At 38.4% G+C, this 144,179-nt stretch overlaps 2 protein-coding genes across 3 annotated transcripts; both read right to left on the bottom strand.

The window, feature by feature from the left end:
* Positions 1-46,243: 46,243 nt before the first annotated feature.
* LOC140783379 (protein PSK SIMULATOR 1) lies at positions 46,244-48,140 on the bottom strand. The gene has a single exon (XM_073130254.1). It carries the CDS (start codon positions 47,949-47,951, stop codon positions 46,488-46,490), a length of 1,464 nt encoding a protein of 487 aa, XP_072986355.1. The 5' UTR covers positions 47,952-48,140; the 3' UTR covers positions 46,244-46,487.
* A 23,490-nt stretch (positions 48,141-71,630) lies between these two features.
* On the bottom strand, positions 71,631-136,127 carry LOC140784464 (probable cleavage and polyadenylation specificity factor subunit 1). Of its 2 annotated transcripts, none has more exons than XR_012108271.1 (26): positions 135,583-136,127; positions 124,329-124,475; positions 122,871-123,024; positions 118,588-118,723; positions 116,779-116,924; positions 115,218-115,313; positions 115,052-115,104; positions 111,460-111,591; positions 111,205-111,256; positions 110,938-111,054; positions 109,079-109,213; positions 107,905-108,033; positions 107,650-107,727; positions 101,458-101,598; positions 99,227-99,321; positions 95,208-95,404; positions 92,637-93,424; positions 91,089-91,169; positions 90,932-90,997; positions 90,761-90,838; positions 90,319-90,549; positions 89,989-90,120; positions 89,688-89,854; positions 84,938-85,123; positions 75,175-75,560; positions 71,631-72,182 (listed from the first exon to the last, which is right to left on the bottom strand). XR_012108271.1 is itself a non-coding variant. In XM_073131885.1 (26 exons), the coding sequence occupies exons 1-26, from the start codon at positions 135,930-135,932 to the stop codon at positions 72,068-72,070; spliced, it is 4,395 nt and encodes a 1,464-aa protein (XP_072987986.1). In that variant the 5' UTR covers positions 135,933-136,127; the 3' UTR covers positions 71,631-72,067. The 2 variants fall into 2 exon arrangements, 1 of the variants encoding a protein (XP_072987986.1); XM_073131885.1 differs by having other exon boundaries at positions 89,688-89,861.
* Positions 136,128-144,179: the final 8,052 nt, after the last annotated feature.

The following is a 144,179-nucleotide window of genomic DNA, read 5'->3' as shown; positions in this document are numbered from 1 at the left end:
CGAGGGTTACTGAGATTGGACTTCAATCACGAGAAGCAGTGAATCGTGGGTTCTAGCGAGCAAGACTGAGAGGAACAAAGTCGTTTGGATCGACAGGGTGTTTTGTGAGTCAGTCTTGTAACTGCTACTATTCTAGTGATTGGTTTTGATCCGAGTTTGGATCAGTGGTTTTTTCCCGTTTGGGTTTTTCCAAGTTAAAATCTTGGCGTACATCTCTGCTTTCGTTTTTTAATATTTCGTCTAATGTTTACTTAAGCAAACGAAAAATATCTTTGCCTAGTGTTTAAATACATACGTGTGTCTAGGGGTTATTTCAATTGGCATCAGAGCAGGTTCTCTCATTCTTTGAGAGAGATAAGATAGGCATGGATTTTCATAGAGATGGACCCTCATCTATTAGACCTCCTATTCTAGATGGATCAAATTATGGATATTGGAAAGCTAGGATGAGAGCTTATTTGAAGTCTATAGATGAGCGTGTATGGATGGCCATTGTGAACGGTTGGAGTCCACCAATGTACATGGTGAATGATAAGTTTGTTGAGAAACCGATTGAGTCATGGGATAAGACAAATTATGAAAAAGTTGGCTGGAATAGCAAAGCAATAAATGCAATTTTTAGTTGTGTTTCCTCGGAAGAATTTAAAAGAATTTCTACTTGTGAAATAGCAAAAGAAGCCTGAACGATCTTAGAAACAACTCATGAAGGAACTATGGCTGTAAAACTTTCGAAACTTCAGAGGTTGACTACTAGTTTTGAAACCCTACGTATGGAGGAGAATGAGACATTTAATGAGTTCTATGCAAAGCTGAGTGATATAGTCAACTCCAGTTTCAACCTAGGAGAGAAAATTCCTAAAAATAGAATTGTCCGTAAGATTCTTAGGTCTCTTCCAGAAAGGTTTCAGGCGAAAGTTACAGCTATTGAGAAAAGTAAAGACATCGACTCTATGAAAGTTGAACAATTGGTAGGAAATCTTCAAATATTTGAGTCCAGTCATTCAAAACTGAGAAAGTCCAAAGGGATGGCTCTATCCACTGTTGAACAAAATTTAGAGGAGTCTGATGATGAAGGTGATTTAGATGTTGAGATGTTGGCTATGTTTGTCAAAAAGTTCAAGAAAAGCAATCTTAGACTACTTCAACGACTCAAGGTAATTGAACCAGAAAGAATTCAATTTGAGGAGAAGTACAAATTGGAGCTTGAACGTGTCAAAAACCTTTCTGAACAACTTGGCAATGCAAAAAATAAAATGAAGGCTGATGAAATTGAACTAGAGCGATTGCATAAAGAAGTTACATTTCTAAAAGGGAAGAACAAACTGGACGAGATACTAAAAGCTCAGATCTCTGAAAAAGACAGGTATGGTGTTGGAAGAATACCTGATGCCATCAACCGCATTTACAAAGAAATCCTGGATGAATGCTTCTAAACTGAAGTTGAATCTACAAACTAGTGAAACTTCGACGGTACCAAAGGTAAACTCTAGTCACACTCCTCGACAAAAGGTGAGTAGAAAAATGTTTGTTCCGACATGCTATCATTGTGGCATTCTAGGGCATATTCGACCTCATTGCAAACTTTTGCAAAAACCTAGAAATGCTTTTATTTATGGGATGAAAACAAAGGCCATATGGGTCAAGAAAAGTGATTTAAGATGTTATGTTGTGCATACAGCCTTGAAAGCTTTAAATTCTGATTTGTGGTATTTAGACAGCGGCTGTTCAAGACATATGTCGGGTGACAAGTTGTTATTTTCTAATCTTGAAAAACATGAAGGGGGAGTTGTGACATTCGGAGATGGTAATTCATCAAAGGTAATAGGTAAAGGAAAGGTAAGTATTCCAGGGATTCCTAGTCTCAAAAATGTTTTGTATGTTAAGGGCTTGAAAGCAAATCTACTGAGTATCACCAATTTTGTGATGAAGATTATGAGGTAAAATTCTCCAAAAATGATTGTACTATTCTAGATCATGATGGTAATGTTGTATGTTATGGATCTAGAACATCTGATAATTGCTATATTGTTGGAACCTCACATAAACTGAAATGTAACAGTGCCTTTTTCGATATTGCAGATCTCTGGCATCAACGTCTTGGACATGTGAATCACAAGGAATTATTTACTCTGTCCAAACATGAAGTGGTAAGAAGAATACCTAAGATGAAAGAAATGTCAAAAAGAGTGTGCGGTTCATGTCAAATTGGAAAACAAATTCGAATCTCACACAAGAAGGTAAATTCAGCTACCACCAACCGTGTGCTTCAATTAGTTCACATGGACTTGATGGGTCCAACAAAAACCGAAAGTCTTGGAGGTAAACGCTATATATTCTTAATGGTCGATGATTACTCTAGATATACCCGGGTTGCCTTTCTACGGGAGAAGTCTCAAACCTTTGAAGTTTTTAAATCACTATGCTTAAAATTGCAGAATGAAAAATCTACAACCCTAGTTAGGATTCGTTCTGATCATGGTAGAGAATTTGAAAATGAAAATTTTTCTGTATTTTGTGATTCTCTTGGTATTCAACATGAGTTTTCAGCTCCTATAACTCCACAAATGAATGGGATTGTTGAAAGAAAAACCGAGTTGTGCAGAAATGACTAGGGTTATGCTTCACGCTAAAAATGTTACTCAAAGGTTTTGGGCGAGAGGCGGTCAATACAGCGGTACACGTGATAAATCGTGTTTATCTCGGACCAGGTACAAAAATGACTCGCTTATGAAATCTGGAAAGGTAAGAAACCTAGTGTTAAATATTTTTGAGTTTTTGGTAGTAAATGTTATATCTTGCGTGATCGGGAATATTTGACTAAATTTGACACTAGAAGTAGCGAAGGCATCTTCTTGGGGTATTCGAATAATAGTAGAGCCTACAGAGTATTTAATCTTGACACTTCTACTGTTATGGAATCTGCTAATGTTATTATAGATGAATCCACGACTGACTTAATTGAAGCTACTCCTGTTTCTGTTTCTGCAGATATAAATTACGAAGAAATAGGAAAGGAGCTTGATTTGGAAATTAAGAATCAGAACGAGGACAAAGTTGAAATGAACAAAAATGACTGCAACATACCGGAACCATCTGCTAGAGTGAAATCAAATCATCCACTAACACAAGTGATCGGAGACGTGAATGAACCAATTAAGACAAGACGACAAATCCAAAGTGAGGTATCATTTACTTGTTATACATCTTCTTTTGAACCTAAAAATGTGAAGGAAGCATTGTTAGACGATTCTTGGGTTAATGCTATACATGAGGAATTAGAGCAATTTTCTGGGAATGATGTTTGGTATTTAGTCCCTAGACCTAAGAATGTGAATGTCATTGGAACAAAATGGATTTACAAGAATAAAAGTGATGAACATAGCAATATAGTTCGGAATAAAGCCAGACTAGTAGCACAGGGATACACTCAGGTTGAGGGTATAGATTTTGATGAGACTTTTGCTCTTGTTGCTAGATTAGAGTCTATTCGTATACTGCTTGCCATTGCTTGTCATTTAAAATTTAAATTGTTTCAAATGGATGTTAAAAGTGCCTTCTTGAATGGTATCCTGAATGAAGAGGTTTATGTGGAACAACCTAAGGGTTTCGAAAATCAAAAATTTCCTTCTCATGTTTTTAAATTGAAAAAGGCCCTCTACGGGCTAAAACAAGCTCCAAGAGCTTGGTATAAGAAGTTGACCACTTTTTTAGTGGATGCGGGTTTCACTCGAGGGGGAGTGGACAAGACATTGTTCATTAGACGGTCGAATAGAAGTTTAGTTGTGGCACAAATATATGTGGATGACATTGTCTTCGGGGCAACGAGTCAATCGTTAGCTAAGGAGTTTGCTGACCTCATGCATAGTCATTTTGAGATGAGCATGATAGGTGAGTTGAAGTTCTTTTTGGGACTTCAAATTACTCAATTGGCAAGAGGGATATTTATCGCTCAAACCAAATATGCTAAGGATCTAGTGACTAAATTTGGTTTAGAAAATGCAAAACATGCTAGAACTCCTATGAGTACAACTACCAAGCTAGGTAAGGATATTTCAGGACAAAGTGTTGATCAGACACTGTATAGGAGCATGATTGGTAGTCTTTTGTACTTAATTGCTAGTAGACCTGACATTGCATTTAGTGTCGGTGTGTGTGCTAGGTTTCGATCCGAACCTAAGGAGTCACATTTGTTTGTCGTGAAACGTATCATAAAATATGTCAAGTGGCACGGTTGATTTAGGTATCCGCTTTACGTATGACTCGGGTGCTATCATATCGGGATACACGGATTCGATTGGGCGGTGTTCATGTGATGATAGAAAAAGTACTTCAGGTGGATGTTTTTATGTTGGAAACAATCTGGTTTGCTTGGCACAAGTAAGAAACAAAACTCAATATCTTTATCTACTCGCAGGCCGAGTACATTGCGGTAGGGAGTTGTTGTTCTCAGTTACTATGGATGAAACAGATGGTCAAGGATTATGGCATTGAACAAGATACTATGGTGCTTTATTGTGACAACATGAGTGCTATTAATATATCGAAAAATCCTGTTCAGCACTCGCGTACAAAACATATTGATATCCGACATCATTTTATACGCGAGTTAGTTGAAAACAAAACAATAGCTCTTGAACATGTTGAGACGGAGAAACAGTTGGGTGATTTGTTTACTAAACCTTTGGATTTACAGAGATTTGAGTATCTTCGTACTTCTTTAGGGATTTGTGCTTTGGACTGATTTTATTAGGATTTGAGTTCTTTTTAGTTTGCGAGTTTCTTATCGTTTCGTTTTTTTTTGTTTTCTTTACTCTGACATTTTCTTTGGTTTTAGTTTTAGATTCGTCGAGAGTTTTTTTGTTATATAAAAAAAAAAAATGATGCACTCCTAGATTCAATACTATACTCTTGACATAAAAAATATGATTTTCATTTTGATTATGAGTTATTATAGTCAAGTTTGTCATCTTGTAGTATATTGTTTCAATTTTAATTTGGTCACTCCCTCGACTACAATAATTATAAATGTTTAATGCACTCATAACGTATGTGTATTCTTGTGTGAGCATGATATCATGAATATTTTTTTTATATAGCTCTCTATTAACTTTGATTTGCACAGTTTGACCTCATGCTTAGTTATCAAATATATTTTTATAAAAGATCAATGAAAAGGGCTACAATGAGTTAGTGTGAAAGCCGTATTGTTTCGAGTCCAGTTTGACTCAGTACATTATTTGCAATTTAAAAAATGATATATGTGAATCTCTTCTTGCACATCGGTTGATTTGTACTACAAGAAAAGGGCTACCTACTCATGTGTGAAAGCTATCATTACACATATATGTTTCAACAAAAAAAAAAAATATAGGAAAAATTCCTGTTGTGTTATGGAGAATAAGTCGAAAAGTGCAACATTTCCATACTAAGTCGGTTTAACTATTATGTTGCATCATTGTTTATATAGAAAAGTTTGTTTAAAAAGATTGGTTCATGTTATTAATGCACATCTTGCATATGCATATCGTTATGATCAATCAAGATTAATGTAATTTTGAGTGATGCATTCGAATTGATTATAATATGCTTTTGATGATTTGCTTGATCTTGTATGACTTATTTCATTTGATTGTCATATTCTATGTCTTGAATATAGTTTGGAATTCTAGAAGTGCATCTCCAAAATGATTTTGAACTTGTTTTTAGCTTATATATGTATATATATATATATAAAAAATTAAAAAAAATAAAAGGGCGTTCGAACGAGGATTTTTGAGTTCGAACGCGGTGCGTTCGAACGCACTCGTGGGTTCATTAAATACTGCGTCCGAACCCAAGGGTTTCATCTTCCTTTTTCCAAACCCTAAAAACCCTTCCTTTTCCCCTTCTCAAATCTTCAAGATCTTGGTGTTTTTCATCGAATTTTTCACTTCAAATCCTTTTTGGGGGTAGATCTCCTCCGGATCTAGTGTCTTTCCACAAAATTTTTGAGTTTCTCCCCACATTTGCAAGGTATGATCATCCATTATTTTCCTATTTTTTTATTCCATAAACATGCTTGATCTTGAGTGATTTTGTGTGTTCTCAACTTTTGATCACGTTAATGTTCAACTCTTGATGGTTCTTGTGAGATTGAACGTGATATCTTAGCGTTTTTCAAGTGAAAGATGTTTTTCCTTTTGGGGCTTCATGGGTTCTACCAGTTTTTTTTTTCGAATTCTTGCTATTTTTTTTGGTTGCTTTGGGCATGTATTGAATATTGCAACGTGTTTTCTTTTCAAGAATGCCTAAAAAGGCGACAGTGACCAAGAAACCAAGGCCGCCTTCATCGCCATCCTCGGCTTCCAAGTTTTCTTCAACAGCGGCTGCGGGTCGCTACAAACATAATTTTGGCACCCGTCCTGCTATCTGTGAAAGACCCGTGGTTATATCTGATTTTTCTGAATTGGGGATTGAACAGATCTTTACTAAACGAGGATGGTTATCAGTGTGTCGGATGAGCGGAACTGCTTATGTGGAAATTGTTCGGGAATTCTTTAGCAATGCCACGATTTTCGATCACTGTATACGTTCTACTGTTCGTGGTGTATCTATCTACCTGGATTCTGATGTTATTCGTGCTGAACTTCGTCTTCCTGATGGTGAGTATCAGTATCCAACGTCTGCTCCACTTCCTGATGTCAATGAATATGCCGGTACTGTCCTGATCAAAGGGGAACGTTGGAAAGGTAACATGATGCCGCATGCAAAGCTGACATCTGTGGCTCGCATGCTTCACCTCTTTTGTCTGTACAATGTTACACCCAAGACTCGACATTCCAGCATTAGTCTCGATCGTGCGTTCCTTCTTCATGCCATGTTATCGGGTGTCTCTATTGACTTAGCTGCCGTGATCTATGATTCGATTCTCTCAGCTGCACAGAAAGAAGCACCTCGTGAGGGATTACCATTTGGCATTTTTCTTACAAATTTGTGCACTCAAAGTGGGGTGCGAGTCGATACTTCGGAACCTTCTCTTACTTCGCAGAAACCATTGGATCGGATAACTCTTAAGCGGAGTCAAGCTCACGACCAGTTGTCTCCTCTCAAACCATCCTCTTCCACCGCTGGTCGGTCATCGCACCTCGACAGTTCTAATGATAGCTCTGCCGATGACTCATCTCCCACTAAGGGGGAGTTACCTCAGAACTCGGACCGTTTCGATCAGCTTTGTACTCAAGTCCAGGATCTCCATTCGGCAGTAAATGACTTACGAGCTGAGCAAGCTCGTCAGGGGACTGTTCTTGACTCCGTGTTGACGATTCTTCATCGTCAGTTTCCTCTGAGTTCCTAGTCTTTGGCATTTGTGCCAAAAAGGGGGAGAGTGTCTTAGTGTTTAGGTGTCTAGGTGTGTAGGGGGAGTATGGGCATAGGGGGAGTTTAGTGGAGTTTTCTTAATGTTGAAACCTTGCTTTGTCTTAGTGTCGTTGGCATTTGAACTTAACTTGAAGTAATTGTGATAACGTGTGTTTAATTCTTGTCTGTTTAAATTTTTGCTCTTGTGATAACTTGTGTTTTGATTTTTTTTATTTCAAGTTATTTTCACTTGATCTTGGATTGGTATATGTTTCTTTGCAGGGATTGATATGCAAAATACTCTAGACTTGTTGGTTGCTCAGTTTGAAGTCTTTGTAATATCTTGTAACCTAAGTGTTTTGTCACAAATTGCCAAAGGGGGAGATTGTTAGGTTTTTAATTGTTGGCAATTGTGTTCAAAATATTCTAAGTGTATTTTTACATTTATATGAGCTTTACTCAAGTCTAGAATATCTCTGGTGTGAAGAATTGCAAGATCATTGGAGAAAAGCTGTCGCGTTCACACCGCGTTCACAAACGCGTTCGAACGCGAGCACTGCGTTCACATAGACCGAGAGCTGCGTTCACAAACGCGTTCGAACGCGGGCACTGCGTTCACACAGACAGAGAGCCGCGTTCACAAACGCGTTCGAACGCGAGCACTGTGTTCACACAGACCGAGAGCCGCGTTCACAAACGTGTTCGAATGCGAGCACTGCGTTCACACAGACCGAGAGTCGCGTTCACAAACACGTTCGAATGCGAGCACTGCGTTCACACAGACCGAGAGCCGCGTTCACAAACGCGTTCGAACGCGGGCACTGCGTTCACACAGACAGAGAGCCGCGTTCACAAACGCGTTCGAACGCGGGCACTGCGTCCACACAGAGACAGAGCCGCGTTCACAAACGCGTTCGAACGCGAGCACTGCGTTCACACAGACCGAGAGCCGCGTTCACAAACGCGTTCGAACGCGAGCACTGTGTTCACACAGACCGAGAGCCGCGTTCACAAACGCGTTCAAACGCGAGCACTGCGTTCACACAGACCGAGAGCCGCATTCACAAACGCGTTCGAACGCGAGCACTGCGTTCACACAAACCGAGAGCCGCGTTCACAAACGCGTTCGAACGCAACCTAAAGAATTCAAGCTATTGCGTTCGAACGCACTTGGGCCCGTTCGAACGCACCTGAGTTCAAGTCAGGCCGTTCGAACGCACACGGGCCGCGTTCGAACGCACCTATGAAGTTTGCAATTTATTGGATTTTCGTGAGTACGAATATAACTTGGATTTGGCTCTATCTTGGAGATGATATATAAGGATAGTGTTGCCCTAACTTGAAGGGTTGAAGAAGATCATTCTAGGAGACTTTTTGGAGGCTACAAATCTTAAACTCACAAGGCTCGTCTCATCTACAAATCTTAATCTTTCGTCTTAAGGGCTATCGAGACGAAAGATCAATCTCGAGGGTTACTGAGATTGGACTTCAATCACGAGAAGCATTGAATCGTGGGTTCTAGCGAGCAAGACTGAGAGGAACAAAGTCGTTTGGATCGACGGGGTGTTTTGTGAGTCAGTCTTGTAACTGCTACTATTCTAGTGATTGGTTTTGATCCGAGTTTGGATCAGTGGTTTTTTTCCGTTTGGGTTTTTCCACGTTAAAATCTTGGTGTTCATCTCTGCTTTCGTTTTTAATATTTCTTCCAATTTTTACTTAAGCGAACGAGCGAGATCATTGCCTAGTGTTTAGATACATACGTGTGTCTAGGGGTTATTTCAGAATGGTAAGAATTTTACGAAAGATGGTTAGAATGAAGTTGTGAAGGGTTGGAAACTAAGTACTGAGAGTGACATACAAGGATCAATTAAAAAGTAGATGGAAGAGACTTTGTGAGTATTACAGAAATTACAAGAGCCTAAAAGATAAAAGTGGATGGGGTTGGGACAGCATCCTCCACAAGCCGATTGCTCCTAATATTGATGATTGAGAATTTTTGATAAAGGTATATTTTAATAATATTTTCTCAAATTGAATTAAATTGGTCTTTTTTTATTTACTAAACTGACAAATTATCAAACATAGTAATACAAAAATACTTTTTCCACTTTCTAGAATAACATAAGATACGAACGATGTCGAGACAAATGATTTGTACACTTTGAAGATATCGGGTTTCTAGTGGATAATGATATTGCAATAGGACGATATGTTTTTTGCATCTACTAAACCAAATGACAAGACAATGAATAAAAGTATTGGGTCTTCTAATACACTTAGTAGAGATGTATATGGCAAATCCCCTGTTTATGATAGTCGGTTTGCTGATTATACTTGACAGACGGGTTTTAATATCTCCCATATTAACTTCACAGATATTACTAGAATCTCGTCTAACAGTAATAAGAGAAGAAATCAAAGTGGATCAACTACAGCCCAAAAAAAGAAGTCCCACATTAGCAATGAAGCCTTTGATAAATTTGCTGATGGTTTGTTAAAGAAAGCATGAAAGAAAGGGTGCAATGATAAACTTTAAGTTGGAAAAATTCAAGAAGAAAATGCTGAAAAGACATGCAACACTGTTTGTCTTTAGCCTATGAAATTTTCGGTATAGATTGCAGAAAGATATACTTTCTTAGAGAGGCTTTTCTAAATGATAATAATATGTCAATATGGAAGGAATTGCAAATTGTTCAGGATTGTAGTTACTGGATAGATATGAAAATGGGTTTGCCACTACCATTCACACAACCAGGTGCTTCAAATGTGTTCGATTTTATTTAATTGTACTATTATTGAGTGTACTATTATTGAGTGAACTGTTAGGCATGTACCCTTAGGCGTTGTACTAAGAATGATGTACTATGTGATATTTATTATTTGTGGCGTATGATATGATATTTAGTTTAAATTTCGGTATTATATAGTGATTGTGAACATGTATTATCATCATCATTTTTATCACATATCATGAAGCTTTATTGATAAGTTTATATTATTTGTATATGAGACTATGTGGTTGTGACTACATTTAAAATATATTATTTGTATATTGAAAATGCTTTATTTATAAAAAATTTTAATTATTGAAATATTCTGATTTATATTTTATTATTGCAGAAAGCAATAAGACTCATAATTGGACAACAAAATTGACAAGTATGATTATTCTAGCTGTCATCTTTACTTTATAAGGAACATGGATAATATATGCATTTCTCTCTTTTAAGAAAATTTAAAGGTATGATAATTCAACTGATACATATTTGATTCATAAAGAGAAGTGTGAATGAAGACTGAAAATAATTTTTTGTTATTGTCTTCTCAATTTATTTATATTAGACTGAAAATAATTTTAATGTTTTTATTCCATAGATTGGTTTCTTTGATTGGAGATGGGCTTATATGCAAGTCAAAAAGGATGAGGATAGTTTTGGTTTAGTATACAATTTTTTTTTTGTATTTATTTTTCAAGGGTGTTTGGAGAATATAATTTGAGATGTTTGTATTGAATTTTATTTAATGTAATTGTCAATTTTTTGAATTAGTAACAATGTATATCAAAATATGATATTGTTGTAATATAATGCATAGTATCATCAGCTCATTGGTTGATTATTTTCAATTTCAGTAAGCAAATATTGGAATGACACATCCAAATAAAAAATTAGTTAGTTAGCACATTGTAAAGAAATTAGTTGCTTTCCAAGGTTTTCCTGTCAAAAAGACATAATTTAGCATCAATGACATGTTCAGTTTCAGTAATTTTGGTGGTTTTGCGAGCTTAATTGTGTTTTGTTCCGTTTGCAGGCTTAATCATTTTGTTGTGTTTTGTTTGCAGGCTTTATAGTCAAACAATGTATTCCGTTTGCGAGCTTAATCATTTTGTTGTGTTTCGTTTGCCGGCTTAATAGTCAAGTAATGTGTTCCATTTGCAAGCTTAATTATTTTGTTCTATTCCGTTTGTGGGCTTAATAATCAAGTAATGTGTTCTATTTGCGGGCTTAATCAAAATTCCATGTTTAGTTTGCAGATTGGATTTGCGGGCTTAATAGTCAAGCATTGATTTATTTGTGGGCTTAATCGCTCCTAGTGTGTTTAGTTGATAGACTTGATTTGCGGGCTTATATAAGACGCAAAGCAGCAAATATATATCTCATATTCATTTAAGCTAGCAAATTAATATTATAGACACCATATAAGCCTGCAAATAATTTGAAAATTATACTTAAGCTCACAAATGACTATTATAGACATCGCATATTCATTTTAAATCTACAAATATATCTCCCATATTTATTTAAGCCTACAAATTATACTTAAGCCTGCAAATGACTATTTATAGACACCATATATTATGTATAAATTATAGATGAGAAGGGTAATTTTGTCCATTAAAATTACATCTCATCCATTTCCCTCCAAAACCAACACTTTTTTAATTTTTTACATCACATCACAAATAATAAATACACTTTTAAACTAGTTTAGAACCAAACACTAAATTACCTTAAACAAATTTAAGATATCCAAATCAAGACTAAGAAATGAGACTAACTAATCGAGTTTGAGGGTTAGTCTTAAATCGGAATTGAAAAACACATAAATTTTGAGCATTTTATTTAATAGTAAAAATGCCAAAATTTTCAGCATTTTATCATAACAATAAAAATACCAAAAGTTTTAGCATTTAATTTATGACTACAATGTCTCAAAACCTTTTAGTTTGAGGGGTGGTCTATTCTGGTAAATTAAATTTTAATATATAGTTGTTGTGTAGTGTTTTTAATAATAAAATAATAAAAAGTTAAGCATTTTATATGTATTCGCTTTTTATAGTAAATTGTTGAAATGTTTAGCATATTTTAAAACAAAAAATGTTGATCAAATTAGCCTTTTACTTTTGCCTAGATAAAACGCTTAGCAGTTAAATATTTTATTTATGGCTATAGTGAAATCGGATCTCTTTTGGTATTAAGTTTGGGTGTAAGCTATTTCGGTAAAAAAACAAGCTCTAGTTTGGTAAAAATCTCTTGCCTAAATTGATGCTAATCGGGTCAGATCGGATCACATCAAGGGGAGATTGGGCTCAATAGATTGAGTCTAATTGTCTTATCTGCTTATTTGCTTTTATTAGAGTCTTATTATGTTAGAATTTGTTAGTTAACTAATTTAGCTCTGCACAATTTTGGGAGTATATTCAAAGGATATTCTATAGATGACCAAATATTATGAAACCACTTGGAGAAGATCAACGACGTTCTACAACTTCTATATTCAAAGTTTCTCCAAATGAAGAATCATTCCGAGAAGGATAAGGAAGGCTAATTTAGCTAAGTCATATTTATCTCTAAGTCTAGTTAAGTCATGTAAGTCACTAATGCAAGTTTAATTAAGTCATGTAAGCCTCTAAGATAAGTCCTAGTTCGAGTCATATAAGCCTTTAGAGTTAGTCTAAGGCAAGTCCTAGTTCGAGTCGTATAAGCTTTTAGGGCTAGTCCGAATAGGACTTATTGTACCTGACTTCTATATATAAAGGGCTGGGCTTCTTTGTTTAACATGGAATTGAATGGAAGGAATATTGAGTTAAGTTATGTTTATTTACCGTGCATTACTTATCGTCCTTATCTTTTACTATAGCCGTTAGGTCGTCTTTATTTTTTCAGGAGTAGATCTAAGTTAGTCGCGATCCTGTGGCCTTACGTCCGAGGTCGTTAGTTTGTGTGCGCAGCAGATATTCGGACACATGCCATTCGCTAGGGCATATGTGGTAAGTTATCCTCATGTGTTTCTATCAGCTAGAAGGGTGCCCGGTCTAGATGGATGTTGATACCCTTAGCGGATGACAAGGTATTGTTATATTTGAGATACTTCTTACGGGTGGCAGAGTATGCTTTGAGCCTTCAGACATGATATTGAGACCGGGTACTAGGTGTTGACTGTACATAGTGGTCTAGTATGATGATGACATATATAGATGATATTGATGACTGAGATATTGAGAAATGCATATGATCTTATTATCATCTAATTACCTGATTATCAAGTGGTCAATATACATCATATATGATTGCATTTGATATCATAGCATGGTCATAATCGGCATGCATCATGTGTTATATTTGAGAGAGAGTTATGATGATAGTATGACATGGAGATTTGTTTATTTATTGTTGAGGATTATAAACTTTTATTAGTTATGACATGTTATCTATATTTCATTTATGTATTATTGAAGACACATTTATATACTCATTCATGATATGATGCTCTTTCTAATTTTTATTATCCAGTACATGATTTACTCTTTGTTTGACATCAATGATTTGGGCTAAAGTCTATTTACTAAGTCTTTTGCTCATGACTCTTTTTTTTCTTAACCCTATCGATATGTGTTACGTGATAGCGACTTGAGATATCTTGAGAAGATATTTTAGAGCGATGATAAGGTGAGCTATAGATGCGAGACGGTATAGATGGTAATTTATATAGAAATTTTGTACCAGAATTTGATATTTGTACTCTTTTGTATTAGACGATGATTTATATAATACAAGTAGAATCATAGTGTACTATTATAGTGTACTCTTGCATTACTTATTTTAGTTGTATCTTGATGGTTTGTCATGGCCTGTGTGGGTCCTACCAGATTATGTAGTGGTCTAGTGTATTATTGTGGACTTGAATATTCATATTTTAACAGGTTTATTTGCTTAATAGTATGATTTATTTGGTGATGGATTATGTGAGCATGGATATGTTAGCAAGTTTTATTTGATGATGTCATGATTATTTAGTGATGGATTATATGTGCATAGGAGTGTATTTGTGCATGACGGGCCCCGCTTGACCTGTCGCGTGCGTCGCGCGTGCCGTGTGGGCACGTGGGCGTGCACGTGCATATATTGGGCGGGGACATTACACTAGCTCTATCGGACTTCACCAAAGAATTCGTTGTGGAATGTGATGCGTCGGGAGTTGGCATAGGAGCTGTACTAATGCACGGAGGATGTCCCATAGCTTTTCCTAGCAAGGCTTTATAACAAAAATCCAAGCAATTATCGACCTACGAGAGAAAAATGTTCACCAACCTACCACCTCTACCGTTGGCAAGGTCTCTTCTAAGTTCTAATCTCCCTCGTCCGTCGAGTCCTCCTTCTTCTTTGGGATCTCGACCACTTCTTCCCTTTCGTCTTTATCCCTTAAACAACATAACCCATCCACCCTCATCTCCATTATCATCCATAACCCTAACTTTCACTCCACCCATCACCACCACTATCATTCGCACTAAATCGTACTTGGACCACACATGAAATACAATTAAAAAACTACTTTATTGTATAGGGACCACATAGAAATATTTAACAGAAACAAATATTTAATTGCTATATGGAGATCATACAAGAAATACAATTAACAAACTTTTGTAGAGGGACCACATATGAAATACAATTAACAAACTATTTTACTATATATGGACTACAGAGATAGTAGAAACAAATATTTAATTACTCTATGGGGATCATAAAAGAAATACAATTAATAAAATGACCATATAAGACCAAATGCTCTATAACTTGACAGCAGGAAATATGTCATCCTTAAATGTAGTGTGTAGGGACCATATAAGAAATATGACAGTAGGAAAGAAGATTTATAACATTACTTTTCCCTATCTACGTAGTATAAGACTAAATGCTTTACAACATTACTTTTCCGAAATCTAATTGTAACGCCCCCGCCCGGCACGAGCACGTGTACGCCCACGCGCCCACGCGGCACGTGCGGCTATGCGATAGGACGGGCAGGGCCCGTCACGCACAGATACTCCTGTGTACATATAATCATGACATCATCAAATAAAACCTGCTAACCTATCCATGATCAAATAATCCATTATAAAATAAATCATATTAATAACCAAATAAACCTGTTAACATAAGAATATCCAAGTCCATAATAATATATACTAGTCTACTACATAATCTGGCAGGACCCACATAGAACACAACAAACTATTAAGATACTACTAAAACAACTAATACAAGAGTACACTATGATTCGACCTGTATTATACAAATCATCGTCTAATACAAAAAAGTACAAATATTAAATACTCATACAACTCAATTTCTATATAAACTATCATCTATGCCATCTCGCATATGTAGCTCACCTCATCATCGCTCTAAAATATCTTCTCAAGATATCTCAAGTCGCTATCACGTGCTACATATCTGAGGGGTTAGAAAAGAAATAGAGAGAGTCATGAGCAAAAAGCTCAGTGAATAAATCATACCTCGAATCAGTGATGCCAAATAAAGAGTAAATCATGTACTAGATAATATGAATCAGAAAGAGCATCATGTCATGAATTAATATATGAACGTATCCTCAATAATATATAAATAAAAAGTAGATAACATGTCATAACTGATAAAAGTATATAATCCTCAACAATAAGTAAACAAATATCCATGTCATACTATCATCATAACTTTATCTCAAATATGACACATGATGCATACCAACCATGACCATGCTATAATATCAAATGCAACCATATATGATGTATATTGACTATTCGATAATCAAGTAATCAAATGATAATAAAATCATATGCATTTCTCAACATCTCAATCATCAATGTCAGCTCCATATGTCATCATCATACTAGACCACTGTGCACAGTCAACACCTGGCACTCAGTCTCAACATCATGCTCGGAGGCTCAAAGCATACTCCGCCACCCGCAAGAGTATCTCAAATATAACCATACCCCGCCACCCGCTAGGGTATCAACATCCATCCAAACCGGGCACCCTTTTAACTGATAGAAACCTCGTGAGGATAACTCGCCACATATGCCCTAGCGAACGGCATGTGTTCGAATGTCTGCTGCGCACACAGACTAACGACCTCGGACGTAAGGCCAATAGGATCGCGACTATGTCGAGTGATCAATCATTCACCAAGCGTGTCCTAACCCTCGTGCCGACTCGGGAATCCCCACGCTTTCTATCAACTATCCTATCAATCACATTTCATGCTTTCCTTCTAAATGACAGATCATATGTATATATCCAGTACGATAACAAGTCAATGCATAACAGGAGTTTAGGTGGAATAGAAATCAAGAGAAAAATAATGCAATATAGTCTCTGATCATGTAGTCAACACATGCATACTCATGCTAATCAATTACATGCATACTCATGTTACAAATCAATTGGACATAATATTATAATAGTATAATCATCTCTCATTATCTCTATATATCACCAATGTGCTCATATCCCAGATCAACCTAATCAGATGCATGCTAAAATATACTCGACTGTAAACATCTCTAGATAAAGTCATATAATCATGCTAGAAGGCAAAACATGCATGCACATAATATATAATATAACCTAATTTGAGATAGGCGTCTAGGGGATAAGACTACTCACATCTTATTAGAAGACTTAACACTCATATCCCTCAGGTCCATCAATCAACCGCCACTCGACGCTGGTGAGATCCCTAGGGTCTCGAATAAGGGGGTTCAAAGTCTGAAAATATTTAAGTAACATAAAGTTAGTTATTTATCTGATTATAATTCGTTCGAGTAAAATATGATATTCTATTAGGTTTAATATTGATTAGATTTGTAGGATAAATTTAATTGTGACAATATTAATATGCTATTTATATTTATTTACTAAAATCCTAATTTGACAATTATAGAAAATAAGTATATAGTAATTTATCTCCTTTTTGTAAATAACCAAGATGACTATATATATGATTTAATAAAAATATAATTATAAAATAATATTATTACTAGTTATTTTGTAATACTTACTCTTATTTAACTAATCCTAAATTATACGTAAAATAATCATTATCCTATTATACAAAAATAATCTGCAAGTCTAGTATTCCATTTTATACAAATTATTAGACAATACTAATATACTAAAAATAGACGTATATAATATAAATTAAATATAAATATAAGATTATTATCAATAAGACTACATATATTAACTAATAAATAATAACTAAAACTCTAAATAAATTTATAGGCAATATTTATAATTGTAATTAATAAATTATTATACTAAAATGCTTAGTAAAATTATATTAGTGAGTATAAATTATCAAAATAATTAATTGCCTAAATAAACTATGTTACTTATCATTAGGAAGTAATTATATATAAAAATAATAATAGTCCTCTTCCAACACTGTCTACTGCATAGCAAGAGGAGGAGGGGCCAAGAATGGAGAAGAAGAAGAAAGGAAGAAGAAGAGAAAGAAAGAAAGAAGAAAGAAGAAGAAGAAGAGAAGGAGAAGGAAGGGAGGCTCACCTAGGCTGCGGCGATGGCGACAGCGACAGTGGCGGGCCGGGCCGGCATTGAGAAGAGAAGGGAGAGAGCGAGAGATAGAGAGAGCACTAAATAGAGAGAAGGTGGTGAGGGGTGCAGCGGTGACGACGATGACAGTGAGAAGCCGTCGGCAAGGAGAGAAAGAGATCATAAAATTTAAGGCATTTATATAAATATTCTACGAGATCATAAAATAATAATTTGTCAATCATTTATATCTCATTATCACTTAGATTTTTAATTGCCTTAGCAAAACGAAAGTCTGGGTGTTTCTCAACAAAAAAAAATCTTAAAATATAAGACTGTATGTGTATGAATGTGTAGAATTTCATTGGCAGTGATTAAGAGGATACTATAAAAGTCACTTTAATTCCTCTCAATTTCTTGCCTTCTATGCATCTCAATTAGCAAAAATACATACTAGTAGTTAGAGATGTCTGCGTACATTTGTTTTTTGCTAGAGACAATCATTGGATGGGCCGGGCTAGACTTAACCATTTGTTTGCAAGGCATACTAGTTGCCAGGCAGGGCTAGAATAGTATAGCTTACTACCTATTAGCTCGTGATATATCAAGCTCAACTCGAGGGGTAATGAGCCCAACATAATATTGTAACTAGTCAAGTGTAATACATCTCTAAAAGAAATATTTTAATTATCTTTCAAAGGAACATACTTATATAGTGGTATTCAAATAAACTAAATATCTGACGTGGGACTAAAAAAATTATAAGAATGGATTGGTGTAGTAGGCCAGGCAATGACGAGCATAGTAGGCTAGGCTTTTGGGTTGGGCCGAGCAGGCAAAGGCCTAGCTCGGTTCAGCCCGAGCCCAGGTGGGTTAGGCTCAATGATCATGTCTAATTCTAGTTATAAAAGCAACATCTCAAACTCTAAAATTTTTAGGATTAGCTAATTTTAATTATTTTCTTTTATTAATTTTATTTGGGTTATTTCCATCGAAAAACACTTAGTTTTTTATTTGGCAAAGCATGATCTTTTTCAGTTTCTTTTGTACTTGAGGCTTTTTCCTTAAGTTCCCTCAAAAGTTGTTTTTCACTGGTAAGCAAACCGGATCTATCATTCCGTTTTTTCGACTAGTTATTTTGCATTCTCACTATCGGTATTGTTTTAGTATTTAGCATTGATAATGTATGTATAAGGTGTTAATGTTGACATTTAGTAGCATTGTTCTATTATTTTGCAATGTTTTGAGGTTATTGTTTGATCTTTTTCCTCTTAAATTTTTGTCAGATTTTTTTATTTTTGTTTGTATTCTACGGTGAAGAAATTTTCATTTTGTATGGATTTGTGAGGTCGTTTATTGAGAAAGGCCTCTTGATTTTGTGAGACAATTTAATTAGATTTCCATTTTTTAGTTAATAATATTAGGACCAGTAATTCGTGCAGTTATATTTGCATTTTAGAGATTATTAGTGAGTTTTGCACTGGACATAATATGAATTGATGAAATGGTTGTGCCCACAGGCTATGTTGCCCACTTTAAACTCTAGCTCACGATGGTCTTGGTCATAGATTTGCTTTATATGGTTTTGAGCTGCCATCAAATGTACATGTAATTGTCTAAGCATATCATCTCTATCCATCTGCACTAAATTCACCTTGGTTTGGTCTAACAAAGCTATAGTATCATAAGTACGCAAAACCGGTGTGGTACGTCCATACACCACCTCAAATGGAGTCATGACTATGCTTGCTATGGTGGGCAATGTTGTAAGACCACTCCGCCCATGGAAGTAATTTCAACCATCTTTTTGGTCGTTCGCCTACTAAGCACAAGCACCAGAGGTATTATTCGATGCCTCGGTTTACCACCTCTGTTTGTCCATCGATCTACAAATGATAAGTCAAATTGAGGTTCAACTTTGTCCCTTGTAATCTAAACATATACTTCCAAAAGTCACTAGTAAAGACTCGATCATAATATGAAATAATAGTACGAGGCATGCCATGGAGCTTTGTGACGTCTCTAACAAAAATTTCAACTACCGTCATGGCCAAAAATGGATGTGCTAACACCAAGAAGTGGGCATACTTGCTCAACCTATCAACCACCATGAATATGTATGAGTATCCATGTACCTGCAGTAAGACCTCAATAAAATCCATGAAAATATCCTCCTAAATGCGATCTGGAATAGATAGAGACTAAAGAAGTCCTACTGATTTCATAGTGGAAGTTTTCAACTTTTGACAAATTTGGCAAGTTTTCAATTATCTTCTTCTATTTCAGCTGCTAGGATCAATTTAATTGCAATTGCACTCCATTCAACCGCACTTCTTGGTTTCCTCTTTTGAATTTCATCCACATGGTTCGGAAATCAAAAGTAAAGGTCCTAAGCTTTGGAGCCATTGAGGGTAGCATTACACGCACTTCTCTCAAGGCTAGTGGGTACAGGTCCATGGTATTCATGTCCTTGCACTCGAACAATGACACAGCGGCATATGCTTTTAGCTCATAGTTTTGTGATGTTTCCAATAGCCATTTCAAATCCAGAGGTTGGTTCGGCTTCCAACCCTATCCTCCTAACTAATCTCTCATCAAGGAAATTGTGTGTACTCCCTGAATCAACTAGTATGTGCACATAATATTTCTTGATGAACCCATCCAGTCGTAAGGTCTTCTACACGGCAATTCTTGAATACGCATGGGAAATTTCAGCTTGCATGTTCTCCTCCATCTCTCCTTCCTCGGTCCCCTCTCTGGGCTCCTCTAGACTTTCTTCTTCCTCCATCTCAGGTTCTTTATCTTCAAGGCCATCGATGACTCAATGTGAAACGTTCATTGCAATAGAAACATAGTCCCTTAGCCCTCCATTCCTCTAGTTGGGCTAGTGCAAGAGTTCGAATCAGAGTTCATGTGCCTCCTCTAACATCTTAGGATGGTTTTAAAGGAGGCCTCGGCCCTGAAGTTAGGCCCATTGTCCTCTAAACTATAGTAGGTCCAAATTGTGTTCCAGTAACTATTCAGCTATTTTGCCTAGCCCAACTGGTTCGGGTTGCTTGCCATAGTTCTTTATGCTTTTGCGCCATTCGTACGACCTTCTCAAAGGCCTCTTCAAAGGGGAGAGGTATTAGAGCTTAAACATCCACTCTAATCTTCTCCTTGAGCCCTGAAATAAAAGTACTCTTCAACGTTAAGTCTAGCCATAGATGTGTGCATGTAACTCAAAGTTAGTCCACCCGTCGAATGTGTGTCTTCGAATAATGGATCGATACCAATGAAGCGCCGTCTCTTGGAGGTGAAAGCTTGCCAACCTCACATTCATCTCTTTCGTTGTCCCTTAGCAATCGAAGTATTGCTCAACTTGGGACAACCAATCTGTTAGATCACCACCCTTGAACTTTGGGCAATTTAAGTGCGCAATTCGACCCTGAACCAAGTCATCAACATTCAGATTGGCTCTAGGTGGTGGTCTAAATATCAGGGGTTGTGGTTCAGCCCCTTGATAGACTCACACATTTGAAATCATCTCTGAATGAATCGAGGTCATCTTCACTTTGCCACTCCTCGTCTACGAATCGTGCCACATTGATGCGCTGGTTGGGCTCTACTATGGCTGGCTTGTGCATGGGTACCAATGTCACAATTGCCTCAAGGAAGATGGTTAGTATCTGAACTGCAGCTCTAGATAAAACTTACCACTGACATCTAGAAGGCAATAGAGATTGATCTAACTATTGAAATAATATGAGATTTGTAGATATTATTCCTCTAGAAGTTAGGAATCCAATGCAACTAAAATCTTGTTGATTGGATTGGTAGATTAAAAGATATGATGAAAATACTGACCAAAGGTCAAGAATGGCAAGATGGATGAGAATGAAGGAAATTGATGATATGGTTAAGGTTAGGGTTATGGAAATGGGAAGTGGTTATGGTGGATGAGTTAGTTCCTTGAACAAGTAGAGGGAGAAGAAGGTGGCTTCCAGGTGGAATTAGTCATTAGAGTGAGGAGGGAGAAGCGACAGAGTTGCAACCTCGGCCGTAGGTTAAATATTGAAGTGGATACTGAGGGGGAGAGAGAATGAGTAAGAAGGTTGGCTCAAGCCAAGATGCAAAACAAATGCCAAATGTTTAATAATCCACAAATAGCTACCATTCCTCATATTTAGAGACTAGTCATACGTCTAAAAATATTAAATAAACTCTAATATAAAATATCCCAGCCTTCAGATGATTGAATGGCTTCGCAAAATTGTTCAAATGTCCAAATTAGTTTATCTATATGTGTGAATGCTATACAGGCATTCGAATGTCACATTTGAATGACTCTTTCCTAGCGTTCGTATGCCCTAGCTAAAGATCCTTATTCTTCAAAAATAAAATGATCTAGTTTGAGGTGGGTTGGTCAGCTCCAATCTGTTATATAATCACAAACTGCAACACGACGGGTCCACCGACCCCCAATAACTGTGGTTGGGGCCTAAGGCCCCTTGGTAGTGGAGTCGTGGTGGTGGGAAGCCTCAACGGGGCCACCCTAGTGAAGGGATAGTCCCCCTACTGCTAGTTATCGAGTTTGACCACTCGACGACCATCGTTCGTTGTGTGGCCACCATTGGCTAGCAATTGGCCTGAGGATGCCAATTGTGGCCGCTGGTGGTTGTGGAAGCGTCAAACATGTGGCCACAAGTCATAAGTTAGCTATAAGGATAATAGTCATCAATAGTGGTCTTCCAACTAGTGCTGGTGCAAAGGATGGCCATGATTCATCTGTGGTTGGTCCAAGGAAGGCGTTGACGGTGGTGACTTGGACTAAGGGGGCCTAGATTGACAGCGGTGGAAAACTAGGGTTTAGCCTTTGTTTCCACCGCAGCTAGGAAGATGGCTTGGGTACCATCTCTACTAGCTACTCCAGCATCAATGCGGCGACAACCTAGATCTTTAGTAGGTAGAGGGTCCCCTCCGCAATTAGAGGAGGGGTTTTAGCCGTAGGTTGAGTCTCCTCGCCACCTTCCTTATGATTTGAAGGCAATGAGCTCATAGGCGAGGGATCTATCATCGTCGATGGTTTAAGCGGCGCATGATTGTCATGTTAGGTTAGGAGAACTGTCGTTAAGGCTTAGATCGCCTTTTCGATCCTCTCAGTGCTCTCCTTTGACGACATGGTAGTGGTGTGGATGGTGTTAGGGGTGATTGGATAGTAGAACCAAGGAGAGGAAGAAGTGGGAGAAGTGGTCGGACCCTACGGGTGAAACACCCACTTCCATAATTCATGTGTTCCTCACGTGGAGCATGTCCATGTGATTCCCATGTGACTTGTCAATGAAATAATCTCACCGAGTATCTGAATAAGTCAAGAAATACCATACTAATCCAACAAATAATCCAGAATTATAATATCACAGGCCTCAACAAGCCTCTAGGAATACAAGTCCATCACAAAATTTGATAAAACATAGATACCCTCGCAGGGGCTCAGTCCAACTGAAATAATAAAATAAACAAATGCTAAAAATAAAGGAATGAATCTGCTACTCCTCGATGTCCGCATTCTCTATAATCAGCTCTGAAATATTTCCACCAAAAATAGCAGTGAGCACGGGGCCCAGCAAGTAAAATCTAATAATAATCTAAGATTATTACATGATAAATAAAAATGTAACTCATAACATGTTAGAAAAAAAATGTACATTATGACTTTTAATAGCTTTAATTATTATAACTTATTTTACATAGAAATCCACACAGGAGTCGAGTCACAATAACATATCTCACAAAGCACCATAAAAATCGAGGGGGACTAGTCAACTAGCGGTATTATCGCCCATACATGCCTAGCGACACTGCATATGACCGGTTGTCTGTGGCCATCAGACTAAGGACCCCAGTCGTAGGCCCATCAACACCGTTCTAGTAATCATCGCACATAGCGAAATCATCACATACGGCCGATAAGAGCACACAGCTCAAAAGACGCCCTGACCATGCGTCCTCGGGTATTGCTAGAACTACAATCCCTACGTCTCAATCATCTTTTCTAATATCATACTAGTTTAGTCTCCAACTAGGGCAGTGTAATCACTTGAATACTCCACCAGCTACCAACCTCAAGTGTGGGCCGCTAATATAATACTATATAATATACACTCTACCCTTAACCCCGGGTTGAGTGGGTAAAAGGGCACTGCCTAACTAGGACTTGACTAACAGTGATACATGCACGTGGTGTCATGACCTTTATTATTTAACATAATCATCACAATAACAGATATTATAAACAAGTATAGAGTCTATCATACATGTGCATTAAGTGATAAATAATGCAAGTAAAAATTGACATGTAATTAAATGCAGATATGAAATGTCATATAAGTTACACAAGTAAGAAAACAACATTTAATTATCACAGGTAAGAAATGACATAAGTATACATTTTTCATAGACTATTATAGAATTCTACTTGCCTGGGATATTTCTGGAATCCGTCTTACTCTCCTAATCAGTCGGCTCTTCTTGAATGTCAAGATCCTTCCCGCACAATACTGAATCTAATAATTTATAAATAAAATAAACATAAGATTAATGGACTTATAAACTAACCATCTTGTTGTGTAAATTTAAGTTTAATTCTCTAGGTCCGAGATATTATTTGTCTTAATTAAAATAATAATGGTCATTTAGAGCCGTTCACATTGTAAATGTGAAGATAATTGAGAAGACTAATAAATTTAAATACCTATTTTGATTTTGTATAGTTCCTAATTTTATTAATAACATGGTTGAGAAAATTATAATAATTACAATTTAGGTAGCTAACAGAATTTAAGAAAAAATAACAGACTCATAATAAATTAGTCTAGGGTTAAAATGTTAAAGGTTGGGCTGGGCTCAAGGCCCAGCAAATTAGGTGAGAGTGAGAGAGGGAGAGTGGGCTGTAGACCTACCTGCAGCCCACTGGACTAGAGGTAGTGGACTGGGCTCAAGAGCCCAGTCCAGCAGGGTGAGATGGTGGACTGTGCTCTAGAGCCCAGTCCAAAAAAATGAGGAGGTGGGTTGCGGGGCCTACCGCAGCCCACCAGAAACTAAGGGGGTGGATTGGGCTCCAGAGCCCAGTCCACCGAGACCTTAGAGAAGAGGGGTCTCAAGACCTGGGCTGCAACGCAACCCATGCCACAGCCCAGAGAGAGAGAGAGAGCAGTGGGGGGCCCAACCTCCACCTTCTCCTCGTCTCCTTAACAAAGAAGGAGAAACAGGGGAGAAAGGGATGATGCTGCTGGTGATCCTCGTCACCGGCAGCCCTCGGCTCCGGCAACTCCTCCCCAAGTTGACTAGGTCGACTTGGGTGCAGGAGCGATCAGAACCTCCGGCCAGTGCGGCCAGAGGGTGAGAGTTGAGGAACTCCATGGCCGACGGCCATAGAGCTTCTCGACTCAGTGCAAGGTGGGCTCGAAGCCCTCATCTCGGGTACCTATCTCTTCCAAGTGAAGAGGTGGGCCAGTCGAGGTTAACGAGCGAGGCCACCACCGCCGGTGGTGGCTGCTTGTGCCAAAGAAACCCAGCGGTGGGAGGCGACATGGCATCGCCTCCCTTGTGCCCCGTGGGTACCCAATTTGGGTATCCACAGTAAGGGATTGAAGTGGGGAAACTTCTCGAACCAGTGGGTTGTCGACCCGAGGTCATCGGTCGGCGAATTTCTCCGGTGAAGGCAGACATAAAAAAATTCCTAATTACAAATGATTTTCTAGGCTATTTTCAAATTAAACTAAAGAGGGGATGGAGACTAACCTGAGGATTGAGGTGAGGGGTTTTGGTTGGCTGCCGGCGCTCCGGTGACTTGTTGGCCGCGATGAAAACTTCGGCGCCTTGGGAGAGAAAAGAGAGAAGGGAAAAGCGAAGAAGGAGAAATTCCGAAAGAAGGAAACTCGAGGGGAAGGAGTGAAGATTAAATAGAGAAGAGGTGGAGAGGGCAACGGAGTGGAGTTAACTCCACTCCGGTGCACTTCTCTCCTACCTCTCGCAACTGACTGCGAGAGGTGGGGGAGGGGGAAGAAGGAGTCAGCGCACGCGCTAAGCGCATTCGTTGCGATTAGGGTGCACGGGCATGGCGCGTGCGCTAAATTTATTTTATTTTAATTTTTTTTTAATTTTTTTTTAACGGGTGTTACAACGGGACTAGAGGGATTCAGTCAATCGGAAGGGGGAAGAGGGTGGCGACACTAAGGCTACCGTAGGAGGAGGGAGTTAGGGATGAAAGAGAGAGAGAGTTAGGTCAAGAGTAGTCCAAATCAATCATAATCAATTTCTGTGCACACCACAAGGCTATATAGGTGGCTATCGATTCCAAGTTAGTTCGGTTAATTCGACCAATGGGCCTAACATCAACATAAGCAAATAACTAGGACATAAGGGGTAGAATACAAATACAATAAGCAAATATGAAATAAATAAGATAACTAGTGACCTATCCCTATCGGGTTCAGCTTGAGGCAATTTGGTCAAGTCCAAACAGTATCATAAGATATTGAAATTTAAGACAAACACTTAGTCAAATAGATCTTTTCACACTTGATGTATAAGCTCTATGATATATCTTCTTTTTCAAGTTCTTGTTTGTCGTTCAAATGCTACTTATACTCCAAAGTGATCTTTGTCTTTTCTAAGCCGACATTTGAACTGGACCAGAGTTGTTCGTACAGTTTCTACAATTCCTAAAAGTTATTCTTTTTCAATTCAAACTCCTTCTTCTCATAACTTTGACATTCATAACATTGAATTCCCCTACTTTGATTTTTTTTTCTATTTTCTATTAGAATTTTATGTTAGAAACAACACCAATTTCAATGAGACTTTTAGTTTTCTCAAACATCCTTTTTTCAATTTTTAAATAATTTCTTAAAAAATCACAAAAAAGGCTATCATATTAGGATCTCGCTCCCACATCACATCACTCTCCTCTTAATCCTTTTAATACTATTCAGTGCTATCCCTTTAGATTTGTTGAGCCTGATGGAGTGTATAGCCTTTTAGGTCTAAAGATTTCCTATAAGGTGACGCTCGAAGGAAATCGATGTCTTTACTTTCTTCTATGACAATCACTTTATCTTGAAATCTAACAACTACGAATCTAAGAATTTTTCTTAGAATTGTACTTTTAGTTATTCTGATGTGATCTTGATGTCAATGAAAAATATTTGGGTATAAAGGAGAGTAGAAGAAGAGGAAGAAGGGGGCGGGGACATTTCCTATGGGTCTAGGAGGATAGGCCAAACGAGGAGATTAGAAACGGCGTAGCCGTGCTGGCAGAGAATGAGAGAGGAGAGGAGAAGATTTGGGGGGAAAGAACTCAATTCATTCAATAATAATCATAAGGTTGCCTTCAACATATTTAGAGGCTAACATAAAAAGCAAAATAATCAAAAGAAAGCCCTAGAAAGACTGTAGATTTCCTGATCATGTTCAAAAAAAATTTATTTCAGAATGAAACAAAAGAAATTCAGCCCGAGATAACTAGGTCCAATCCCAGTCATATCAATCCACCATGCTTCTGCCACCTTGTCCTCAAGGTGTGAAATGAGGGAAATGATCAATGATGTCTGATTCAAGCTCCCATGTAGACTCGTCAGATGGCTTGCCAAGCCACTCTACTAGGATCTCTGTCTCTAGCCATCCTAAGGAAGGTGATTAGCATCTAGCCCCCACGGATTGGCCACGCTGGGGCTGCCCTTTCACGACGGGTCCAAAAACTCAGGTCCTCTCTAAGCCGACTGAGCCTCCGCTACCGTGCCATCTCCAGTAACTTACATCTTCACCAACCAACGGAGGAAGGGGATAGCAACCCTAGCTCGCAAGCCACCGGAAGGCCGACCAGCAAAATGGTCATTTTCCTTAGTCACCCCTCAACCAAACCCACGCCGATCGCAGCCCTGGCGACCAGCGGACAACTCATCTCCTACATCTAGCTAGTACACGAACTAGCTCTAGAGCTCTCATCTCTTCAATCGGCTTCGGTTTATCCAACTCTACCATCTGGTCGACGCCTACTCGAGCTCACAGCAAGGACACATGGAATATAGGATGCACCCGAAATCCCTTAGGAAGCTCCAATCTATATGTAATTGGGCCAACTCACTCCAATATACGAAAGGGCGCAAAGTAGCAGTGCGCCAGCTTTTGATTGCGCACTGGTCTCAGCGTCACTTGCCGATAAGGATGAACGCGCACAAACACAAGATCTCCGACTGCGAATTCCAACTCATGGTGACGACGGTCGTAGATTTGCTTCATGCATTTTTGTGTCGCTGCCATGTGGGTCCTAAGTCTCCTTAAGGTCATATCTCGATCCACTAACTCTAGATCGGCCTCCGTTCACACCACTATCGCATCTGGGTCATATGTCCATAAGGAGGGTGGGGTCTGCCATACACTGCTTCATAGGGTGTCATCCCTAAGCTGGTGTGAAACATAGTGTTGTATGACCACTCCGCCCAAGGAAGGTAATCATGCCATCTTTCCGAACGCTCTCTGACAAAGCACCACAAATAATGCTCAATGCCCCGGTTTAACCACCTCGTTTGGCCATTTGTCTAAGGGTGGTAAGCCGAACTAAGGTTTAATCGGGTCCCCTAAAGTGTGAAGTACTCCATCCAGAAGTCGCTGATGAAGACTCTATCATGGTCGGACACGATCGAGCACAACATGCCATGAAGCTTGGCCACATCGCGCACGAACACCTCTACAACTGCCTTCGTCGAATATGGGTGCGCTAGGGCTAAGAAGTGAGCATACTTGCTCAGGCTGTCTACCACAACGAAGATGACAGAATACCCTTTCACTTGAGGTAGCCCCTCAATAAAGTCCATGAAGATATCCTCCCAAATGCGCTTTGGAACAGCCAAAAGCTATAGTAGTCTAGTCGGCCTCAAGGAATTGGTCTTTTCTTGCTGACAAATATCACAATCCTGCACGAATCTCTTCAGCTCCTTCTTCATTCCAGCCCATGTATAGCTCTTTGGGAGACTCTTATCCTCAAGAGCCCCACGTGTCTTGCCTTCGGTGTGGAATGGAAGAAATCCATGAGTCGCCTCCGCAAGGCATCATTATCCGGTACTCGGATGCACCCGTGATCTAACAATAGTCCTCCTCTACTGTCAAGCTCAAGGTGACTCATGGGATAACTCTCTAGCTCATGTATCAACCTGGACACCTCTGGATCTGTGGCGTTGGCAGTCCTCAAATTACTAAGGAAGGAAAATTAATAGGCGATGAAATAATTCCTTCAAGATCTGGATTTATTGCAAGAAGCAAGCCGCGCAACTAAGAGAAAATATTCACCAAATATTCTCTTTTTATCATAAAATTATGAAACGAAATTTACTCAATCCGAAACTCCTTGATTTATATTTTTTGTATCTATGACCTTCACATATTCAAACTATAACTAGGACAAAATCATGATACAGTGCGAATGATGGTGGTGGTGACGGGTGGAGTGGATGATAGGGTTATGGATGATAATGGAGATGGGGGTGGATGGTTGATATTGTTTAAGGGATAAAGACAAAGGGGAAGAAGTGGTCGAGATCCCAAGAACGAGGGAGGATTTGATAGACGAGGGAGATTTGAAGTTAGGAGAGACCTTACCAATGGTAGAGGTGGTAAGTTGGTGAAGAAGGAGAAGGGAGATTAGGGTAGAGAGAGTAGAGAGAAGATAGAGAGGCAAGAAACCAATATTCCAATAGCATAATGATTTTGGCTGCAATCTACATCTTTATAGAGGCTAGCTAATAAGCCAAAATAACAATTATTAACCCTAATTCTAGTGGACTCCGGCCGATCGCGTTCGAACGCACAAAAGGCGTTCTCTATCAATGCGAACGTGATGTAGACGTTTGAACGCGGCGTTCGAATGTGACTAACCGTATTCGAATGTGTATTTCGCGTTCTCTGTTTTTGTGAACCTGATGCAGGCGTTCGCAAAGGCGTTCAAATTCGCCGCTAACCGCGTTCGAACGCGACCTACAAAAAATTATTTTAATAAAAATAAATAACTAATGCAATAAGAAAAGACTCTAACTAGGTGTATCAGCCTATCACACTTCCATCAGCTTGTCCTCAAGCTGTAAAGTCGAGAAAACCTCCAAGATATCCGTCTCCAACTCCCATGTCGCCTCATCGGATGGCTTGCCAAGCCATTCAACTAGAATCTCCATTTCTAATATAGTATTATGAGGTTGTCGGCGCCTAGCAAGTACACGAAGTAGCTCTATGATCTCTATCTCCTCCAATGACTCCGGTAGAATTGATCCAACGACCTCATGATCTCCAATCTGATCCCTCAGCAATGAAACATGAAAGATATGATGCACTCTCAACCCTTCTAGCAGCTCCAAATGATATGCAACTGGACCAATACGCTCTAACACCAAAAATAGACCGAAGTAGTGATGTGCTAATTTCTGGTTTTTGATTTCGCATTAGACGCAAGGTCACCTGTTGATATGGTTGCACCCTCACAAATACCCAACTGCCGATGTCGAACTCCTACTCCCGATAGCTGCGATCATAAACTTACTTCATGCAGTTTTGAGCAAGTTTAAGATGGGCTCGCAACCTCCTCAATGTGGCATCTCTATCCATCAAAGCTAAGTCCACCTCCGTCCGATCTGCAGATGCCACTAAATCATTAGCGTGTAATATCAAAGTCGTGCACCCATACACCATCTCGAATGGATTCATGCCAATACTAATGTGGTAGGTGGTGTTGTAAGACCACTCCGCCCACGGTAAGAACTCCAACCATCATCTCAGTATCTCTCTAACAAAGCACCTCAAGTATTGCACAATGCCTCGATTGACTACCTCGGTTTGGCCGTCTGTCTGTGGATGGTAGGCTGAACTGAAGTACAATCGAGTCCCCTGTAATCTAAAAAACTTCATCCAAAAGTCGCTCATAAATACACGATCACAATCCAAGACAATCGTACGTGGCATGCCATGTAACCGATCAACATCTCTAACAAAAATTTCAACCACTAAAAATGGATGTGACAATGTAGAAAAGTGTGCATACTTGCTCAATCTGTCAACCACTATAAAAATAATGGAATAACCACATACCAGCGGAAGACCCTCTATGAAGTCCACAGAAATATCTTCCCAAACACGGTCCAGTATAGATAGAGGCTGTAGTAATCCGTCGGATTTCAATGTGGTTGCCTTAGGCCTTTGATAGACTTTGCAAGCACGGACAAAGCTCCGCACATCTCGCCTCAATCCTAACAATGTGCAACTCTGAGATATCCTCTTATAAGTCCTCAAGATACCCTCATGACTAGCCTTTGGAGTTTGGTGGAAGTGCCCCACTAATTTCTGCCGCGATCTATCATTTGCGGGCACCCGAATGCATCCGCTGTCCAGCAGCAAACTGCCATAATTCTCTAACTCTAGATGGCGCTCCGGATCATCCAACACCTCATATAACAATCTCAAAACATATGGATCAGATGCACATGCATACCTCAGCTCATCAAGAAAAGGAAATGTAGGAGAAGAATAGGCTACAAGCTCGGCAGTATTGGGTTGGCATAATAGTGCATCCACTGCTCTATTTTCCATTCCTTTCTTGTATTGAATTTCATAATTATACCCCAGCAATTTTGTGACCTATCTCTGCTATGTCGGAGTGTGAATACGCTATCCATAAAGTATGGAAGGCTCCTTTGATCGGTTCGGATAATGAATTGCCTACCAATTAAATAAGGCATCCATTTTGTCACCGCATGCAGAATCGCCAACATCTCCCTCTCGTAGGTCGATAATTACTGAGATTTTTGCGATAAGACCTTGCTAAGAAATGCTTTGGGACATCCTTCTTGTATTAATATAGCTCCTATGCCAACTCCCAACGCATCACATTCCACGACGAACTCTTTGGTGAAGTCCAGTAGAGCTAGAATGGGCGCCGTTGTCAATTCTGTTTTAAATTTTTCAAAGGTTGTAGTGGCTAAATCGGTCCATCTAAAAGAATCATTCCTCACTAAAGAAGTGAGAGAAGCAGCGATCTTGCCATACCCAGAGATGAAGAGGCGATAATATCTCATTAGCCCTAAGAATCCTTGCAATCCTACGGTGGTAGTAGGGTTGGGCAAGCGGTCATGCATGCTACCGTTTTAGGATCCGCCGCTACACCTTCCGCTAAGATGATGTGGCCTAAATACTCCATTTGTAGTACTCTCCATAGGCACTTGGACTTCTTAATCTTCAGCTGGTTTTGCTTCAACAAATTCAGCATATCCTTCAAATGCCGTCAATGCTCCATTTCAGTCCTACTATACACCAAAATATCGTCAAAGAATACCAAGACATAGCTTCGCAATAGAGGCTAAAAAATATCATTCATGAGGCCTTGAAAAGTAGCTAGAGCATTGGTGAGACCAGAGGGCATCACCCAGAACTCGTAGTGCCCGTCTGGAGTCTGAAATGCAATTGTGTGCACATCCGCCTAGTGAACTCTAATTTGATGATACCCGGCCCTCAAGTCAAGCTTGCTGAATATGGTCACCCTTGAAAGCTCGTCCAACAACTCCTCTATGACTGAAATGGGATATCGATCCTTTACGGTGATAGCATTTAGTGCCCGGTAGTCAACACAAAAATGCCATGTCCCGTCCGATGAATAAGAGCACAGGCGATGAATAAGAGCTATAACTTGGCTATATGAGGCCTTGCTTCAACATCTTGGCTACCATCTTGGAGATAACTTTCTTTGCACATGTGGATACCGATATGGCCTCATGTTTATCGGTGCAGCCCCGGGTATAATCTCTATGCGATGGTCCGCCGTTCACCTTGGTGGCAACTCTTTTGGTTCCTCAAACAGTCCAATAAATTTATCTAATAAATTAGACAACTCGATGGTAGTATATGGACTCATTTGAGGCTCATCTTCTACTGGTCCTAACTAAAAAAGATAGGCCAAGTCACTCGCACAAGGCAGCCCCACCATCGGCTGCATTGCTGGAATCGGCGGAGATCGAACGCTATCAAGCCGCACATCTTTGTTTCTTTGCTTAAATTTCATCCACACACTCCGGAAATCAAAAGTGATGGGTCCCAAGTTTTATAACCACTGAGTGCCTAGGACAATGTCCACTCCTCGCAGTGCCAACGGATACAAATCTGCAATGATGTAGTGCTCTTGCACCCGTATACCGATCTAGTGACACAAGCTCTTCGCCCGAAGCTTCGTGCCATCTCCCATAGCAACATCAAACCCGGCGGTCGGTTCAGCATCCAATCCCAACTTCCTCACTAACCTCTCATCTAGAAAGTTGTGTGTACTCCCATAATCAATGAGGATGTGCACACAATGCTTTCTAACGAGTGCATCCACCTACAATATTCTCGGAGCGAAAGTACCCGAATATGCATGCATTGATATTTTAGCTTGGAAATCTTCCTCCGCGCCCTCCTCCACAGCCTCCTCATGGACCTCCTTTGAGCACTCTCCGTCACCAATAATCTCATCATCCTCCTCGAGACCATCGATGAGCATCACACTCCCAATCGGTTTGGAACACCTATGACTATGGGTGAAACGTTTATTCCATCAAAAGTAAAGGCCCTTCGCTCTTCGCTCCTCCACTTGGATAGGTGTGAGAGTTCGAACGGGGGGTCTTGTGCCTCCTTTAACATCGGAAGAAGGTATCAAAGGTGGTCATGCTCTAGTACAAGCAGTCGCTGTCTTTGAACCCGTAGAATTTCAAACCGGCATTCTAGGCTCAAACCGCCCATCTCGGTTGCCCCAACTTGTTCTCGCTGTCATCTTGAGAGCCTTATGCTTTTTCTCTATCCTCACGGCCTTCTCAAAGGCCTCTTCTAGAATGGTAGGTCTAAGATCATGAACATCTGCCTGTATTTCCTCCCCAGTCCTAAAATGAATGTGTTCACCAATGTCGGTTCGGGCCAAGGTAGCTCACAACGACTATTAACTTTTTCAAATTCTGCTTAGTACTCCAATATGGTCATCATCTAAACCATCATACTTAATGTGGCAGCGAAATCTTTACCGCATCCCAAATCTACATGTAATCCTCCTACAAAAGTCAGTCCAACTAGTAAATCCTCCACCATGAATAGATGATCAATACCAATGCAATGTCGTTCCTTAGAGGTGAAAACTTGCCATTTGGACCTTTGCGTCTTCTGCTATCCCTTCACAATCAAATTATTGTTTCACTTGAAATACCCAATCTGTCGAATCACTGTCTTGAAATTTTCGAAAGTCAAAGCATGCGGTTCTCCCTCGGATAGCATTGTCAGGTTCGCAAAAGATCCTTGGTTCAGGTCTGAACCTTTGTGCTTGTTGATCTCCTTCTCTAAATCCTCGAGCATGTCCATCACCATTTCTGAAGGGATCAACATCATCCTCTAAATGCCAATCCTCTTCATCGACGAAGCGCACCAATGTCGCACGCTGGTCCTGGGTTGTGTATCGGAGGTGAGGGATGATGTGTAGAAATAACTAAAAGAGGATCATTGACATTAACATGTCGCACCTGGACCTATGGGGTATAGGTTGGAGTGGTCCCATTGCTGGTCCTTCTTGAGGCACTGATCTTCATCAAGGAGATGACGAAAACGATCGGTTCATAACATATTCCTTTAAAGTATTATGATCATTTTAAATTGCGTCAACCCTATGCAGCAATATTTGGAACATGCCCTTAAGTTGATCCGCTAAGCCCATGTTCACACCCATGGACGTTGGTTGACTCAGTCTTGCCATGGTCGCCCCAAAAGAATCGGCCTCACGGTTAGGGTTATCGTGGATTTAGTCTTCTCTTGTTAGTGTGTTCTCCATTGATCTCCTTATTGATGCCATCTTTCTTGTTTCCACCATTAATGGAGATCTGAGATTCGCTTGGCTCTGATACCAATGATAGGCTACGGGACAATTCTTTTAAGATCTAGATTTATTATAGGAAGAAGTACATACAATCGAGGTAAAATATTCACCAAATATTCTCCTGTAGCCATAAAATTACGAAACTAAGTAGAATCGATCCATAACTCCCTGATCTACGTTTTTTCTATTTATGCCCTTCATAGATTCGAAATGCAACTAGGACGAAATTATAATATATTGCGGATGATGGTGGTGGTGCCAGGGGGAGTGGATGATAGGTTACAAATTGATTCCACTTGGTTTCATAATTTTCTAACTACGAGAGAATATTTGGTGAATATTTTCCCTCGGTTGCGTAGATTTCTTCCTACAATAAATCTAGATCTCGAAGGAATTGTTCTGTAGCCTATTAGAAATACAGGTGTTGACTAGGCCGCAAGCTCTATGGGCGCAGGCTGCCGCGAGAGTGCATCTGCCTCCCTATTTTTCGTCCCTTTCTTGTACTGCAACTTATAGTCATATCTTAGCAGTTTGATGACCCATCTCTGGTGCGTCGGAGTGTGAACCCGCTGTCTTATGAAGAATGGCAAACTCCGCTGGTCCGTTCGGATCACAAATCATTGTCCGATTAAGTATGGTCTCCACTTGGTCACTGCATGTAGGATAGCGAGTATCTCTCGCTCGTATGTAGAAAGTTGCTGCGACTTCTCTGATAAAGCCTTGCTAAGATAAGCAATGGGCCTCCCAGACTGCATAAGAACAGCCCCAATGCTTGACCCGGATGCATTGCACTTGATCATAAATGGCTTTGTGAAATCGGATAGCGCCAACACCGGTACAGTTTGCCATGGTGGTCTTTAGCTCCTCAAATGCCTTTGTCACTGACTCGATCTACTAGAAGGCATCCTTCTTCAGCAATGAAGTGAGGGGTGTCGCAATCTTCCCATAACCTGCCACAAATATGTGGTAGTACCCTATCAGGCTAAGGAACCCCCATAACTCACGAATTGTCGCTAGTTGTGGCCACTCAAGCATACATGACACCTTGCTTGGGTTAGTTGCCGCACCCTCTACTAAAATGATGTGGCCGAGGTTCTCTATTCTGCCCTCTCCCCAAAGGCATTTGTTTTTCTTTACCTTTAGAGAATGATTCGCCAACAGTCCCAACATTGAGTGCAGATGAACTAAGTGCTCCTCCCAGGTCTTGTTATACACCCAAACAACATTACCTGGAACTGGTAGTGTCTGTCGTGAGTCTGGAATGCTATTTTGTGAACGTCCTACGCTTGCACGTGAATCTAATAATAGCCGGCACATAGATTGAGCTTGCTGAAATATGACGCTCCTGTCAACTCGTCTATTAGCTTCTCTATGATGGGTATCGTGTATCGATCCTTGACAGTGACGACGTTCAGCATGCAATAGCCCACACAAAATTGCCAGCTCCTGTCCTTCTGATACGATTCGGACTTCACCGACGTCGTCTCGAGCATGGATTCACTTTAGGAGTATTTTTATTTCATGTTTTAGTGTTTAATTTCCATTAAAATAAGTTTTTTGTAAGTCGCGTTCGAACGCGGGTGGAGTGAGTTCGAACGCGGTTTGTGAACGGGGTTGTGAACGTGGTGAAGAGAATGTACTGTGCGTTCGAACGCGGTGTGTTCGAACGCACTGTGAACGCCTGCATCGCGTTCGCAAATACCGACAGGCGCGTTCGATCACGCGTTCGAACGCCTGCATCGCGTTCGCAAATCCAGAAGAGCTAATTCAGTGCATTCGAACGCGGTCGGGCGAGTTCGAACGCGGTCGGCTAAAATTGTGTTTTAGGGTTAATGTGAGTTGTTGGTTAGCCTATAAAAGGATGTGTAGGGCAACCAAGATTATTATTGATTATTGAGATTGAGTTTTGCCTTGCCTCCTTCGTCTTCTTCGCTCCCGTTCTCTCAATCCCCGGCGACGCCGCTTCTAACCTCCCTCGTCCGGCTAATCACCTTAGTCCCTTAGGGGTGGCCCTCTTCTCCCCCTTCGTCCAATCTATCCAACACTTGCCCTAATCCTTCCATCAACCACAACCGTTCCACCATCACTTTTCACCGGTGCCACCACATTAATGCCGGTCCACCACCATCCACCATTACCTAGGATCTCGTGCCTCCATCCACGAATCCAAAACAGAGCATCCTGATGTTTGTCCACTAAACGAACGATATCTCGAGATACCCAACTCTGATTCGCCTGTAACTAGATTTGTTGGAAAGCTCTTTTACGAGGCTACAACATATCAAAATCTCACGTCGATCCAATGACAGAATATTTTGGGATCTAATTTCAAAGTTCCGTGCAAGATCTAGTCCAGATCTGAGAATTAGAAAAGATTGATCTTTAGCCCTAAAGGAGAGATCGTATCAAGTTGGTATCAGAGCTCCATAGCCAGAGGTGTGATCGTAACAAGCTGGTATCAGAGCCTTAGCCCCAAAGAGAAGATCATATCAATCTGGTATCAGAGCCTTAGCCCCAAAGAGAAGATCGTATCAATCTAGTATCAGAGCCACCGTTCCTCAGATAAGCGCTTCCAATGACGACAACCAGATCCATGGCTGCACGGCGAGATGATGAAGAAGAGATTCTCCCAATAGAGGAGGCAGAAACGATTGCAAGGACTTCCACCCGTGGAACCGCCCGTTCTAATCAGAATACGGAAGAACCTAGCGTTCAAGCCATGTTGGGGTCTATTTCAGAGCAATTGGCCATCAACAACCAGATGATGATGGAGATGATGCGGGAACTACGGGCGAACGGGAAAGCACCATCGACCCCACGACGCGAGTCCACCCCTTTGAACCCACCGCCACCGGTTCAGCCTTTGCAACCACAAGAGCCGCTGCTACCACCACCCTATGGGCAGAGGCAAGCAAGGATGGTTACACCAGTCCGGTTGCGGTGAACCCATCCGACGGGTGAACCACTATGGAGACCACCTTGGAGATCAAGATCCATGGGCGAGTCAATACGATCCGGAACCACAACTAGTTAATCAAAACCGAAGGAGGGATCATCAACCCTTCATGGTGCATCCTCCCCCGGTTAGACAAGGACATGATCCGGAACGAGAGAATGGCATCCGTGGGCAAGTCGTGCGTCTCGAATTCCCCAAGTTCAAAGGTGGCGACCCGATCGATTGGTTGTATAGGGCGGAGCAATTCTTTGCATACCAAGGAACGGCTGAAGAGTACAAGGTGACGCTTGCGAGCTTCCACCTTGAGGATGCGGCGCTTCATTGCTTTCGAGTAGCCAATGCCACTGAGGCTATCGAAACTTGGGCTGAATTTTGCGCCGATATCACACGGCGATTTGGAGCATCGGGATATGAAGACTTTGATGCTCTCCTCTCAAAGACGGTGCAAAAGACCACGGTTGGGTCATACCAAGAAGAATTTGAGAGAATTAGTAGGCGATGTCATCCACCATGGACGGATCAGCAACTTCGCAGCACCTTCATCTCCGGGTTGCGAGGTGACATACAAGCCGATGTGAGGGCTTTAAGGCCTAGAACTTTAAAGGAGGCCTTCGAAGATGCGGTGCTTATGGAAGACAAACATAGGGCCATGAAGATACACTTGAAACAGAGTTGGATGAGCCAAGGAAGCCGCAATCAAGCTCAACCAAACATAGCGGCGGGAAATACTATCGGAGTACCAAGGGTTGCTGCTATAGTGGTACCTCCTCGAGCACCCTTGAAGCCATCCCAAGATGTGAAGTATGCACCTAGAGGTCCGGGACGAGCACTCACACCAGCCCAAGTAGAAGAAAGAAGAGCCAAGGGCCTATGCTTCCGTTGTGATGAGAAGTTTGTACCCGGGCATCGCTGCGCTAAACCAATGGGATCGGTGATGCTAATCGATGGATTGGAGGAAGCGGAGGACGAGTTTGCAGCTGAAGGTGCAGATGTGGCTGGACATCAAGGAGAAGAAACTGAGGAGCAACCCGTGGAGGACATGATAGCCGAAATCTCCCTCCACGCCTATTCGGGGACAGCAGTGCCAAAACCTTGCGGGTAAACGGGGTAGTCAAGAAAACCACAAAGAGAATCTTGATTGACACCGGATCCACCCACAACTTCATTGACAAGAGGCTCCTTAGGAAGATTGGGCTCGAGTCGGAACCCACGGAAGGGTTCGATGTGACGATCGGAGATGGCACCACATTGCGAGCGGATTCTATTTGTGGAGGTGCGGAATTGAAGGTGCAAGGCCAAACTTTCACATTGGATCTTTATCCGTTGGCCTTGCAAGGTGCCGATATTGTTTTGGGGACCCAATGGCTTCAAGCTTGGGGCCCGTGACATTTGATTTTACAAGCCTCACATTGACGTTTTGGAGAAATGACAAGAGAGTGCTGCTAGATGGAAGCCAACCGCTACTTGAACTTCCAAATGAAGGGGTCGCAAGGGAGCTCGCTTCTTTCTCGGCGCCCACCTTTCCTTTCTTCTCAGATCTGCGGAGAGCTAGTGCAGAGGATAGTGAGCTGGTCCAACTCATGGAGGAGTTGAGAGAGAACCCCTCAAGCCACCCCGAGCACGAGGAGCGCGATGGGTTAGTACTAGAGTGCGGGCAAATCAAGGTACCCCGGAACGAAGAGCTACGGAGACTATTGATGGCACACTTCCATGATACTCCTATAGCAGGGCCTGAAGGGGTATTACGTACCTACAAGCGACTGGCCCAAAACTGTACATGGACAGCGATGAAGACGGACATGAAGAAGTATGTGCGTGAATGTCAAATCTGCCAACGAGTCAAATCGGAGGCACTCAAGTCTAGCGGGCTGCTACAACCACTACCTATACCAGAGCATATTTGGGAGGATATCTCCATGGACTTCATCGAGGGGCTGCCGGAGGTTCGGGGACAATCGGTGGTGTTGGTTGTGGTGGATAGACTGAGCAAATATGCTCATTTCATAACATTGTCTCACCCGTTTTCAGCAAAAAGGGTTGCTGAAATTTTTGTTCGGGAAGTGGCAAGCTTGCATGGGATGCCTAGGACGATCGTGTTAGACCGGGATCGCATCTTCATTAGTGAGTTTTGGTCCGAGTTCTTCAGATTGCAAGGGACTCAAATCAACCTGAGTTCAGCTTATCACCCCGAGACAGATGGCCAAACCGAGGTGGTGGGTTCGGCCTTACCCGAACTAATGAAGGAGGATGGCCCCACTGAACCGGTCCGAGTATTAGACCGTAGGAGAAGACGCCATGGGACCAAATTAGAGACAGAAGTGCTAATTGAGTGGCTGGGCAAATCTACTGACGAGTCTACCTGGGAGCTAGAGTCAGATATTATGGATCGCTTTCCAAACTTCAAACCTTGAGGACAACGTTGCGGAAGCGTGGTGGATTGATACGATTCGGACTTCACCGACGTCGTCTCGAGCATGGATTCACTTTAGGAGTATTTTTATTTCATGTTTTAGTGTTTAATTTCCATTAAAATAAGTTTTTTGTAAGTCGCGTTCGAACGCGGGTGGAGTGAGTTCGAACGCGGTTTGTGAACGGGGTTGTGAACGTGGTGAAGAGAATGTACTGTGCGTTCGAACGCGGTGCGTTCGAACACACTGTGAACGCCTGCATCGCGTTCGCAAATACCGACAGGCGCGTTCGATCACGCGTTCGAACGCCTGCATCGCGTTCGCAAATCCAGAAGAGCTAATTCAGTGCATTCGAACGCGGTCGGGCGAGTTCGAACGCGGTCGGCTAAAATTGTGTTTTAGGGTTAATGTGAGTTGTTGGTTAGCCTATAAAAGGATGTGTAGGGCAACCAAGATTATTATTGATTATTGAGATTGAGTTTTGCCTTGCCTCCTTCGTCTTCTTCGCTCCCGTTCTCTCAATCCCCGGCGACGCCGCTTCTAACCTCCCTCGTCCGGCTAATCACCCTAGTCCCTTAGGGGTGGCCCTCTTCTCCCCCTTCGTCCAATCTATCCAACACTTGCCCTAATCCTTCCATCAACCACAACCGTTCCACCATCACTTTTCACCGGTGCCACCACATTAACGCCGGTCCACCACCATCCACCATTACCTAGGATCTCGTGCCTCCATCCACGAATCCAAAACAGAGCATCCTGATGTTCGTCCACTAAACGAACGATATCTCGAGATCCCCAACTCCGATTCACCTGTAACTAGATTTGTTGGAAAGCTCTTTTACGAGGCTACAACATATCAAAATCTCACGTCGATCCAATGACAGAATATTTTGGGATCTAATTTCAAAGTTCCGTGCAAGATCTAGTCCAGATCTGAGAATTAGAAAAGATCGATCTTTAGCCCTAAAGGAGAGATCGTATCAAGTTGGTATCAGAGCTCCATAGCCAGAGGTGTGATCGTAACAAGCTGGTATCAGAGCCTTAGCCCCAAAGAGAAGATCGTATCAATCTGGTATCAGAGCCTTAGCCCCAAAGAGAAGATCGTATCACCTTCTTCCGCTCCAATAGCACCGGCAATGAATAAGCACTCCGACTCGGCTAGATAATACCCTGCTCTAGCATCTCAGCAACAATCTCGATATCTCCTCCTTCTGGATGTGAGGATAACGGTAGGGCTAAACATTGGCTTGTTCTGCCTCTAGAATGATCTTGATCCTTTGATTGGTGTGTCTCACGGATGGTAGTCCCCGTGGAGCCTCAAACAGGGCAACAAAGTCAGTCAACATAAACTCCAAATCATCACATGTACCTAAGCTAGGAAGAGTCTCAGGTTCGGTCGGTGCAATCTAGAGGAAATAAGATGTCTCACCAACTCGAGGAGCTCTAATCAATGGTTGGAGAGTGGGGCTTGGCTGCGTTCGAACCCCGTCAAGCTATACGACCTGTTCGTCTCACCAAAAAGTGAGCTGCATTTTTGAGAAGTCGAAGGTCACTAGACCAAGGCTTTGCAGCCATTGGGTACCTAAGACCACATCCGCTCCTCAAAGAGCCAATGGATACAAATCCACAATGAAGTTGTGGCCTTGCACCCGGATGGAGACGCTCCTACATATGCTATTAACCCAGAGTTTGGTGTCGTCGCTGATAGTCACCTCGAAGCCGATGGTGGGTTCCACCTCAAGTCCAATTCTCCATACGAGCTGCTCGTCTAAGAAATTGTGCGTGCTTCCTATGTCGATGAGGAGGCGCACACACTGTTTCTTGACTAGTCCATCCACTTGAAGGATCTTCGGGGTGCTCGTGCCAGAATAAGCATGCATGGATATCTAGGCTGGTACCTCTTCCTCTACCTCCCTATATGTTTCCTCCCGAATCTCCTTAGTCACCAAGCCATCACCATCAATTTCCTTCGTGTCATCCTCATGCCCATCGATCAACATAATGTTGCTCGTCGCCTTGGCCCAACGATGGCCCGGAGTGAACCTCTCGTCATATCTGAAACATAACCCCTTGGCTCATCGTTCTTCCACCTGTGTAGGTGTAAGAGTTACTGACCCCGGAGGGTGCTCCACCTCCTCATACTCCTAGAACAAACCTTAGAATGGCCCGCGGCCCTATTGTGGCCGCTAGTGCTTTCGCAGCCGTACTCGATGTGTCAATCGCTCTGGTTGCCCGTTGCATAAACCTATTGTTCCAGCCAAGCTTGTTAGCATTCTTCAAGGCTTGATGCTTCTGGTCCATCCTAGTTGCGTCCTCAAAGGGCTCGCTTAAGGTCCTGGGTCGTAGAGAAAGTACATCAGCTCGGACCTCCTCGCGTAACCCAAAAATAAAAGTGCTCATTAGAATTTCTTGCGGCCATTGTGGTCGGCACCAACTACTGATTCATTCAAACTCCTCCTAGTAAACAGCAACCGACGTCTTTTGGACAAACTTTGATAGAGTGGCATTGTAGTCCTCAAAGCCTGCGGTTCAAAAGCACCTAGATAGAGCATTTACTATGCCAGCCATCCATCAAATACTTCGTGTGCGCTCACGGATTGATACCAATGTAATGCTGCGCCTTCCAAATAGAAGCTTGCCAACAACACCTTGGTGTCTTTCGTTGTTCCTTGATACATAAAAATTTGGTCAGCATGAAAAATTCAATCCAAAGGATTACCTCCTTGGAACTTAGGGAACTCAAGCCTCGACGTTCTTCTACGCATAGGATTATCACACCCCGCATCATACACGAGTTTAGGTCCAATGGTAGGAGGATATAGAATCGGTACATCATTTTCCCGGTGCCTCCGATCATCTCACTTGTGGTGCCAACCAAGATCACCCCGATTCAGCCAACCCGCATCCACCTCAGCACGGTTGGGATTTAGATCTGGACACGCCCGCTTCACACCCCTTGGTAGATCATAGGGGCCTTGGTAAGATCCTCTAGACTCGTTAGGTGGTGGCAGCAAGGGTTTATTTTGGGCAAGGGTTGCTCTAGTCCTAGTTGAGGCAACACCGTCGTAGTTGGATTTGTTGGCGTTGGAATTTCTGGCATGCGCACGGTGGTTGCGAAGTTCCGCAACTATTCCCTCACGCCTCTCATCTCGTCCTACTGCGTCCGTTGTAGATCCATCATTTGTTGGAAGAGGGAGACCAAGGTTGGATCCATATTATGCACTAAACTAGTCGAGGTCGTGCTTGTGCTCGCATCTGCTCTACCCGCTGGCATCGAGGGTGTATTAGGTTCGGTCTCCATGGGTACCTCCATTGTAGTGTGTTAGTTGGCCATTGCTCTTGTGGTGGTCATGAGTCTAACAACCAGTAGCTTTGATACCAGTGATGTGATCTTGATATCAATGAAAATATTTGTGTATAAGGGAGAGTAGAAGAAAAGAAAGAAGGGGGCTTTTCCTATGGGTCTAGGGCGATAGGCCAAACGAGGAGATTAGAGACGGCGTAGCCATGGTGGGAGAGAACGAGAGAGGAGAGGAGAAGATTTGGGGGAAAGAACTCAATTCATTTAATAATGATCATAAGGTTGCATTCCACATATTTAGAGGCTAACCTAATAAGCGAAATAATCAAAAGAAAGCCCTAGAAAGAGTATAGATTTGTTGATCGCGTTCAAATGCGGTCGAGTATGTTCGAACACGCTAAATGTGTTCACTGTGTTTGTGAACGTATGCAGGCGTTCAATCGAGGGCGTTCGAATGCGACCATCAAAAAAATTTTATTTCAGAAAGAAATAAAAGAAACTCAGCCCAAGATAACTAAGTCCAAATCCCAGTCATATCATATTCTCTCCAATATTAATCTAGAAGTTGATTACATCACTCAATTTGGCAAAAAATTTATTAAAAGATTCATTCTCCTTATATAGAAGGTTGCAAAGATATGGCTAACCTTTGAAATTTTGATAGTTTAATAGTGGAGGTTTCCTTCTGAGTAGTCTCAATAATTTTTCACATATCTTTAGTTATCTCGCAAGTACAAATCAAATGAAACTCATCACGGGATGACACTACAAAAGATAACTTTAATCACTTTCTTGTTCCAACAAAATTTTGAACATCTAGTTTATCCCACTAATCAATAAGTTTTTGGCCTAGTTGATTAGTAGTATCTTTACAAACTGTAGGAGGACTCCAACCATAAACTATAGACTACGACACACATTCATCAATAGATTTTAAGTGTCCGCATCTTGGTTTTCTATTATGAATAATTAGATTCATCGAGCAAGGGTGGTTTTCTAATTGATTAGTATCTTTACAAACTGTAGGAGGACTCCAACCATAAACTATAAAGACTACGACACACATTCATCAATAGATTTTAAGTGTCCGCATCTTGGTTTTCTATTATAAATAATTAGATTCATCGAGCAAGGGTGGTCTAACGGTGGATTATCCCTTCTCCGAAAAAAATATTCATCTCCTAGTGGATCTTTCTCTAAAGTAAGAGAGACTTGCTATGATACCAATTAAAAAAATATAACAATTATATGAGATAAATGATCTATAACTAATATTTAAGAATAAACATAAAGTGATAAAATAAACCATTGAGAATTCAACCATGAGACGAGAAATTCTTAACGTGGAAAAACCTCTATCAACTAAGAATAAAAACCACCGATCCTCTTTCAGGATCAAAATAAATACTTATAATGTTGTAGCAGCTACAATAATACTTACAAACCACCTGCTAAAATCCACAGCTATATCTATAGCAAATTTGTTCAAATCTTCCCTCATGAACTGTTTTTCGTGCTTGATTAGACAATCTCAGGATCCTTCGAAGTTAGGGACCTGCCTCAATGACCCTATAGATAGTGGAAAATACCAAACTGAAAATTAGAGATCATGGTCGAAGGGTTTTTAAAACAATACTTTCTCTAAATAATCCTTTTGACTGCTCAAGATTATTTACAAAACTCTTCTAGGGCTTTAAGTATGATTTTTCAGCATCACTTGTTCGAATGGATGCCTCTTTAAATAAATGTAGTAGATACGAGCTACTCCGAACAAGCATTTCAAACAATTGTACAACACCTTTCATACTAGAAATTTTATTCTAATCTTGTTCAAACATTTATAGAATACTTCACACACTATCAAAATTGTTCTAGTCTTGTTTAAACATATTCTACGAAAAATCCTTGAGTTCATTCAAACACACCTATTAATCCAACCTAGCTAGTAAATATCTTGTCCAATGGTACATTCTCAGTTTACTTGTATCATGCTTATACAAAATGATCTAAATACATAAAAATAACTTTTGTTCATGATTGCTGATTAAAAATAAATCAAAAACCTAACAGAAGTTAATTCCTAATAGATCTAATTTATATTCAACAAGTTATATATATATATATATATGCCATTACAATAAGGTAAAGAACTCTATTGCATAACTAGTCTTAGAAGCTAGAAACATTATTTTCCAAGAAATTAGAAACATCACGATTGCGATCCTTACCGCGGCAATCCCCCGATAATAATTCATAATATTTTAGGCCTAGAAAGTTAGTTAGCATTCTAGTATGGGCCTTATTGAGTATCGAGCTCTCACATGTGATTTTGTGAATTGGTTCTCTTACCCAAGACGGTGATATATTGCCACGTACATATCTAGACGGTAGGAAGTTCCTACAACTGGGTTAAGAGAGGATCTGATTCCACTACTCAAAACGCCGGGGGAGGGCATGATGATGTTTAAGGCCCAAACATGGCCATAATACAAACAACTCATGCAGTGTTGCAATGATCTAATTGACCACCAGATGGCTTTGGCAGTGGGGAGGGGAGGGGAGAGGAGGGAAGGGGAAATCTTGTAAACAAAATAGGATGCAGCATGTGATGGATTGGCCATGATTAACTCCACCAACCCATCCCATGTGCCACGAGTGGCTGACCGCATCACGTAGCCTCCTCCTCCTCCTGCTCCTCCTCCTCCTCCTCTTCCTCCTCACTCCAATGTATCATATATATATATATATAAACAACACTTGGTCATAAACAATAGCCCCAATTGGTTTAATTTACCCAACACCAGAGAATCAAACCATTTTAAATTCCAACAATTTTGTCTTAAAGATATAGCAATTTGGGGGGTGGGCCGTTCGCACATTGCGTCTAGGTCACGTTGAGTGGCACAAGAAAGAATCATAGCTTCCGCAGGATCGTACATTGCCTACTGTAGAACCAAATTAGGAAAAGGAAGCTGCATAAACTGTAACACAGTACAATTCCAATGACGGCTAAGATGTACTCCTGTTATTGTTAAAACAGGATATCTTAATTGCATAAAACATATACTATCTATTTACAAACGCTTATAATGTTATATATATATAACAAGGATATATCTTTAAACTGGAAATTTTCCTTCCAAATTACTCAACCAGAAAATTAAAGGGGGAAAAACTGTACCATTAGTCAGTAGAGCTGAGATCTCATGAAACAATCAAAACAAAAGAACACTAACATTATTTAGGCTTCCGTCCCGATATTTTCGTCGTTGTTGATGCTCTTATTGTTGACGAATTTGGACGCAGTTAATTCCAAATTTAGCAGCAGCAACATCTGCGAGCTCATCTCTCTTTCGAATCTCCAGACGTAGTTTAGCCCGACGAGAAGTTCGGCGATTGCGGCCTCCGTCTTCTCCTTATGCGCGAAGTGGAGCGTCTGGAGCAGGAGAACATTAGCCCGCGGCACCACCGTCACCGCCGTTGCCGCGTGCGCCGACACCGTCTTTCTCCTCTGCTCGAAGCTACGCTCGCCCTGCCACCTCACAGTGGCGTGCGCCATCGGCCCTAGCCAATCCATAATGCTTGCCAACGCCTCCCGCCACTTGACAGCCAGCTCCGCGTCCGCCGCCACTCCCCGTCCGACGCCCCGCAGCCTTGTCCTCAGTAGCTGCCTCAGGCTCGCCGGCAGCATCGCGTACAGGTCGTCCCTCGCTTCGTCCCCCACCGCTCGCGGAGTTCTGATCATCTTCTCCACTACTATGATCAGATTCGCGTAGTGCTGCGCCAGCGCAGCGGATCCTAAAGAAGGCGGGGGCGGCGCCAGCATCGCGGAGATCGACTCCAGGAACCCGATCTGCTTAACGTCGTCGTTCTCCGGTGACGATTCCGGACACGGCGGGGGCGGATCAGAAGAGGGGTAGACGACAGCGGGGGACGTTGAAAGACTCCGCGGAAGATGGTGCGATTCATAGCCGATGCCGAAGACTTGCTTGACCCTCGCGAGGACGGTGAAGGCGGAGCGGGTGAGGAGGCAGACGACGGCGTCGAAAGTGCAGCTCCACAAGGAGGTTTGCTTCTTATACTTGACTTCTTGCCGCTGCCATAAGATCTTCTCCTGTATCTCGGTTATAGTGCGGACGAGTTTGGTAGTCGCAAGGCTTCGGTTGCACCCGCCGTTGCATTGGATCAGCTTCTTGAGAGCGTGCTCCGCATCGGAGAGGTCTTCCATCTCCTTGTGAAGCGTGGCTGTCGATGAGATATACTTGTCCATCTTTTTAGCTCTGGTCTCCATCTCTTTCTTTGTAAACACCCAACCATAGACATCGCTGCCAGTATCAGCGAAGAGTTTGAAGGCCTCTTTGATTTCGCTAAAACACGGCTCGACGCAGCGGGCAGCGAGGACGGAGGTGGAGTCCACGACGAGGCGGAGGGCGTCGGTGAATTCGGCGCAGGCGAGGGCGAGGAGGAACGCGTCGTCATCGGAGACGATCTTGCGGACGCCTTCGAAGGCAAGGGTGTCGTGGCGGAGGCGGGCGATGTGAGCGTCGGAGAGGGAGCGGTGGATGTGGAGGAGACGCGACATGAGGCCGGCGACCTCGAAGGCGAGGATGCCGACGTGGGTCTTCTTGCCGGTTGGGGATCGGACGGAGCCGAGGCCGGCGGAGAACGCCGACCGGACTCGGGTTATCCACGTCTCTCGAGCCATGGGGTGGGGAAATAGAAAGGAAGAGGAGAAAAGGGTGGTGGATTATTTATTGGAAGGGAAGGAAAAGAGAGAGAATAATAGAATATGATTAACTTAGAGATGGCAGGGATAAGGGGAATAAAGAAAGGGGAGGAGGGATGAGTTTTGTGAGCTCGTGAGATGTTGAAAGGTTTGGGGGGGTGTGTGTGTCAGTGTCTGGGTGTGTATAAGAAGCGGTATCAGAAAGAAAGAATAGGTGAGATTGGAAAGTTGTGGATTAGCTTTTTCGCAAGTAAATGCCAATTGGGAGTTGAATTTGGTGAGCCTTCTATTGCAGCAGACATCTTTTTGACAATTGAAACTCCCAATTGGCGTTTACACCTTCTAATTTTGCGAATGTAGTAGGACTTGGACAACAAATTAATGAATGGTTTCAGATCGTTTGCACCTCCTTATTTTGTGCAGTCGGACTACTCATACCGATATTTAGACGACTCACTATAACTCCGTCTTAATTTGCATTCAGTAGAATTTGTTTGGTGGAATTTATATTCTGAACTGGAGAATGTTTTCACACTCATGCTTGGAAATTTTTTTTTTTTTTCAAATCTATCTCAATCCATAGGCTGTAAGCTAAATAAATGAGCTAAACAGTATCGATTTGACAACTGAATTAACTCTTCTAATAAAAAAATCATAATAATTTTAAACCATAGTATTTTGATAAAAGAATTTATTAAATATCATACAACAAGAATGGAATCCCATGATCTCTATCATATTTTAGTAACTGAGCTACAGTGGTGCCTCATGCTTGGGATTTATTTATTTTTAACTAAATGCTGAGGGTTTTATTACTCAGGAAAAAAATTATCATATAAATCAGCCATTGAGCTCTGGAGCAACCATATAGTATAATTAAATGACTTGGCTCTCCAAGCTGTAGCACGAAAGGAATGGGAAAGGATCAATTTAGAAACAGGCTTAAACGACTTGCCTTCCATTTTGAAGAGAGAGCTGGAACCTCCTTGGTACATAAGATTACTTTGTACTGAGTATAGGAAAACAAAACCCCTCGAGGACTATGTCTTTTTTTTATACTTCAGATATAGTATTAGCTCAGCTAGTGTAAAGCAGCAGCCGCTAGTTTTAGGCTTCAAAAAGGAATGAATGAATGAAAACTTGAAACATAAGATAGCAAATAAGCAGTCAATGGGGACCGTCCTTTTATGACCGTACGAAAACAGAGGCTCTTGACATATATCCTCCTGGCATATATAAAGTGGTCCCAGATACGATCCGCACGGTGACTCGTCGGTAGCAGGAGACCTCTAATCCCTCCACAATCTTCGTTTCGTGTCAACAATTTAATACACAAACCGAAAAAACTTTGCTGTGAAGTGTAAACTTGTACTATTTTTAGGGATTGGGTTATTTTCTGGGGGCTTGATGTACGTAAAACAACGCTCTAAGCTAACTCCCACTTGATCCTCCAAAGTCAAAACCTTGGAAGAAGAGCATCGATCATAACGCCAATGATCCTTCTTGCCAAAGAATTGAGCTCACTTAGACAGGACTTGATCACGAGGAGTTTTAGTCAAATTAGAATTGCATATCTTTGATCTCTTAGATTTTCTACTTAACTTAAGAGGTTAAACTCTTAAACTTTTGGTAGGAATTATTAAATCTCACTCACTGAGATATCATAACAGGCCACATTATGCATATGTAAAACTAAGTCGCTTGGCACAAGACTGATGCACTTAAGAAGATTGACGCTTATTACCCGCGATAGGAGATTGCAAAGTGTCATATCCCACAATACGAAGATTGACAGATTGCACCATGTGAGTTGGAAGTCATTGTGGTCCATTTACTGAGAGGAAATTAGCTCAGGTATCTCACCTGTTACCTGTATATTGACTAATCTATAAATTAGTGTGTACATATATATAAAGTATTTCTCTTAATGAACAAATCCTATAAGAATATTGCAGCCGTAATGGTTTAGACATCTTTCCTGCCAAAAAGTAAAGACTTCTTATTCAAGTTGTCTCTTCTGCAACTTTTTTTTTTAAATGATGTTAATGTTTATAATTCCTGTCAGTTATTCTAATCTCATATTCCAGAAGACTGACACTGAGAGTTAGAAGATAAATGTTAACAGATATAATGATATCACTCAAGATGAGTCCGCGAGAGATACAGAATGAACATAAAGAGGTTCAAAATAAAATAGATGATCATAAAAAGAAATACACCTGACATCAAAGGAAAGTTTCTCCAAGACAAAACTAAGTTTTCATAAAAGAAATATAATATTTTACCCTAATACAGAACCGAGAACATATATAATCTTTACGAACATGCTAATAAATTAGGAAAGAAAATGAAGCATAAATAAAATAAAAAATCCAACTAGGACTAAAAACTACAACAGACATCTGAATGACTAGGAGAATATTCAAATGAATGCACTTGAATATATAAAAAAAACAAGGCGAAACGTGACGAGCATTCAAATGCATAGAAAACCATTCAATGAATGGAGAGTTATGATAGAATGACATTTCATCCACTGAAATTTTAGGAGAGAAATGATTCCTAATTTGATTAGATCTAGAAAATATCAATGCTACGAATCAGATCTAGACTGATCAGGACGTAAGAAAATTATGAAAATTTAGGTGGTGTTAGGGATCTAATAGCTCTAGTTTCACCTAAATCGGAGTCGAGATGAAAAGTTAAAAATAAAACAGTGAAGATAGGTCAGAATATGGTGGATGGCCGTAGGATAGGATGGCTACTGGAGGAAGATGGTGGCTAGGGTTTGGAAGCTTTTGAGGTTCTACGGCTATGATTTACTCTTAGAAAAGTAAAGTCGATCTAACATCTACGATAAAACGGTAAATACGGTAATAAAAAAATAACTAAACTTAATTAATTCTCAATGCTTGGATATTTGGATTCTTCCGTGATTAATAAAGAAGTCCTGCCCCTCTATATCTAGAGGTGGGGTACAATGAGTCCTACTCGGACTTAGCCCTAAAAGTTGACACGATGTGAATTAGAACTTGTCTTAAAGGCTTACATGACTTAATTAGACTTGCCTTAAGGGCTGTCGTGACTTATTTGGACTTGCCTTAACTAGATTTGCTTTAAGGGCTATCATGACTTATTTTGACCTACCTTAATAACTCACATGACTAAACTAGACTCGACAAGACTTAACTCGATTTAACCCACGTGATCGGATTTGATACGCTCACACCTCTGGCTATGGAGCTTTGATACCAGCTTGATACGATCACACCTCTGGCTATGGAGCTCTGATACCAGCTTGATACGATCATGCCTCTGGCTATGGATCGATCTCTTCCGATTCTCAAATCTTGACTGATCTTGCACGGAACTTTGAAATAAGATCCCGAAATATGCCGCCGTTGGATCGATGTGAAATTTTGATATGTTGTAGCCCTAGAAAAGAGCTTTCCAACAAATCTAGTCTCGAGATATCGTCCGTTTAGTGGATAAACGTCAGGATGCTCTGGTTCGGATCCGTGGATGGAGGCACGAGATCCTAGGTAATGGTGGTTGGTGGAGGACCGGCGTTAATGGGGTGGCACCGGTGGAAAAGTGGTGGTGGAAGGGTTATGGCTGATGGAAAGGTTAGGGAAAGTGTTGGATAGATTGGACGAAGGGGGAGAAGAGGGCCACCCCTAAGGGACTAGGGTGATTAGCCGGACGAGGGAGGTTAGAAGCGGCGTCGCCGGGGATTGAGAGAACGGGAGCAAAGAAGACGAAGGAGGCAAGGCAAACTCAATTCTCAATAATCAATAATAATTTTGGTTGCCCTACACATCCTTTTATAAGCTAACCAACAACTCACATTAACCCTAAAACACAATTTTCGTCGATCGCGTTCGAACTCGCCCGACCGCATTCGAACGCACCGAATTAGCTCTTCTGGATTTGCGAACGCGATGCAGGCGTTCGAACGCGTGATCGAACGCGCCTGTCGGTATTTGCGAACGCGATGCAGGCGTTCACAGTGCGTTCGAACGCACAGTACATTTCCTTCACCACGTTCACAACCCCGTTCACAAACCGCGTTCGAACTCACTCCACCCGCGTTCGAACGCAAGTTATAGAAAACTTATTTTAATAGAAATTAAACACTAAAACATGAAATAAAAATACTCCTAAAGTGAATCCATGCTCGAGACGACGTCGGTGAAGTCCGAATCGTATCAGGATTGTAACAATCCACCATGCTTCCGACACTTTGTCCTCAAGGTGACTAGTCTCCCACGTCCTTGTACTCATATAACATGTCGTGCCAATTAGTGGATTCAGGTTCGTCTTCCTCAAGTTCGCCTAGGAATATGGCGTGGGTTGGCTAGCGCTTGCATTTATGACCAGGGGTAAATTGGTCATCATAGTAAAAATATAAGCCTTTTCTTCGGCGCTCTTCCAGGTCGTTGGGTAGCGCATGATCATCTGTCGGTTAGGCTGAGTTGTTGGTGCATGCTGAATCAGGGCAGATGCCGTCTCTAGTGGGCCGTGGGCTTAGGTCGTCTTTCTTCTCTCCTCCTTGCGGATCTTGTTCAACTGATCCAACTTGGACTCCATCAAAATAGTTATGGAGAAGGCCTCGTCAGAAGTGGGCCTCAAAGCCTTGACCTCAACCTAAATGTGATAGGTTATGAAACGATTCCTTCAAAATCTAGATTTATTGTTCGAAACAGTCCGCACAATTGAGAAAAAATGTTCATCAAATATTTTTCTATAGTTAGAAAATTACGAAACTAAGTGGAATCGATCCGTAGCTCTCTGGTCTACGTTTTTTGTATTTACTCCCTTCATAGATTCGAACTACAACTGAGACAAAAATATGATATAGTGCGGATAATGATGGTGATGATAGGTGGAGTTGATGATAGGGTTATGGATGATAATGGAGATGAGGGTGGATGAGTGATGTTGTTTAAGGGATAAAGATGAGGGAAAGAAGTTGTCGAGATCCCAAGGAAGAGGGACAACTCGACAGACGAGGGAGATTAGAAGTTAGGAGAGACCTTGGCAACGGTAGATGTGGTAGGTTGGTGAAGGGGGAGGAGGGAGATTAGGGTAGAGAGAAGATAAAGAGGCAAGAAACCAATATTCCAATAACATAATAATTTTGGCTGTCATCCACACCTTCATAGAGGCTAGCCAACAAGCCCTAATAATAATAATTAACCTTAATTCTAGTGGATTCCTAACGATCGTGTTCAAACGCACCACGATGGCGTTCGAATGCACAAAAGGCGCTCTCTATCGATGCAAACGGGATGTAGGCATTTGAACGCGGTGTTCAAATGCGCCTGACTATGTTCGAATGCGTATTTCGTGTTCTTTATTTTTGTGAACCTGATGCTGGCGTTCGCAAGGGCGTTAGAACGTGACCCCTTCTGCGTTCAAATGCAACCTATATGAATTTTATTTTAATAAAAATAAATAATTAATGAAATAAGAAAAGACTTTAACTAAGTGTATCAGAATATCAAGCCTAAGCCCACTAATGAAGGTACTCTTTAGGGCCGAGTCAAACTAGTTAGTGACTCGGTTCCATATCCGCTCAAACTCCTCCCGGTAAGCTCGAACTATTGTTGACTGAGTTAGCTCAGTCAACATGGCCTAAAAGTCCTCGTATTGGGTTGGACCGAACCGAGCACAAATTGCATCCACAAAGTCCTACCAAGACTCGAATGGTTGAGTTCACTCAATAGACTAGTATCACCTAATCGCCGCGCCCTCCAAGTGGAATGAGGCTAGCCTGACCTTTTGGGGTTTAGGCGTGCCATAGTACGTGAAAAACTACTCCACTAGATAGGTCTAGTCTAGCGGGTCTCCTTTAGAGAATTTTGGGAAATCAAGCTTGACGATCCGAGCTTGGATCCCAAAATACAGTCTATCATCATGAGCGAAGTGATCTCGGGGTCGAGGCTGGTCTCGTGATTCATAGGCTCACAGGTTTGGCTAATGTCACCCCCGGGCTGCACGCAGGTTCGGCTCATTGGTTTATTCCACCATTCTTCCTTAGGCTCATGCTCGGGGTCTTGTTCATGGGTTCCAAACTAGTTCGCACAAGGTGGTCGAACTGGTTCACGAAAATTTGGCCTCCCTAAAAAACTATGCGCTTTATCTCCTTCATTCTAATAACCTAACCCTAACCCTAGGGCTGAATTTGGAATCCGGCCTAGGGCCGCCGCCACAGGTTGCATGGGGCCCAACGGCGGTTGGGTTCGGTTATGGGTCGCATAGTCAACCCCTGGCTGGTCCTCGCGGCGGTGGAACGACGGCGAGAGGCGGTGAAGGGCTGAACTTGAGCTCGGGCTCGAGATGGTGCAACGACGGCCATGCTGCGTCGCCGACCCTCGATGGATGCATAAGGAGCCCATGGCCCCACTGCATGGGAGCAGTGGCAATAGGACCGCGAGGGAGCCACCCCGATGTAAGGGTAGCTTCCCGCGGTTGTGGCTGTCGGGTTCGGCCACCCGACGATCGCCGACAGCTTTGGCGGCCACCACTGGCCAGCAGTGGGCTTGAGGAAGCCGGCTGTGGCCGCTGGTGGGCGTGGGAGCGTCGGACATGCGACCACTTGCCATGGTTTTACTACAGCGAGGAGGGTCGTCGACGACGCTCTTTCGACCTTCTACTATGGCTGCCGCTGATTTGGCTTAGGTGCGGGGTTCACATGGAAGGGACTGAACATGGCGGTGGGGGTCGGGAGTGACCGGATGGCCGCGGATGGGAGGCTAGGGTTTTCGGCCCTAGCTTCCACCACAGGTGGTGAAGATGACTCGGGGGCAGTCTCTATCAGCTGCTCCGACATCGCTGTGATGGCTGTAAGGATCTACGGTGGTGGAGGGACCTCCACCGCGGCCGAAGGAGGGGTCGAGGCCGCGGTTTTGACCGGTTCATCCCCTCCCTCATGGCTTGGGTTTTCTTGCCGTGGGTGGCCAAATTCCCTTATGGCCGACGGCACTGGCAACACAAGTCAGTGGACGATGGCTAGTAGGACCTCTATTAAGGCCTGAAATGAGTCCTTGAGAGCGGTTTGGATCTCCTTTGCATTCTCCTTTGATTTGATTGAAAATGCTTTAAAAATAGCTTTTGCCCCACGCTGATGGCTCGTCGTCGCTAGTTGCTGGGGTTGGAGGGGGTGCCAAGAGACTCCCATAGGAACAGAGATGAGATCGTGGTCCTCCATGGTCGATCCATCCTCGTTGGTTTTGGAACGCGTGTTAACCATCTTCCGAGGAACGTCGGCTCTGATACCAATGTTACGAACCAGATCTAGACTGATTCGGACGTAAGAAAATTATAAAAATTTAGACGGTGGTAGTCTCATGAGTTAGGGTTCTAATAGCTCTAGTTTCACCTAAATCAAAGTTAGGATGAAAGGTTAAAAATAAAACAGTGGAGATAGGTCAAAATATGGCAGAATGTAAATATCCGATGTTGCGATGGTCATCGGAGGGTAGCAGATGGCTAAGGGTGGTGGTGGACGCCCGTAGGGTAGGGTGGCTGCCGGAGGAAGGTGGTTGCTAGAGTTTGGAAGCTTTAGAGGTTCTATGGCTATGATCTACTGCTAGGAAGGTAAAGATGCACTAATAGCTATGATAAAATAGTAAATATGATAATAAAAAATAACTAAATTCAATTAATTATCAATGCTTTGATGCTTAGATTTTTTCATAATTAACAAAGAAGCCCTGCCCCTCTATATATAGAGGTGGGGTACAATGAGTCCTACATGGACTTAGCCTTAAAGGCTAACACGACGCGAATTAGGACTTGCCTTAAAGGCTTACATGACTTAATTAGACTTGTCTTAAGTACTATCATGACTTATTTGAACTTGCCTTAACTAGACTTGCTTTAAGGGCAATTATGACTTATTTTGACTTGTCTTAATGGTTCACATAACTAAACTCGACTCGACTCGACTTAATCCATGTGGTCGGATCGTAACAATCAAAGTCAAAGTCACAATCAAAGTCAATGTCATTGGTGGTAACTATCGAAGATGACAACTCATTTTTGTCCCTCTAATATTCTATGATCAATCTCCGATGTACACTTAGCACTTAGACATATATAGAATGCTTTGTGCGAGAAATATAAAACTCTCTAAATTTGAAACATGATCTTCCTTCTGTATTCTTTGGATGGATATCTCTCTCTAGCATTTTTGATCTTCTAAATAAAGACAAGAAACTTTTTTTAGGTTTGTACTAGGAGAATATAAAATATGAAATCATATTTGGTTTGTGATGCAACCCGACAAATGACTGCAAGTGAATTGTCTTGGACAACAAAAAGTATTTCTGAAGGTTATTGTCGGATCAGTGTGCACCAAGCCTAGTAAGTACGCATTGACATGGTTAGTCTGGCTTAGTTTTTGAAAGCAGTGAACACAAGATCGTGGAATGTGCACCAATGTAGGGTTCAAATGCTTGATTCTTATGGCTTGCTAGTACATAATAAGCTTTAAGTGGTGTGTCTAGAGATTGAGAGAGGTCAATTAGTAGTGGTTGGACCAAATGTAGGGTTGTGGAAGGGCTTAGCTTAGTGGTACGAAGTTCTATGATTTGGATATGGTATTGGATAGATGATGGTGGAAGATAGCTAAGACTACTGAGTTGTGGTGCGATTAGAGATGGGAGGTTGGCCGTGGGGTGACGATGATGATGGTGTGGAGGTTAAGTAGTTAATAGAGGTGGCTCGACAAAAGATGATAATGGTGGCTTACATATGCAATAGATGACTAAAGACTATGATTAAACTACAGCTGTGGTAAGAGAAAAGAGACCATATGGAAGGTAGAGATGGCTAAGGCAAAGAGAGGAAGTGGGAGAACTCAAAGACAAAAGAGATAGCTAGAGAAAAATAATATATAGTGATATAAAGAGAGATGGAAAATAGTAAGTAAAATTGAATAAGAAATAAACTAATAAGCTTATCTAAACTAGTCTCAGTATCTCTTTTGAATGGATCATGGTTTCGTTCCAGATGGAATTTGAATCTGAACAAAGTCTTGATAATTAAATTGTAGATCATGATGTTAGTGATCCAATCTCCCTATGATACAAACCAAATCTGAACTGATTTGATCGTAGAAAGGTTCTAAGATTTTAAGCAGTGGTAATCTCGTCAGTTATGAATCTTTTAGCTCTAGTTTCAAGTCATTCTGAGGTCAGGATGAAAATATATGATTGAAATAGTGAAAATAGGTTAAAATGGGATATAAATGAAAATATTCAATATTGCTGTGGTCGTCAGAGAGTGGTGGTCAGTCGAAAGGTGGTGGTGGATGATTATAGGTGTGGGTGGCTCATTGAGGGTGATGGTATCTAGGGTTTGAAGGTGAAAGTAGGGTTTAGGGTTTTCTAATTAGATATTCTCCTAAGAAAATTGACAACTAAAATTAAAATGAAATAACAATCATTTAAATGGGTAACTTAATAATTTTCTTATAATCCCATAATCTCAAATGAACCATGACCACTCCTATTCATAGGAGTAGAGTCTTAGTACATCGGATTCATATGTATATTATATGTTTTTAATTTAAAATTAGAAGCAATAAGCAAATTAGACTAATTAGACTCAACTCAATTTACTCGACCTACATGGTCTGATCAAACACTTTTAATATTTACTGATTATTATTTTTTTCGTATGAATATTTACTGATTTTTTTTAAAATTGTGCAAATTAAATTATAATATCTTATACGATTCAGGAGAGGGGGTAAATTTAGACTCAGACAACTCAGACTTGGACCATAATAATTCTCTCCTAAGTATCATCCAACAAATTCCACTTAGTTTCCTTTGGCGATCCTACGTCGGCGTCTAAATGTTAGTAAGTGTCATTTGGAAGGAGTTCTAAAACTATGACTTGGACCATATACATAATTTTAGTTTATAGAACCTGAATATATATATATATATATATATATATAATTTTCTTCGTAAATTTGCCACTACAAATGAATTACACATATAATCTTTCTCTTGGCAATTTTACGACTACACCTAAACAATTTTCTAGATTTCAAAAAATTTCTATTGTTAAGATACACATACTTATTTTAGATTTATGAAGAATATAGTATGCAAAGATAAAAAAAAAAAACACTAGAAACCCCATGAAAAATAAATTTGTAACATATAAAATCAATTTGGTAAACAATTTTAAAAAAGATCGAATCACAAATCAATTTTTATATATGAATGTTAGCAATTTACAAAATTTAGCACGTGAAATTTATATGCTTTCAAATAATTTGTAATCAACTCCTAGCAAGTATACTGAATCATGTTTGCAAAATATACTAGTTAGCTCCAATGTCCGTGAATGATCAAACATAAAATCTGAATTTTCAACTTAGTCCTAAATTAAACAAGTATGTCAATCAAGTCAAAAATATGTCACACCAAGCAAATTATAAGTGTAAATTTATGTCATAGTAAGTTCGGGAATATAAAACACTTTTAAATATAATGTGCAATCTAGTTTTAATATTAAGTCAAGACACATGATTTGTGAAAAAAAATGCTCGGTTGAAAAAGATCAAATAATGAAATTAAATCAAATTAAAATTAGCTTTTTTGGTTCTACAAATTCGGTGCACACCCGAAATAGTGTGGTGCAAACCCCAATATGAAATTAGCATAGGAGTAGGCATCGTGCAATTCAGGTGTGCATCCTGACAATTTGATCAAAAAATATGAAGTTTAAAACTATTTTAAACTTGGTATTTTCCTTTTGGGATTCCCTTAGAATGAATCAAGGATATTCTAATTCAATTATAAAAAGATGTTGGAGGCCAGATTATTATAGAGAACTCTAGGTTGATCAAACTTTGAGAGTTTAGATTTCTACTTTCCTCAACAAACTTACGTAAACCATTAGTTGAAGTTTAACTACCACATTTTGAAGTAGCAGAAGAGCTTAATGAACAATGAACATGTCTATCATCTGACTGGGGTTGATCCATGTCGTGTTTAGTACAATCAGTGAGGAGCAATCTTTTTTCATCGAGTGGTTTAGCAACACATGAAGTTTGATTGAAAGGACCTTAGTCCATGAGATCGTTTTGAGCACAGTGAGAGTGCTTATAAGTGAATCTTGTATTTTCACTTATAGTAGTGTAAATAGATGGATCCAAGAGGTTGATTAGATCTGTGATTTGATTTTTTTTTTCTCTTTGGTGAGAGGTTTTCTCAAATTAAAAAAAATTATGGTAGTGTATTTCTCATGCCTTTTTCATTTTCTACTCTTATTTTCATGTTCCAACTCAAATTCAATTTTCAAATTTAGAGTATTATTTAGATTATTTATATTTTCATCTCCTACAAGGTTTTTATTTTTAGAGTTTGATTCTTATTCAGTTTTCCTATATCTAATATGATCCGGTTTTCTAAACCAATTCAGATTTGGACTTTGAATTTTTTTTTAATTTTAATTTTCTATATCTCTTTCTCCTAATTGGTCTAGTTTCTATATCTCACCTGAAACTTTACAAGTCAGATTTAGAAAATCATCATCTAGTATATCGAGGAAGCAACTCGACTGAGTCAACATAGACAATCTTGAGAACTATAGTAAATATTCAGTTATGATTAAGAATGCAAAAAATGATTAAGAATGCAAAAATTTGAGCCGTAAAACTCTGATAAATTGGAAGATGGATACATATCAACACCTCACACATACGAAATCACTTCTTCCATTGTGTATGTAGCTCCACAACTTTGTTCCTTTCTACAAGTAGAGTTGGTTTTCTAGCTACATTCTAGGAGAACCTATTTCAAAAAATCTCTTATCCCGCACTCACATGATCAAACAATGGGTCTCCTCCAACACTCATAACCTTCAAAAGGAGATTTAGATGGTTGAAAATGATACCCTTACTTTGTAGAACTGTAGGTCCTGTTGCAACCCCAATCTGGGAAAAGAAAATATTATGCACTCAAAGCAAGAAGATCTACTACTCAGAAGCACGATGTTATGGCATCATAGTTCTTGCATCAAGTGGCTCAAGCATAGGTATCACAATACCAAGTTCTTTCATTTCACCTCTTGCTATCACAAGAAAAAGAAGAAAATTCTTTATCTGTTAGTGGAAGATGATAACTAGATCTATGATCAGTCAAAGATAATTACTGAAATCTTTTCAAGGCAATTGATCTAATACCTATCTGGGATACGGATCATTTGAACTAGAATTCTCTTCTAAAAATCCCAATGGATGTTTAAAAACAGCCTTGGCAAGCCTCCTTTTGAAGAGGAGATATCCTATATTGTGAAAAGTTTAAGCCTAGACCTAATGACCAGGTTATAGCAACTATTTTGGGCTGACCTAAAGCATGTAGTCTGCCAGGCTATAATAGATTTCTTCTCTTCTGGCATTCTCAATGAAGGTAGTCAATAGATGACTTCGAGTTTTATTAGGCTTTGTAATACTATCTATAAAATTATCTCAAAGCTCCTAGCAATGATAATGAAGCTTTTGCCCCTGGATTTGCTCTTCAAGGCTCAAAAAGCCTTTGTTTCGATAGGCAAATCTTGGATAACTAGGTTATTGCCCACGAGATAGTACACTTTCTCAACTCATCCATGAGCAAGGATGATTATTTTATTCTCAAGGCTGACTTATCTAAGGCTTTTAATAGAATGGACTGAGTATTCATAAGGGATTGCCTTAAACTCTACGATTTTCTTGAGGGGTATACTAATCTCATCTTTTAATGCATCTCAATCTTATCTTTGATTCTTTGATAGTTGAAGTGAATGGACACGCTAGTTCAAGCCTACTAGGGGGCTGAGGCAAGGATGACCTTCTAATATTTGGAGTGAACAGACCTGCTCTAGTTCACTCATACTTCCTCTTTGTGGATGACCTTCTAATATTTGGAAATGCTGCTCAAAAGGAAGTGTCCTCAATCACCAACATCCTTAGTCACTTTTGTGCCATCTAAGGGCAGGAACTGAACATCGACAAGTCATCTATCCATTTTAGCAAGCATATTGCCCTAGAGAGGATAACATGCATCCTGAATGGACTAAACTTGAACCCATTACTTCCGGGTGATAGCTACTTGGGTAGTCCCTCCCTCTTATCTTCAAAGCATCAAGCTTATCAGTTCATGCTTTATAAAGTGAAAACAAGGCTAGCCTCATGGAAGTGCAATCTCCTCTCACATGCCGACCGACTTATGCTTATCAAATTTATTCTAAGTGCAATATCAGTCTATTTTATGGCATTAGTTGCTTTGCCTAAACTATTGCAAAAGGAGCTTAATGGTGTCATTAAAAACTTTTGGTGGGGTTTCAATAGTAGTGGTCGGCATCTCTTCTTGCTCAAATGGGATCTTATATGCAGATCGACTTCACTAGTTTAAGAGTTTGCCAGCTGTTGCTTATCAATATGTCTCTCAATCTTAAACTTGCATGGTGTCTTCTCCAAAATCCTTTTTCTAATTGGACAACTTTGTTAAAAGTTATATACTTTCCCACAAACTCCTTTTGCCAAACCAACCTGAAACACTCGGGGTCTATAGTCTAGACTTCTATTATCAAAGTGAAAGACATTTATTCAAACATGCACGTTGGATAGTGAGTGATGGTACATCCATTTCAATTCTCTCTAATCCTTAGCTGCTAGCAGCTATAACCGAGAATCTCTAGTTACCAAGCACCATCAACAAAGTTTGTGACCTCATTCGCAACAACAATTGGAATCTGTCGCTTATTAACGGCATCTTTTAAACAACCGCAACCTCACTCATTCTTAATACCTACATCAGTCCCCACTCTGCTATCTAACATGATAAGCTCTATTGGGTTTCTATGAAAAATGGCATATTCTTAGCCAAACCTACTTATGAATATCTCTAGCATGGTGAATGGTTGAGCTTGTCATCGGATAGTAACAACAAAAATCTATGGATCATTATCTAGCGGGCAAAAGAGTGCTACCAATGGTAAACTTTTCTATGGAGGTGTTTGGTATGCACCATTTCGGTAAGAGAGGTCTTTCATAGTCGCATCTAAGAAATTGACGAAGGCTACCCTATGTGCTTTTCTAGCAATGTGACAATCAACTATCTCCTCCTAAGTTGCCCATTTGCGTGTGCAGTTTGGCTCTCCTAATACCTAGGTATTAGAACCATGAACCAACCCTCCTCCTTGGATGCCTGGTTTCTAGTGCTCCACTCAAATCTCCTAGTAGAAGACATGATCTATTGCTTTTACCTACTATAGTGTATTTGGAAAGCTAGATGCCAAAATGTCTTTAACAACAAGGACGTCTATCTAAGAGATGTAGTGTTCAATGCTAACAAGCCTCACTTGAGTTACTTAACGTGTTTTAGTAGTACTATGAACCACAAAAATGATACTCATCAATCAATAAAACCCAACAATGCAGTCAGTTGTGTTGCTGGGTCGATGCAGCTTGGTACAACGCACTCTACGGTGGTATCGGTATTTACATTAGGCTCAACCCTTACTCTCTCCCTCTGGCCAAATCAATCATTCTAGACGTTTCTCATGCCCTTACTAGGTGAAGCGCGGGCTATTCTAGTTGGCTTGATGGAGCTCTCCAAGTTTCCTTCATGAAATGAGGTGTGGCTCTTCAGTGATAGTCACTTATCTATTTGATAGATCAACGACCATGCGACTAATCTAGATTGGGTAATCAATCATACAGTGGTTGATTATAAATGACTGCTATCTAAGCACCCCTGGATTAAGCTATGGTTTACTAGTAGGTGCAACAATTTTCTTGTGCATAATCTAGCCCAGCATGCCATTCGCCTAAGGTCTTTTCGGCCACTGGTCGAGCAAGCAGTTGGACACCATTTACAATAACTTCCTTGCACATAACTTGGCCCAGCATGCCATTTGCCTAAGATCTTTTGGCCATTTGTCAGGCAAGCAGTTGGACGCCATTTGTAATCCTACCTAACTTTATGATAGTAGTCTACGGACCTTCTTTGAAAAAACAATGTGTATGTAGCATTGACATAAGATTGACAAATAACTTCAATGCATGATAGTCCGTGAGGTTTCAATATTTTTTGATTGAATCATGTGATGTGAAAATGTGTGGTATGTCATACTCTACAAAATAATGGATAATCACCTCTCCTTATGTCAAAACTGGCATTGATTTTAACATGGTGTCAAAATTGGTGAGATTAAAAATAACACCCTCTCACTAATCACCCTATATAGGAGAATCACCTAAGGTGGGGAATTAATTTTATTTTATTTAGGGTATTCATCCAACATAGAAGAATCACCTGACATCATAAAATTATATTTCTTATCCTTTTGGATTCATCAAAAATTGACTATAGAATGAAGCAAATTTATAAAATCTTCTGAAATCTGCTCCTCCATAAAAATTTGAAATTTCAATCTTGATATTCATAATTTCACATTGCAACAACTCGTTTTTTACCCTTGATGACTATATGATTTTGACCATGATGAAAAGGATTCATATTTAAAAATATGGAAATAAAAATTCCATATCAAAGTCAGATGTCAATGAAACAAATCTTATTTGGTTTAGAAAAACCAGGTCATACTAGGTCTAGAAAAACTAAAGAATAATTAAATTTTGAAAATCAAAATCAATTAAGAAATTTGGATCCTACTCAAATATTAAAAATCAAACTTAAGTCGATGTGCAAAAATCTAAGTAAGAGTAGAAAGTGAAAAGCTCAATACGAGTAGAAAAAACAAACACGACTAATACACAGTGATATTTTTTTGAATGTCAAAAACTTCTCTCACATAGAGAGGGCAAAACTACAGACCTGCCCAATATTGATCGATCTTATTACACAAAGCAATAAAAAAAGACTTAATTACAATCCCTCCCAACAATCAAATTCTATTATGTTTAAATAACTTCTTAAATAAAAACCATCTAATTAATTACCCTTATGAAAAGAGAGGGCAAAACCATGGACCTATCCAATATTGATTGATCTTATTTCACAAAGCAATAAAAAAGTGCTTAATTACAATCCCTCCCAACAATCAAATTCTATTATGTTTAAATAACTTCTTAAACAAAAACCATCTGATTAATTACCCGTTATGAAAAGATCGTCTCCTTTTGATAAGCACCTAGCCAATGGATCAACCCTCAAAAGCACCTGTCTTAAATTGTTTGATGTCCACAAATGTTTCATCTTCTTTTGATACTATTGGATCATGCTTAGCTATAGTTCAAACAATTAACCAAGTGTAGAAGTCTCATTTAAAGATGGAGTATAAATTTCAGGAGGGAATTAGAGAACTCCTAAGATGAGAATATAATTCCTAGATTTCTCTATTTAATCGGTGATTCAATCTCTAGGTCTGAGTCCTTAAATAGAGGTTAGAAACTTCCTTAACAATTCTCACAACTTCAGTTGAACTTGTGAGGTATATAATGACTTCTCATTCGCCATCCGATGATAGAACACAAAGAGATACAAATCAAAATAGCTAATCGCAAGAAGAAACACGCTGATATTAAAGGAAAGCTTTTTCAAGCCAAAATTAGGTTTACATAAAATAAAAATAATAATTCAGCCTAATATAGGACCAAAATTATATATTAATGGTCTTTACCAACGTGCTAATAAATTGGGAAAAATATCCAACCCTAAGGAAAAACTCTTAAAAAAATATTAACCAACTTAACTACGACAAACATTGGAATAGCTAGGAGAATGCTCGAAACGATGCGTTAGAATAAGAAAAAAAAAAGAGGGCCTCAATTTTCCATTTCGAAAGACACTAGTGACAGATTAGCTTTCTGAAGTGCCGTTAGTTTTGTGTTCTGATAGAATATTGTGTAGGTTCGCTAGCCAGATATAACTATATAAGCGTCTCTTATGTGGCTAACTTGACATAAATTTCTAACATCTTATTGATTAATTAGTGATGCTAGGATTGAGAGACTATTCTATTTAGCACCATACTTTCTATAACTTGCACCTCAATCAAGTTTAGCTAGTCTCTGGTCGCATGTCATTATCAGCTTTATATTTATATTCATTAGTTAAGTAATTCATGCTTATCTTACAAATACTCCTGTATAACTTATTCCGACCAGAATTATGAAATCCAAAGAGAAGCATCTTGGGAAACATATAAACACCACGAAAACTATCATGACTATTTTACGTAAATTGAAGGCAAATATTCTCGCATGCAAATGATTGTATTACTTTACCGTGCTGTCCAAAAAGATTGTAATAACTAATCAATTTGCAAATAAGTTAGCTTGAAGTAGTTTTTTTATGAAAGATGATGAGTCAAAGGAATACAAAGAAAAGGATAACTAACAAAACGAAAAAGAAAAAGAAAAAGAATAGAAAAAAAAGAACCCTGACTAAATCCAAGGTTATCTGTGTGTTTGTTCCTTTTGCAGTTGAAAGTCATGCAGTCTTCCTAGTCCTTGGACATTGCGCACGTCATGCAACGGTAGCAATGACTTGCACGATACTATGCACAAGACTGTGGTTGATGTCAACCTTAGATGCTGACCCATGTATACATATATATAGATTTTTTGACTCTTACGACTTAGTGGTACTAATTGAGTAATTGGTATATACCCCTTGACCCATCGAATAAATATCGAGATGGAGGTCGAGAGGAAATAAAGGGAAACATAGTAGTGGGAAACCAAGTGGCCAAATGGTCCGAGCCCAAAGTGGCCAAGCTCCTCCCAATATTTAAAGAGTCAAAAGTGATCTCTCTCAGGAGAGAGAGAGAGAGAGAGAGAGAGAGAGAGAGAGAGAGAGAGAGAGGTCTGGTGAGTGGTGGGCTGGGCACATCCTGATTGATTCAGACCTTGGTGCTCATACATGGATTCCACCAGACTTCTTTTTTTCCCCAAGATGTTTGCAGATGACACCATACATTTAAGCATATTTTGTTGTTCAAACCCTGCATTTCCAATATCAGAAGTCGTAACTTTAACATTGTTCAATTAGGAGGTACAGTCGGGAAGAAAGGAAAGTCCTAGTTCAAGATCAGTGAAAGAGTGTTTGACAGATAATAATATTTCTCTTTATACGTGAGTCTAACATCACCTATTCGCTCTCGAGTCTAGTCTTCTATTTTTAAGTAAGTCTTACCGATTTGCAGAACCATTTGCTGGAGACCGGAAAGTCCTAGTCCGAAATGGAAGAGATTTAATACAAACTATTTATGAAACCCAATTCAACTCACATGTTTTAAGTTTTTAGGTTAAGAGCTGAATTAAGTGTCTCCATTTTCCTAAATTAATAGTGAAAAATCAGGTGGGGGAACTGCTAGGGAAATAATTCGCTGGTATATGGGGTGTCATATGCAAATTTCCTACTCCTCCTCCTCCTTTTTTTTTTCTCTCTCTCTCTTTTCAATTGACCAAGGTGGGTGGCAATATTCCCGGTCATGCTGTGGGCAGGATAATGATGGGAAATGAGAACTCAAGGCTCCCAAGATGCTTCTACTCATCTTAGTTGAGAAAAAGGAGATAGAGAGGGACATGTTCCACTTTACGTGGACATTACCCAAAGGCGATGGTCCCAACTTCCAGTTTATTAATTGCAAGCCACCTCCATCTCCTCTCTCTCTCTCTCTCTCTCTCTCTCTCTCTCTCTCTCTCTCTCTCTCTCTCGTTCTCTCTCTTTGATTCCTTTATTACTTGGGATTCGTTGACTACTACGCTTGTGGGATCCATCATTTTGACTATGTGGGTTTGTTCCTGCGTTTAATTTAGATTTTGGGATGTTCACTGCGCACACAGCAAAAACTGAAACAAACGTTTTATCCTAATATATATGCGTTGTTGTCCATCGATGAATATGATACTTTTCTTTTGTTATTTGGAGATATACATGAGCTGGAATGGTGGAAATAATTAGAAAGCGACTCTGGATGCCAATTTTGTGCGCGCTCCAAAGAAAATATCTTCGCTGGAAGCACTGCTTATTGTGGGATGAACAAGGAATTCTATATATATTTGACCAGAATAAAGTTTTTCTTCTATTAACTAAGGTTGTTTGAGAATATAAGATTTATATTTAACCAGAATAAACTTTATAGGATGTGCAAGGACCATAAAAAAAATTTACAATTTAATCAGCAGGATTATCATTTCAACTTCATCTAGCTTTATGTTTCTAATGTATTAGTTATAGGGTTTCAATTGTTTACTGTTTGATTTTAATGACAACGATTGAACAAATTAGTTATATTTTCTCAATGGTAGCAGACAAGTTGAAATTGAAAAGTATAATCTTTTAATGCGTAGGGTGAAATAATTTTGAACATATGATAATATTTTGGGCACAACTTTTAAGTGATATTTACAAATATGATACTTTTTGATCTTAAAAGAAGACTTTTTTTTTTAATATTTTTACTATAGTATATAGTTTTGAATTCTCATATTCTATTTGCCATAAATTATGCCACAATAGAAGTTTTGACACCAATCTTCATATTTTAGTCATAACATTCAATAGAATAATCTTCTGCATATAATATTTTATATGTGGAAATTAAACTTGATATTTTATAACTTTTATATACAAATATTTTTTTAATTTTTTCTATTAGCTATGTGCAATATGACCTACAAATTGACTATCCATAGCTGCATTTTAGGCTAATAATATCTAAAGACTGTTTACAATTTTAACTATAACTTAATATCCTTTTGATGCAATTCTCATCAAGTTGAAAACAAAACTCAAATATTTATGTCTCTGATAAATTCAAATTCGAATATTTAGGCTATCAACAAAGCACCGCGAAGAAAATATTAAAATTTTATGCAAATCCGTTGATATTAAATGCTTTGAAAAAAGTGTCTCCAACGTCTATAACACTTTCAAATGAGAGAGTTTTCTCAAGCATATGCATAGGGATCCATACCAGAGGTTGAAGTAAGGTTTCCAAAAAGCAAATCAAGAGACAAAAAATAGAGCATTCTAGCTCACCCTAATATTGGAGCTTTCTCTCTCTTCTTTCTTTTTCTTTGTGAGCTTAATTTATAAATCTATCTCCTTGGGAATATTTATACGCCACGGATGTATTTGCTTTAAGTTTCTTATGAAAAAGAGGGGAAAGACTTCATGGTTTGTAAATGAAAGATCAGATAGACCTCTTAAAATAAATCAATAGATTTATAACTAAAAATGGTGGTTGTTTTGAGGAGAGATATTTTGAGAGATAAATCTCTTATAAATAGTGTTAACACCTTAGAAAGCTAGTGGTATATGTATTTAATTACATAATGAATCCTCAAAGGATGATCATTAAAGAGTGGATATAAACATTGGTCGAATCATTATAAATCCCAGTATCTTATTTTCTCTCTATTTTATTTTACTTATCTTATTTATATTTTCATAGTATGCTCATCGCATAAGCATAAAATCACTGATATTCTCAATATACAAAAAGTTCTTGTTCATCTATTTTATTTGTAATTTGTACATATATTTATATATCAGTTTTTTTTATCTTTATTTTTAGTTTGTAAACCCAATTCAACCCCCTTCCCCCTCTTGCTTGCCTAACCGAGCCAACATATAATTATTCTGTTTTTTATTTTTGTGATTAAAAGGAGAGTTGCTAGTCGTTCTTAAGTATTATTTATTCTTATGAAGAGTCTTAGCTCTTGTACCGTTAGAAAAGAGAATACATCTCATATTTGATGGGAAAGATAAATTCACCCCGTTAAGGAAAAAAAGATAATCCCTACCCACCCGACTATCCATTTAGCACTATTACATTTTCTGTAGGTGTAAAAAGGATACATATATGTTGCGAATCTAAGGAGAATCTTAAATATTATTAATAGCCGAGACAATGACCTTGTAATCACTTTCGCATATGATTCTAGGGAGCTGCCCTCTAATTACATACATCAAGGCCTCTCTTAGAGCAAGAACTTAAACTTCTAAGGGAAGTGGCACTCAACTGGCTAGGCTTAGCAAAAAGAAGGATCTTGTGCTATCGCTCCCAACAAATCTAAGGCCATCCCTTATCTACTTGGGTCAAAAGCCCTAACCACATTGAGTTTTACCTCCCTCCTATGGTTTTTCTGTGTTAACCAAATATCAATGACAGACTTTAGAAATGATCGGACACACCTTCACTCAAAATAATCCTTGGCCATAGCCAAGGCTTGCCAAACCATGTTTGCAGGCTTGGTTCTAGCTCCTTGAAAACATATTCTATTTCAAGCTTTCCAAATCAACCAGATTGTGGTAGCTACCACAACTTTAAACTTCTTAGAATTGCTCCTAGGGTGGGACCAGTCATAAGGCACCCAATTGACATCAACATTGAAGGTAATGTTGAGGTTGTAGGCAATTACATCCCACACCTTCAAGGCGAAACAACATTGATAAAAAAAGATGGACAACTATTTTGTTCCATAGGCCACACATTCAGTAGGGATCATAAGTCCCAGTATGAAGCCTATGAAGAAGTAAACTAGTGGGTGCCCTATCCCACGGTATTTCTAATTAAAAAGAAGCACTTTATCATTAAATTTAGCCTCCAAAGACATTTCCATTCCGTCCCTACATCTCTAGTTTTGAGCTGAAGAAAATTGTAAATGAACTTGGGATGATGCCTTGTCTTTTGGGTCTGGCCACAAAATTCACTTACCCTCTATTGGTCCAATTCTACTTTCTAAGATAACCTTTGGAGAGGAGGCTCAAAAACTTTAGTAACTTGTAGTCCCATTGGCCATTCACCTAATATTTATTAACTTTCATGTTAAGGGTGATTTGATACTATCATAAAAACAAAGGTATCAGACTCAAAGGCATATCAGCGATTAAGGGTCCTTTAGGATATTAGTCCTATTGTCCATATTGTGGTTCGTTAAAGAAACCGAAAAAGGGCTTTGTGAGTTGTAGCTTAGGCATGTATTGAATTGACTATTTTTTTCTCCTAGCTCTCTCTATTTCTCTTAGCCCTAGCCTTTTTTTTTTCATCTCTACCTTCTCCCCCTTCAATCGAAGATTAGGTTGTTAGATAATGAAAACACCTTCAATTTGGGGTTGATTGATGCTATTTAACATAGTTTCATTGGCCCATCCCTCCTATGCCTTTTGGATTCGGACCAAAATACTTCACAAAATTGACTCCATCAAAAAGGGGTTCTTGTTGCAAGGGAAGACAAAATGAAATAGTTTCACTGCTTTGTAAGTTGGGAACATGTTTGTAAAACCAAGGATCAAGGGAGTCTTAGCATTATTAATTTCTGGTCTTAGAAATTTTCATTACTAACTAAATGGTGGTGGAAACTTGGTCACTCTCCACGTTGGCACAATATTATCCTCTATTCCTACTACCTAGGAAGAACTCTTCTAAAGCACTAAAACATTTTTCTTAATCCTACATTTGGAAAGGTGTTCTCAAAACTAAAGATCCTTTCCCAACTGGAATCGACTATATTATTAGCAATACAGAATGGATTAATCCTTGGACGAAGAAATAGGTTACAAATATCTCTATTACCACCCTGTATCATTCAGGCTATTAGCACTTAATAGAGGAAACAAAACCCTAGCCTCCATTGTAAGAAGATCCAACTCAAAATACCTATCTTCATCCTTAAGAATTCCTCGGACAAAGAGATTCACAAATTTCTAAAGACTTTCAGGAGATTCAAAATCTCCTTGTAGGAAAGCAATTAATGAATGAATGGGATCAGATTGTATAGAGATTTATCCCTAGTGGAATATCCCCTGCCATATCTCTCTACAATATCATCAACTTCTCAGGCCTAAGTTTTGACAAACTTATAACATATGGAATCTCACTGTAACCACAAAAGTCAAGATCTTCCTTTAGCTAGCACATTTTGGCAGGTATTTTCGTGTATGATGATTTGCACCTTCTGTAATGATCATCTAGAATGCGTCACCCACATCTTCGAATGCGAATACATCAAAAGAATTTACAACCATCTTTCTACTAGGCTGGGTCTGAAAGGATGGCCGACATCCTAGAGCACTATCATTCATGGAACGCTAACTACATTCCACCGTTCTTAAGGAAAGGTTAAAGGTTTTGAAATGTTGCTTCAATCATCTGGTGGAAGCTATGGAGGGAAAGAAACAATAGAATTTTTAATTTCTCAATACTAACACCCACTGAATTCCTCCTAGACATATTGCACCTCTGGAGGAAGTGCTTTTTTTTGCTATTCTTTTTAAAGGCTCCACTTCTTTTGAAACCTTTTACCTCGCTTTTCCTTTTGTAATATATATATATATATATATATTTTTTTTTTCTGTAACCCAATTTTTCTCAATAAAAAAAATGTAAATCATGCAGCTTGAACAATATCCTAGCCGGTATTTAATCAAAAAAATAAAAAAATAAAAAAATATCCTAGCAGGTGAAATACCCAGTTTCCCACCGTGTCAATAACAAATTATTATGGTTTAACCAGGACATCGTACATTCCCGCCACCACCCTCTCTCTCAAGAAAACAATAAAATAAAACAAAGATAAAAGAATTAAGCAATTGTTTTGAATAATCTCTTAACATAAAATTGAACAATCTAAATTAATCCAAAAAGAAAAATATGATCTAAAGACAAACGAAAATATAAATCTGATAACAATGTTACAAATTAATGAGCATCCACCATCTCAAGTTCAATGAGAACACAACTTTCCCCACACATCTTTCTCTTGCATATATAAGGATTAAAAAAAGAGTAGTTTTGCAGTCAATATCTCATGGACATAGGTGGCGAGCTTGGATGTCGAAAGTATCATAATTTACATCTTATCCAAGTTAAATAATTTTAACTAGATGTACAAACTGAAGCTGACGAGATGATTCATCTCGTTCTGTTAGCCGCAAGGACAAGCATCAGAGCACACTCAGTACGTAAAAAAGAAGGCACTGTAGACTAGTGATATCTTCTTTACGTGAAGGGCGTGCCTCAATTTGGATGGAAGTAAACTTTTATTGTCAGACAAATCATCCAGCTGAAACTTGTAAGCCAGCAGCTCTCTTTTGAGATTCTGTTATGGCTTCTCACAGGAAACTTGTTCCAAGTGAAAGATCACTAAAATTGGAAAGAATCTGTGAGCGGGTTGTTCCAGTTTGGTGAGCAATTTCTAGCTGTTCTTCCAATGGGAGCATCTCATAACTGCAAAAAGAAAAGAAAAGAACAAATAAAAAGACTAGTTCAACATAGTATGCAGCCTAACATTAATATACCAGGATACATTTAGCCATCAAATTTATATTTTGATCAAAAACTATAAAGGAAAGTGGTCCAAGAGTAAGGTATAGGAGTTAAAATATAAGTTCTTTAACATATAATTTCTTTACTTCATACTTCTATCTAATATGCTTCAATCTGGTATTGAACTGAAATTGTTTGACATGATGATTTTCGTATATAATGTAAACACAGTATTCTTATTAGCCACTTATGTTCCATGGCTGGTCAGCAAACAGTCCAACCTTGCTACATCTTTTTACATGCTCAAGTGTTAGAATGCGTAATTTAAACCATTGTTCTCTAAGGTGACCTCTGGTTGTGGAATAACTCCGAACTAGTTTAGCTATAATTATTTCTAAGGTTCAAAAAATTGGGGTCGGGATTACGATAAGCCTTCCAAAAAAACGATACGTATCGGCCGAATCGGATCGGATCGGATTTTTTTAACTACATAAAATTATAAATATTATTTAAAAATGTAGAAAAATTTCTAAAAATTTAGAAAACAAGACACAAAAATAAGAAAATAATAATTATTTACATATGAGCTTTAAAAATTAAATAAAAGTACTAACTTACTCAAAGGTCAAAATTCAATGAATACCAAGTTAGCTCTCGTAAATCCGTGTGATCGTCATTATAATCACCATAAGTTTGAAAATAATGATGTCTAAGGTCTGGTGCTCCAAAGAGTAATGCATCATACCATTCATATCAAATTAATCTTGTTGAATCTCACGATAATAATCAATATGTGGATCTTGTGTCTGAAGATACTGAAGAGGATATTGAAGAGGATAATAACTAGCATATGAATCATGTGATTATTCCAAATAATGAATACTTGATGAACCATAGTTCGTTGGAGTGGGATTTGTGTCGCCGAATTTCGTCGGAGTTTGTTGGAGCTAGATCTCTTCATTAGAAAATGAGAGTGAGAAGGAAATGACAAAGTAGTGAAAGAAAGAGAATGAGAAGAAAAGAGAGAAAGGGAAAGAGCTCGAGGACATCAATAATTGATGTCTCTGGGTCAAATCTGGGTCAGATCCATAATGGATCTGGCTCGGTTTGATCAAAACCGGCCGATCCCGATCCTAGCCGATCCTGAACGATCCTAGCCGATTCCAATCATTTGGTTGGGATCGGCCATGGATCAGGATCGGGTTTGGCCAATCCTGATCCTACAAACCTTATTTCTTAAACTTGCATAAGGAAGCTTATACCGTTTAGGCTATTATGGTATTTGATTGAAAACCAATATAATAGTATAATAATTACACTAATGTAACATAAAAAGTAAAATTTAAGAGACATTTTAGCAAACGACCAAAACACCCTTTATTAATGGGACGGATGAGAGGAGAGGAGAGGAGAGGAGAGGAGAGAGGATAGGGAAAATGAAATGATAGTTGATTGAAGTGATGTATTTTTAAGAGAAAGAGTAATTAGATTTTCGATGGAAAAGGAGAGGAGAGAGAAGTAGGTATTAGTAAATTAGTATTGAGAGAAATTACTATTTGGATACTAAACTAGTATAAAGCTCACTCACTATACTAGAATAAATTTATGCTTAGTCCACGACCTAACGGAGTCTAACAACTTAAACTTTTAGAGCAATTAGTAAGTCCACATAGTATTAGAGCAGGAAGTCTTGGTTTCAAGGCCACACACATAAGGAGTGTTAAAATATAAAGAAATAAAATCATCATCTATCAGGCTATCAATTCAGTAATCGTCTAAGCTAATATTACTACACTCATAATGATGAAAAATATATGCAGTAGGAAAGAAATTAACAAATAATCCGTAGGAATCTATTTTACTTTAGAACTCGTCCAAACTTAGGCATATTTCCATAAAAGTTCCTCGATATTCGGGTGTGGTTTTTGTACAACTTCTGTAAATCCATCGGCACCATCCACATATTTTCTGTATGCATTGCAACACAATTAGTGACCTTGATTCCATCTATCAGTCTTGCATATTTGCTAATATCTAGCAACATATGCCACTGGAACACACTCAGTGTAATTTAAGAACTCTTAAATTGCACAACATAAACAGTCACACGTTAGGACCTTTCTAGTGTCCTCAGATCTTGTTCAACTAAAGAAAAGAGGTGAGGAGCGAGACTAATACAGTGCCGCCCTTGCATTGCCGTCGCTGTTGTTGAGCTCTGCAGTCATCAAGCTCCATTTTCCCCCTCCACTCTTGATCATGCCCTAGGATGAACGAGGAAGATGACCCAAATGTGACAAAAATAAAAAGATCCGCAAAGTGCATCTACCTTAAGTAGCGGATCCACTTTCCAGATCTTTTTATTTTTGACCCATTTGGGTCGTCTTTCTCATTCGTCCAACCTAGGGCATGGTTGAGAGAGGAGGGGCAAGGGGGAGCTTAACAACGGAAATGGTGATGGTGACTGTGGAGCTCGACGACAGCGACGGCTTCACATTTATCCGTAGGAGGCGAGAGGAGAGATGCCGTGCAGCACTCCTCGTGACACGTGCCGATACTACACTGGCACGGCAAGTGTCGACCCGCACGGGTTGTGTCAGTTGGCATGACAATCCTTGGACAGACCACCATTGAATCCTGAAACCTAAACATAAAAAATGAACATCTGTATAATCCTGCCAAACATATAAAGAAGGTATACTGAGAATAGCCAGAAGCATCGAAAATGCCAAAGATTCTGATTAAACACTGTAAATTACCCAGGTCCCTCACTGAAAATGGACCATTAAAGAAACACAGCAAGAATAACATACAGATACTATTATGAATTTAATTGGACACAGTCCATAAAACAGCTAATGAGTATAAAATTTGAAAGAAGAGAAGAATAATAGGTCATAACTCATGAAAGAGTAAAAATCTGTAAAGGTTCAGTAAGATTTAAAGGTTCACTTACTGCGAAAGAAGTTCTAAGTCAACCATATTATCAGGGCCCGGACGATGTGCTTTGCCATTCGAATGGAACTGTCGGAATGATCTGGGATTTAGGCCACAGACATGGGGGACAACATCCACTAGCTTCCTCTGTAATGCCTGAAGTCGACGGTATGTGAGCTCATCAAGTGGTGCAATACATCCAATGCTACCATCTAGTGTGCTGAATAAAAGAGCAAATCTATTGGTCTTTTCAGACACTGGTGCTGTATTTGTTCTATCAGAGGAAGTAGAGAGCATCTGCAAGCGCAAGAACTTTGTCACATGGGCTCCAGCATGAAATTCTGCTCTTGGCAAGAGCTTTTGCCCTTTCCAGCTCTCTAACATTTTTGGTGCATAATAGAAGATCTGCATCAAACTGGAAATTAGAGGTGCCCATTGGAACATAACTATCGTCAAAATACTAAGTGTTCTTGGTGTATTTTTTATGAGAATAAAAAGAAGATACTGGTAATTCATGGTTCATAGCTTCAATTTACTTAATAGAGCAGAGGTGCATATGTAACGTTGTGTTTTTTGAACAAGTACATATGAACTGCAACACTCATAATATGGTTTCACTATCAGAAAACATCCAATTAAAAGAACAGACTTAGTGTCACTATCCATGTATACAATCAGAGTCCTTAACGTAGCATTTCATATCTTTTTAAGACTATCCGCATTTGGCATATCCTTCTTGTGGTGTATCCCTAATATAGCATCATAAATGATGACCTTGAAGTTGCCTAAACTATACAAGGACGTCGAACAAGAAAGAAGCAAGACTCATCCCCTCTTCGCTGCCTTTATTAGAATATAAAAGATAAAAACCACCTTTCTCTAGTCTAGAACAAGGAACAAGGTCCACTTTCTCTTTTCTTTAAAAGTTTTTATCATGACGTTTATTAGATAACAAATTCGTGAACAAAAACCTATGCATTTAAGTTATACCAATGTATTAAAAAGCGGTTGTGGATTGCAGGCAGTCACCCGACGACGTAGCATCTATGTGGAAGATGGGTGCCAAGGCCGTTTAGCATGTTTAATATATAAAAAATTAAAAATAATTATATATGATATATAACATATACTAATGTAATATATAATAAAATTTTTAATAGTGCACTACACCAAAATAGAATATTTATTGCAGTACTCTATGAAAATTACAAATGGGAAGCCTTAGAAAATTGTTGTTCCAGATAGCGGTCCACTTTAGCGGAAACAGTATGACACCTATTTCTCAAAATGTTTTGAAGCGGCCACCTACTCTTCTATAAAGCTTAAAAAATAGACTTATTTAGCCAAAAAGTTCTCTAAATAGAACTTTTAGAAAAAAAAGAAGGGAATTGGTATGGAGACTTGAGAGATAGGATAATGGGTGATGCATCCCATGTCCGGCTTCTAGAGTATTTCAGAACCACTATTATGCGATTAGAAGCTTCAGATAAAGAAATAAAAAAAAGAGAAATAGCTAGAAGCTTCTACAATCTATTCTGCCTTTTCTCATCATCAACCAAAATAGTCTCTCTCAATCGTGCTCTTTCCCCCATCAACATTGACCTTGCCGATTTGCCCTTGTCGCTTTCTTTCCTCGGTCTGAATGGATTCTTGGTCTCTATTGGAATCCATCATCAATTTTCAATCTTCATCATTTACAGCGGTGACCTATGTCGGAAGATGCCAACTGGAGGATAATTTATAGCAAGGGATTAGCTATACGCGAGGTCTAGCAAGCAAGATCTACTCCAATCAATAATCATGAATATCTAGCGGCAGGGATCATTTCTTCTATCTATGACTTGATTGCAATAGATTGGTTTGTGTTTAAACGAATCTGTGTCCTTTTTCTCTCTAAAGTGAGGTCGTTCCACGTAAAAAGTGTTGTTAGTGTTGCTTTATTTTTCTTATTATGGTTTAGATCTAAAGTGAGGTCGTTCGAAGTATTTGTTATAATTCCGCATTTAAACAATGCAGTCTAGCATTTTTTTATATATAAAAAATTAAAAATAAGTATATAATATATTTTTAATACTAATATAGTATATATAAAATTTGTTTTTTGTAATAATGCACTACACCAAAATATCAAATAGCATAATTACAATATCACAAACATAACTAGTTTATAAGAATCACAACCAAATATCTAAAACAAATAACATGATCAAAGATTAACAATGATAAAAGGGAAAAAGTTTTCCTTCAGCAAACTAACAATAAGGCTATGATGATGCTCTTGCTGCAAGGATTTTAGTGTCCTTGGAACTAGGTGTGCTGCATGCTCAGTGGCATGGCTTGTTCATTCAACACATTTCATCATGTCGACAACATCCCAAGGGAGAGGAAAAGGGAATGATTGCCATAGAAACATTTGGAGAAGATTGATGGAGACATAGAAAATGAGATTATTAGAGGATCTATGATAAAGAAAACAAACCCTTCAACCAACTTACTACCGCGAGTTATATTGTGAAAAAGGAGGTTTCATTTTGCTTTCTTTCTCTCATTTTTTAAGCCAACCCAATCCAAGGAATGTCACTTATCTTCCTTTTTACCTATGATGTGTTATGGCAGAGAAATGATACGAACCCACCAAGGATCATAATCAAATCTGCCCTGACAGCAAATAAGGGCCCCTATTGCTGTTCGGGTGTGGTGTGCACCAAAGTCTAGTGGGTGCACACCGAGCTTGGATTACTGACGAATTTTTGGAAGCGGTGCACACCGATACAGACTAGCAAGTATGGTGAAGCTAATATAGTGGTCTATTGCAGATAAGACTTTAGGTGAGACTTTCAGAGATTGTAGGGGGTTGTGAGGTAGTGTTTGGACTGAAGGGAAAGGGTCATGGAAAGGTATAGCTTAGCGATAGGATGATCTAGGAATTAGATATGGTTGATGATAGATGAATTAAGGCTAGGGTTGACGAAGATGGTGGTTGTGCATAGTGAGAGAGTACCATTGCAGAAGATAAAGAAAGAGAAAGACTTCTAGAAGATAGAGAGAGCTAGAGAAAGAGAGACAGGGAGATTGAGGAATAAAAAAAAGTCTTAAAAACTGAATAAGAAATAAACTATTAAGCTATATAAACAGTCCCAAAATCTCTCAGGTTGATTCTCCATTCCGTCCTAGATAGAGTCCGATTGAAAAAAATCCGAATACAAAAAGTTTATACACGTCAACGATCTAATTTATCCGGTTTCATAGTTTTCAAACAATGCGTGAATATCTATTGATTATTTTCCCGGAACAGTGGAAGACTGTAAATTTCTGCAATTTAGGAACTTAAACTAATTTTGACTTAAAACTCAATCCTGACTTGGATCATATTAAGAAAGAGACGCAGAGAACGAAAAGGCGTAGGTGGAGGTGGTGGTGTATAACGGATAAAGAGAGAGATAGACAGACAGAGATGGAGATAGAGAGACCACTAACTGTAGCAGTTGAGACGATGCCCACCATTGTCCGTCCATCGACGAGCACGAGAGAGTTTCCAAGTGAAAGATGAGGTATTAAGGTTAGGGATGTTGCTATTTGCATGGGATTGGTGCAAGCTGAGTTTGTTTGTTTTTTTTAATTAATAGCTTGTTGGGCCGCCTCTACCTTGGTGACTCCCCAAAACCTGACAATGCAGCCCAGCCACCTTGCTGGGGCACATATGTTCAACGTGAGGCACAAGGCAGCCACATAGGCAGTCGCTTCAATACACTGTTTAAAACACATGGGCTTTCTTTTATTTCTCATTAACTGATCAGTTTTAGATGTAACAGATACTTTCGTGGTATATATATATAATGGGATAAGAGGGCATTGAAGTCCATGTGTCGAGGATGTCATATTTCAATATTTATTTCTTGAGATTTTTAATGCATAGTGTGGCAACAGTTGGACACTTAAACTCCTATCCCAATGTAATTTTTTTAAGAAGTTAAATTTGAAATGGAAGAAAATGTAGTAGTTATATTTGTCAGAAGATAAATTTTAGGGGTGTATTCGTTTAGGATCCACTTTATAGTTTTCTTCGCATAAGTTTACTCTTTTTGTCAAGCTACCCCTTTATTCGGGCATGACATCGGCTTGTGGAAGATCATGGTAGAAGAAGTAATAAATAGGAGTCCATTAATAGAGAATAACATATGTGAGAATAGACTTAAATGGTTTGACATGTCCAACAGAGAGCATAGGTGCACTAGTAGAAGGAATGGTTTCATTCAAATAGAAGGTTACTTAAAAGGTAGGGAGAGACAAAAACTAAATGTGCAGAATTAGCAAGAAAAGAATATTATAGCTCTTGATTTGGTACAAATGGATGCATTAAACTAGATGAATGGATAAAATAGATCCATATAGCACTTGATTGATTTATACTCCACAAAGCCAACAATTTATCCTGCCAGTTCAAGTGACGCTCCATCATTAATACATAGAAGTTGCATGTACAAAATGCATATTGAATAATAGTAATGACATTTTTAATGTATCTTCATTTTCCCCCACAAACACATTCATTTGTCAAATAGATAAAAGTTTCATCTCAAGAAACATTAATTTGTGAATTGAGTGAATCTGGAGAAATTTTAACTATTCTAAATCTATCACTATTTGTTTTACGCATACAATTCAATTCAAAACTTAAATATGAATCTAGATGAGTGTTGCTAAACCGAATAATGACTTTCAAATATAAATCACTTTCTTGTTCAGCGCTTTGTGTTAAAAATTTGAAAGTCACTTAGTAAACTACTAAGTCTTAGGGGGGAAATTTTCCACAAGTCATTGAATCTAAAAGCTTTTTAAGTGGAAATTTCTCCTCCTAACACTTGGCAATTTGCTTAGAAGACTTTCAAATTTTATCATAAGTTGTTGAACAGAAAAATGACTATATTTGGAAGCCATTGTTCGGTTTAGCAGTTTTGCTAACTAGACAAATCTCACATAGATTCATATTTAAAATCTAAAGTGTACTGGATGCATAAAAAAATGTTTGGGAGGGCTAATTTATTCAAAATCTCAAATATAGAAGTACATTAGGTTTCGTAATTTGGAATTTTGAGTGATTCTAGAAGCACAATAGAGTTGGAGTTCAAATTTAATTGAGATATCTAAAGAGAATTCTTGCAAAAATATTTGAACTTGTACAACTATGAGACTTCTAGTTGGCACTGCCCACCAGCAACATATAGTAGTTGTGTTGCTGCTACAGAGATAAGAAATAGTGTAAGAGAAAGTGGTTGGGAACATCAATGACCAAATCAGGAGAAACAAAGTGGAAAGAGCGTATGCATGAAGAGAAAGAAGGTTACAACTTACAAGTTGATGGTGGTTCTCTTATTCATAGGCTGATATTGAGGACATCACTAAACATAGAACAGACTCAACTTTTACTATTATATTCATACTTGCGAGATAATATCAAAAGATTCAAGACATCACCAATTTTTTTCTTTAGAAAACCATGTCCTTAACATGGGTTTCCTAGTATGTACGCCATGTACACTAACTCCATAATTGAGAATCAAAGACAGAATAATACCACTAAAAGCTAGAATATTAAGGACATCACTACACATAGGACAGACTCAACTTTCACTATTATATAAATACTTGCGAGATAATATCAAAAGATTCAAGACATGACCAATTTTTTTCTTTAGAAAGCCATGTCCTTAACATGGGTTTCATAGTATGTACGCTAACTCCATAATTGAGAATCAAAGGCAGAATAATACCACTAAAAGCTAGAATTGCAACAATTGATTAGAGGTGAACAAGAAATACAGTTTATTATAATATATTAAGATCTAAGGCAAGGATTGCCATGCCATGCCAACTTGTGGTTGGCATGTGGCACGAGGGTGTCGCACGGCACCTATCCTCTCACATCTTTGCAACGATCCATGAAGCCGTTGCCACCGCCCTTGCCACTTGTCGTCGCCCTTTCGCTCACGTGCCGCTCATGTGCCTTAGCGGTAAGGAAGAAGACGATGGAAGCAAGTCGAATTAAATCATTTCAATTCTGCCACTAGGGCATGCGAGGACAAGTAGTATCCCTCTCTCCTCATTCTCTCCTCTTGTATGGGGTCAGCAGAGGGTGAAGCCTCTATTCTTGCGGCATGTGTTATTGATAGGTTCTCGAACCAAAGATAAGCTATGCAACTATTCCTTCAAGATTTGAATGTATTACATGAATCAGTCCGCGCAACCGTGAGAAAATATTCGTCGATATTATTCTTGTAGTCAGAAAATTACGAAACCAATTAGGTTAGATCCGTAACTTCCTAATCTACAACTTTCGTATTTACACCCTTCGCAGATTTGAACTGTAGCAGGGGCGAAAACACGAAATAATGTGGGTGATGGTGGTGGTGACGAGTGTAATGGATGTTAGGGTTATGGATGGATATAGAGATGAAGGTGAATTGAGGATGTGATTTAGGGATGTAGACGAAGGGAACGAAGTGGTCGAGATCCCAAAGAAGAGTGGTGGCTCGACAGTCGAGAGAGATTAAAAATTAGGAGAAACCTTGCTAACAATAGAGGTGGAAGGATGATGTAGAGGAAGGAGAGAGAAGTCTAGAGAGAAGATAGAAGGCAAGAAATCAATAATCTAATAGAATAATGAAGTTAGCTGTCATCCACATATATATAAAGGCTAGCCAACAAGTCCTAAAATAATATGAAACCCTAATTCTAGAACATTCCCGTCAATCGCGTTCGAATGCGCCTGATCGCATTCGAACGCACCAAAAGATGTTCTCTGTATGTGCGAACGTGACGCAGGCATTCGAACTCGTCCGACCGCATTCGAACGCACAATATGCATTCTCTGTATTTGCAAACCTAATGCAGGTGTTCGCAAGGGCGTTCGAACGCGACCCCTCCTGCGTTCAAACGCGACCTACATGAATTTTATTTTAATAAAAATAAACACCTAATGCAATAAGAAAAGTTCCTAACTAAGTGTATTAGTCATGTAGGCATAACAATCTTTGGTCTAAGGAAGACCCTTCTTAGTATCCCGATTAACTTATTGACTTCTTATAGGTTCTAAACAAAAAGAGGAAAAATAGATAATACAAATGTCAGAACCAGAAAAAATAAATAAATAAATAATTAGGGGTTGAGAGAGGAGGGTGCACGTGCTCTGCACGTGCAGCCCCTCCCCTCTCCCTCTCCGGCACGCGACGAGGCACAAAAAAAAGAGAGGGATTTCATCTAATCCGAATCGGATTAGATGAAATCCTCTTCTAATCTATAAATTAAACCCTAATTCTCTCTCTCTCTCCTCAACCCCCCAGCCTTCTCCTTCGTTTTCTTTCTTTTCTCACAATCGGAGTCGTCACTATGGAATCAGATCGCCGGAGGAAATTGGGACCACTACAGTCCTCTCTGGTGAGCCCTCTCTCATCCCTCTAGTTTAATTTCAGTTTAATAAAGTAAATTAGAAATACCTAATTTGGGGATTTCGGCTTCGCCGGCCGGCAGCTTCGGGCTGCTGCTGCTCGTGCTCGAGAGCTCCAAGCCATTGGCCTCGCACCATGGTTGCCTTCTAGAAGAGCCCTCGTGGCTCCAGTAGTCTTCGGCTTCAGAGTCAGCTGTCGGTGGTGGGTTCTCCTCCACCTTGTGAGGACGACAGAAAGAGAGAGAGGGAGAGAGGAGAGGTTGAGAATGGTCGTGAACCGCCGCCGGCGGGGGTCGCCGGCAGTCACCCTCCCCCCTCGATTCTCCTCTTCTCACGTCGGTCGCGAGAAAATAGGGAAGGGTTGGTTGGGCTCGGGTTTAACCCGAGCCAACCCTTTTTTTTCCATTTAAGTTCGGCTTCGGGTCGGGCTTGGATTTCGGATCCACAGACCCGACCCGAATCGGTTATTTTGGATGGGCTGCGGGTTGGCCCGTAGCAAGGCCCAGGCCAATTAGCTTTATTTTTTTGGAATGGGCCGGGCCAATAGTAGCCCAGCCCAATCCAAATGGGTAAATTAAACCCATTTTAGTTCTTTTTAGTTTTTAAATTTTAAAAATATTGATATTACTCAAATTAAATTTTTTATTATTATCTATTATTAAAGGTGGTGAATTTTAGTACGTGAGCTAGAGATTTGAGATTTCGGTTGTCTTGCCTAGACTCAGGTGAGTGGATTCACTTACATATTTATTTTCTTATATTTCGTATCTTTGTCAGACCATGTAAATTTTCTGTGTGCAAATTATTTATTTCACCCTTACGTGTAAAAATTTAATTGTTGCAATTTCTGTGTGCAAATCTATTTATTTCATCGGTACGTGCGAAAATATAATTGTTATATTTTATGTGCATTTAATTATTATACTCAGTGCATCACCATACTTCGTGCAGATATTGAAATTTGTGAAAATAAAAATGAGATTAGTATTGGTACGACTTAGAGAACAGTCCCGGTATAAATCGTTTGTGATTTTCCGTGGTGACTCAAGTCTATTTGGAAGCCTAGGTGACTCGAGATGATTTCTAGTTGATGTGGATCCACAGAGTTTAGACCCATTGAGACATATGACAGTATAAATATTAAAAAGATGTTAATATATTGAAAACGTGCAAGGTTACAAGTTGTGACTCTCTCTATTGTTATCTTTGTTATTATTTAGAGAGCATGCCTATTGCATACTGTTATGGATATTGTTGCTCTTAGTTTAATTTATTCAGCATTAATATGATTTAAAATTTATTTAGTTTTCGAGTGGATTCCACTCACTGAGCTATAGTTGTTGGCTCATGGATTCTATTTTTTTTGTATTTGTTTATCTATTTCAGGTAATAGTCAGCGGGGCGACTGAGCGAAATTTACCCGGACTCCACCTCCACTTAGGATTCACCTATTTACTTTTCCGCTCTGTTAGATATTATGCTATAGAATAGAAGTTTTATTTATTTAGTTTAGAGACAATAAAACAGTAACATTGTTTTATGTTTATTGCAATTAGTTTTAAATTTAATAAAGCAGATTTTTATTATTTTTATTTATTTATTTGGCCATCGTACACGTAGAAAGTATTGATAAGGCTTCGTGTATCTAAAATATATTGAGATGCATGGCCGATTATGATTCCTATTTCGGGTCGTGACACAGGTTGAGGAAAACGAGAATAATCATTATCATTCCTCTCAAAATTGCATCTCTACTAAGCTTGAATGTTCTTCATCTCATGTTGCCGAATTTAGTAGTTTATATTGCACTTGCACATGAAGAGAAAGCTACCACTTGCTATGAAACCATTTCTTTACAATGTTTACAACTACAAACTTAAATAAGTTCTGATAACACTTTCCAAAATATGTTGTTACTTGAGGTTAGAGGAAGTCTTTTTCCTCATCTTATCGTTCTCTTATTTGGGCACTGTTTTCCTTCACAATTTGTGCTAGGTTTTACAATCCATCTAAAGAAACTTCCACAATAAAATAAAATAACAATTTTATGTAGGAACCTTCCAAGAGACAATTGATTAATTACCCAAGAGACAACAACTTCCATAGAAACCTTATAAATAATACATAAACGAGGGATTACCACCTTTGCAGTGATAGAATTGATTAATTACCAAAATAAAATTGAACTAGAGTACTGTTATAGAGACAATTTTATGCAGTTCTATCTTGGCCAGGAGAAGAAACTAAAGAATACTATATATCAGTAGGAAAAATAAGATAAGAAAAGTTACTGTTACCATTCAACCGAAAAGTATAATGAGTATAAGTGAAAAATCACCTGAATATTTTTGTCCGCGTCTGAAACTACTAGACTCAATGTGCTCCCATCAATTAAGAACTCTGTTGCATAACAATCAAGAGCTCCAAAATCTTTTGCTAGCAAGCTCAACTGAGCACCTTGTTCTTTCCAATTAAGAAAATATATGCTTTTGTGAATGTCGCCAAACAAGATAAAATTTTTTACCTGAAACATCAGAAATTGCTTATTAATAGTACCAGTGTGGCAGTGTCAAACAAACACTCTTACACTTTCTTCAATAACAGTAACAGGAGAAAAAAAATGAACCATCAAGTAATAAAAATCAGCAGGTTCCTTCAAAGTTCAAGCTACATCTAGAAATGTCTGGTTCACAGGCAAATGGCTGCCAAGTTTGAAGAATAGAGCATTATTGATGCGGACATCAGTGACATATTATATAAGCACATGTATTAGTACAGTTCCTCCTTTATAAAATTAGTCTTAACTCAATTATTTTTATTATAAGTTTCATATCCAACCTAAAAAAAACCAAAACAATCCTCAGTCAATTTCTTCGTAGACAAATAATATTGCAAGTGAAAAATATCATACCACTTCTAAAGAAAATGTAGAAAAAACTAAAAGCGGGATATTGCAAGCCATTCTCATATTAAAAGGGATTAGCAACCTCGGCAACACAGATACTTTCATACTCTCACCGTATCCATATCAGATATGATACTGATACGATCTCCCCTTAGGCCAAGGTTCGATCTATCCTGATTTTCAGATCTGGACAGAATCTGACACAGAACTTTAGAAACAGATCCTAAAAGATACTGCCGTCTAATCAACTTGAGATTTTGATATGTTGTAGCTCCGGAAAAGAATTTTCCAACAAATTAAGTTTCAGGCGAATCGGATGTAGGGATCTCGAGATATCGTCTGATTAGTAGACGAATGTCAGGGGGTCTGTCTTAGGATCCGTGGATGAAGGCATGAGATCTTACATGATGGTAGATGGTGGTGGACCGGCGTTAATAGGGTGGCACCGGTGAATAAGTAGTGGTGGGAGGGTTATGGGTGATGGAAGGGTTAGGGCAAATGTTGGATAGATTGGCAGAAGGGGGAGGAGAGGGCCGCCCCTAAAAGACTAGGGTGATTGGCCAATCAAGGGAGGTTAGAAGTGGCGTCGTCGGAGAATCGAGAGAACGGGAGTGAAGAAGACGAAGAAAACGAGGCAAAAACTCAATTCATTCAATAATGACACCATAGTTGTCATCTACACCTTTAGAGGCTAACTAACAATTCAAAATTAACCTGATCGCATTCGAACGGACACATTTCTCCCTTCTCTGGATTTGCGAATGCGATGCAGGCATTCGCAGGTACGTTCGAACGCACAATTCACTCTCTGGATGTGCGAACCTGATGCAGGCGTTCGAACGCACTCCACCCGCGTTCGAACGCGACATACAGAAAAGTTATTTTTCTAGAATTAAACACTAAAACAAAAGACAAAGACATTCCTAAAGTGTATCCATGCTCGAGACGACATCGGTGAAATCCAAATCGTATCAGATACTCGTCAAATACTTCAAATACATATCTGATACTTCCTTAAAATATCTGAATATTAAAGATAAAATTAACGCTGTAGATATTTCTCGGATAGTTCTTAGATTCTTCATAGTTACTTTTAATTTTCTTATCAATGAGGCAAATCGAAGGAGCCATTACCTTTAATTTCTTATAAGATCTAAAAGGTTTCTCTTTGTGAAAAGATTTGAGTTCACTTATTTATTATATATATTATATTAGAAAATCATGTTACAATTATCAATTTCTCTTGATTTATAGATCGAATTCGCTTGTTTATCTTACATTTTAGTTAGTAATATAGTATATAGTATACTAGTTTGCGAAGAATAGTAATTCTTGTAATGAATAAATTGAAGGTGTCCTTATATACACTATCATCACCTTCTTCGTCGTAGATGAATTTTGGACATTCATAATCTAGTCCGGACAAATAGGAAGCTTCAAGCGATCTAGGATGCCACGAGATGAAGGTGTAGTTTGAACTAGGAATCCTAGGGTTGCCGATTAGGTAAAGTAGTTGCTAGGCACAAAGGATGAACCTATCGCTCCTAGTCAAAATTTTGAAACATAACTAAGGCGAAAAGCTCCATGAGCAACACGTTCACGGATGAAGTGAACGTGCTTGGTCCGAGCATGATGTATAAGCTACAGGATAAGCTTAGAAAGTTCATTTGCTGACATACTGGATGCTTACTGAAAGAGGGAATTGCACATTCATATCATATGCAACAATAATATATAATTCCTCAATTAAAAAAATGAAAGTATATAAGTTCACTAATATATATATATATGAGTGTCCGTTTGTGTAGATATAAATATATACATAAATGAGTTATGTATCTTAAGCATATCATATCCTAATTTTTCAAGATTTATTGTATTGGCATATCCATGTTGTATAATTGTATTGTATTTCTATCCCATATCGATAACCATACTTCATAGCCAGCAACTAACAAAATGTTGCAAACATTGAAACATCCCTAATAAAGAAAAGTAAAAAGTGTGGACCAATATGTAGAAACAAAATTTTCCTTCTTTGTGATAACCTGATATAGGACAAATTAGGGGTCCTAATATGTGATGGTGGACCTTCTGGTAGAAATGAATGAAGAAACGAGAAAAGGTATAAGATAAAGAGAGTAGGAGAGGAAGTAATTGATAGAAACTTCTTGTAAATCCATTTGTTCATTTATATTGTGTATATACATACATGCCCTTACCAAGAGTTTGGTAATATATAGTTAAATGTTTATTGAAACATAAACCTATTCTTAAAATAAGTATAACTTAATAAATACATGCTAAATTATACAGAAAAACTTAAGAATTTCTTAATGATAATAATTACAGATTCAGCATGCCTTATTGGGTCCTTAAAGCACTACAACATTAGGATCTGGATGTACACAAATGTAGAGTGGTTGTAGCTTGTGATCATTAACCCTTGATTGTGACTAGTCATACCTCCTAGATTCCTTTTCCAAATACGGTGTATTATATTTATATGTTTATGTGTGCATTTGTTGGCCTCTAGCATGAGTATATTTGAAATTAAAGGAGGTTAGCAATGCACATGTTGTTCATATCTTTTTTGGCTCCTTTTACAATCTAAATTCTAAAGAAGACATGATACGGTGAAGAGTACTAGATACTCAACAATTGATTTATTCTGAAAAGAATCATGAAATCACATTAGTAGGTAGTTGATATAGGTCGTAAGAATACCCGAGTAGAGTCCCAGAGTTAAGGGTAGATCTATTGTCTATAATCGCTGATATGCAATACATTAATTTGTATTGTGGTCCGTACCCAAGGTTAGGAATATGATATGCACAAACAACCGAGCAAGCCACTATCCCGTGTATGTGCATGGCAAGTTACCCACATACATTTGATGTCAACTAAAATGTGCAGTATTCCTTATTTAGGATTGTTATATTCACATAATTGATAGAATATGGATTGAGCCTTTGGGCTGGATTGTAGATCTGGATACTGAGTGTCTTGAACAGTTTCTAGTATTGTTCTTATCATTCAAAGCCGATATGATGATTGAGATGTTGTAACATGCATTGATTTTATTATTATGACAATTTGATTATCAAGTGGCTATAACATATCGTCTGTTGTTACATTTGATATACATGATATGATTACATTATATGAATCACTTGCGATTCGTATTCATTCTTAGTATAATACTTCTTTTATTGACTCACGTTATCCAACACATGAATTACTCTTTGTTTGGTATTCCCTAATTTAGGGTAGAATCCATTCGTTGAGCCCCTTGGCTCATGACACCTTTTATTTTATAAACCTTCAAGTATGGATCTTAATAGCATACAAAAGACTTTGAGTATCCTACATTCCTATCCAAGAAATGTGTTAGGAATTTAGAATGCATAGATGTTAGTCTGTATGCGGTGATGGAGTTTCTGTTCGCACTTAGCAGTTGGTTTTTTACTTTTTTGTATCATTTTATACCAGATGATAGTTTGTATGTATTTTACATACAAACTTCTACATATATGTGATTGATGTACTCTTGACTGTGGTCTGTGTGGGACCCACTTAATATTATGGCCAAAATGCTCTGATATAAGGTATGTACAACAAATTTTTATGGAGATTTTGAGTACAGATTTGGGTGATGCCACCCAAGTTGTCACATCTCTGTGCACGCCGTGGGACACAAACGTGCATTGCCAAGGGAACTAGATGAACACTTAAAAAGAGTAGCATTGCACTGATTTACCATGGTTCAAATTTAGTCTTTGATATCACTTGTGAGTTATAAAGATCAACTAGAGCAGGATGGGCTACCAATATGTAGTTAGAACTTAGAACACAATATATTGAATATACTGAATAAGTAGTTAGAACCTCCGAGTTCTGTGGCTTTTTGCTCAATTATTTTGCTGATCAGTAAAATAATTGGATCGCATCAGTAGTCAGTTTACTCGTTTAATGGTCTGACCTACCAGTGTAGAAAGTTCGGACAAACAAAACTAGATAGCAACAGCTCTCTTATATATGGTACAAGTTTCTCTACTTAAGGATAAATTTGGAAATTTGATATTTGATAAAGTGATCAGAAAAGTTAGTCATGAAAACACCCACAACTAATGATAATAATGACAAAATTTTCAAGGGAAATTTGGAAACCAAAACTACTCACAATGTTCAAGCTCACAACATGCAATGGAGCATCATAGAAAGCAACACCATTCAATTCTGAGCCAGTCCACCTATGCAAGGTGATCTTTGGACCAGATGCTATCAGCAAGTGGCCTTGAAGAGCTGCTAAAGCTGAGACAGCACCCTTTAGCTCCTTTGAATAGACCTCTGAAACCTATTAATTAGTATCATAAGAGGTAAAAGAAACAATGAAAGAGAAAACTAGAAAGACCAGTACAGGTAAGAGCTAGCACTGGCAGGAAATTTTGAAGAAAAATTAAAATACATTTCATATGTCGTACCAAATTTTGGGATATTTCAGCATTTTTGACAAATGTATACAGCAACACTCTTCCTCGAGCAGCTACATCCTCTCCTTGTACATAAGCAGTCCCAATGGCCATAAGAGTGTCATTTTCCTTTGTTGTTGTATTCTGAATTTACAAGATGTTATAAGATAGGTATTAACATACAATAACAGTAATCCAATTCCAACCTTAAAAGTATACATGATATATAAAAGAGTTACTATTTACCATAAATAGTGTTACTAAATAGTGTTACCAATCTGAAAGATACAACAGAGAGGAAAGATAATGTTGTGGGATGGAAGACCCATATACAACACTTACATATAAAGTAACAATGCGTACAGTGAGGGCATTTTCCGAAGTTTGCATTGCAATAGTAGCCTTAGTCTCCCAATGTCCACCAGATTTCTCTGGCTCCATAATCCGTACCTCGAATTCATCAATACAGTAAGTCTTTTGCATGTCATCTGAATTAATGCTCTCATTGTCTGGCTGATGACCCATTTCTTGATCAACCAGAGAAGAAAGAACCTGGTTTAGAGGTCGAATAACCTACAGAAACAGGAAAATAGCATTCTTAGATGACATTATGTAATTATTTGGCTTTGATATCATTATGTGTAACATTTCCACATCTTATCAGGATCAGCTCAAAAGAGGGCAAACAGTTTCGCAGGTATCAACAATTCAGGCAGACATCATGATACTCTTAATCAAAAGATAGCTAATAATGTATGTCGTCATTCTAAATGCATATACTTACAGGAACAGATAAAATAAGTGGATACAAATTCTTTTCAGCATAGTATGTGACCTGATGCGGAGTGCCCATCAAAGGTATCTACCAAAATGTGAAAATTAAACAAATAAATTAATCTCAGTGCACCAATTTACAATTCAAAATAGGGAAAGAGAACATAGCTGCTGATTTAACCTTCTGAACTGGCCAGTAGTTGTCGTAGTTACATATTGAAGGAAGCTGACATATTTTCAGATAACCCTATAGTGAAAACATTGCATTCAGTCAATTTTCTGTTCCTTATTATAGACATATACGAAGATAATGGAGATGAACTCAAATAAACATTTACCTGTGACGTTACATATATAAGTCCATGATTGCAATTTACATTGTGGAGAACTGTAAAGGCTACTATTGAACCATCACATAGCTGCATATTATTGTAAAAGGAAAACAGTAGGAATAAGTAAGAGAGGTAACCAGCTTGAACATTAGGCAAGGAAACTTTCCCAGATTACAATATCAAACTCACAATCTAGTAAAAGCCATACTTGGAAGATCTTAAATCTAGCAACCAACACTCTTCAGACTATTTAGAAGAAAAAAATCTGATAAGAAAGCATAAGTTGGTCTAACTTTCTTGGATTCCAAGATTTGACAGTTGAAGGATAAGCATTAATTTATATCAACTACATACAAATTAACAAATATGAATCATATAATTTTCATGGATAAAGCAGCTTCAAAGACAAGAATACAGGATACATTCTAGTAAACAAACTTGGATCACACAGTAGGCAAAATATCTCTATTGCACTATGATGAGAACCTGAGCAGCAATTTAAACTTGCAGACAGCATAGAAATGAATGGAGTTTTACTACATCAAGAGCCTGTATGAATTTTAAAATTAACTTAATAAATGTTTTTTTAACATTATCCTGTAATAATAAGAGCCACAAGCATGCTTACATATGAGAAAATTCAACACTGAGGCCACAAATTTCTTAAAATTGAGAACCAAGCAGTACTTGATTGTCAAGTAAATTATCTACAAAGTTCCAGGCTTAAACATTTTGGTGAAAAAGGGAGATATACCATCAACAAATGGTGAGTGGTTGAACCGTTAAGTGACCTATTGAGTATTAAACTAGATTCCAGATCAGAGATAATACAACTTATTGATTGTTGGATAAGCCAAGAATAATATTTTGTCCCTGGTGTATATTAATTTTTCTAGATCCAGGAGCTAGGAAATCCGAGTATCATTATTGTATTCCTATAATTCCAGCTGTGACAAAGCATCTTTTAAGACCATTTTGTCTTTGAAACATGTGTCCTCTCTTTCCAGCTCTGTAGGGACAAAACTCCTTGGATCATTTCCCACCCTTGTGGTACTATCGAACTCTTAATGAGTAAATCCTCTCTAGAATATTATTTTCTAAGCCACAGTACATAACTTCTCCAGAATACAACTGTTTCCATATTTTGCTTTTCCAGCTAATTTCGTACCTAATCATGATTACTAGTCATACAGATTTCCCAGAGGTAATTTTGAGCATTAGAAATGCTCAAATCAACATGAAAACACCATTTATCTGCTTTACAAAGTGGCATAGAGTTTTCTAAGAACAACTTTTTCCTGCAAAATCAAGTCTATTTCATAATAGATTCCATGCATTGTGTTACATCATCTTATCTCGTGTCATTTTTGCTCTTCCTCCTACACAACAAAAAACCAATTGCATGTTCATTTCACAACAGAAAAAACCTAGCATAAACACAGAATAGCAAGGGACAGGATGCAAGCTCAACTAAAGAGTATAACAAATGTGTGCCAAATACAATATTTTTATCCCCATCATTCAGCCAACAAGAAGCAGAAAGTAATCTCATACCTGTGGATGTACCCGAAGCCGTTCCCTACAGAGCATAAACCATGCTGGTCTTGAACCACTAAGGAATAAACCCTGATAACCCCCAACATTCTTGAATACTGTAATTCTTGGCCGAGAAAAATTATTGGATGTTTCTTCTCTTGTACTGATATCAACAGAAACACGACCAAATCTCAAATTTCTAAGCCTTGAAGTGCTTATACTGCTTACATTAGTACAACTATGAGGGGAAACAGCACCTCCACCTTTTTGGGCATTTTCCAGACCTTCGTAAAAGTAAGCATGGTAGCATAGCATTGTTCCATCATTCAATATTCCAAAAACATATGGACGACTAAATTGGCCAGACCATTTTTGCATAGCAAGTTCAACTAACTTCATATCTTGTGTTGGTTCTTTCTTTATTGGGCTTTTAGTCTCTTCAGAGGTTCTTTTCATTACATCCTGAGATGTTCCATTTGAGTCTTGAATATATGTATCCACCAGATGTGTCTTTCCAGAAACGAAATTGTCCACAGAGAAAACATTTTTAAAAGCAGGCACATCAAAAATTTCCAGTTTACCATTTTCATAACAGATTAAACAATATATGTCACCATGATCATGTAATGATCCATCATTCCCATCAATTGCCTCAGAAGTTCCAGTAGAAAGCCATGCATCAGTGCTTGTCTTACGAAGCCATGGTTCTGGTCCTTCATCATGATAGAGTGTGCATGCAGACACTGATTCGGTTGAGTTTGAAAATATAGCTGGGACACTAAGAGAAACAGTGCAAGTGGAGGGGTCTGCCAAACAAAGTGCAATGACAGGTGCTCATAAATAGCCAAATTATTGAACACTTAATCAAATAAAAATAAAAATAAAATAAATGTATTAAGAGATGGAAGGAAAATTGGAGAATAGCTATAAGACCAAAAATATTTTGTGAATCAGGATGTTGAGCAACTAGATATAGTAAATGCGAAAGTTGACCGTCACTGAATTTAGGACGATCTTGATGTGGATGCATGGAGTTACTAGAACGGCTCTGGTAAACACATGTTCGGGTAGGATCCATGTAGAAGCTTCCTTGAGAGGGAGAGGAAAGACCACAACTATCATGGAAGAAAATAGTAAAACAGACACTTTGGCACTTGTTACAGATTGAATAGAGATCAAAAGAAAAAGACCCATGTAACCAGCCCCAAAGAGTAGAGAACCAAGGGACCAAGGCTTCGTTATTGTTATTGTTATTGTTATTGTTATTGTTATTGTTATGGGTTTTATATTACAGCAAGAGAATGTAGTACAGTTATTTCCATAGTTTCAGAAAACATAAAAGCAACAACACCAAAGTATTTATACCAAGATTCTTCAGCGATTGAAGCCGGTATCCTTCAACATATATATAAGACATCTTCTGGATATGAATCAATGTGATATTTGTTGCGTACTTAATTGTCATGACCCAAATATTTATTTAAAGATACAGTTTTGGTAAAACCAAACACAGATAAAACTATACTTCTAGGATCCTTCTTGAATACTCATAATGGAAGGACAAGTTCAATAATGTCAAATTCAAGAAAATCTTTCATTGTTTATTTAAGCACATTAGGGGGATATTTCTAACTGATGTATAAATCACCTGACAATATGTATTGGGTGGCACATCTCGTTATAATATGAAAACCTTATTGGGTACAAGAAGAGGAGAGAGAAAGGGAGAGGGAAAGAGGATTTAGTGACATGACCGACAAGGTCGGCTAGTGAAATACTGACAGTGATATAAGGCAAGTGTCTCAATACTTCCTCACGCCAACCCATATAGACCATACAATTAGGTATTAAGATTATCTTAGTTCAAAAAGACCCGATTTAGAGATTCTTTCATCGCTATTGATACTCCTTTGCTTCTATGCGCTTGATTTATTTACACTTCAAATTTTGAATATCAAAGAGAAATTGCAGTTTTCTCCAGGTTATTTTCCATAATTTGAAAACTCAAGAAAGAAATAGAGAAAATCAAGTTAGAATTGAATTGATGCATTATTCAACTAAATACCAATTTCTACGAGAAATTGCATGTGTTGCACCAATATATAATACTAAAAGACTTGAATTTAGCCCTAAAAAGATATAAAGGATGTTTTTTGGGCATATCATTCAATGTGGCATTTCTGGTACATCAGTTTGACACGGCACATCCAACAAGATGTATAGTGCCAAGCCAAGCTCAGCATGCCATGTGCCTCTGAGATGCATGCAACAAACAATGTCCATGCAACATTGCAACCGTATTGATCAATTATACTTCATATGGGTAGCACACCAAATGAAGAAATTTGGGCCTTCTCGCTTCTTTCTTATAAAAATCATAATTGACCTAGAAGTTGTTATGCACCATTTTTGCTCTTGAACCAAGCAGCCCCTAAGGACGTAGAAATAGAAAACACAGATAACCGTCACAATGAAAAATTCTCCTAATAAGAGAAAAGGAAATCAAAATTTTATGCAAATAAAAGAGTCTTTCAGTTAACCTATAATTGAGAAGAACAAGTTCATTAGTACTATAGTTGATTGATATACCTCCAACAAGCAGTTGAACACTTCCATCAGTCATTTTCAGCAATACATATGGATCAGCAATTGAAACAGATGCCACTAAAGGTGACTCCAGATTCGTTGCTGGTTCAGAATTATGTGTCCCAAAGTTCAACTCTTGGGTCATATAAGAACCATCAAGTATACGTGCACCCCTAGCAAAAATCTGCACAACTCGTCGCCTGTAGAATTATAATTAGCCTAGAGAATTTATACAAGAAACTTTTAGGTATAATGCACTTCCCAACAAGAAGTCTTGTGCTTCTATGATCAGTTCACATAGCAAGGGTTAAAACAATTTCTATGTAACACACCTATACCGTATAGATAATAAAGAAGAGAGAACAAATCATTCTCAAGCATAATGTGCATAGCCATCTCATTTCTTTAGTACACAATATCATAAATGTTGAGTGAATGAAAATTGGAAAATGGCAATAAAAGAAACCTCAACAAGCAAACACCATTATAGTTGCATGTTGACAACTATATGGGTTTCACAGCAAAGCTCCTTAAGATTAGAGGTATCATTTTAAGAGTAAGAATCTAGAATAGCTATTCTAGATTTTCCTTTAACAGCAAACCAAACAGGGCCTTAAGATATACCCAATGATAGCACAAGATGCTAAAAGCATCATGTTTGAAGGTACCATTTTAAATTTCTCCTTGTTGAAGAATCAAAACCCATTTAGCAAATATAAATATTAAATAATCTCAGTGTTTTGAAAAATGGCCTATAGCAACCCAGCCAAAAAAAATATAAAAATAATAGTTTTGTTTCCCTTTTCTTTTGTTTGTTTATTTTATTAATGTAAATTAGATTTAATTGGAGAGTTAATTAGTTTAATAATATATTTTCACTAACATAATTAATAGATATAGTTTTATTAATAATAATCAAATTCATATTCATTTGTATTCTTGTTAAAAATATATGCATGTGTGCATGTGTATTTTTAGCATCTTATTTATGAATAATTAATGACTAGTCAAGAAAGAGTAAGAATCACAAAATAATTATATGCTTATTCTATAATTAGCAAACTAGGGTTCTTAATAAATAAATATAAGTTAGAGTAATAACATATTAACATTAATATAATTAAATATTATATATATATATATTTGGTTGTTTAATAAAAGTATAAGGAGTAATTAGAAACCTAGTAAATTATCATATGGGTTCTAAATGGATAAAAAAACTAACTTTGTACTATTTAAATAGTTTTAGATCCTAACACTATTTTGGACCCCGTTGATACCACTTGCAATGGGTTAATGTTTGGTTAACAGAAATGAGGAATACTTGTTTTGGGTGTTCTATGATCATGTGGTGAGTAATCTTATCTCTTAGATAGTTTTTTTAAATTAGGATATATTATATATTTATATATTTATATATATACATTCCACTTTGGCTTCCAATATGTTTATACGATTCTATATACAGATGATTAATGAGCATATCATTATCATTCATTGTTAGTTGATCTTAGACATGACTATGCAAATAATGCAGAAAATTAAAAATGATTGGAAATGGATATATTATTCATATTTTATTTATTGAGTTGATCTTTAGCATAAGTATGCATATATTAGATATATAATTAGAGAATGCATTCGTTACGGACCAAATTTAAAATGATCCGTTCGTAGGATGATTATGAAAATTTAGGTGGTAGTAGCCTCACGAGATAAGGTTTTAATGGCTTTGGTTTCATGTTAATCGGATGTCTGGATGGAAAGATATAATTAAAATAATGGAACAATATCAGATTACGGCAAAATAGTAAATATCCGACGTTGTGGCGGTCATCGAAGGGTGGTGGTGGACGGCCGTAGGATAGGGTGGCTGCTAGAGGTGATAGTGGCTATGGGTTGGAGGTAGAATTAGGGTTTCTAACTTAGATCAACTCCTAAAAAGATAACAACGATCTAACGGCTACGGTAAAGGATAAGAACGATAAGTGATGCAAGGTAAATAAACTTAACTTAACTTAACTCAATATTCCTTCCATTCAATTCCATGCCTAAACAAAGAAGCCCAACCCCTTTATATATAGAGGTCGGGTACAATGTGATCCGATCTGACCCTGTTCGCATCAGCATTACATCATAGTTCTTTTGACTTCTTTACCACACAAATTCCTAAGATATATGGTTTATTATAATACTGGATATATATGATCTATCATTTAGAGGAAAAATATTAAATCTTATTCATAGGACAGTTAATAGAAAGCATGATAATACACAAATAAGTGCTAGTGATTATAGGTGCTCGGAGATTAATCTCTAAAGATGCGATTGTGGCCTAAGTCTAAGGCTAATAGTTTGTGTGCGCATAAGATATTTAGACACATGTCGTTCACTAAAACATATGTGCTGAGTTGTACTCATGTGTGAGACCAGATACTGGGTGTATAGATCTAGAGCAATCTGGACATAAGAAAATTAAGATATTTTTATGAGGAAGCCTCAAAAGTCACAGTCTAATGGCTTTGGTTTCATATGATTCCGATGTCAAACTGAAAAGATAAAATTAAAACAGTGGAGGAAGTTCAGAAGTGGACAGATTAGTAATTATCCGACGTTGCGGTAATCATCGGAGGGTGACAGACAACCAAGGGTGATAGAGGACAACCGTAAGGTAGGGTGGCTTGTGAAGGTGATGGTGGCTATGAGTTGGAGGTAGACTTAGGATTCTAAATTAGATCTATTCCTAAAATAATAAATGATTATGATTAATTTACTTCTACTCCTAGATTATCTTACTCTTACTCTTAAGATAAACTCAAGGCCAAAATAATTTCTCAATACTTGCATGCTTGGATAATAAAGAAGCCCAGCTCATTTATATATAGAGATCAAGTACAATGAATCCTACTCAAACTATGATTTGTCTTAGAGATTTACATGATTTAATTGGACTTGCATTAATAGCTTACATAACTTCACTAGATTTGCTTTAAAAACTTACATTACATAATTAGACTTGACTTAGTACTTTACATGATTTAACTAAACTTGTCTTAAGGGCTTACATAAGATATAAACATGAATTAATTAAAAGATAAATAGACTTGATTCATCGAGCCCAATGTCTTTATGATGCAATCTGATCTTATCTGATTCGTATCAATTTAGTAGTCTAGTATAATTGTCATTTAGAGTTAACAATTATAATTAAGATATCAACAAATATATTGGTTTATCATATTCGGATATACATGATTATCGAGTAGCCATACATCATATGTAGTTGCATTTAAAATTGTCATAGCTATGCTTTCTAGTTTTGGTCAATCTGGAGTCGAATCAAACGAAACGAATCGGAATCAGGAAGAGAGGTGAGAGGGAAAGAAGAAAAGATGGAGGAATAGAGAGATGAAAATAAAAATGATAAATGCCACTTCTACTATCAACAATGTTTGAATCTCCTTTGGCAATCAGAACACGCCTCTATTGCCAGTAACTAACGGAGGTTCAACTTCATGGATGGTGGTCATGTTGTAATGGGTTGATGACTTGGTATGTATTATGGAACGAGTGGATGGGTTAAGTGAGTTATGCAAAGGGTTTACGAACTACTCATATGTAAATGGGTTAAACGGATTATGTTGTGTCGTGTCACCCACGTAACAAATGGGTCATGTTCATGTTTGAAAACTGCAAGCCGATTAATAAATAGGTCATATTCATATTATTCTAAAGCTGACCCGACTCAAATCTGACCTAATCCAAACCCAACTAACCCGATTGCCACCCTAGAGAGAAGGGATCATTAAATGAAGAGCGAAAGAGAAGAAGAATATTGTTAGGTTTTCAATCAGTTTCATTTATAGATTAACCCAAAATCTGAAAACTCTCCAATCACAATCATTAAATAAGGCTCTTGCATCACTATCATTATATGGACAACTAGCAGAGCCTACAACTCTCGAGTAATAACAAGATTCTGAGAGTACCTTGAAAAGAAATATGAAACAAGAAAAGTTTACCTTCCGAATAAGTTGCCAGCCGCTATTGTACTTCCTTGTACATAATAATCAACAGTTTCTGTAACCTCTCCTAAATCATCAGCTGTCTCAAGAACCTATACCACAAAAAGACAAACAAACTATAATATCATATCACTATGAGAAGTGTATTTCTGTACCAACAGTTATAGAGAACATCAAGTCAAAAGATTTGGATGCCAAACAGGATGCTTGGTTATCCTCTAGCCTCCATGCCAAAATCTCAAAATTTACTAATGAAGAATAGAGTATAACATGGAGAATTCTACAGAGATCTTACAATTGGATGATTAATTCCTTTTAATGTAAGAAGTTTAACTATTCTATAATTATTTGACAGTAGCATTACAATAGACAGTAGTCTTCACTGTGCTCTAGCAGTACTGTTTTATAAACAGTAATGAATGATTACTTTATTGTTATTCTTTTAAGGTCTCCTCAAAAGTCCAAATTTGGATTATCCATAGAGTCCTATTAGGAGTAAAAGTTATTTCTTACAGATCAAGTTAGGGTTTCTTTATACTCTACAATAGCAATTAGAAGGCCAAAACTGTAATAACCAACATATTCATGAAAAGAAAATTTTCTTCAGCCATATTTCCTAGGTATCCCCCTCACGATTCTGACATTATAATCTTATTCTCTCTTCTCTCCTATCTTCTCTACTCTCTACTGACATCTATCGACAGTCTACCATTACATCTTAAGAGGCTAGAAACCCTTATTTTGCCCTACATTAGTTGGTATCAGAGCACAATTTCTAATCAGATAGCAATCTCTTTCCTTTATTCTAACTTTTCCTCATTCAATCATCATATTATGGGCATAGCCAAAATGATTTCTATTGAAGATGCCAAAAAACCAAGAATATTTTTGCAGACTTGATCGGATCCCTCACAAATTTGTTCTTGAGTGTACTGTAAACCAGCTCAAGAATCGAGAGCTATCTATTCAGATTTTTCTTGAAGTTGGATCACTGTAATATAAAAGCCCATATTGAAATCCAAATAGGTTACAGTGTTCAACTTTCTTTTTCCATTTTACTATACTAGATCATTGTAGCACTTTTATAACACATCATTATTCAGAAGACTACAACAGTACTGTCCACCATAAAATATAAACTGTACTGATGCATTATTTTACCAACCTTTAAGAGTCCTAGAAAGTCCAAACTTGGGTTTTCTTAGGTTATCCAAGGAATCCAATTAGAAGTAAGAGCCATTAGGCCAAAAATTGCACCAAACAATGAAGTTATGAAAAATGAAAATAAGATTTTCCTGGGATAGGTTTGCTTGTTTAACCCCATCTCTAGAATCTTATTCTCTTCATCTCCTACCTTCTCTACTCTGAGTACCCTCGATTCACTTCAATTGTACAATCCACTGCTGCATCATAGGGCAGCCATACTTTGTCCTAGATCACTCATACAGTAGTTTACATACAATGCAAAAGGAATACTACAACTAATACAATCAACACCACAAACATAAAAGGAAAATAATACGGTGGGAGAAGGAAAAGAGAAAGATGGACCTCTTACAAGTGGTTTTAATATTTTCTATTCCAACACTCCCTCGCGCGTCTAAGCTCAAGATATCTCAATCAACCCAAGACATGAATTTGAGACTAAATTGGCAGAAAATTTATATTTTAATTGTCAAATGGTTTGGTGAGATTTGAACTCAGGACCTCTTAGTCTGATACCATCAAACCAGCAAATACTCTAAAATCTTAAACAGATAGTGAACGGTGGTCTTAATCCTGTGCACAGTCACATCATATACCTTGTATGCATCTGACCACCTACTTACACCCAAAGTTGCTCTTTCCTTTTCGGGTTTCTTCCTTGTATATGTTTCCTTCCCTTTCTTTCTCTCTTCAGGAAGATGATAGGAGTATAGGAAGGCCAACAACCAAAGAGCCAAATCAGAGTTACTTTAGCAGGCCAATAACAGTTATCTGATTATGGCAGCAGATTTCCAATAATATTTCATAACTCATTTAGGATGACTGTATTGTAAATAAACCAGAATACAAGAACATATTACTAATTCAAATATATGTCATCGATACATGCTAGTGTTACACCGGTAAGCTTCCTAGGCAGAAACCCTATAAAACTTAGCAAACAAAACTAACATATGATAAAATTGAGAACCAATTCAAGCCAGCAAATAATATCTCATTCTATTTTGAAATGTTTTACTTACCATTGTCCGAGTTTCCAGACTTATTATTAAATATGCATGATATTCATCATCTTCCGCCATTATTTTAGAAGTATCAGTTCCATGACCACGTGAGCTCTTATGGTACACAGTCCATATACCTTTGCAACCGGGTAACTCTACCTGCAATTGCATGTTAAGGATCAGTTCATGTGCAACTGGTGCAGAAAGAACCAGGAGCAGAATATATGTTCATCATAGCATATGATCAGATTGCTACATAGAATTTTAGTTTTTCTCAGGAGTTCTTCTCTGTACTGGCACTGCTTCCTCCCAACAGTGAGAAATATCGTGATTGTATATGGAAAAGTAAATTGGAGATACTACGATAGAGAAAGGGTTTCTTTGTAATCAGGGAACAGGAGGATAGAAGACCTCAAATGGAACTTCAGGCACAAAATATGTATTACATTAAAGTATGACACAGTCTAGAAGATCTAAGGTATTAGGGGCACATTAATCCTTTTCTGATAAACAAATGTACATCAATGTAGATAGATGAATTAGGGGATATAACTCTAGAGTCTAGAGGGAGAAAAAAACGGAAAGCTGCAGTGAAATCTAAGAAAAAAAATGAATACTGATCAGGCTATCTTATGGTGCACAAGATAGATAACTTGTCCGAGTACAAGCATGATTAAGTAGTGCATGCATAAACAAATATTCCAGACATTAAAATTGTTGCAAACTTCATCCTTCATCCAAACATAATATGTACAATAGCAGTAAAGATGTCAAGGTACAAATCTCCAAAGTAAAGTAAATATTTGATACGTAACACAAGTTGAGAGGAAGACAACTTCAAGAAGGTGATGAGAAGTTGTTGAGATTATACTGTCTTAGAGTATCTGAATAAGTGAATTTATTGTAAATGTCTTAAATGTATTGCAACACAAAGGGAACTTCATCTGCTACTAGTAGCTGCCAGCATCACATTTGTTGCCTTATGTATTTCAAATACCAATGGGATTATGAAAGCTAGATAGTGCATTTCCATAATATGTCATCTATAGAAGAGTATTGACTTAATCATGATAGTCAAAGATCTAAAATGATGACTCATGTTAAGATCACAACTCAAAAACTTGGTCGAAACTGATACCTTTGGGATGGACCTGATCTAACTCACCTAAACTGTATAATATCAGATCTACCCAGTAGATTTCGGCTGAAATTGACGCTGCAAAACTGACGAGATGGGGCCCTGTGCAACCCCATTAATCCAGATCGATCTGATTAATTTACCTATCCAGTGACTACCAACATCATTCACTCAGCATGCTGAGGGGGAGAGGTCATGAAAAAGAAAAACACACCTTTCAAAAGAAGTCGTCAAAATTTTGACATATCAAATCTTTCATCAAATCCTGAATCAAGAATTTGAATATCTAAATATTACCCAGAACTAAAATCGCTTCTAGAAAATTAAAGGGGAAATTATAGTTTACCCCCCACTCTAGACAAAAGTAAGATCAAATTTGAAGATTCTTAATAAAGACAAAGCTATAAAAACATACATTTATTTAATATATTTATCATATCTTTGTTGTTTGAAATTCAATTAGTATTATTTTAAATATATTGAAAAGCTGATCCAACTTCTACAACTATCTTTAATGTAGTGAAAATGAAGAAAAGAGAAGAAAAAGAGAGAGACAGTGGAAGAGAAAGAGAGAAGGAATGAGAGGAATTAAAAACTGAAAATAAAATAATAAAAAAACTCATCCGAGGTTGCCGAAGGTTGAGGTCGTCGGATTTTGGTCGGAGAATGTCGCCGGAGGTCGAAGTCGCCGGAGATCTACTCGGTCATTGGTGGAAAAGGTGAGAAAGAAAAGAAAAAGAGAAAGAGAGAAAAGGTGAGAAAGAAAAGAAAAAGAGAAAGAGAGAAAAGGAGAGAAAGAAAAGAGAGAGAAGAGAGAACAAAAGAGGCAAATAGGGGGCGGGGTCCAGGTCGGATCCGAAACAGCCGATACAGCCGGCTGGTTTCGGCCAGGTTCAGGATTGGCCTTAGATAATATTGTAAATGACCTATTTTATTAAAGGTATAGCAATAGTCGAGTAAAAACATAATTTGACACATAATATGATTTAATACATTCATTAATTGATAATAGTTTAGTAACTAAAAGTTAATCCAAACATACATTTAAATGGTGCAGCTTTTAAAATCTTCACAAAGATCCTCGCTGCCAGCCTCACCTCACACCTTGAAAACTTGTTCTTAGGCTACTCCTCAAAGGTCTGTACATATTTGACAACTTTGCAATCGCCCATGTGCTTATCTCTTCTTTTGACAAGGCTTGCTTCACGGAGTGTCCTAATGAAGCTTGACTTCTCAAAAGCCAAATACCCTCCTTCAAATTTTCCAAGCCAAGCGCGCAACCTCCTATTAGAGTAGATTAGATGGGTGAAACTCTATCTCTGGTCCTCATCAACGAGCACCCATCCAATTTCTTCTCCTTGAAGCAGGGAGACCCCTCTCTCCTTTCCTTTTCATCCTATTCATCGACCTGCGCCTCCTCTTTCAGACTCAAACTTAGGCCTAGTTGATAGCTTAGCCTACACCCCTTCTCATCCATGCCCATCCTCCAGTTCGTGGACAACAATCTTATCCTTTCCTCAAAGAGCGTCTCCTCAATCCTTAACTTCAATTTCATCACTATCCTCGATCCTCATCCTCAACTACAAATTTTGAGCCATTCCACTCAATCCTCAACTTGTGCCTCCTTTGGGACCTCTATCTTTAGTTGCACGGTGGGTGTCATTCAATTAAATATCTTGATCTCCCCTTAACTAGGATTGGTTTCCCAGTCATTGACAAGTGTGAGAAGAGGCTATCAGCTTAGAAGGCTATAACCTTGTCAATTGGAGGTCGTCAGACCTATGGATGGCCATGCCAGTCGGCACGCCCCATGCCGGTCGACACGCCCCGTGCCGATCACAGAGTGTGCTAGTGGCACACCCCCATGCCGATCACAGAGTGTGCTAGTGGCACACCCCCGTGCCGACCCGTGCCGATCGGCACAGGTGCGTGCTAAGCCGTGCCGGCCCGGCACAACTATGTGTCGTTCGACCGATCGCGTGCCAGTCATTATGCCATGTGGAGCCCCTTTTTAATTTTTTTAATTTTTATTAATTAATATCAAATCAACTAATTAGTTGATCATTTAGAACGCTTGGATAAAATTTATGATAATGAGACTAGAAATGATAATGATGACAATGATAGTGATAATAACGAGACTCAGTCTACTGGCAGTGATAATGGAGATAAGGTATGCGTTCCTGTTACACAACTTTCTAAGAGAAGTATTATTTTTACAAAGGACTTGAGTTTGTAGGTAGCAGAACATCAAGAGAGGTATACCCACAAAATAATATAGGTTCATTATAACTACCATTATATCATTCACACCCACCATAACCAGAATACCCTTATTATACTCTATATCTATAATCTGCATATGTTTATGGTGTGTCTGTGCCTATCCGGTGCTGTTTACTCCCGTGCATATTCAGTATTTATATTATATCATAAGAGAATTATAAAAATTTTATTTGCATAAAAACTATGTGAGATATTACAACAAGTAATATTATTAGTGAATGGGTTTTTAAAGAATATCAATAGTATTTAATGTTAATTATTAAACTTTGATCCTCCCCGTAATTTTACATTCAACTAGATATTAATGTTAATTATTAAACTATTATCAATTAATATCAGGCATTCCGCATTCAATTATATTATAGTGTTCAATCATTAATATTAGTTTTAATAAATCCCTTCAATTATAGTAAATGTTGAATAATATTTATATTTCACTATTGCTTTATTTTTAGGGATAATAGTAATCCTACCATTAACTAGTTCATTTTTATTTATTAATTTATTGATTAATTTAATAGTAATAGAAATACATGTCCTACCAAGATAAAATTTGTAACTTACTATCCTCTTGCCTAGCAGGAAAAGATCTACCTCTGATCCTACTCACATTAGACCTAGTGCTCAGGTAGTTTAGCAAATAGTAAGTCAAGAAATATTGAACGATGATGTGGGCCGGGGTTCCTGAAGAATAGAAATAACCTTTGATTTTTTTTCTAAAATAAGTCATTTACAAAAAGAATCTAAAGATAAAGCATTATAATGTAGGTTTTAAACTTTTAGTACATATATTTAAAGTAAAAACCAAAGATTGACATATTGAAGACTCAAAAATATCTTTAAATATCCTAAAAAATTTATTAAAAATATTATAAATGTGTACCAGTGGCACACGAGGTTGTGCCATTGGCATAGTGGAGCATGCCAACCCGTGGCGCTTGGCACGCCCCATACCGATGGTGGCACGACACACACGTGCCATTGGCACAACCATCATTGGTCTGACCCTCGTCTATGCTCTTAGCTATCCTCACTTCATCTTCATGTTGGATCCAAACTGGGTCTTAAACAGGATCGATGCTCTCAAGCGAGGCTTCCTTTGGAAAGGGAATAAAAGTTTGGGCTTCCACTATCTCATCAACTGGAGAAGGTGGTGAACAAGCCAAAATTGTATGGCAAATTGGGCATCCTGAACTTGCGCCTATTTAGCTTAGCCCTGTTAAGCAAATAGTGGTTGAATTGATGCCTCAGGGCCCCCATTTCTTTGGAGGTCAATCACCCTCGAGCTCTACTACTGGAGACACGTCCCTTCAGCAATGCTCCTTTATGTGGAGAGGTGTCGTTAAATCTTCCAAGGCTTTTACTACCGAGGTCATTTTCTCTCTGACTAAAGGAAATTGAATCAAGTTCTAGGTGGATAGGCGGGTAGGCAACCTGCCTCTTTCGACCTTATTCCCGAAAGCCTTCGTCGTGTCTACTCAGTAAGGCATCTTCTTCCGGGACCTAGAAAACTTGATCATGCGGCTTCCTCTAAGGTCCTTGCAATTGAAGCTCTACTAGTGAAGCATCCATCTCCCACATCGGACTCCAACCCAATTCAGGCTCGATCTAGCCAACGCTTTCTCTATTAAGCCTTTCTATAACATCTTGAACTATGGAAGCATCCATGTTCCCAAGTCCTAAATTTTGTGGTGAACCCCTATTCTCAACAAGGTCAAGATCTTCCTTTGACTAGCAACCATGAGACGCCTACATACTAGGGAGTTTCTTGCCATTAAGGGAATTCTTTTGCCTCTCATTTGCCCTCTTTGTGACAAAGACCATGATTCAAATTGACTACATTCTCTTTAACTGCACCTTCACCTCTTCAATCCTCTCCAAGTTAGGGGCTTCGGACAAACCGAACTTGCCCAGTCACTACTAGTTGAATTAACGCAAGGCTTTCATCTCTTGCCGGTTCAGGTTGGCCGTAGACTATCTTCTTGGCTTTCTTTGGTGATTATTATGGAAGGAGAGAAATTGTGGGATTCTCAAGTCCGAGGCTCTCATTCCTTCTAGCTTTAAGATCTCTCTTTATGAGATCTGGTGCCAACAGAGCTCGCTCTTCCCCTCGACCTCTCCTATTAGCTTTGACTCTTTCTTCTCCATCTTCTCCCAGTAAGTCTTAGGGGTTTCTTTCGTCTTTAGCAATAAATTTAATTTGGGCAGGAAATCAAATTTTCTCTTTGATTCCTACATTTTAAAGAGTATCTTTTATAGATCTAACAAAATTGGACTATATCTACCATTTTTTACACCTCAAATTTTTAAAGTGTAAAACAAAACAAAAACAAAAAATCCCATGACAACCAGTATGGGTCGGCACAAGGGCATTCCGGTTCGGTGCTACCGTACCCACTAGCATGGCTTGGCATACCCCAGTATAGTGTTGTGCTAGTGAGTGTTGATTAGCATGGCCATCCTTAATCTAGAAACACCAACTAGAAAATAAAAGAAGGAAAAATATTTTAGAAACTTATACATCTTATATTTCTAGTAAACCGAAAACAACTTTTTAGTAGTGATATCCTTTGTCTTCTGCAATGCAGCACTTTGCAAAATGCATTATTTAACTCCCAGAATTATCACCACTATCACGTGATAGTTAGGCATAAAGATATTTGTATTCATTCCTTCATCCATTAAAGAGAAATAACAAATGACATGATGATAACACAAACATAAAAATACACCAAATGACAATTGCTGAAACATGTTAAGTAAACATGAAATAAAACAAATGGTACCTCAGTGATCAATTCAGGGCGAATTGATTGTTGGAGAACACAAAGAGCTCCATTCTTTCCATGACCAGAACAGCACACCTGAATGAACCATCCAAATTAACATATTAAGTCAAATTTATTTCATGAGAAAAATCTATTATAATAAGAGAATGAAGAGAGACTTTTATTGTAATGCAATAGAGAAAGATGCAAAATCTAACAGTTAGCTAGTAAATCAAACACATCAAGAAAAACAATGGAGCATGTATCACTGACCAATTCATAGTTGCTCTGTTTAGAAATTCCTGTTGCATTTGGATCTGCATTGATCCTAAAACCGTATGAAAAATCCTTCAATGGACCAACATTAATCAAGGAATCTCTCACCACAAATGAGAAGGTCTTCTGCATAACACAACAGGAGAATTTGATGGAGTACAATTTTGGAAGTACCTCACGAAATATACCAGTGACAACAACGATGCGACGACAAGAAAAACTTCCAAGGAAAACTACAAAATCTAGGGCATGTAAATACTTCTCTCTGCAAACCTACTAATGAATGTAGGAGATGTGCCTAAAGTTTGTCATGGTTGAATATTGAATAATTAACAATAGCTACAGTGCATATAACTTCACTTAATCAGTCAGATTATAACCATTAAAACCAGAGCTACAGTGCATATATCCTTGGAAGAAGAGAAAATCTAAACTTCCTAGTTCTAAATAATCCATAATTTTAAATAAGATTTTTTTTTCACAATAAAAAAAATAGTGAATCGTGGTAAGGAGGTTAATGCACTGAACCTCCATGAGAGGTTTGTGTGGCCAAAAAGAACAGAAGACAGGATTCACATTTAAGGTCTTAATACAGTTTCAGACTAAACTATGAATCCTGAACCAACCAGCTGGCTTTTGGCTTAAAGAAGGGAAAAAAAAGAACTGTTGTGGATGAATTAATGCAAACATGAGGCCTGGTAAAACTTCACTGGACTCAAAACTGATAGCACAATAGATGGCACCAGACCACACAACCAATGGGCAGACCAAAGATTAGATATGGCAATACTTGAAAAGGAAAAGATAAAAAAATGTTTTAGAAGAAACATCCACATAAAAAAATATCCATAGTAAACTTAGAAAATTGAAATTAGCGAAATTCAAGAAAAAAGAAAAGTAACTACCTCAGTTCAGGGAAACAAAAAAACAGAGAGAGAGAGAGGAAAGATAATTGGAATTTGTTCAATAAAAAAGAAAAGTAACTCCCACAGTTCAGGGAAATAAAAAATAAAAAGAGAAGAAACTTTAGAATTGAATAAAAGTGCTAACTAATTGAACTTCTGAAACCAATATTGAGTGAGTAAGCAAAGAGCATCAAAACATGATTAATATATATCCAAATTGGTCTAAATAAACATGAAAGAACCATTGAACTAAAAAAGTTAGATACCTGCACTGACTCCGAGCTGTTGGGGACAGTAGTATACAAAGAAAGTTCTTCGACGCTACTAATGTCTTGTAAAGCATCAGAAGACATCCTTCTCAACCGCTTTGCCAATGGGGCATCACCTTCAATATCACCAACCTGCTTTGACAAAATAGGTGATGACCAGAAGACGTGAAACAGAAAGGCAACTTTAGAGTTCAAGAAGTGCAACCATCAATATAAGAGAGGGAGGAGGAGGAAGGCTGACTGTTTATGAAGTGACAGAGAGGGAGGCTGAGAGAAGATGGAGTCAGAAATATGGTAGGGTTTCAGTGAGAACAAGATATCTCATGTCCATTTCATAGGTCACCATGACCCAGTAAAGAAAACAGGAGATGATGAGCAAAACAAACACTGATACATGTTAGGAAGTAGGATGACTCACTTTGAAAAAAATACTTAGTAAGAAAGAGTTTTAGAAGAAAGTGCAGATAAGGATTTCAAGACAAATTACACTCTGACTGCAGCATTACAAATAGTTCTTGCTACTATGAGTAAAGAGAGGCAGCAAATCAGTCGAAATTTTATGCCATCACAATCTTATGTAAAGAAGAATTCACAACAACAAAAAAATGGAACCCGCAGCACTTAAAAGTTGAAGTGGTACTAATATAGCGGTAATAGGATAAACAAACTTAACAAAATCAACATGAGAGCAAATGAAATGAAAAAGGTGAACAGGATCATTTTAGGGCACATAATAGCAGAATGAATAATCACAGGCACTCCACCAAAAACTAAATGGTAGTTAAGCACTTCCATATGCATTGGGAAAAAGATATATCCACACTCTACCCCATACGTATATAGGATAATAAGATCTTTAAACAGGACTGCACTGGCCATCTTTCCAACATGGGTTTAAGCTGTTGCAATCATACAAAGTATGACTTTTCAAATGAAACTATTAGAAATGAAAGTTATTCCAAAATGAAATTATTAGGAATGAAAATTATCCTCAGTCTAGGGGAGGAAGAAGCCATTGACAACCCTGAATTTATGCCATTTGTTTTGCTCATAATACAAATCTTTACTAGAATGCAAGAAGAAGTTCTGGCCCCTAATCATAGGATGTGAAGATGATCAACCGAGACGATGAACTTTTAGTTGGTTACAGAGTATAAATAGTAATGAGTTTTGACACTAGAAAGGCCATTTGTGTCTCAATAGGTTATAACATTTGAAGTATAATTTATATAGATCAAGCATCAAAATACAAAAAGGTATCAAAAGGGATAAGGAGACCTCAAATTAGATATGTTTGAAGTAAGACATGCTCAATTCCTAATAGCACACACCAACATGGGTGACCATGAAGGAATATTTGGATACTACCCTATTAACGGTGTTAATAATTTAATGGCACAATATAAGTATCAACCTATGTCGACCAGCATGGTAATCCATGAATAAAAGACTCTAATGTAGCCTCTAGTACATGTATTAGAACCTAAAATATATATAAAAATCCCAAAAATCCTATTTAGACGCATTCCATCGTGCCACTGGTACACTGGGACATGTTGAGTCGGCACACCCTGTGACAATAGTGTATCGGCACATCATGCCATCAGTACGACAATTCTTAATTCCACTGTATGCATGATCTAGTGGAGAAATATTATTATCAAGTACTACAAGAACCATGACGGAATTACAGATAGAACAACAATAGCATGTAGAAGTCTTGCTCAGTTATGCTTGTTTGTAAAGAGTGCAAAATAAACATAAGTACAAAAGCAATGGCAAGAAAATGTCATTTGAGAATAAATTCTATTTCTTTAAACATGCATATATGCATTAGAAATATTTCAAATTTGCACCTTATCTTTCACATGGCTAGAAGCGGATGTGGAAGTCCCACAACTATATTGTACAAGAAGGCTGTCTCCCAAACGACTCCCAAGGAAGAAAAACGAACTCCCAATAGTTGTCACATCCTTTACAGATATAAGATAGGAGAATCAGAAGCACAACAGAGGGGACATAACAAAATAAGTTAAATAGATAATACTCAGATACATCAAAAAGAAGGAAAGAAGAATAATAATTATAAGTGCATCACAAAAAATGCAGGGTGAACAACCAACCGAAGTCAGAACTGAAGCTTTTGACTTCATAAGATCTAGTCTCTGCACAACCCTGCAAGCAAGAAATAAAATAAGTCACATGTCAGAGGAAAATGAATTATACTGTAGCTTTATGCGACGAGAAGGATAAGATTCACTATCGGTAATGTCATAGATAAATGATTGTCTATGCAAGTTATGCAAGATTTGGAAGGTCACACAAGCGATGCAAGAATTTATCTTCCAAATTTGCTAAGGAAAGCTGTGATATTGTACCTCCCATCATAGACCAAGGTGAGCAATAGTATTTCTCCTGCTTTTGATGAGAACATTGCAACATCATGCAATAACCATGTTGCGTTAGCTGCATCAAGCTCCACAGGGAACTTTGATTTTGGCATTTCAGGACTGCATCATTCAATGCATATCATAAACCAGTCACTCAGACTTAATTTCTATATGATAATTAAAGTTCCAAAACATTAAGAACTGACACAGTACAGCCCACAAACTACTAGACACATACATGGATGCAAATATCTATAATTCTATATACATACACATATAAATAGAAACTTAAACTTATATCTATGAGAAAATAAATCTAATAGTACATAATATCTGAGCAACAATAGAAGTAGATGTTAGAATAAAGGACAGCTTTATCACAATACATCCTGAAGCAGAAAGTTATTGGCACTGAACTTACAAATTGGTACAGTATGCTGGATTGAATTTTTATAGGAACTCTTTTGTTCTAAAACATAGGGTTGGAGTTGAAAACAAGGCGGCTGATGCGCTCAGTCAAAAAGTCAATCCTCTTTCCATTAGAAGTATCATTATCGCAGGATTTGACAAGCCAACAGAAGATTATGCATCTGCCATGATTTTGGAGAAGCCTACCTCACCTTGTCAAATAATGTGAATGTATCTCTGAATGACTACTCCCTCCAAAATGATTATTTATTCAAGATCAACAAACTTTGCATACCTCGTACATCTGTACGTGATTTCATACTTTGGGAGATTCATGTTGGTGGCCTTTCAGGACATTTTAGACGCAATAAAACCATTGAAAAGTTGAAACGCCAATTTTATTGGCCGAGTCTCAAATGTGATGTAGCCAAAATAATCAGTCAATGTCATACTTGTCAATTGGTCAAACATCGCAAACAAAACATTGGCCTATACACTCCACTTCTTGGACCGTCCGTAGCAAGATGTGAGCACAAATTTTGTACTTGACTTACCACATACTTTTGTTTAGCATGAGATCTTTGTGGTTGTAGATCATTTTTCTAAAATGGTTCATCTCATTCCATGCGCTAAAACTTCTGACGCTTCAAACATTGCAAAACTCTATTTTAACCATCTAATCAAATTATATGGTTTACCTAAAACTATTGTGCCAGATTGGGATGTTCTATTTATGAGTTAAATCTGAAAACTTTGTGGCATACAGTAGTCACAAAATTGAAGTAGGCATATGAGTTAAATCTTTCACGTTGTCTCATAAATGACCATAATAGAAACTGGAATTCTATTCTTCCTATAGTGTAATTTGCATGTAACAACTCCATTAATAGGGTATAAATTTTTCCTATAGTCTATTCTTCCTATAGACATGAGCCCATCTGAGGTTGTCCAAGGGTATAAAGGGTATAAAGCTCATAAACCTTTAGACCTTCATATGTCTCCACATTCTAGAGTATCAAAATCGGTAGAAGCATTTGGATATCATGTCCATTCATTGTATCAAGAGATAAGTAAGAGAATTAAAACCAGTAATCTTCAATATAAACTACAGGCCGATTTGCATCAATGTGCCAAAGAATTTCATGTTAAAGATTGTATCATGTTTCATATCAGACCCACGTGATTTCCTTCGAGTACCGCAAGGAAATTGCAAGCCTGTAGTGCTGGACTTTTTCGGATATTGAAACGTGTTAGACCTAATGCTTATGTTATACATATTCCCTCTGATTATGGCATTAGTTCCACTTTTAATATCGAAGATTTAATGGATTATAAACCTCTCGCATCCATCCTTGATGATCTTTCTGATATAGTTACTTCCACCCCTCCAGATATATATGCTTTAAAACCAGCCACTTACCCTTCTTTGTCGACACAATGAAAATATAGATGCTATTTTGGATGATTAGGTAACATCCGACGTTGATGGAAGTGTTCACCGAAACCTAGTCCGATAGAGAGATCGCCCAGAGATAGCATGCGGATCATGCGTGAGGAGCTTTAGTGATACATCCTAACCTCTGGGAGTTCTACCAAAGCCGCCCTCAGCTCCCCTCGACAAAGTCAAATTTTTCTCACCCCGAGAGAGTTGATGCCAACACTACATTTAGGCACGTGTACTTGGGCAGACGCAAGAGGGTAGCTCATTCAGTGACACTTTGGTTGGGTGACAAATCATGTGGAGGAGGTTTTTACATAAGGGTATTTTAGTCTTTTGTTTGAGATGTTTTTTTGTCTTTCATCCTTTTTAGGGTTTGCCTATATAAAAGCATGTTATGTTATTATTTGGGATTGACGAATATTTTGAGACTTTGAGATTATCAACTTTTCCTTTGTTGGTGGATTCCAATAATCCATTAGTGGATTCTGTGCGCTTGTCTCCTTTTTCTCCAATAATATCCTTTCCTTCCCTTCTCTATCTGGATCTTTCACTAACCGTCCCTGTACTATTTCTTCATTTTACTACCTACTTAATGTTGATCTTTTTTCATTATATATTACTGTTTTACTCTCTCTTAGATTTATCATATCATTACACTTTATTGCTATAAAAAAAAAATTTAACTACTTAATCACAACCCTCAAGGAGGCCTTTAAACCATATCTCCATGGAGCCTGCCATTGGACTGCATCAAGATCTAAATAGTGCCTGATACCAGTTCCAGGCTAACTATGCTCAAAACTGAGGAATGGCTAATTGTCCTGGAATCACAAATAATCTCTTTTCTGTCCATGTTAAGTCCTTCAATACTAGAAATTCTCATTCCTCATATATAACATATCCTGGAGACTCTGGTAGACTAATATCCATGAGTTTTTAAATATTTTGCACTTTATGTACAACTGTCTTTATTTAGTTTCTAGCACTCAATAGTCAAACCATTTTCCAATTAATTGCTGGCTTCAGTTGTATTTTGTTCATTAAAGGGCTGGACTAAGATATACATACACACACACACACACACACATATATATATAGAGAGAGAGAGAGGCTCCTGTAAAACAGCAGACTTGTTTGTACAACCATTACTAATACTGTTCGAGAAACACAACCAGCATACTGCCTAGGCAACTACCTTAGACAAAGCATGTCCAAGGATGTGCTTTTTGTCACGCCTAGGTGACGACTGATGTTGAGATTTAAATTCGCTGTAGATGTCACCAGATTAGTGGATTCTAAATGTTTATCATGGTTTTTTAATAGCAATGCATTAATCTATTTAATTGATTTTGCTTACTAATTTTGATCTGTTTGTAACTATTATTTCTTTCATTTGTGTATATTTTATGGATGTCCGTCGCGGCAGCCACCAGAACCTAAGTGATAGGTGTCCTTGTCCACCTGTCTAACTAGTCTTTGAAAACCATAACAACCAAAAGTAAAATAATTTTCACCAAGTGCAGGTAGTGCAAAGGCTGGTGACAAGATGTAAGAAAAAAGCAAGAAGTAGCATGACACTCCAAGATGTGATAAAACCAAAAAACAGAAAAGAAGGTCTATGGTTAATTTAATCTAAAAGAAATACTAAAGTGACCAATAAATTGGTTGGTTTTGGTAATACACAGTAATTCAAGAATAATGAATATATAATGCAAGGAGGATTTAGAGAACCTTCCATCTGGCTGAGATGCAAAACCATTGAGACCGAGGGAACAAGATGCTGACTGCAATAATCAACAAAAAGGAAGGTGTAAGGAAAGGAAATAACTAAGAAGGCAGAAGAGAATAAAACAATCGTAGTAAACAAAAATTTTGAAAAGTTCTATAAGAACTACACCTGACTGTGATAGTGGATACTATTTGCACAAATCACAAGAACACCACCAATAGGTGAAGGAACTGCAAGAAGCTTGTATGCATCATGGGGTAGATTCTGAAGGAAAAATTCATAGAAGTAAAATAAGAAACTAGAATGATAATATTTATCCACACTTCAAAGAAGAAAACTAGGTAAACATTTTATAGAAGAACATCACTCATGATTCTGTCCATCATATTCGTACAACTCTCTCTTCCGAAGAAGCACAGTCAGCTGCATTCTTTTACCTTACTCTGGTAAATAAATGAAAAAAACCCTTGCATTTCTACATCTTTTAACTATACAAAAATCTGGACCATCCAAGATGCCTTTGGAACCGAATATCATTTTATATATGCATACTCCATAACAAAACAACCATTTCTTTAAAGCTGTGAAAGGATTAGTTAATACAGAATCCTATCTTTGATCAAACTGCAAATGAGATAGCATCAATAATATAGTCATAAGGATAGAAAAGCAAAAGGAAAGGAAAACTTGGCCCTTCAGCCTGGGAAAAGGTATAACCAACTATATAGCAAGCTGCTAGAGACTGCTGTGACACAAAATGGAGTATCCCCCATTAGGACATGTATCCAAAACTTGTATACAGCTTGATGTCCGCTGACACTTTTAGCCAGGAAAAGAAAAAATTGTATATACCCTTGAGCTACAAAAATCTCATCAGATGACCAATTTTTTTCTCCACATCCCCTATGGCAGGGCGATAAACATCGTTTCACGTGACGGTAAGGCTTACCCTTGCATCCAAGAGATCATGGATCCAAATTTTAAAAACAGCCTCCTCGGACATGAGGTAAAGAGTGTGGACATTGTGACCACACGTAGACAGGAGCCTCATGCACTAGGATAATCTTTCTTCTCGGAGAACATAAAAGATAGTATGTTAAGCACAATGAGAAGGTAACTGGACAAAATTTAGAAATATGGTTTCTAGTTGGTGGCACACAAGACAAATATCAAAACTGTTCTGTAAAAGAACTTCAGACTATGGCTTATATATCATGCTGACTGTAACCAACCACAGAACTAGTTCATATTGCCATCCACCACCAATCACAAAAAGAAAAGAGCAACTAGCTGTACTTACAAAAACTGAAGCAATTCATATTTAACAAACTCGCATCAAGCAAATGGAGACTAGAATTGGAAACAAAAGCACAACTTAGAATAATGAACAGAAGGGTTTCAACAGCTTATATTGGTAAAGCAGAATAATTGCAACTATGATAAACAAAAATAAACTCAGAAGACAGAATGATGTAAATAAATACAACTAATAGCTTGTATTATTTCTATTATTAGGGTTTAAAGTTTAAACTTGATGGAGAAGAAATAAGCCAATAACTAAAGAAAGGTCTGAATATCCATGAGATCAATGGCGTATACTAACATAAATGTCCAACAAAGGTATGATCAGAACATCATAAATCACCAAAATTAGAGCTAGTCCCTTTATTTAGAAGACAAGGTTAATTATATTATCAGGTAAGTAGTGTCATCAGTAAAACAGACTTACAGCAGCAGACCATATCATTGGATGTTGCTTTAAAGTAGTACTGATACTAAGTGCAGATATCACGCATGTATGATGCTTCCATGAGATACGCCCAGCCCATGTAGGCTCTCTTTCTTGAAGTATGATCATAACAGGTTCAATATAACCTGTTCAAGGGGAATATATACTAGATAAAGTCATAATCAGATCATAGAATCACATGATAGCAACAAAAAAAATATCAACAAGAACTAAGCATCAGTCCCAGCTATTTTTGATCTGGTACATGAATCCCTTTCTCCATTATTCAGTATCTAATTGCAATTATTTGCTCTAATCCAGCTATCTTAACAATCTTCCATTGATAATAGATAACAACGACAATGACAACAAGCCTTTACATCCAACTATTTGGGGACAATTATATGGATCATTTTCTCCATTGAGTCCATTTTGTGCATCAGTCTTTCCAATCAAACACTGTCATATCCTTTGCATACTAATTCCTCCCATTTTACTTTTGATCTACATCACAACTCATCTCGTGTTCAAAGAATCCTGAAATGTGAATTCACATTTTGATTCTTGATTAATCCTCAAACCTTGACTCATTTTAGTTTTTCTTTATCTCTTAGAGTGCTATTAAACTGCTTAAGCTTTTAGGTTAGTTGGTTACGTAACATGGTATAAGAGCCTGGCTTTTCAGAGGCCCTGAGTTCAAACCTCATTTATTGGTGTAGAGGGTCGCACGTCCTATTGTCTTTCACCTATCCACTGAGGGGCATCTTAGAGGCCCTGAGTTCAAACCTATATATTGTTGGTCTGCTATCAAACTGTTTTAAGTTTATAGGTCAACTAGTTTCCAAACATTATCTATCATTTTTCTTTATTAAAGTTTCCATTTTGTTTACTCAAACTTGACGAAAATATTAACCTAGACTAGCTGTTAGCAATCCATAGCTTGATTCTAGACTTTCTATCAAGCATCCATAGGAGAATTAATTTCCCTGCTTCCATCTTAATGCCCCTACGGAAGATATGCAGCCTTTCCTCATCCTACACCAGGAACAGGTTTGGATTTCAAGGAAATAGTTACAGGGAATCAGAGACAGCTTACTGACTATTGAAGTCAAAGAACCAGCATGCAAAAACAAACAACCAATGAGAAGAGCTTATAGATATGATAACATATGATAAAGTTTTGGCAGATGAAGCAAAGAGATCTAAAGAAAAAGAATTACACAGTCTGACATCAAAAAAGAAGAAATAGTCAGAAACAAATGACGGCATTATATGATATTAATAAATTCACAGAGTAAGCTACAGAGTAGGAGGTGCAGGCATCATGTGGAAAAACAACGCTATCATAAAGGGATGAATATCTGGTTCTTATGCTACCATGGTAAGTCAACTGTGCAGTGTATCAGTGAATTTCAATAGTTCAGATGTATTGCAGAATGCAGATAGAATAAGAGGAACAGATGTTTGCACTCAGATAATCCAGTCTTAAACGTATTAAGGTGTTCCTGATCATTCATAGTCTAACGAGAGACATCATCATGTTACGTAAAAAAGAAACCTGATGTGAATGTTATCAGAAATAATCCTCAAAGAAAGTTTGAGCAAATCCAGGTATTGATAAAGAAAAAAAGTAGTGTTTCACTATAATAAAAGAAACAACAGATGTAGAGCGATGAAACATGCCTACCAAAGAGAATTCTGAAATATTTGATAACTTCATAAGGACACATTTTTATACCAGCAGTGAATAAATCATAAAATAATGTAAAATCAGCCTTCAACAAAACGTGTATTGATATAGCAAATTACCATGTACAAATGTGAAATCCTTCACGTGATTCATATCTAAGTCCCGTAAGTTAATCACATACGATGACTCAATGCGAACGGAACTAGTGCCTCCTGCACTAGCAGGCTCATCATCTCCAACTAAATTTTGGCCAGCCTAATCAGCAAATGCTTAGAAGAAACTCATTAGCAATGTTAACGTTAGCATATCAAATGTTTAAATACAAAATAAATTCAAAAATTTTGCGAGAAACAAATCATGTTTAAATACTCATATTCCGTAGAATGCTTAACCGCATATTCAGTAATTGATGTGAATCAAATATTGTGACAATCGGTGATGTCACTTGAGCAGCTAATAATTACTATTTCACAAAAACTTATGGCTAATTGATGTAGGACAATGATAAGAGAAGAACAAAATAGCAAACCCACGAGATCCACCTACGAGGTGTTGGAATCCACCAACAAGAAACAAACCCACGGATTTTGTAACAAAGTAGATGATCTCAAATCTCAAAACATTCATTAATCTCAAATAAGAAGATAACAAGCCCTTATATGGGTAAATCCTAAAAGATAATAAGACTAAAACTACCATAAAATAGAAAGACTAAACTGCCATCAATACCAAAGTCCCTCTCCCATGATCTCTAACCAATGTCTAGTCTGGTGTCCGCACCAACTCTCCCAAGGTGGAAGAAACTCGACTCAGTCGAGCAGGACTATAGGCCACTCTAATAGTCCTCTAATATGCCTAAATCAACATGTTGTAGCTTATCATGAGTAATCCACATGCTACACGTGATGGCAGCAACAATGGTAGCGACGGCGGTAACGAGGTGACAGTGAGGAGGATGAGGCATGGTCGGAGTTGCGATCATAAATGCAGAAGTAGATGTGTCCGCACCACTAATAATGTAAAATGTTTTAATATATTTTGCAATCCTGTGTTAGGCTAGATGCAACTGCCAAGGTGCCACCATTTGCTAAACCCAACTGGCTGCTCTACAGCTGTCAAGCACTTTTTGTAGCATTATGCATTTGCAGAATAAATGAATGAAATAAATCCTATTAGTGCTCGTCCCCTAGCAGTTTCTATTTTCTCATTATTCTTTTCAGTGTCATTATACCACATCAATTTGAAGAATTACAAGAAGTTAGGATACAGTATTTATGTTGGATATTCTTATAGAATTTTAGTAAAATGACATAAAATCTGCCATAATGATACAGCAACAAATCTAATGTCCTTGAAAAAAGGAAACTCAAGTGATCACCTCCAAAACTAAAGAATAAACTTATCATATGATTCATACCACACCAAGAAAGAAAATAAAGAACGAAGATAAAAAGTATCTAGTAATAGACAATATTGTAGAAGAAATTAAAGCAACAAGGATATCATTATGGATTTCAGATCCTTGACAAGGACGAAGAACTGATCACTTACAAAATCTAAGAACAAGCTTACAATAACAAATTAAAAACAAAAAACAACAATGAAACTAGAACTTGAGTAATGAGGTGGATTTGACTTGAATTCAACTTGTACCTAACCCAATAATTCAATCATGACCAATCACATTTAGCTGATTGTTAATGTTTCATTGGATCCCCATCACAGCTAAATATTTGTATTTTCTTTGGTTAGCCAAAGCCAATCTGACGAGAAAAAGAACTACTTCAAAGGAGAAAAAAGTAACAGGGATTAGAAGAAATAGCATATCTTTATTCATCAACAAAAACTAACACTAGAAATAATAGAAATTTGCTATTTAACAAAAAGCACCTATAGGTCAGCTTTTAGAGTAAGTAGAGTAACTCGCAACAAGGGATAGTTCTAAGGTTTTGAAGTTGACAATTTTCAACATTTTGATCAAGGTTCCAAAAATCGGTATCGGGATCGGGATCGGCCGTCCGGAAAAACGATACGTATCAGCTGTATCGGCCATATCGGCCGTATCGGCCGCCTGTATCGGATCGGACTATTTTAATTAAATAAAATTCTAAATATTATTAAAAATGTTGAGAAATTTCTAAAAATTTAGAAAAAATTATAAGAAAATAAGAAATAATAATTACTCACATATAAAGCCTAAAAAGTAAAAAAAAAATTTCCTCCCTCTCTTCTTTCCTATTCCTGTAACTGTTAGTCTAAAGTATCCATTCTCTTCCACACTCCTTTTTTTCTATCTTTTTCTCTCTCTTTCTTACCCTCTTTTTTTTATCTTTCCCTCTCCCTCACTCTCTCTTCCTTTTTCCCTCTCTCTCTCTCATACCCTCTTTTTTTTAATATTTCCCTCTCCCTCACTCTCTCTTCCTTTTTCCCTCTCTCTCTCTCCCCCTTTCTCTCCCTCACTCTCTCTTCCTCTTTCTCCCTCTCTCTCTCTAGCTAGCTGGCCGACGCAAAGAGTGGCTGTCATTTCTTGCTATCGGCGGCAGCTGCAGCAGCCTAGGCTAGCGGCGAGACGGTTACTCTTTGCGGCCGCTGCGACGCAGCCGCCGTAGGTGGTTGCCGAAGGTGGCGGCCACACTGCATGCAGGCGAACCACACGTACAGGCCGAACCACCTGTACAGGCCAAAACGGTTTCGGCCTGGATCGGGATCAGCTATAGCCGATCCTGATCCGTTTCGGCAGATCCCACTCGGGATCGGCCGAAACTGGAATCCTTGATTTTGATACAAAGGGTGATATCCATAATTATAAGGGGAAGGAGAAAGAGAACCAAGGGGATATAGGTTCTGATCAATTAGTAAGATAGAGAGCTAAGAAACCAATAATTAGTTATCTTAGTTCAAATGACAGTTGGGTTCTCATGGAAAAACTTCGAATCCAAACCTAGTAACCTAAATCAGCCAAGAATATTTGAATAAAAAACGAAGTGTTTTTAAATGAACCCTTAGTTTAGTTGATTTTCACAGCCTCAGCCTAAATGCCAAAACATGCAACCTTAACCACTCAAATAGATGACTGGAAACAGAAACAAAAGGTAGCCAATAGTAACCTGTTTGTCTGTAGTGTTGGTTTTGGACCCGTTGCAGCTGAGACAAATCATATTTGGCTGAAATGGATCATTTTTGACCAAAACTTAAAACTGTAATGTTTATACAATACATTCAATATCAGTATTCTTCTTAATTTATGACAACTGCATAAAGTCCAAGATCATCTTGGTAGTCAAACAATAAAGTTGCTCAAATAAACTCGAGAAGGTAGTTCTTCCAACTTGAACCTCTAAATTTGTCTCTTTTTGAATATCAATCCAATAAAGAAAAGACTTTCCAAGGCTTTTACAAAGATCAAATATTATTTATCTTGAGATAGCGAACCAAAAGGGGTTGACACTTGGCTAAACAGGTGTAGTACCATGCTCATTCTTTGCTTGAGCGTTCTTCAAGAGTCATCTTCCTAGCAAAATCATCTTGATACAAGATAACTTGGTATTTTTTTATTATAGGCAGGAGAATTGAAAACGCTATTATTTAGTACTTATAACGGTAGTTCAAATCTATTGATAGGATCCCGGTCTAATCAGATCATCTCACGGGAACATTGGGCTCAACAAATCGAGTCTATTTAATTTAATTATCTTATTAGCTTAAGTTATTTAGTGAGAGTCCCGCAATTCTAGAAAAGTATCCATCAGATATTCCTGAGACATTCAAATAATATGAAAGCAGATAGATAATATCGAGGACATTATCATCTACAATTTTCGTATTCAGAGTTTTTTTCGAGAACGGAGGACCAACCCGAGGAAGATAGGGAACTGATTTAACTAAGTTTATTAATTTATATCTTATTAGGTTTAGGACTTTGGTTTATCATTGTTCATGTCTATATCTTATGTAAGCCTTTAAAACAAATTATAATTCGAGTCATGCAAATATTTTCAAGATAGTTCTAATAAGACTCGTTATATCCGACCTCTACATAGAGAAGGGTTAGTCTCTTTTATTTAATCATCTAAGTATTGAAAATTATATTTTAGTCTTAGACTAACTTAGGAGTAAGAGTAAGAATAACCTAGGAGTAGAACACCATCGGCCACCTCTATCTGAAACCTGGACCCTTTTATTGCAGATCGTCTCTAATCGATTCATAACATCTATAGAGAAAGATTCAAACAGCAGGTCCAAACATTGTGAGCAAGATGGAGCCTGATGAATATTAATAATCTACAAGATATATCTGGCACAATTATCCATGCATTCAACTTTGTCTTTGAGGAATGAAGTCAAGTCAGCATCTAACAAGAAGAAAGAAATAGAAGATATCCTTCATAGCAGGAAACAACACCTGAGCAGCCTTAAGAATAATCATTTGAAGCCCATAAATAAGTGCTCCACTACATCGACCAAGGGGATCAGCCTTTACGACAGGACCCCTGGCAAAAGATTCCCTGCCTCTTTTCAGGTATTGCCAATCTGGTCCTTCAAAACAGTGCATGGAACTGCAAGCAAATAAGGAATGACAGAGTTTAGCAGTAACAGTTCTGAAAAATTATGCCTCACAAGTATAATAAGCAACTAAAACTCTGCTGAGGATTCAAAACAATAGAAAATTATATCGTTCCAGAATATATATAAAATAGGAGGGATTGAAAAGTTTTAGCCATAAACTAGTTTATACGTATATATAACAAGCGAAGTAGAATTTCCAACAATACTTATTCCTACTAACTAAAACCTAAAATTCACGGAAGTATTTTAAAAAAGATGCTTCCTAACCACCTCCAAATAAACCACAGATATTAACGACAAGCTTCATCTGCATGTTTCCACATACAAAAAGAAATGGTTTTTCATAAATAACAAAAACCGGCATAAAATGGCAAATAAACTTTAGACTAGTAAACAATATACAATTGCATCAAAATTGCACCTTCAGATTTGTCAAGCAATTTCAACAAAATGTAAAAAGAAGCAAAAGGGATCCAAGAGGTCGGGAGTTGATCTATATCATCATCAACATCAAGGCCTTCTCCTACAATTATAGAGTTGGCTCGAACAAAATTAGAAGGGATGCTACTGCAAGAATAGATAAGTAACTTCAAGCAGCTGTTAGATAAACATCAACCCTCCAGAAACCAATATTTTCACTGAAGCAGGCAAGTGAAGGCCTTGCCATGGAATCTACTAGGAGAGTCAGCGAATAGAGTCATCTAACCAGTTGGTTGCAATGCAAGCTCAATGCAAGCTCAACCTTTCAAAAGTTCAGTCGGAGATGGAAAGTATCTAGCTGTTTTGTTATCATGTATCATTTTTTAATATTGTCCAGAAAGTTCATGAGGAGCCTTCCACCATACCAGAAAATTGCAATCGTGGTCAAAGGCGACACCAATTGCAACAGTTGGAATGTTGAGTCTGAGAAGCATCTTCATAACACATCAACAAACAATTTAATTGGCCTAAAATATTAAAATGATTAGTGATTTTTGCCTTCACGAAACTAGCATTTGTTTTGGGAGAAACTCATTGAATGTCTCAGGATTATAAAACATACATAAATACCAGCAAAGAGTCTGTATCAGGTAATAAGAAAGAAGATATATGCAACTAAGAAAATTAACAACAAAGAAAAATAAATTATTGCCAAATATGTAATATTAGAAACAAAGTCCCTTTCCCTGCATGTCATGTGCAGGTAGTAGGGTGGCATAGCACGCCACAGATATCATGCCCCTACATAGAATGGACCAAATGGTCTGCATCATCTGTCAGTGAGTCCTTCATTTATAGATATATAGGTTAATACCTACTATGCAGTCCATGTATCGAATCATCATACTCTAAGACGGTGATTTTTGCATCTCGGAAGGCTAGGACAATTGAATCTCTTCTGTTGCTGCGATTATCAACTCCAACAGATAGTACTGCCATGCATTCAACATTGCCATGCAACCTAGACATAATTCAAAGATTTAAGATACCGAAGAGCTTAACATACTAAAATAACATTCTAAAAGCCACTCAGAATCGGTTATAATCCATATCAAACAAGATGGAAGAGGATATAAATTATCTATTGACAAGTATAAGTATCAGTGCATCAGCAAGACAGCAAGTGATCGAACATAAAAGTAAAAGCAATGTATGCATCAGAATAAGGAAATTTCAATTAGTGACTTGAGCATATTGGCTTGGTCAAACTGCAAGAGTACAAATTTTGGAGACAGTGTCAGATACTGATGAGTAAGAGGCCATCACAAAAGGCTAAATAAAGACGAGTACAAAAAGTTGTTATAAAATGAATGATTCCCAAGGACTCTTCATGTTCCACCCAAGAGTATAAAAACTTGTTAAACAAATAATAACTTTATGGACTCTTCATTTGCTTGAGTTCTACATACTACCGAGTTTACTAGACTTAGGCACATGCTACACCTGAAGTGGGGCGAAAGTGCAGTCAACATGGACCAAATAATAACTTTTAGCCTTATTTATACTAATTTTGAGACATTCAACCAAACTGGACAATATTCAGTAGATTATTTTTTAAAGATGTAATAAGAACAAAAGTCACTTATACATACATATAGGTACTTACCATCTTGTCTAATTTCAAGGAGGAAATAAATAGGTAGTGATGCAAAACATGGTGGAGAGAGAGATGCGGGAGGAAGGTAAGAAAGAAAGAAATGGGATTTCACACCTCCACCCTAAAAATGGTTTCACACCAAAATTCTCTAGAGAGCAAAATCACGTAAATTTCCATCAACCTCCAAAGAAAATATAACGAGTCTATATATAGACTTACAATGGAATTAAGCAAAAGACACCTTACATAGGAAATAAACAAAAGACATCCCAAATAAATAAAAATCATAACCAAATTCCTATAGGAGGGATCCTCATGTTTCATCCGAAGGAGTGTCTATTGACCCTAATAAGGTCAAAGCTATTAATAAATGGCCTGAACCTCATACCATAATAGACGTGAGAAGTTTTCATAGGCTCGCTATCTTCTATCGTCGATTCATTAGGGGGTTTAGTACCATTATAGCTCCGATAACTAAATGCCTCAAGAAGGGTGAATTTGAGTGGTCAGCAAGTGCCACCAGAGCTTTTGCCAAAATCAAGAAGAAAATGGTGAAAGCTCCTGTCATGCGACTCCCCGATTTTACTAAAGTTTTTGAAGTCGCTTGTGATACTTCAGGAGTTGGTATAGGAGGAATCCTAGGCCAAGAAGGTCATCCGATTGCCTACTTTAGTGAAAAGCTGAATGAAACCAGACAACGGTATACCACTTATTATGCTGTGGTTCAATCTCTTTGCTACTGGAGGCATTATTTGCTTCCTCAAGAATTCATAATCTTCTCTGACCATAAAGCTCTTCGTTACCTTAACTCCTAGCAGAAGTTGATGATCCCTCCTATAGGGATTTGGTTATGATTTTTATTTATCTCGGGTGTCTTTTATTTATTTCTAATGTAGGGTGTCTTTTACTTAATTTCATTGTAGGTCTATATATAGGCCCGTTATATTTTCTTTAGAAGTTAATGAAAGTTTATGTGATTTTGCTCTCCAGAGAATTTTGGTGTGAAACCATTTTTAAGGTGGAGGTGTAAAATCCCATTCCTTTCTTTCTTACCTACCTCCTTCATCTCTCTCTCCACATTTTGCATCAGGTAGCCACATGCTTTATTAGATAGTTTCTAACCATTTCGTGCAAGGATTTAAAGAAATAAGAACTCCAGACAGAGCAGGCCAAACTATAGGTGTGTAATGCAGTCGAAATTGCCTTAAAAAGTTTGCAAGCCACAGTTTAATGCAATATATATGTATATGAGAGGTCACGCCACTCAAAATTCTAAATGATGGGCATATAGAAAATACATGTACTGTTAGAGGGCACGCCACTCAAAATTCTAAATGATGGGCATATAGAAAATACATGTACTGTCACACATGTACAAGCCAGGATATAATCACCAAGAATAAGGTATATTAGCAAATGCACACTAACCCATCTGAAAGTCCAAGCATGTTGACCCTCTTATGCATGTGACTTGTGACAATATAAATAGATATACAGCAAAGATTCAATTATCATCAACATTGCAACCTATTGACATGGTATTACCAGTCAATGTGTAGAAGAAATAGTATACTAGTAAAGAGAATTTATTCCAAAGTTAAATGAACGATTGGGTTGCAAAAAATAAAGGATATTTTACCCTTTTGTAATTATAATGAACGTAAACCAACTGGATAGAAAAGGAGAGGAAAAATATTTGGCACCAAAAGAAAAAAAAAAAAAAAAACCCTAGTACCCTACTAGATTTTTGCTAATTAGTGGTGGCAAAGCCCATTTAGCACTTTCTGGTTGATCTATATTTAGCAGTTCCCCAACAAACAACAGGTGGGAGACAAAAGCCAAAAGGAGTAGATCACAATAATACACTAACATGATAATAATACATTCATTAGCTTGAGGCACCAAATGATTTTTGGATCATTTAAGATATCCAAAACAGAAAACTCTACTGGCTCGTAAGTAATCTTATTTGATTTCTTGTTCTAATGAGGGACAGATCTTTCAACGATTATTGATGGTCATCGAAGCAAATAAGGAGACTATATTAAAAATTTGAGTCAGAGAAAGAGGCTAAATTCTTTAGTGACATATAAGACAGTCCAGTTATATTTTAAGGTCTCTGAAGATAAGTGATGATCAAAGGGGAGCAAGCTGACCACAGTGACAATTAGAGTAGAAAAGACCTAAGCTCTCCGGTGATTTAAGGAACATAGTCCAACTACACTTCAAGGACTTTCATGAAAGGTTTGATCATCGCATATTAATATTTTGTACAGCTTACTGTAAAGATGGTGAAGGGAGTGTGGACAAAGAGAAAATTGAGAACAGCAGGGGCAGAGAGGCAAAGGAAAGGAGAGAGGAGAATGACTTGAGGAGAAAAAGGTGACAAATAGGGTTACATTTGGGTGTGGCAGGAGAAAGAAGAAAGTGAGAAGGGGTTGGGTTGGGTTTTGTGTAGCAACTAATTTTACTTTGGCAAACTTGACTCGCAATGACCCATTAACTTAAATTAAATGATTTTGCTGAAGTTTAGATCATAGTTGGGCCAAACCAACCCTCACCTAAACCCATTTAATGTAAATTAAATGGTTGGCACTAGTTGAATTGCCTCAACCAAATCAGATCAACTTGTTCATTCTTCTTCCTTTCCTCTCACTCGATCCTGGCCAAAGTTGTCAACAAGCTTTCTTTTCCAGCAAGTCGGCAATTCTCTTCTCTCTTTCTCTCCTCTCCTCAATGTCTCTTCATTCATTCCCTCATTCCATAGCTGCCCTCCCACCTTCCTCTGCCATTTTTTCTCTCACCCTCTTATCCTTTTTGTTGTGATAAAATAGTGAGCCAGCACAAGATACTCCAACCCGCATGCAAAGTGGAGGGCAATACATAAATCCTTGATTTAAATCAATAATTATTTAGACTAAAATTTTATAAGTTTCTTGTGAGAATTGAGAAAAAAAAATATATATATATATATATATAAAATTTGAGAGAGAAGAGGGTGCATGTGCGCTGCACATGCAACCCCCTCCCCTCTCCCTCTCCAGCACGTGACGAGGCAGCCACAAATATCTCGCCGAATCCAAATTTAATTTAGATTTGAATTTTTGTTCTATAAATTAAATCCTAATTTTTCTCTCTCTCCTTAACCCTCAGCCGCCTTTCCCTTTTTCTTCTTCTCCTTCGTTTTTTTCTTTCTCGCCGTCGTAGTCATGCTGTGGAATTAGCCTATCGGAGTACTGCCGGAGCCATCAGAGACCACCACGTGACTCCTTGGTATGCCCTCTCCCACCCCTCAAGTTTAATTTTAGTTTAATAGGTTAAAATAGAAATACCTAAGTTGTGAGGTTTCAACTTCGTTGGTGAATCACGCTGGCCGGCGGCTTCGGGTCGCTACCGCTCCACCACTAGAAGCCTCTTGTTGTTGGCCTCGTGTCGTGGATGTTCACCTTTGGAGCCCTCGTGACTCCGGTCGCCGTCGGCCATGGAGTCGATCGTCATCTATAATTTCTCCTCCACCTCGTGAGGACGGCGACGTCGTGGGAACATCAGGGAGCTTAAAGTGTGGCCATTGAACCGTCGCCAGCGGTCTCTCTCTCTCTCTCTCTCTATCTATCTATATATATATATATATATATATATATATCTTCTCTTCCTCGCGTCGATCGTGGGGAGGGATTTGGTTGGGCTCGGGTTTAACCCGAGCCAACCCTTTTTGTTGCTTTTGTGAGTTCGAGTTCAGGTCTGGAAGGTACAAATTTTTCTATCAGACTATGTAAATTATTGTGTACAAATTTATTTATTTCATTCTCACATGCAAATTTATTTATTATATTTTTTGTGTGCATTTAATTATTATAATCAGTGCATCGCCATACTTTATGCAAATTACAAATTTTAATGGGAAAAAAAATTTAACTAGTATTGGTATAACTTAGATAACAGCCCCAGTATAAATCGCTTGCGGCTTTCCGTGGTGACTCAAGTCTATCTGGAAGTCCAGAGGAAAGTCTTATAACAGATCATTGCGGTGATTTGCCTAAGTGACTCTAGCGAGGTTGGGGAATAGTCCTAGGATGGATTAGAAACTTTTTGAAGTGACTCTAACCTCTTTCAATATTTAGTAAAAAAGACAGGGTGTGTTAGTCACATAGTGACATTTCCTGATGACCCTAACCGAATCAGCTATGAGAAAAAGACCCGAGCGTCATCTCAAGGTGACTTCTAGTTGATGTGGATCCACAGGGTATAGACTCATTGAGACAAATAGCATTATAAATATTGAAAAGATGTTAATATATTGAAACTGAGCAAGGTTACAAATTATGACTCTCTATTGTTATCATTGTCATTATTTTAAAAGCATGCCTGTTGGAAATTATCATTTATATTGTTGAACTTGGATTTTATTTAACACTATAAAATTTTAGAATTATTTGATTTTCGAGTGGATTCCACTCACTGAACTATAGTTGTTAGCTTATGGATTTCTTTTTCTCTCTTTTATTATTTTAGGTAATGGTCAGCGTTGCGACTGAGCGAGATGCACCGGGACCCTACCTCCACTTAAGACCTACCTATTTACCTTTCTGTTCTTTTGGTCTTATGCTTTAGATTAATTGTTAATTTAATTTCATTTAGAGACGCAGTAATAATGACATTGCTTTATTTTCATTGCAATTAGTTTAAATTAAATAAAGTAGATTCTTTTCATTTATTTATTCTTGCCATTGTACATTTAGAAAGTATTAGTAAGGGTTCGTATATCTCGAGCGTATTGAGGTGCATGGCCAATCATGATTCTGATTTCGGATCATGACATTTATATATTTATCCATAAATAAGAAAACCACATGCCCCCACATATATACCTTCTTATGCATTATCTAGCCCCTTAACCTCCCATATCTTACAATTACCTTTTAAAACATTGAAGTCATAGATCATCTATCAACATATGCAAGAGAGAATGAGAGAGATTCTAAAGTTGCTATGATTGTTTTCAGCTTCTTATTCTATAGCAATATCTCAAATCTTAAATCTTAATCTATACATGTCATTGAACAAGCGAATATGTGGGCATGTATAATAGAGATTTTGACCAAACTAGCCATCTTCCAAACTTTATTTACCAAAATAGACCATAGCCCAAACTTAATACTAAAATATGTATGTTTTATTGTTAGTAAAACTGGATTTATCAAAATTTAATTTTTACATGGAAACACCGAAAATATCTTTTTAGAAAATGTTGGAATGTTCGGCATCTTATTTTTTAGAAAATGCTGAACTTATAAGTTTTTTATTAGCAAAAAATTAGATAAAATTTTAAATTAAAATTAGACGGAGCTATCACCATTTTCTTTTTGTAATTCTAAGCACAGTTGGCTATGGGAAAAGTCATATGTCATTCCAACGCATAGATCTTTCCAATATGTTTACGGCATATCCTATGACTAAAACAGATAATCGATCACAAAGTTACGACGCTCTAAAATTTTTCTTTATGTTTTTACCTAAGTCATGTCATTCTAACCCATAGATCTTTTCCATATATTTACAACATCTTTCATGACCAAAACAGATAATCGATCACAAAGTTACGACATTCTAAATTTTTTCTTTATGTTTTTACCTATATCGTTCTTATTTAAAGTCCGATTTACCTTCGATCAGAAATCATTACATTTGTTTCTTCTTCTTCTTCATAATGACATATCATATATCCATAATATACTATTGTTAAAAATTATGACCTTCAAAACAAAGTAATTCAACATCTTAATAAGACGTTAAATAGTTTAGCATTTTTAATAATAAGACATTTAATTATTCAGCAGTTTATGTAGAAAAGATAGAATCATCTTTCCGCAATAAAGCGATGACTTTTTACCATTTTTCTCCTAATAAAAACACTAATAAGATCAGTATTTTACTTAGAAGATAAAATGTTAAACTCATTTAAAAGTTAAACGATGAACTTATCAACATTTTACTGACAACTACATTAAAACAAATCCCTTTTGGTATTAAGTTTGGAGTGTGCTCTATTTCGGTAAATAAAGTTTGAAAGAGGGCTAGTTCGGTCAAAAACTCATGTATAATATGCCTAATTTGGGTTCTTCTAATTTGAGCTAGATCTAATTGTGCTCCAATTAGTTCAATTAGTACTATTTGTCCACTTGAATACATTTCAAGTTTAACTGAACTCAAGTTGGGTTTCCTTACTAGATTTGTTTCCAATTCAAACTAATCTAGTTTTTAAAAGACTATAGGTAGTAGACAGAGCTACCTAATGCCTAGGCACTATAGGGGCCATGTAAGCAGATGCTCAGAAATCACAACAACAGATAAAGCAATAATAGTTGAAAGAAAGCTCAAAATAATACATAAAATTGATATATGAATTAATGAAGTTCTACTAAGAATATAAGAGGCATTGGCGTCCACAAATCTAGCAGTATATATGTGTTTGAATTTCAAGCTCAACCTATAAACTAGAACATAGTAAAATATTATGATGTTATCATCTGGGAACTGGGTGGACAAAGCTAAGCTTAGGCAGCTTCCTTCTAAAGTGGGTGTATATGTATAGGCATTAAGGTCAATTGTGCAAAGGTATGAGAGACTAAGGCAGCTTCCTTCTAAAGTGGGTGTATAGGCAATTAGGCAGTAAGGTCAATTGAGCAAAAAGGTATGAGAAACTAGGTGTTGTTCATCCTAGCATATTTTTATTCTTCAATTTATTTTCGATTATCCTTGATCCTTAACGAGTGAAAAGAATAATGTTGGACCGTGGGATAAATTATCCTACTAATTCTCTTCCATGCATAGCCTGAGGCTCCTCTTCTACCTAGGAACACAAAAGAGAAGTCGTAATCATGATCAGAAGCATCACTCTATAACGATAAGGTTAGGGTTTAGGATTTAGGGTTCAACATGTATTGGTCTAAGCCATTGTCAATCTGAAACAAAGGTCAAAACAGGGTTTTACCTTAGTCCGAACCTCAGATTAATCTTATTCGCCTTACATCCACCATATCAGTTGTATTGGCCTTGTATCTGCTATAATAACAGATATGGGACCTAGTATAGTAAACACAAAACCAAGGATGGTCGTGCCGGCGGTGTACAGGCACGAGGCGTGCCGGTCGGCACTTGCCGTGCCGGCGGCGTACCGACACGTGGCATGAGGGTGCCGCACAACACCCCTCCTAACGCATCGCCGCTCATCGTCGACCTCGTCGCCGATCGCCGCCCGCCGCTTGCCATGGCCGTGGCCGTGATCCGGATCCGAACTCGCAACTTAAGTTTTTAACCCTCTCCCGATCTCTCTATCTCTCTCTCTCTTCTCGATCTCTCTCTCCCAATCTCTCTCTCCCGATCTCTCTGTCTCGATCTCTCTTCTCTCTCGAGAGCTAGGGCACAAAGCGGGCGGCGATAGGCGAGCGGCAGGCGGCGATCGGCGAGCGGCGGGCGGCGATCGGCGAGCGACGAGCGACGAGCGACGGCGACGGCGACTACAATAGCAAAAGTGAGTATCCCTTACCTCTTTCTGTCCTTCTCTTACGGCATGACCGGCAAGTGCCCTAGCTAAATGTTGCACAAAACTATTGATTTTCTTCTAAATGGCTTAGATGGAGATCAAATTGTAAGTTGGATCCAAGCTAAATCCAATGTGAGATATCAATTATTGATGTTCTACGCATCCCCATGTACGTTTTCTTCACGTTCCAATGCATGGTAGAGTGGCCAATATAAGACAAATCTAACAAAGTGAAGCTTCAACATGGTGACCTCCAGTGAGAGATAAGTCCTCCCCCTCTCCTTTCACTTTTGTTGTTTTCTCTTTCAACAGCTTTTGTAGCAGATGTGGTTGTTGCCATTATCTGACAAGGAGTTCAATATTGTTCTAAGTATATTCAATCTTCATATTATGTAAATGTTCTTATTTTTCTAACCATTTTTTTGAACTTTTAAAATGTCCCTGCATTTTGTATTACTTTTTACAATTTAAGTACAAAGACAGTCACACCATTCGTCAACAATAATAACAACAAAGCTTTTAGTCCAAATTATTTGGGAACAGCATGATACACCTTGTTAAGATCTTTTCTTATTGTATTAGTTATTTATTTTTATTAAAATAAATTTTTTATAGTTCACGTTTGAACGCCTTTGCGAACGCCTGCATTAGGTTTGCAAAAACAGAGAACGCAAAATGAGTATTTGAACGCGGTCAGGCACATTTGAACGATGCGTTCGAACATTTGCATCAGGTTCGCATCGACAGTGAATGCCTTTTGTGCGTTCAAACGCGGTCGAGCGCGATCGGCAGGAGTCCACTAGAATTAGAATTAATAATTGTTATTTTGGCTTATTGGCTAGCCTCTATAAAGGTGTGGATGGCAGCCAAAATCATAATACTATTGGAATATTGGTTTCTTGCCTCTCTATCTTCTCTCTAGTCTCTCTATCATAATCTCCCTCCTCCCTCTTCACCAACCAGCTACCTCTACCAAGGCGGCCGATGCAACGCCCCGCCAAAGCGGCCGCCTTTTTCGCTTTTCAATACATTGAAAGCAATTGATACAATAGCCAAAAAGACAGATGCAACTGTTACATATTGTTTTCTCCAACAGTTGATACTCATATTTAGAACCTTTGCCCTAATCATGTTAAACTCCTAAACCAGCATAACCTGACTTGTTAAAGCCTTAGAGGCATGCAATAGCCTAATTCTTGAATGATCTTAATTAATACGGACCGACCTGGGGTCGATCCGAATCACAAGCAGTTCTACACAATTAGAGGAGAATATTTGCCAAATATTCTCCTAATTTCAGAAAATTAAAAAACTGGTTGGAATAGCTTCGTAACTTTCCAATCTACATCTTTCGTATTCAGACCCTTTTCAGATTCAAATGATATCTAGGTCTAATCTAGATGGAAAGTTGATGGTAGAGTTGATGGCGAGTGTGGCCGGCTTGTAAATGGTGATGGAGATGGCACGAATGGTTGATGATGGTGGTGGTAATTAGGTAGATTGATACTTTAGAGGAGAAGAGGGGAGCAATAGGCCGGCCCTACGAAACTAGAGGGATCGACGGACGAGAGTGATTAGAAGCAAGACGAGATCGTTTCGACAGGAGAGGCGGCAGCAGTTGACGTAAAGGGAGAAGGGAGATTGAGGTCGGCGGCCAAATTGAGAGTGGAGATAGTAAAGGGCAAGGGCAAAAGCCAATTAATTCTTCATCCATGCTTATGAGATAAGTCATAAAGCCCTATTTATAGAAATTAAAATAAAAAGTTATAAACAAACTAATAAACTTAGCTAAACCAATTTTCTTTATCCTTCACAGATTATTTCTTCGATCTATCGCAGATAGAGTCCGAATTTGGAGAAACGTTGAATATAAAAATTCTAGATAGTGATGTCATCGATCTTGTCCAATTAGACATTTGAAGAATATCTTTTAAATATTTTCTCAAAACTGCGCAGAGCTAGATTTAACTAATTAAATAAATTCTAACATACTAGGACTCTAACTAAATTATATAAGCAAATAAGATAAATAGACTCGATCCATCGAGCCTAATGTTCCTTAATGCGATTCGATCTGACCCGGTTCGTATCACTAATTATTTCAAATTAGTTGAGAAATCTCCTATGAAGAAACTTACATTTCTCCCTCTTTTACAACATCAATTTATCTCCTCTCTCAAGCTAGATTGAGGACCTATCTCTTCTTTCTTCAATTAATCAACCATATATTCTCCTCCGCAATTCTTCTACCGCTAAACTGTTGTTTATTCTCAAACATCTTGCACTTTCACAACTTCCATCCTATTTTACTGGTAAATTTTCTTTGGCCTGTAGCTAGCATCCATTATTTTGCAGAAGCTGATGTTGCCCTAGAGTGCTTGTTGCCTCCATCATTTTCTGTTGAAATAAGGTCAGCTCTAAAGTAAGCAAAGCCACGTGATGTCCCAATTGAAGATGAAGTCTGAAATCTCTGCCCTCGCATTAGGAATACCAACAGGTAACTCCTAACTTAAAACCCTCTTTTTCATGACCTATTCAGAACTAAACTGCAATCCAAAGTCCTGAACTGCTAAAACTTAGTTCCTTCTCTTAAACCTAGCCATAGACTTTGTTTTAATAGTTAACATTATTCATATTCGTCTAGCAACTAACTGACTCGCAGACTAAAGACAAGCAGCTGGATCTATCTACAACCAATTTAACAATCCAGAAGATCCAAAGATTGCACGACTTCAAAATGGTGAAAAATATAAAATTGCAGAAGGCATGAACAGAGGCATACATGTGGAATCATAAACTGACCCATAATTTCTAGCATTCAGGTTGTCTGGAAACTTATAACATTAAAGCAACGGAATGCATGCTAAAAAATGAAACCATTTAACAAAAGAATACTAAAATGAATTTCCTTTCGTCAGAACGGCTCACCGATAAGAGCACACGAGCTCCAGGCGGGCACCAGAGAGCCCATCTATGAAGCCTCCACTGCACTGCTGCTCGCCCGAAGGCCGAGGAGCTCTGGCTTCGTCCTCCTGAGCCCTAACAACATAGACCTCGAGTACATTCCCGGCGGTAACGATAAGATTGGGGATTGGGTCAATCCGCCTATTGGCCGGCCATTCCGCCGCCTCGATATCGTCCGACTGAAGAGGAGGGATATGGGCGGCGGCGGAAGCGGCAGCTGCAGCGGCGCCCGAGGGGGAGTGGGTGAGGAATCCGGCGGCGCAGTTCTCTATTCCAGTAGGCCAGTGCATCATCTTGAAGGCTGCGTAGCTCATCTCAACTGTAGGGTTTACTCTATGGTTTCTCCCTTGGTTCGTGGATCGATGGCAAGGGTTTTGCAGATGAGTGGGAGGGAGGAGGAAAGCGCGGAACCAAAAGCGAGGACCAGTGAAGAGGCTGGTCGAAAACAGAGATTGGAGGGAAGAACGAGGTTTAGGGTAGACAGTGGGGCTATGGGTTGTGTTCGATCAGAGGACACCGGGTCGGACCAAAAGACAAACACCTATACCGTCGTTTAAGGTATGAGATACGACAATCAATAAACTTTTTTTATTGTAAGTTAGTAAAGTAAATTTGTGTAATTATGAAATACGAATATAATATTTTTTTGGGGGGAAAAAGAAAGTTTATAAATTGACAGAATGGTTACAAGAGTCACCAAAATAAGCATAAGTTCAACCAGATATCTCCCATCCCAAGTACACTCAAAGTCTAGTCTCTTGCCCTTGTTAGCAAGTCAAGCTGCAGCCTAGTTGGCTTATCGGAAATGGAAAATATGACTAACTTTATAAATCTAATAACTACTAGTTAGGTGATTAATATTATCAGCAATGGCTTTTGTGGACAAAGACGACTTCTTGCTACCCTGCAAAATACAAGCAAGCATGGAATCAGTTTCAATCCACAAGTTTGTGTAATTCCTTTGTTGGATGTCAAGTAGCATTTCCCTTATTGCTGAAGTCTCGAAACCGATTGGCGACATGTAGTAGCTACATCTACACCCTGTAACACCCTGTAATAGATGCAATACCATTAGGTTGTCGGATGATGAAACCAACTCCTTGAGCCTCTGTATTGCTTACAAAGGAGCCATCACAATTAACATTTACTAACCCAATTGGAGGCATGATCGAAAACTATCCTAAGTATTTTTGAACTTAGGATAGTTTTTCAAGTATTTTTGAATTGCCTAATGTTAACAAGTAGAAGCATGATCGAAAACTATCCTAATGAGATGTTCAACTAACACATGAGAGTAAGACTCAAATTAAAGCAGTAATGACAACACCATATCTAACCTGACAAGAATCCTCCTTGAACCATGTCTATTGTTACACCAAGTGTAGGACGAGCCCACAAAACTCGTATCAACTAATTCAGAGCAATAAATTAGATTTCTAAAAGCAGAAACAAAAAAAAAATAAAGAGAAGGGTCTCCGCCCAAGCTTGTCTTCAGGATTGAGAATGCAATTAAAATCTCCAAGAAGAATACAAGGAAGATCAATAGAAAAATAGCTAAGTTCATGCCAAAGCCAGTTTCTGATGTGGGCATTGGTACTAGCATATATAACGGAGAGAAGGAAAGGGTTGATACCTTAGCCTATGATACGATTCAGACTTCACCGATGTCATCTCAAGTGTGGATATACTTTAGGGTATCTTTTACTCTTGTTTTATTGTTTAATTCACAGAAACATAAGTTTTCGGTATGTCGTGTTCGAACGCGGGTAGAGTGCATTCGAACGTGCTTGTGAACACCTGCATTAGGTTTATACATACAAAGAATACGAAATATGCGTTCGAACGTGCCTGTAAACGCTTGCATCATGTTCACACATACAGAAAATGCAAAATATGCGTTCGAACACGGTCGGCGAAAATTTACTATTTTAGGGTTAATATTTACTATTTTTAAATTATTTGGTTAGCCTCTAAAGATGTGGATGGAAACCATGGAATCATTATTGAATAAATTGAGTTTCGCCCTAGCCTCCTTCATCTTCTTCTCACTCGTTCTCTCGTTCCCCGGCGCCGCTACTTCTAGCCTCCCTCGACCGGCCAATCACCCTAGACCCTTAGGGGCGTCCCACTCCTCCCTTTCTTCCAATCTATCTATCACCTTGCCCTAACCCCTTCCATCACCCATAACCCTTCCACCACCACTTATTCACCAGTGTCACCCCATTATCGCCGGCCCACCACCCTCCACCATCACTAAGAATCTTGTGCTTCAAGGATCCAAAGACGGACTCCCTAATATTTCTCTACTAATCAAACGATATCTCGAGATTCCACCGTTCGATTCACCTAAAAATTGATTTGTTGGAAAACTCTTTTCTAGGACTACAACATATCAAAATTTCATCAATCCAATGACTGCATCTTTCAGGATCTATTTTCAAAGTTTCATGTCAGATCCTATCCAGATCTAAAAACGGAAAAGATCGAACCTTAGCATAAAGGGGAGATCGTATCAAGTTGGTATCAGAGCCACTTTTTCTTGGACGCACGCTTTCTATGATGACAACCAGAGCCATAGCTGCACGGCGAGATGAGGAAAATGAGATTTCCCCAATAAAGGAGGGGGAAACGGTTGCGGGGACTTCCACCTGTGAAATCGCCTGATCAAACCTGAATACGGAGGAGCCTAGCGTTCAAGCCATATTTGGGTCTCTTTCTGAACAATTGGCCATCAACAACCAGATGATGATGGAGATGATACGAGAATTACGGGCGACAAGGGAAGCCATGCGAACGGAAATGTACCTTCCCTCATGAACCTGCCGCCACCGGTTTAGAATTTCTACCCACAAGAGCCTCTGCTGACACCACCCTATGGACAGAGACAAGCAAGGATAGTTTCACCAGGCCTAGTTCCAGTGAGCCCAACCGACGAGTGAACCACTATGGGGATCGTCTTGGAGATCCAGATCCGTGGGCGGGGCAATACGAACTGGAACCGTGCGGCGGCAACCAAAATCAGAGAAGGGATCATCCATTCATGGTGCATCCACCTCCAGTTAGACAAGGACTGGGATATGATCCGGATCGAGACAACAGTATCTGTGGGCAAATCGTGCATCTTAAATTTCTCAAGTTCAAAGATGGTGACCAGATTGATTGGTTGTATAGGACATAACAATTCTTCGCGTACCAGGGTACAGCGGAAGAATATAAGGTGACGTTTGCGAGCTTCCACCTTAAAGATGCGTCGTTTCATTGGCTTTGAGTAGCCAATGCCCATAAGACGATTGAAACTTGGGCCGACTTTTGTGCCGATATCATGGGGCGATTTGGACCGTTGGGGTATGAAGACTTCGATGCTCTCCTCTCAAAGATGGTGCAAAAGACCACGGTTGGGGCATACCAAGAAGAATTTGAGAGGATAAATAGCCAATGCTAACCCCCATGGATAGATTAGCAACTTCACAACACTTTCATCTCCGGGCTGCGGGGAGACATACAAGCTGACGTGAGGGCTTTAAGGCCTAGAACCTTAAAGGAGGCCTTCGAAGATGCAGTACTCATGGAAGATAAACATTGAGCCATGAAATTACACCTCAAACAGAGCTGGATGAGCCAAGGAAGTCGCAATCCAGCTCAACCAACCATAGCGGCAGGAGTGTTACCGACGTACCAAGAACCGCTGCTGCAATGGTGCTTCCTCGAGCACACCTGAAGCCCTCACCTAGAGGTCTGAGATGAGCACTCACACCTACTCAAGTGGAGGAACGAAGAGCCAAAGGCCTATGCTTTTGTTGTGATGAGAAGTTTGTACCCGGACATCGCTGCACTAAACTGATGGGATCGGTGATGCTAATAGACGGATTGGATGAGGTAGAGGATGTGATTGCAGGTGAAGATGAAAGGTGTGGCTGGACAATAAGGAGGAGTAACTGAGGAGCAACCCATGGAGGACATGATAGCCAAAATCTTCCTCCACGCCTATTTAAGAACAACTGCGCCAAAGACTTTGCGGGTGAACGCTGTAGTCAAGAAAACCACAATGAGAATCTTGATCGACATAGGGTCCCATAACTTTATTGACAAGAGGCTTCTTAGGAAGATTGGGCTCAAGTCGGAACCCACGGACGGGTTCGATGTGACGGTTGGAGATGGCACCACATTACGGACATATTTTAATTATGGAGGTGTAGAATTGAAGATGCAAGGCTAAACTTTCACATTGAATATTTATCCATTGTCCTTGGGAGTTGCTGACATTGTCTTGGGGACTCAATGGTTTCAAGGCTTGGGGCCCGTAATATTTGATTTTTCAAACCTCACAGTTACATTTTGGAGAAATGGTCGAAGAATGCTACTGGATGGAAACCAACTACAACAAGAGCAGACGTTGAAACCACTTTTGGGACTTCCATCTGTAGGGGACCGAGCTCTACTATTGCAATTGGCTGTTGCTGAACCAGAACATCCACCATCAAGGAAAATACCTGTAGACATGCAAGAGCTGCTATAGGAATTCAATGATCTCTTCGAGGAGCCCCGAGGACTACCACCGACCTGTCGGCACGACCATCGCATCTAGATCATTCATGGGGCTGAACTAGCAAATGTTCGACCTTATCGATACCAACATGTCCAGAAGGAAGAGATCAGCAAATTGATGGTGGAAATGCTAGAGCAAGGGATTATTCAACCGAGTAGAAGTGCTTACTCATCGCCAATGTTGCTGGTTCAAACGAAAGGCGAGAGTTGGTAGTTTTGCGTCAACTGTCGAGCCCTGAATGTGATCGTTGTCAAAGATCAGTACCCAATACCGATGATTGAGGAGTTGCTAGACGAACTTACAAGATCGACTTACTTCAGCAAACTTGACTTAAGAGAGAGGTACCATCAAATCCGCATCAACCCGGAAGATGTGCACAAAATGGCGTTTCGAACTCACGATAGCCACTATGAGTTCTGAGTCATGCCGTTTGGGCTCACCAATGCACCAGCTACCTTTCAAGGGCTGATGAATGAATTTTTTCGCCCACTCTTGCGTTGGTACGTGCTTGTCTTCTTTGACAATATTCTAGTGTATAGCAGGAATTGGAGCGAGCACTTGCGGCTTGTGCGTGAGGTGTTGAATATCTTCCAACAAAATCGGTTAAAAGTCAAGATAAGAAAGTACCTATGGGGTGAGCCACGAGTGGAATACTTGCATCATATAATCTCAACGAGAGGAGTGGAAGCCGATCCAAGCAAGATCAAAAATATAGTGTATTGGCCGATTCCCACTAATCAGCAGGAATTGAGGGGATTCCTTGGGTTGACGGGGTACTATCGGCGATTCGTTGCTAACTATGGCAAGATTGCTGCCCCGCTAAACTCCTTACTCAGAAAAGGAGGGTTTCAATGGACAAACAAGGTGACGGAGGCTTTTGAAGCATTGAGGACAGCTATGTGTACTGCACCGATTTTGGCTTTGCCGGATTTCAGCAAGCTCTTCGTGGTAGAATGCGATGCTTTGGGTGAAGGCATTGGAGCTATATTGATGCAAGAGGGCAAGCTTGTGACTTATATGAGCAAAGCATTGTCAAACCAGTCGCGACAACTATCCATCTACGAAGCAAAATGCTGGCAATTCTACACGCCGTCACCAAATGGCGACCCTACTTGATTGGCCAACAGTTTACTATCCGCACGGACCTGCGTAGCTTACCCCTAACTTCATGGAGCAACGTGTGCACATCCCAGCATAGCAATGGTGGGTCACGAAACTCCTTTCCCTAACCCCTTCCATCACCCATAACCCTTCCACCACCACTTATTCACTAGTACCACCCTATTATCGCCGGTCCACCACCCTCCACCATCACCAAGGATCTCGTGCCTCCATCCACGGATCCAAAGATGGACTCCTTGATATTTCTCTACTAATAAGATGATATCTCGAGATTCCACCATCCAATTCACCTGAAAATTGATTTGTTGGAAAACTCTTTTCCGGGACTACAACATATCAAAATTTTACATCGATCCGATGGCTGCATCTTTCGGGATCTATTTTCAAAGTTTTGTGTCAAATCCTGTCCAGATCTGAAAATGGGAAAGATCGAATCTTAGCCTAGAGGGGAGATCGTATCAGAGCCACTGTTCCTCGGACACGCGCTTCCTATGATGACAACTAGAGCCATATTAATATTATTATAATTAAATTTATCCTATGAATCTAATTAATTTTTAATCCTAATAAAGTATCATATTTTTACTTGAATGGATTATGATCGGATAAACGACTAACTTTATACTACTTAAACATTTTCAAACTCCGGACCCTTTTATTTGAGACCTCGAGGACCTTACTAGCGATGAGTGATGTTTGATTCATGGATGTGTGGAATACCTGTGTGATATGTGCGTTGTGTCTTCTGATTAGATGGTGAGTAGTCTTATCCACTAGACGCCTTTTTCAAATTTGGATATATTATATAAATTATGTATATGCATATTTTGGTCTCCAGCATAATTATATAATCTTATCTAGACATGATTTGAACCGTGTTCGAACGCACAATATGTGTTCTCTATATTTGCGAACCTGACGCAGGCATTCGCAAGGGCGTTTGAATGCAATCCCTCCTGCGTTCGAACGCAACCTATATAAATTATATTTTAATAAAAATAAACTCCTAATGCAATAAAAAAAAAGATCCTAACTACATGTATTAGATATCCTCCTATAAGTCCTCAAGACATCCTCATGACCAGCCTTTGGAGTTTGGTGGAAGTGCTCCAACAATTTTTGTCGTAATTTATTATTTACAAGCACCCGAATGCATATTCAAGCACCCGAATGCATAACAGGAATTTAGGTGGAATAGGAATCAAGAGAAAATGATGCAATATAATCTCTAACTGTATCGTTAACACATGCATACTCATGCTAATCTATTACATGCATACTCATGCTACATATCAACTTGGTAAATAATCATAACAGTAGAACATCTCTAATCATCTCTATATATATCACCAATGTACTCATATCCCAAATCAGCATAATCGAATGCATGATAAAATATGCTCGATTGTAATCATCTCTAGATAAAATCATATAATCATGCTGGAGGTCAAAACATGCGTGTACATAAGATATAATATATCCTAATTTGATAAAGGCGTCTAGGGGATAAGACTACTCACGCTGATTAGAAGATACAAACCACGTATCCCTTACATTCGCCCATCAACCGTGTGACACTTCTCGCTAGCAAGGTCCACGGGGTCTCAAATAAGGGGTTCGGGATCTGAAAATGTTTAAGTAACATAAAGTTAGTTGTTTATCCCATTATAATCCATTCGAGTAAAATATGATGATTTATTAGATTTTAGAATTTCTACTTAATTTTATAATTGGCTAGATTTTTATTATAAATAAAATATAAATATAGATAAAAACCTAATTATAATTAAATTATATCTTGATTAATTAGGGACTATGTAGTCATTATCTTATTTGTTACAAAATAATAATGTATAATAAATTATTAGAATTATTTAAAATGTATCTCATAAAAATATTGGTATATAAATTTGATAATTATAATTTATAAATCTATATATTAATCTAATAGAGATATAAATAAATAAAAATGAGTATTACTTATATTTATACCTAATTAATCATTGATTAACAAATTACAATTAATACTAGTCATATTGAAGAATATATTATTATTAAAAGAATTAATGTCTAAATAATCTATTTGCATTAATTAAGAAGGAAAAACCTAAATAAATAACATCAAATAAATAAATAAATAAATAAATAAAACACTGCTATAGTACTGGGCTCGGCCCAGCACTGCTTGCTACAGTGCTGGGCTGTGCAGAAAAGAAGAAGTGGAAGCTGAGGAGGGAAGAGAAAAAGAGAGAAAGAAAGAAAGAAAGAAGAAGAAGAAGAAGAAGAAGAAGAAGAAGGGAGGAGGGGGGGGGAGGTGCGGACCCTGCCTCATGGGGGAGGCACCGATGCACCGGTGGCCAGCCAGCTGCCGGCTTCTCTCCGGCGGTTCGGCTCTGACGGGCCCGAGCCCAAGGTAAGAAAAAGAGAAAGAGAGAGAGAGAGAGATAGTGAGAGAGAGAGAGAAGAAGAGAGAAGAAGAGAGAGGAGGAGAAAGAGCTCACCGGCGCTCGTGGAGGTGGCGGCGGCGGCGATAGTCCGGCCTCAGCGAGAGAGAGAGAGAGAGAGAGAGAGAGAGAGGCGATTGGGGGAGGGGGTTTGGCGGCGGCTGCGGCGGCGCTGGGGCCTGCCGCGGCCAACTGGCCGCAGCCGAATGGCTGCAGCCATGCTAGGGGGTGCGTGGCACCCCCACGCCATGCCTAACTGCATGGGCATGAGGCCAGCCACATTGTGGCCAGCCACGTCGTGCCCATGTAGAAGAAATTTTTTTATTTTTTTATTTTTTATATTTTTTATTTTTTAAGGTTGGGTTATTACAGATAGTGCAACCGCTGCTCTATTTTTCGTTACCTTCGTATATTGGTTTTCATAATCATACCATAGCAATTTTGTAATC

This window comes from Typha latifolia, chromosome 3 (assembly GCF_019914945.1).
Source record: "Typha latifolia isolate L0001 chromosome 3, TyphaL0001v2, whole genome shotgun sequence".
Lineage (NCBI taxonomy): Eukaryota > Viridiplantae > Streptophyta > Magnoliopsida > Poales > Typhaceae > Typha > Typha latifolia.
This window is presented reverse-complemented; position numbering and strand designations above follow the sequence as displayed.

Excerpts from the sequence above, each read along its gene's own strand:
- LOC140783379 (XM_073130254.1), bottom strand. The coding sequence starts at position 47,951 with ATGGCTCGAGAGACGTGGATAACCCGAGTCCGGTCGGCGTTCTCCGCC.
- LOC140784464 (XM_073131885.1), bottom strand. The coding sequence starts at position 135,932 with ATGAGCTACGCAGCCTTCAAGATGATGCACTGGCCTACTGGAATAGAG. Across the intron at positions 118,724-122,870 it reads TTATTCTTAAGGCTGCTCAG|GCTGGCCAAAATTTAGTTGG; the intron begins GTGTTGTTTCCT and ends TTTGCTGATTAG. Across the intron at positions 109,214-110,937 it reads CTAGCCATGTGAAAGATAAG|GTTGGTGATATTGAAGGTGA; the intron begins GTGCAAATTTGA and ends TTGTCAAAGCAG.